Source organism: Hemiscyllium ocellatum, chromosome 30 (genome assembly GCF_020745735.1).
Source record: "Hemiscyllium ocellatum isolate sHemOce1 chromosome 30, sHemOce1.pat.X.cur, whole genome shotgun sequence".
In the NCBI taxonomy this organism is placed as follows: Eukaryota; Metazoa; Chordata; class Chondrichthyes; order Orectolobiformes; family Hemiscylliidae; genus Hemiscyllium; species Hemiscyllium ocellatum.
Window position 1 is genome coordinate 10,840,714 of NC_083430.1, and position 144,179 is coordinate 10,984,892.

The following is a 144,179-nucleotide window of genomic DNA, read 5'->3' on the forward strand; positions in this document are numbered from 1 at the left end:
TCCCAGCCAGCAATGCTTATATCAAACAAATGAATAAAAAAAAGTTGCCCAATTCTTCAGAAACCATGTGTAGAGAATTGTTCTTAATATATCCTCAGAAACCACTCATCCATAGAACATAGAACATAGAACATAGAAAAATACAGCGCAGTACAGGCCCTTCGGCCCTCGATGTTGCGCTGACCAAATCCTACCTAACCTACACTAGCCCAATAACTTCCATATGCCTATCCAATGCCCGCTTAAATGACCATAAAGAGGGAGAGTTCACCACTGCTACTGGCAGGGCATTCCATGAACTCACAACCCGCTGCGTAAAGAATCTACCCCTAACATCTGTCCTATACCTACCACCCCTTAATTTAAAGCTGTGTCCCCTAGTAACAGCTGACTCCATTAGCGGTAAAAGGTTCTCAGTGTCTACCCTATCTAAACCCCTAATCATCTTATACACCTCTATCAAATCTCCCCTAAACCTTCTTTTCTCCAATGAGAACAGGCCCAAGTGCCTCAGCCTTTCCTCATACGATCTTCCTACCATGCCAGGCAACATCCTGGTAAACCTCCTCTGCACTCGTTCCAATGCCTCCACATCCTTCCTATAGTATGGCGACCAAAACTGCACACAATACTCCAGATGAGGCCGCACCAGAGTCTTATACAACTGCAACATGACCTCAGGACTCTGGAACTCAATTCCTCTACCAATAAAGCCCAGTACACCATATGCCTTCCTCACAGCACTATTTACTTGGGTGGCAACTTTCAGAGATCTGTGTACATGGACACCAAGATCCCTCTGCTCATCCACACTACCAAGTAGCCTACCATTAGCCCAGTAATCCATCTTCTTGTTGAAGATCCAGTATCCACTAACCTCGGGATGTCTTTAAAACAAATAAGCTTCGAACAATCTAATGTCAAAAAAAATTTCTGTATTGAAAATATTCTCTTTCAAAGAAAAATATGTTTAAAAAGCCACTCGTGAAATAATCTGTTATAAAAACAAGCAGATTTTTTTTCACTAACCATACCAAATGCAGACAATTATTTAATAAACTCTTAAAATGATCAAGCATTAAGTTTATGCAGCCCTCTGCTCAGGTAAATGGCTCTGAATGTTCTCAAACTCAGACAAACTCAGACATAACGTCTGCAGCCATTGTAACAAACCATTTCAGCTCATAGCCTTTTGAAATTGCAAAAACAATTCACATTTATTTTTCTTAAAACTATATCAGATGTCCAGATCCTTAAACAAAGTAGTCCAAGAGTAGAAACTGACTGTACTTCTTTTATAACTGACAGCTTCTAAAGATTTTATTCATTTTCAAAGGATTCTGGGCGTTGAAATCTTTCTGAATTATTATTGTAGAAATCACAATCACTGTTGTAAATACACATGTTTCTTACAATACAGCATCTGAATAGCAAAATTGACTGTTTTTTTTCTAATTTCAAAGTGGTCAAATTAAAAAATCCATTTAAAAATGGTGTTTTCTATTGCTTCCCCACTTGTGACTGAGGCTACCCTGTGGATTAAGCATCCTCTAAGATGCTGTGAACCATGCATACATACTGAATGATCAGAGCTCCACTAAAACTGTGGGGGAGTTTTAAACTGCCCAGCCCTACTATGGAGCTGGCAGGAGTGCAGTGTGCAGGTGGGTCTTCTCAACTTACATCTAGTGCTGGCGGAAATTGGCAGGAATGGAAATGGGATCTTGAATCCTGTAATCAAGATGGCAGCAGCATGGTGGGTAGGAAATATTCAGGCTCCTGACCCACCTGCTTCTGATCACCAGGGCTGCCACATCATTTCTCAAAAGATATTCATAACTTTGGGGTGGCACGGTGGCTCAGTGGTTAGCACTGTTGCCTCATAGTACCAGGGATCTTGGTTCAATTCCTGCCTTGGGTGACTATCTGTGTGAAGTTTGCACATCGTGTCTGTGTGGGTTTCCTCTGGGTGCTCTGGCTTCCTCCCACAATCCAAAGATGTGCCGGTCAGATGAATTGACTGTGATAAAATGTCCATAGTGTTTGGTGCATGAGGTAAATATAGGGTAGGGGAATGGGTCTGGATGGATTACTCTTCAGAGGGTTGGTGTGGACTTGTTGAGCTGAAGGGCCTGTTTCCATACTGTAGGGAATCTAAACATTTAACATCAAAATTCATCCTACATTCTCTTAGCAGCTTCGATGGAGAAAGTATGTTTTGGGAGGCTGCTACAGCAGTGAAAGTGGTGTGGTCTGTCCATCAGTGGCCATCCCAGCTGTGTGCTCATGGGTTCTCCCAAGTGATGGTCTGCTTGGCACCTTCAGCAATGAGGTGGGTTTGGCCCAGGATTCCTTGAGGCAGCTTCTTGTAAATCTTTTCTAAATCCTTTCAAGAACGTTGCTAGGGTTGGAGGGTTTGAGCTATAGGGAGAGACTGGGGCTGTTTTTCTGGAGCGCTGGGAGGCTGAGCAGTGACCTTATAGAGGTTTATATTATCATGAGGGCATGGATAGGGTAAATAGACAAGGTCTTTTCCCTGGATCAGGGGAGTCCAGAACTAGAAGGCATTGGTTTAAGGTCAGAGGGGAAAGATTTAAAAGGGGCCGAAGGGGCAACTTTTTTACACAGATGGTGGAATGAGCTGCCAGAGGAAGTGGTGGAGACTGGTACAATTAGAGCATTTAAAAGATATCTGGATGGATATATGAATAGGAAAGATTTAGAGGGAAATGGGCCAAGTGCTGGAAAATGGGACTAGATTAATTTAGGGTATCTGGTCAGCATGGAAGAGTTAGACGGAAGGTCTGTTTCTGTGCTATACATCTAAGACTATGATATGACTCTTCTGCAGCGTCTTCCAGTCCAGGATTCCAATGGCTCGGCATGATGGCCAGCTTCAGCACAACATCCTGAGAATCAGCAGCTTTAGTTTTGGCTTTCTGCAGCGGTGGAGAATGCGGTTCCTGTCTTCTCCTCAAGCCTGGGAACCCATGAGCTGTGAAATAAACAAAAATGGACTTTGTCTTAATATAGGCATGGTGACTTACACTTTTCACTTTGTAAAACTACAAGTGACAATAAATTACTATTCCATTCTATTCACTATTGAATTCCAGCTACCACTTTGAAAGGGCTCCTACGTTGTCCCAACTTGGTTAAAATTGAGGCAATTGGCCTTTAACATAATGGTGTTTTGGCAGGAAGTGAGTGGGTATCATGCTGGATGCAATTTGATTACCACATCCCTACACTGCAGCTACATTCAAAAACGGGCTCGATCAGTCGTAAAATGGTGTGGATTTCCTGAGGTCTGATGGGACGTTAGCTAGGCTACATCTCTGTTGAAATATGAACAGGCCCTGATCCATACTCACTGATCCATACCTACAGGCCTACAGCTTCTGCGGTGCCAGTTAATGGAATGCCTGTTAATGGAATGTGTCATAGTCTGAGGGGAGATGGTGATGCTGTGATAATGTCACTAGACTAGTAAAATCCCGTTCTGGGGACATGAATTTGAAACCCACAATGGCAGATGTTGAATTTAAATTCAACAAACATTTTGATTTAAAATCTAGCCTAATGGTGCCTGTGTAACCATTGTTGATTGCTGTGAAAACTTGTTATGGAAGGAAATCTGCCATTCTTACTTGGTCTGCCCTAGACCCACAGTGATGTGGCCAACTCTGAACCACATTCTGTTCAATTGGGAATAGGAAGTAAAATGCTGGCCCAACCAGTGATACACACATCCCATGAATGAATAACAAAAAAAGTTAATCCACCTACCATGCATTTTCATTCCTGCAAGCCTGTTGTTAACTGGAGGCAATTTGAGGAGAAAGTGAGGACTGAAGATGCTGGAGATCAGTCCTGAAGAAGAGCTCATGCCTGAAACGTCGACTCCCCTGCTCCTTGGATGCTGCCTGACCTGCTGCGCTTTTCCAGCAACACATTTTCAGCTCTGGAGGCAATTTGAGCCTACACTGAGGTGAGACTGGATGAAAAATGAGACAGTAATATTTACAAAGCAGGGCTGAATTAAACTTAGGTGTAGTGATAAAAGGACCATAATTGGAGTTATGTACAAACCTCCTAACAGTGGTCAGGACCAGGGACGCAACATGTACCGGGAAATAGAGAAAGCATGTCAGAAAGGCAAGGTCACGGTGATCATGGGAGACTTCAATATGCAGCTGCACTGGGTAAATAATGTTGCCAGTGGATCCAAAGAAAGGGAATTCATGGAATGCTTACAGGATGTCTTTTTGGAACAGCTTGTCATGGAGCCCACAAGGGAGCAGGCTATTCTGGACCTAGTTCTAGTTGCTACGAACCAGACTGTATAAAAGATCTTAAAGTAAGGGAACCCTTAGGAAGTAGCAATCATAATATGGTAAAGTTCAGTCTGAAGTTTGGAAGAGAGAAGGCAGAATCGGATGTAATGGTGTTACAGTTAAATAAAGGTAATTATGAGGGCATGAGGGAGGAACTGACAAAAATAGACTGGAAGCAGAGGCTAACCGGGAAGACAGTAGAGCAAAAATGGCAGGAGTTTGTGGGTATAATTGAGGACACTGTACAGAGGTTCATCCCCAAGAAAAGAAAGATTATCCGGGGAGGGATTAGACAACCATGGCTGACAAAGGAAGTCAGGAAATGTATTAAAGAAAAAGAGAGATCCTATAAAGTGGCCTAGAGCACTGGGAAATCAGAAGATTGGGAAGGCTATAAAAACAAACAGAGGATAACAAAGAGAGTAATAAGAAAGGAGAGGATCAAATATGAAGGTAGGCTAGCCAGTAATATTAGAAATGATAGTAAAAGTTTCTTTCAATACATAAGAAACAAACAACAGGCAAAAGTAGACATTGGGCCATTCAAACTGATGCCGGAAGCCTCGTGATGGGAGATAAGGAAATAGCAGGAGAACTTAACAAGCACTTTGTGTCAGTTTTCACAGTGGAAGACATGAGTAATATCCCAACAATTAAAGGGAGTCAGGGGGCTGAGTTGAGAATGGTTGCCATTTCAAAAGAGATAGTGCTAGAAAAGTTAAAAAGTCTTAAAATTGATAAATCTCCTGGCCCTGATGGAATACACCCTAGAGTTCTGAGAGAGGTGGCTGAGGAAATAGCGGAGGCATTGGTTGAGATCTTTCAAGAGTCACTGGAGTCAGGGAAGGTCCCGGATGATTGGAAGATCACTGTTGTAACCCGCTTGTTCAAGAAAGGATCAAGACAAAAGATGGAAAATTATAGGCCAATTAGCCTAACCTCGGTTGTTGGTAAAATTCTAGAATCCATCATTAAGGATGAGGTTTCTAAATTCTTAGAAGAGCAGAGTCTGATTAGAACAAGTCAACATGGATTTAGTAAGGGGAGGTCGTGCCTGACAAACCTACTGGCATTCTTTGAAGAGGTGACAAGTAGGTTAGACCAGGGAAACCCAGTGAATGTGGTCTATCTAGACTTTCAAAGGGCATTTGATAAGGTGCCACGCGGGAGGCTGCTGAGCAAGGTGAGGGCCCATGGTGTTCGAGGTGAGCTACTGGGATGGATTGAGGATTGGCTGTCTGACAGAAGGTAGAGAGTTGGGATAAAAGGTTCTTTTTCAGAATGGCAGCCGGTGACGAGCGGTGTCCCGCAGGGTTCAGTGTTGGGGCCACAGCTGTTCGCATTATATATTAATGATTTGGATGAAGGGACTGGGGGCATTCTAGCAAAGTTTGCAGATGATACAAAGTTAGGTGGACAGGCAGATAGTACTGAGGAAGTGGGGAGGCCACAGAAGGATCTAGACAGTTTGGGAGAGAGTGGTCCAGGAAATGGCTGATGGAATTCAACGTGAGCAAATGCGAGGTCTTGCACTTTGGCAAAAAGAATAAAAGCATAGACTACTTTCTAAATGGTGAGAAAATTCGTAAAGCCAAAGTACAAAGGGATCTGGGAGTGCTAGTCGAGGATTCTCTAAAGGTAAACATGCAGGTTGAGTCCATGATTAAGAAAGCGAATGCAATGTTGTCACTTATCTCAAGAGGGTTGGAATATAAAAGCAGCGATGTGCTACTGAGACTTTATAAAGCTCTGGTTAGGCCCCATTTGGAGTATTGTGTCCAGTTTTGGTCCCCACACCTCAGGAAGGACATACTGGCACTGGAACGTGTCCAGCGGAGATTCACACGGATGATCCCTGGAATGGTAGGTCTAACATATGAGGAATGGCTGAGGATCCTGGGATTGTATTCATTGGAGTTTAGAAGATTAAGGGGAGACTTAATAGAGACGTACAAGATAATACATGGCTTGGAAAGGGTGGGCGCTAGGAAATTGTTTCCATTAGGCGAGGAGACTAGGACCCGTGGACACAGCCTGAGAATAAGAGGGTGTAAATTCAGAACAGAAATGCGGAGACATTTCTTCAGCCAGAGAGTGGTGGGCCTGTGGAATTCATTGCCGCAGAGTGCAGTGGAGGCCGGGATGCTAAATTTCTTCAAGGCAGAGATTGATAGATTCTTGTTGTCTTGAGGAATTAAGGGCTACGGGGAGAATGCGGGTAAGTGGAGTTGAAATGCCCATCAACCATGATTGAATGGCGGGGTGGACTCGATGGGTCGAATGGCCTTACTTCCACTCCTTGGTCTTATGGTCTTATGGTCGTATGGACACCATCAGCAACCAGATAGTACCCCATTCCTAGTTTTGTTGGTATTAATTTGGGCTTAAATATAAAACCTTAATTACTGCATTTGACAAAGAATCCAATCAACTTTTGTGGGATGCTGTTTGGATTTGCCATCATGACCATGTCATTTTCTCAGGAGAGAAAAAATCCTTTCAACTCCTTCCAAAACATGAAAGAAGCATAAAGAGCATCTTTGTGGAACCAACACAAGGTTAACAAATTGTCCAACACTGCTGCTTGTAGAAAATGACTGACTTTATTCCTCAATTATTTTCTCCACCAGCAACTGAGACACTGTCAAGCTCAGGAGAGTAGATATTACTTACTGGAGTCAGATATTGCATTAAAAGCCATGTTTTTCATAGAAGAACACACCAAGATAAATCACAGGAAGGTTATCAAATTAAATTTGACATTAAGCCCCTGGCAACATGGTGGCTCCGTGGTTAGCAGTTTTGCCTCATATTGCCAGAGCTGAAAATGTGTTGCTGGTTAAAGCACAGCAGGTCAGGCAGCATCCAAGGAACAGGAAATTCGATGTTTCGGGCCAGAGCCCTTCATCAGGAATGAGGAGAGTGTGCCAGGCAGGCTAAGATAAAAGGTAGGGAGGAAGGACTTGGGGGAGGGACGATGGAGATGTGATAGGTGGAAGGAGGTCAAGGTGAGGGTGATAGCTGGAGTGGGGTGGGGGCGGAGAGGTCAGGAAGAAGATTGCAGGAAGAAGATTGCAGGTTAGGAGGGCGGTGCTGAGTTGAGGGAACCGACTGAGACAAGGTGGGGGGAGGGGAAATGAGGAAACTGGAGAAATCTGAGTTCATTCCTTGTGGTTGGAGGGTTCCCAGGCGGAAGATGAGGCGCTCTTCCTCCAACCGTCGTGTTGTTATGTTCTGCTGACCTGCATGTCCTCGGTGGAGTGGGAGGGAGAGTAATCCTCCCACTTCCTCCTAACTTCTCTTTTCAATCCTCCCACTTCCTCCTAACTTCTCTTTTCAATCCTCCCACTTCCTCCAAACTAAAGGAGTTGCCATGGGCACCTGCCCCCCACCTTTTCCTCCGCTACATCGATGACTGTATCGGCGCTGCCTCGTGCTCCCATGAGGAGGTTGAACAGTTCATTAACTTTACCAACACCTTCCATCCCGAACTCAAATTCACCTGGACTGTCTCAGACTCCTCCCTCCCCTTCCTAGACCTTTCCATTTCTATCTTGGGCGACCGACTCAACACAGACATCTACTATAAACCGACTGACTCCCACAGCTACCTGGACTACACCTCCTCCCACCCTGCCCCCTGTAAAAACGCCATCCCATATTCCCAATTCCTTCGTCTCCGCCGCATCTGCTCCCAGGAGGACCAGTTCCAACACCATACAGCCTAGATGGCCTTCTCCTCCAAGGACCGCAGACTCCCCCCAGACGTGATCGACGATGCCCTCCACCGCATCCCCTCCACTTCCCGCTCCTCCGCCCTTGAGCCTCGCTCCTCCAACCGCCACCAAGACAGAACCCCACTGGTTCTCACCTACCACACCACCAACCTCCGTATACAGCGTATCATCCGCCGTCATTTCCGCCACCTCCAAACGGACCCCACCACCAGGGATATATTTCCCTCCCCTCCCCTATCAGCGTTCCGCAAAGACCACTCACTTCGTGACTCCCTCGTCAGGTCCACACCCCCCAAACCCAACCTCCACTCCCGGCACCTTCCCCTGCAACCGCAGGAAATTTGCACCCACACCTCCTCCCTTACTTTTCTCCAAGGCCCCAAGGGATCCTTCCATATCCGCCACAAATTCACCTGCACCTCCACACACATCATCTATTGCATCCGCTGCACCCGATGTGGCCTCCTCTATATTGGGGAGACGGGCCGCCTACTTGCAGAACGCTTCAGGGAACACCTCTGGGACGCCTGGACCAACCAACCCAACCACCCCGTGGCTCAACACTTTAACTCTCCCTCCCACTTCACCGAGGACATGCAGGTCCTTGGACTCCTCCATCGGCAGAACATAACAATACGACGGTTGGAGGAAGAGCGCCTCATCTTCCGCCTGGGAACCCTCCAACCACAAGGAATGAACTCAGATTTCTCCAGTTTCCTCATTTCCCCTCCCCCCACCTTGTCTCAGTCGGTTCCCTCAACTCAGCACCGCCCTCCTAACCTGCAATCTTCTTCCTGACCTCTCCGCCCCCACTCCACTCCAGCCTATCACCCTCACCTTGACCTCCTTCCACCTATCACATCTCCATCGCCCCTCCCCCAAGTCCCTCCTCCCTACCTTTTATCTTAGCCTGGCACACTCTCCTCATTCCTGATGAAGGGCTCTGGCCCGAAACGTCGAATTTCCTGTTCCTTGGATGCTGCCTGACCTGCTGTGCTTTAACCAGCAACACATTTTCAGCTCTGATCTCCAGCATCTGCAGATCTCACTTTTTACTCACATTGCCAGGGACCTGGATTTGATTCTCACCTCAGTGACTATCTGTGTGGAGTTTGCATATTCAACCTGCATCTGTGTGAATTTCTTCTGGGTGCTCTGGTTTCCTCCCACAATCCAAAGATGTGCAGCTTCGGTGAATTGGCCATGCTAAATTGCCCAAAGTGTTAGGTGCATTAGTCAGTGGTAAAAGTAGGGTAGGGGAATAGGTCTGGGTGAGTTACTCTTTGGAGGGTTGGTGTGGACCTATTGGCCTGTTTCCACACTGTAGGTAATCTACGATGTTTAGCTAGATTACCCGAAGCTTGATCGTTTCTGAAGAAATCATATTGGATTTGAAATGCCAATTCTGTTTTCTCTCTACAGATTCTTCCAGACCTGTTGAGCACATTCAATTATTATAAAAGATAGTGTTTACCAAATCATAGAAACATTCACAAGGTTGTCAAGTAAAGAACTAGGTCAATTTGAGACTGAATATCTATCACCCCTCAACTTAAAGCTCTGCCCCCTCGTGCTCGCCGTCACCATTCTTGGAAAAAGGCTCTCCCTGTCCACCCTATCTAACCCTCTGATTATCTTACATGTCTCTATTAAGTCACCTCTCAACCTTCTTCCCTCCAATGAAAACAGCCTCAAGTCCCTCAGCCTTTCCTTGTAAGACCTTCCCTCCATACCAGGCAACATCCTAGTAAATCTCCTCTGCACCCTTTCCAAAGCTTCCACATCCTACTTATAATGCGATGACCAGAACTGTACACAATACTCCAAGTGCGGCCGCATCAGAGTTTTGTACAGCTGTAGCATAACCTCATGGTTCCGGAACTCAATCCCTCTATTAATAAAAGCTAAAACACTGTATGCCTTCTTAACAACCCTATCAACCTGGGTGGCAACTTTCAAGGATCTGTGTACCTGGACACCAAACTCTCTCTGCTCATCTATACTACCAAGAATCTTGCCGTTAGCCCAGTACTTTGCATTCCAATTACTTCATCTAAAGTGAATCACCTCACACTTGTCGGCATGAAACTCCATTTGCCACCTCTCAGTCCAGCTCTGCAGCTTATCTATGTCTCTCTGTAACCTACAACATCTTTCGTCACTATCCACAACTCCACCGACCTTAGTGTCATCTGCAAATTTACTAACCCACCCTTCTACACCCTCATCCAGGTCTTTTATGAAAATGACGAACAGCAGTGGACCCAACACCGAACCTTGCGGTACATTACTGGTAACTGGACTCCAGGATGAACATTTCCCATCAACCACCACCCTCTGTCTTCTTTTAGCAAGCCAATTACTGATCGAAACTGCTATATCTCCAACAATCCCATTCCTCCATATTTTGTACAATAGCCTACTGTGGGGAACCTTATTGAACGCTTTGCTGAAATCCATATACACCACATCAACCGGTTTAGTCTCATTTACCTGTTTCGTCACCTTCTCAAAGAACTCAATGAGGTTTGTGAGACACGACTTACCCTTCTCAAAACCGTGCTGACTATCCCTAATCAAATTATTCTTTTCAAGATGATTATAAATTCTATGTCTTATAACCTTTTCCAACACTCTACCAACAACTGAAGTAAGGCTCACTGGTCTATAATTACCAGGATTGCCTCTACTCCCCTTCTTGAACAAGGGAACCACATTTGCTATCCTCCAGTCTTCTGGCACTATTCCTGTAGACAGTGACGATTTAAAGATCAATGCCAAAGGTTCGCAATCTCCTCCCTGGCTTCCCAGAGGATTCTAGGATAAATCCCATCTGGCCGGGGGACTTATCTATTTTCACACTCTGCAGGATTTCTAATACTTCTTCTTTGTGAACCTCAATCACACCTAGTCTAGTAGCCTGTATCTCAGTATTCTCCTTGACAACATTGTCATTTTCTAGAGTGAATACTGTCAAAAAATATTCATTTAGTGCTTCCCCTATCTCCTCTGACTCCACAAACAACTTCCTACTACTTTCCTTGATTGGCCCTTATCTTACTCTTGTCTTCTTTTATTCCTTAAATACCTATAGAAAGCCTTAGGGTTTACCCTGATCCTATCTGCCAACAACTTCGCATGTCTCCTCCTGGCTCTTCTGAGCTCTCTTTTTGGGTATTTCCTGGCTACCTTGTAACCCTCAAGTGCCCTAACATTTGTTTTCACTAAAGTTGAAGATGTTGCCAATGTCACAGTTAAAGGAAGAGAAAGGCAGATTGTGTTTTGCTTTTAATTCACTTTTGGAATATGGACATTATTGGCTGGCCAGCAATTTATTGCCCTTCAGAAGGTGGTGACGAGCTGCCTTCTCTAACCGCTGCAGGTTGACCAATTAGCCATAAGGGAGGGAATTCCAGGATTTTGACCCAGTGACAATGAAGGAACGGTGATATATCCCTAAGTCAGGACAGTGTGTGGCTTGGAGGGGAACTTGCAGATGGTGATGATCGATTAACTTGATGTTAATGAAGGTTATGCAGTAGTGTTGTGCAGATGGACATTTGACAAAATACCATACATTAGTCTTATTAAGTCCAATAGCAGCAGCCTGAATTCAAAACTGACTGAGATAAAGATAAAAAAAAACTGCAGATGCTGGAATCCAAAATAGACAGGCAGTAGGCCGGAAGATTACAGCAAGCTAGGAAGCAAAGGGAGGTGGAGAAGTCAACATTTTGGGTGTAACCCTTCTTCAGGACAAAGATAAGGCAGAGAATAATGGTGAACAAAAATAAAAGAAAATCCTGGAAATACAAAGCAAGGCTGGCAGCATCTGCAGAGAAAGAAAGATCTGATATTTCAAACTGTGATGCTTCTACATCATTGACTTCTGCTGAAGTGCCATCAACACATGTGAAGTTATTATTTGACAAAGGGCGGCACGGTGGCACAGTGGTTAGCACTGCTGCCTCACAGTGCCTGAGACCTGAGTTCAATTCTCACCTCAGGCGACTGACTGTGTGGAGTTTGCACGTTCTCCCCGTGTCTGCGTGGGTTTCCTCCCACAGTCCAAAGATGTGCGTGTCAGGTGAATTGGCCGTGCTAAATTGCCCATAGTGTTAGGTAAGGGGTAAATGTAGGGGTATGGGTGGATTGCGGGTCGGTGTGGACTTGTTGGGCCGAAGGGCCTGTTTCCACACTGTAAGTAATCTAAAAAAAAGGTGCTAATTGACCTGCTTACTATTTCCAGTGCGTTATATTTTGCTTTCAGATTCCCAGAGTTTTGATTTAGCAGGAATGGTTGTTTATTCAGGTTGCAGAGACAATGCAGAACCACAATGCCCTTTTGGAGTTTCCAGTTCAATGCTCACACTCCATCCCTGCCAGAAGGAGGCGAGAGATGCATTCTGGGGGATGTAGTCCTCCTGCGTGCAGCAAGACTACATTTCCCAGCATGTGCCGCGGCCGCGCACGCGCAGTGAGCGGCGGCACGGTGAGCAGTCGGAGTGAGGCGGACACGCGGAGTGGGCCGGACAGAGCCTCCCAGTGACCGAGCGACGAACCGACCAGAGACGGGCGGTAGGTGTGAGCCGGGAGACAGACTGCGCGGCAGGTTCCGGCCCGAGACGCCCGCCGATGCCGCACGGAGTGGGCGCTGGGGCCTAGCGAGTGCCGTTGCCTGAGTGCGGAGCTGAAGAAGCGGCTTCCTCCTCGGGCCTGGGGCAGAGGGGCCTGTGCTCCGGCTGACAGCCTCGATCTCCCCTGGGTGTGCCGGAGTGAGTGAGTGAGTGAGGAGGCTTCTGCTGAAACCCGGCCCCCGGGGCCGGAGCCGGATCTGGATCCGGATCCCAGCGGCTGAAACGCGCACAAAGCCCCCCGCGGGGTGGGGGAGAATGGGGGGTGGCTGGACTCTGCCCCCCACTCCCCCCCCCACACTCTTCCCCCCCCACACTCTTCCCCCCCCACACTCCCACATCCCCCCCACCCCCACACTCTTCCCCCCCCACACTCTTCCCCCCCACACTCTTCCCCCCCCACACTCTTTCCCCCCCCACACTCTTCCCCCCCCACACTCTTTCCCCCCACACTCTTCCCCCCCCACACTCTTCCCCCCCCACACTCTTCCCCCCCCACACTCTTCCCCCCCACACTCTTCCCCCCCCACACTCTTCCCCCCCCACACTCTTCCCCCCCCCACACTCTCCCCCCCCACACTCTCCCCCCCCCACACTCTTTCCCCCCCCACACTCTTTCCCCCCCCACACTCTTCCCCCCCCCCACACTCTTCCCCCCCACACTCTTCCCCCCCCACACTTCCCCCCCCCCACACTCTTCCCCCCCCACACTCTTTCCCCCCCCACACTCTTTCCCCCCCCACACTCTTTCCCCCCCCACACTCTTTCCCCCCCCACACTCTTTCCCCCCCCACACTCTTTCCCCCCCCACACTCTTTCCCCCCCCACACTCTTTCCCCCCCCACACTCTTTCCCCCCCCACACTCTTTCCCCCCCCACACTCTTTCCCCCCCCACACTCTTTCCCCCCCCACACTCTTTCCCCCCCCACACTCTTTCCCCCCCCACACTCTTTCCCCCCCCACACTCTTTCCCCCCCCCACACACTTTCCCCCCCCCCCCCACACTCTTCCCCCCCCCCACTCCTCTCACCCGCCCCCCCCCCCGGTGCCTTCCTCACCAACTTACCCACTTCCCGCTCGTTTTCTCCCCCCCCCCCACCCGCAAATCCACCCCAACGCAGCAACCCCCCCCCCCCATTACTAAGCCTTCTCCCCCGCCGGATCCTTTTCCCCAACCCTGCTGAGTCTTCTCTTCCCCCCCCACCAGCAAACCCATTCCTAGCAACAGGAACCCCCCCCCCCCCCCCCCCCCCCCTCCTCCAAGTAGCCAACCCACACCCTGGTAACCCCTGACGCTGCTAACTCTTCACCCCCACCTGCAAACCTCAAACCCCTATGCAGCAACACCCCCCCCACCCTGACCCCAACCTCCACCCCAGTAAATGCCACCACCCTGTTAACCCCCCTGCCACCCTCCCACCCTGCTAACTCCCCATCCCCACCTAATACCCCCACCCCGCAACTGCTTAAACTCCTCCACCTTGTCTCACACCCACTTCCCCCCCCCCAGCCCTTCTCTTCCCCTGCCCAGCACCTTCAGTTCCACCAACCTGGATCTCTCTGCTGCCCCATGTCCAAGTACACCCCCCCCCCCCAAAAGAACAGCTCGTTTGCTCACCCCTCAAAAACGCAGACACCTCACGCCACCCCTGATCGCCAGCTTCACCCGCTACCGAGTATTTCCCTTCTCCCCCATTAAGCTGTACCTTTCCCAAGCTGAGAGCTGTCATTTTCCCCTTGCTGCAGTTCATGGTGAGCTGCATGTATTTAATAATTAACTAACTGCAAGTTGCTTGACTGGGTTATTTTTCTCAGTCTTGTCTTTTCACAACACCTTGCTGTCAGACCCCTTTGGCATTCTTGTGTTCCCAAATCTGTTAAATTTATACAGGCTAGATTTTGCCCACTTTGCACCTAGTGCGGGCTTTGTTAGCTTTGTGAATTTAGATTGCTGCTGCGAAGAAGTTCTGTACACCTACATCATTTTCTGACAATAGAGTTCTGTACTTTAGTTGCCCTGCCCTTTTGATGTTTGTAGTGATAGGACCTTGGCCGCTGCTTCAATGTGTGGTGCTTAGAATTGCACAGAATAACCCAGATATAGCCTAATTCATGCTTTACAAAATGCTTCACAAAAATGGAATAAAGCAAATATTGACACAACCAAAGAGGGAGGCTACGTGACCAAAAGATTGGTCAAAGAGATACTTTCTGAGGAAAAAGTGATAGAAAGGTTGAGAGAGAAAAATCTAGAACTTGGGGTTTAAATTGTTGAGGTGGTGGCTGCCAGTGAGTGGTGAAAGATGAGGTACTTCACAAAACACATAAATCATGGAGGAACCCTTTCAGGAATTTGGTTTGTTTATCAACTTGTTTGCTGTCCTGCAGCTGTCAAAAGCTTTGCATTTGTGTGTAAGATAATCCTAAGTCTTTGTTTCTGCACCACATTTTAAATTGTGCCATTTAATTTCAAATGTCTCTGTCTAATTGTCTATTAAAAACATCTAGTTGATTGGTGCCTTATACTGATCTCAGTAGTTAACTTTGCTGTCTTCATTGTGCTGTGATCTGATATAGGGCTGAGAACCATGATTTCTGCTTCAGTTATCTTTGAAGTGAGCCCTGTTGCAAGTGTGTGAAGGCCGCAGTTGGGGATAGGATTTGAGCATTTTGGTGTCACTGCCCTAGTAGTCGTACATCCTGCCAGTAAGCAAACACCTTTGACTGGTGTGAGCAGCGGTCAATTGGATAAGGTAGGAAAGGTTGTCCTATTGGCGAGGTGAGGGAAATAATCAAATTGGACTGTGCCCAGCCTGCAGTTGGCATGTGATATTCTCTTCTGTCATTTGTTGTAATCATCTCCTGTTTTTCTACGGGGATGAAGGGACTTTCACTGCCTGTTAAAACAAAAGACGGATTCTGAAAACAAAATGGTGTTGTTTGGTGACACTGCTGTGTACACCATTTCAAATGGTTTCCAATGTGTGAAAGGAAAGCAAAACAGTAACAGTTAAAGTTATTGCTGTAAATTTGCTTTTCAGTTTTCCTCAAACATGATTTTTGGGATCAGTAAAACAACCTCTATCTCCTGCCTAAACATTAACTCCTTTTGCTATGTATTCACTTCTTAGGACTTCAGGGTCAGAGATAGAAATCACGCAACAAGTGATTTATGTGTTACTTTTCTAGTGTCCTGTATTACTGCATAATTTGTGGTTTTGCTGTGCCTTTTATTCCACAAAGCCTTTATATCCCAACTAGACTGACTGCACCTCTTGCGCTGTGAATTCCAGGGTACTGAGACACCGGAAGTGATCCAGCACGTGCAGTTGTTGGACCTGTTGTTTTCAGTCTATAGACCATATCTAATACCAAGCACCAATGAGCTCGAGGCCTAGAGTTTGGCTACTGCCAGCAGACAAGGCTCCTGCGCCTGACTTCAACTCATAGCGTAGTTCCCTGTACTGCATTACCTTCCATGGATCAGTAACTGAATAGGTCTGAGGGAGGTCAGAGAATTCGCTTAATGCCTCAACCAGGATCAACCTGATCCTAAATATTCTTGCAATTTGTGACTGGTTTGTTGAGTTAGAAATATGATTAGCTTTTGAAATGTTGACGGCATAGCTTTTTAATAGATTTACAGCTCTTGTCGTTTTGAGATTGGGCTGTTTGCTGGGTTTTTGGTTTGAACCGAGTTGCTGGTATTTGCCTGCCTTCTCTTGAATTATGCTGTTGTAAGATAATTTATTTCATCAGTGAGTAAGGGTCCCCTGATGTTTCTTTGGGCATACAGGGAGGTTCACTTGGTTTATTCACTGCTGTTTGCAGATCTGAACACAGATCATGGGTCATGGACAGATATTAAAAGGCACCATTCACAAAGGAGCAGGGTATTTTCGCAGTGATCAAGGGCATTAACCCACACTGTAGCAGCTATGCTGAAAATAATTATCAGGTCATTCATCTCAATGCTATGAGATGTTGGTGTGTACAAAATGGCTGCTGCATTTTTTTGCTTCAATTCAAAGTGAATCACTTTTCATGGATCAATTAAAAGGACCCCTGAGAAATTTGGAAAGATGATGAATGACTGCAAGATTCCTCTTTCTCCTGTCTCTCCATTGTGCTGTTTTGAGAAGAGGATTCTCCTTGAGAGCATAGAAGGAAAATATTACAAATGTGAATTTAAGTAAGTTTAAGACTATTTGTTGGCAGACAGTGGATTCTGAATCTGAAATAGTTTTCAAGCTAGTGAGACAGGTGAGAAAGTTCTCAACACTGATAAAGCCTTTCTTTCATTGTCTTTAAGATGCTTTTCTGGAAGAAGGAGTTATTATGAGAAGGTTTCCTCCAACTAAAAGATGTTGGGCACAGACATTTGTTTGCATTGCAAAGGATTTCTTGCAGAGTTTCTCAAACCTTTTGCTTCTGAGGCTTTGCATCTTATAAGCATTCCAGGACTGTTTGTTTTTAATGTATAATAGAACATCTGTATTTAGTCTTACTAAATGTGACTTTTTGATAACCAGTGCAGTATTGAGGTGCAGTGAGTGGAGCTGGAAACTTGAAGTAAGAATGAATGACGCATTTTTGTGTCATGCCAAATAGGTCTTTAAAGCCTACACCATAGAGCGGCGCAATGTTCTGCTTTGCCGGTGCTCATTATTTGTTGTTGTGAACTGAAGATGGCAGACAATTGGAAACTTTTTTAAAATAACGCATGTTGGGGTTTATATTTTTGAATAATGTCATTAGGTATATCTATTGCGTGAGTGAGTTTAAAAAACTATTATGTATTGGAAATTAGGTGCAATTTCGCTTTTCCCCTGCTGTTGAATTGGAGAAAAACATGAGCCAGGCCCTTAACCAGCATCCACCGGAATAAATGAGTGAAAGAGAAAGCATGTGGTTTGGTGACACTGCTCCTCACTGAATGAGTTTAAGAAATTCATTTTTTGATTTTGATAACTTCGTTGTTGGCACAGTTATGATATCTGCTTTTCTGCACTCAATCCCTACATTTTAAGCTTAATGTTGTTCTCCAACCCAACCCTATCCCATCTCTAGTTGCTGTGTTTGTAAAGTGCCCAATAAACTGAACAACCAGATTGACCACGAGTCGAGAGTGGGGTGCTGGAAAAGCACAGCAGAACAGGCAGCATCCGAGGAACATGAGAATCAACGTTTCGGGCAAGAGCCCTTCATCAGGAATGAGACTTGTGAGCTGAGGGGGTGAAGAGATAAATGAGAGGGGGGTGAAGCTGGGGGGAAGGTAGTTGAGAGTGCAATAGATTGACCACATGTGAGTTATACATTGCCTGTTGGTTAGGTAGGCTGCAGATTGAAACTGGATAAAATCTGTTTCGCTTGGTTGTGTAGGCAGATCTTTTGTAACCTTTCCCTTTTCCACCTGTTGAATAACCTGCTGAAAGCAGGCCCTTCAGCCCATCTTGTCATTGCTGTGTTTGTGCTGTACTTAAGCCTCCATACACTCTTTCCAGTGCCTTGTGTATGTTCTTAATTGGTTGAGTTGCTGTCAAATTTGTCATTCAATAACAATTCGATCAGCTGTGGTCCTTATTTCTTTGTGGTGCAGATGTGGTGGCACATTTGAGTGTTATCTTATTGTAACTACAGGGCGACCCTTGTATCCGCAGAATCATTTTCCGCGGTTTCAGTTACCTGTGGTTTACCACAGCCAGAACATACTATAGGGAACATTCCGGAACCAGGGACCAGGAGGCTGCCGGCAACATACATTTCCCATTGAAATGAATGGGTTCACTCCTATCCACGGTTTCAGGCTCTGCGGTAGGTCCTGGAGCATACCTCCCATGGGTATGGGAAAGGGGGAGGTGCACTGTATCCAAGTTATGAACACTGGATTTTGGAAATCGTGTTTGTTGCATGTTTTTATTCTGATAGTAAATGCATGTTTGCCATAACATTACAAAGGGCAACAGAAACATCATTTACTGTGTGCAGTTTTCTGATCTGAAGCCATCGTTTAATGGCCTTTGATTGGAGTGATTTCATGCTGAGCTTTGAGAGAGCTGAAAGCATCCTAAGCCCACATTATAGACTGAGCAAATTCAGTGGTTGTAATTTGAGGTAAGTATTAAACTGCTGTAGAGCTTGGTGATAGCTGATAATATAACCTGGTTCCTCTGATATTGACAGATGTGCAGAACTTGGTAATAGCACAGGTCTCGCCTTATTCTTCTGATGCAGAATACCTAGTATAGGTGCAACTATTGTTGTTTCCTGCCATTTCCATTTTGGAGATGCGTTTCCCCCTGCTGAAACCCCAACAACAACTGCTGAAAGCTAAACTAAAAATCCTGGATCTGAGGGCTTGATCACACTTAATCAGACGACTTCTATTGTTCCAACTTTAAAAAAAAAATCTGAGGCCTCTCAAATTGTTTAACTTCTCCTAGACTGCCCATAACGGCTGAGGATCCTGGGATTGTATTCATTGGAGTTTAGAAGATTAAGGGGAGATTTAATAGAAATGTACAAGATAATACATGGCTTGGAAAGGGTGGGCGCTAGGAAATTGTTTCTGTTCGGCGAGGAGACTAGGACCCGTGGACACAGCCTTAGAATTAGAGGGGGTCAATTCAGAACAGAAATGCAGAGACATTTCTTCAGCCAGAGAATGGTGGGCCTGTGGAATTCATTGCCGCAGAGTGCAGTGGAGGCCGGGATGCTAAATGTCTTCAAGGTAGAGATTGATAAATTCTTGATGTCACAAGGAATTAAGGGCTATGGGGAGAATGCGGGTAAGTGGCATTAAAATGCCCATCAGCCATGATTGAATGGCGGAGTGGACTCGATGGGCCGAATGGCCTTCCTTCCACTCCTGTGTCTTATGGTCTAACATGCCCCCCAATATTTCTCGAAAAGAGTCGAGGACAAAACACACCCCTTAAAGCTACAATATCATGACAACTCGATTTATTTTCTGTTCATACTCTATAGAGTACAACCTTGACTATCTGAACATCAATCATCTGAATTTCAGGTTATCCAAACAAAATCCCAAGGTCCCGTAAAAATGCTGTCCATTATCCGAACAATCCGTTATCTGAACTCTGTTATCTGAACAAAATACTCTCTGCCGGTCTCATTTGAATAATCGAGGTTGTTCTGTACTTAACCAAGCCAATAAACCAGGGAGGTGCTGGCTAAGCTACATCTTTCATGAGCCAGCATCTTCAGGCGGGGTTTATCTGTGGAGGCAAAGTAGAAATATCTAATTTCTGTACATTCTCTGAATTTGCACTGGAGAATAAGGAAAGTTTGAATAATATCTATACTTCAAAGTTGGGTTGGTTAGCAGATTAGCGAGATTAGCAGCCTCTAACTAAGGTTGAATGGGGAGAGAATGTGAACAATTTCTCACCCAGTGTTTGAACATCTCTACCTCCTGGGATTTCAATGAAATATAAGGATTTCAATGAAATATAAGAAGTGCATGAGATTGCAGCATCCTGATTTGAAATGTGAAACATCCAGCAGGTTGATGATAGACTATGTTTAGAAAAATCTATCTCTGGATGAACCTTTTATGAGCTCTGTTACATGTTTAAATCCTGGAGGAATTGGTCCATCATTGTGTGTTGACAGCAAGTTGCGTGTTGAATGAATTGAATATTATGCACTTGTGATGGTAATATGCAACTCAACTTAAAAATTTCATCCAAATAATGAGATGCATGTCTAAGGATAGTGTTGAATATTATGGATCCGTTCTACTTCTCTGAAGACCATCTCATCTGTTTATAATTTGGGTGATTGGCTGAATGAGTAAGGAAGTACTTGAATAATGTGGCTCCTTTCGTACCGAGTTCCAAAGTGAATTACAAGCAAAATTTTGTTGTCACGGTTCTTATTCAGGTAGATGCTGTGGCCAGTTCTCCACACAGCTAAATCTCTCAAAGTTAAGTGACTGACCTTATCTGTATCTTTCACATCCATTTCTCTGGATTGATCACTATATCCTCATTTAACACCTATCAGTATTCACCAACTATAACCCATCTAGGTTTGACATTTGCCTCAACTATTCAAGGAGAAAGGTAAAAACAATGACTGCAGATGCTGGAAACCAGATTCTGGAGTAGAGTGGTGCTGGAAAAGCACAGCAGTTCAGGCAGCATCCGAGGAGCAGTAAAATCGACGTTTTGGGCAAAAGCCCTGAATTCCTGATGAAGGGCTTTTGCCCGAAACGTCGATTTTACTGCTCGGATGCTGCCTGAACTGTGCTTTTCCAGCACCACACAACGCCAGAACCGTATTCAAGGAGAAAGAACTGTCTTATAGTAGTATTTTTTTATGACTTTGAAGCATCTAAAATGCTTAAAAGATAATATACTTCATGTAGTCACCATGAAAGGTTTGTGATTTATTTGTTAACATCATTTATTTTTGAGTTTGAATGTTTCAGTTTGAATTGTGGATTTTGTGTCGATGTTAGAGTTTAATGATTAACTTGCAAGTATTTCTGTAGACGTAGTGATTTTATTTATGTGGTGGGAGAGAGGAACTTTTGAGAGAGAATGGTTTTGTTTACATTGGAAGAGGTTTAGGAGTGAACAAAGTAAACAGTTGTGCATTAGGCTCCAGAATGAGAATCAGGAATTGGTCTTTTTCTTTTGATTAGGGAAATACCTGGATTTTTGTTTTAGTTTTAGTTTGGGCAGTTTGACAGAGTACTTGGCTAAAGGTGGCTGTGTTAAGTAATTGCTCCTGAGAAAGAAAGTGTAGTCAGAATTATTAAGAAATGGATCATCTCAGTGTAAGCCATTTAGGAAAAGCTCCAGAACAAAAGTGTTTGGTTAAAATGTTGAAGGTGTTGGTTGAAGCTGACTAAGTTTAAGCTCAGTCCCGAAGGCTCCAGGAACAGGCTGTCTGAGTCTCAAGACTAGGAGTTGAAGTCACAGTTAATTTAAGCCACATAGAAGTTTTAGAGAAGAGAATCTCTTTAGTGTGAATACTGTAAAGAGGTGCTTTTTGGATTAGTGGGATTAGACTTTTTATCATATATTTCAAAATCTTTGTGCATGTTATATACACCTAGTTGGTTTTGTTCTGTTTTGTTATTGAGCCCATATCTGGACCTTCACCTGCTTTTGTCTTAGTGAGAGTCCAACTCATTAAAACAGGACCAAAAACAAAATATGATCTATTCAGCCTGATTTCAGTCTGGGATCTGACTCATCCAGTAATGACATTAACTGGGATCATAACCAATATAACAAGTGCAGCAGGCAGTTAGCACACAGGCGTTTCATTATGAGCATTTGTACAATGATTTTTAAAAATCCATTAGTTCAGAGATGGATATTGTTCAGGACTCTTTGAACTTTTATATAGACTGGGACATGGAGATTGGGCCTTCGTTTTCCATCCTGTATTAACGACAATGCTTTCAGCAATGCAATACCTCTTTAATAATACACTGTAGTACAGGTTTTGATGTCGTTTATAGCCCATGATGTGACTGACAGTACCAAATAGGCCAAGCTAATACAATTCAATGGAACTGTCCCTCTTCCTCCCCTTCACTGCAGTGTCTGTGTTTTTAATTTGCATGATATGTTGCTACTATTGCACTAACCATGAGTTTATGTTCTTTGGCAGGTTGCTGTGGCATCCTGAGATTGAGCCCTGTTAAGCGGCAGGTAAGCAGCAGCCAATCATTCATGTTAGGATTGTTGATTCATACCAGCGACTGGAGGATTTTAAATCCGAATATTGGTGACTTGTTCCACCACAAGAATCTCTGCAGGTCCCCACCAGAAACTTGTTTGGATTACCTCTGTAGTATGTTGGAATTCATTTCTGAAAGCTCTGACATTGACATTATCAACTGCATTTCTCTTCTTAGACTGTGGCCTTTTTAATGTCCCAATAATTAGAAATGTACTTTCAGGGATATTGATGCTTGCAATTGTGATTGAATCTTTTTGTGTTGCTGTTTATAGTAGACATAGAAGCGAGATGTGTTTAGCTAATTTGCACAATGTAATTTCATTGTAGACTGGGTGGTTTGATTGCTATAATTTTAGGGTCTGTTATTATTCATTTAATGGTAAAAGATTAGGCCAGGATTGTGGTTCATAAAACCTGCATGTACTTTGCTAGAGTTTGGAGTTCCAAAGTAGTTCTTGCTCATGTGTTTGTTCAGAGCGATGTGCAGTTAGCTTTAAAATAGAACAGAGCCATAAAGTTGTACAACATAGACACAGACCCTTCGGTCCAACCCGCCTGTGCTGACCAGATATCTTAAATGAATAGAGTCCTATTTGCTGGCATTTGGTCCATATCCCTCTAAACCCTGCCTATTAATACAACCATCCTTTTAAATGTTGTAATAGAACTATGGTTTTTTCCTTCCCAGGTTTGGGTGTAAAACATTGAGAGGGCAGATACAGTACAAGTTAGATCTACAACAAATGTATCTCTGCTATCAAGATATCTTTACTTTTACAACAAGTATAGCAGGCAGCAGAAGGAGGAGTAACTGGGATATTTTCAGGCTATGAGTGGGATATTGCAAGGCTCACTGATTGGATATTAGCGATTGATAATCTATACTCAGTCCTTTTTTTTAAGCTTGATAACAGTACTAAGGTAGATATAAACTGGGTTAGAATTCAATAGTAAAAAGTGAGGTCTGCAGATGCTGGAGATCAGAGCTGAAAATGTGTTGCTGGTTAAAGCGCAGCAGGTCAGGCAGCATCCAAGGAACAGGAAATTCGACGTTTCGGGCATAAGCCCTTCATCAGGAAATGTCGAAACGTCGAATTTCCTGTTCCTTGGATGCTGCCTGACCTGCTGCGCTTTAACCAGCAACACATTTTCAGCTTAGAATTCAACAGACCTATCTTTATCAGATAAGTCTGGAAGAGGTTGCGAAGAGCTGTTGACAGGTGTGTGCACAGAAAAACGTGGCACATGGAATGCATTATGAAGTGTGGAGGTATTCATTTTGATTGTCTAACTAAAGCAGTGTATCTGTTGAATGTTGACAGTTTGGGGAAGGTTTACATTCAGAAGTAGCTGAATGTTGTAACAGACAAAGGGAGATTGGGCCTAATTTTAAATTATGATTGATTTACCTCTCTTAGGTCGGAGACAGCGAAGTATTGTTTGATTTACTCCTTCCCCTTTTTATCTCCTATCAGCTACCAAGGTAAGCAAGAGTGTGTTTACCAAAACTTGGGTTTTGAATTCCAAATTTTAGACAAAAACTACCCACAACAAAATCCTTGAAGGTGAAATCAAAGATAGGGGGTTAATTTTTAAAAATGCAGAATTGGCGGAATTGCCATGCAGCTTCATTTGCACATACAAGCAGTTAGGAAATTAAGGAATGCAGAATCAAAGTTATAAGTTACAGATTTTAGTAAATGTAGAGGCATTGAAAATCAGTTCATGTGAGTTACAAATTTCCAGAGGTCAGTGCCCAGTAATGGTTTCTTCGGTGAGCTGGTCTTAGCGGTGAAGTGTAGGCTTCTTTCCAGCTAACCGTTTAGAGTTGGACATGGATGGTTTGACGTGGACAGCGAGCTCAGCCTTAAGTCCTTTTGTCCTTGGACAGATCAATAGAAATTGATTAGAATCTCAGAATTGTATATTTGTAATTGAATAAGCTCTGTTTTCACTCATGAGATTTCATGTACTGAGGGCCCATCTCGTTGTGTTAATTGAAATTGCATTAAGCTAACAGCTCCTTCAGCTTATCCATTTTGACTGAAGAAACAACTAAAATAACCCATTTTGACAGAATGAATCTTGGGGTTTTCTCTTGACTGGAACTAGCTCGAAGCAGATGGCACAACTCCAAGCACTTTGTGTTATCTATACAATGCAGGGGTTTCTGGAAATAGGATTGTGATTTGCCTTAAACTTTTTTGAGTGCAGCAAGGTTGGTCATTTTTAACAGGAAAGAATGCAGTTTTTCTGTGGCATTTCTGATCGACATTCTGACCATGACAGTTGCTTGTATATGAACCTCAGAAAGTGGATATGTATTAAATTAAGTAATGAGGAAGACAAGTGGCGTACTGCCTGTTGTTATGAATGGATTGGAATTTTTTAAGTGATTTTATACAAGGACTTTGTCACGCTTTGAGTACTGTGTGCAATACCACACACTCCTTATCTGAGGGAAGACATAGCCTGGATGTGATGTATTGATAGTTTATGGGGTTGAGTGGGATGAGGGGAGATTGAGCAGCCATGTCTGCTGTTCCTTGGAGTTTAGAAGAATGAGAATTGATTTAATTGAAACATAACATTCTTAAAGGACTTTACATTTAGAGCTAATTGAAGGAAAAAAAACAACTTTTTTCAAAAATTGTACACACCAGAAAGCAGTGGATGATTAGTGATTAGGTATAGTAAGGAAAGGTTAATAGCTTCTCAAAAACTAAGAAACGTGGTGGTATTGCTTGGAAGTGGAATTGAACAGAAAACTTGCTGAGTGGTGGAGTAGGCTAAGGGCTAAATGTCCCACTTCAGCTTGACAGCTACCCAGTACAGACTGTGGGGTTAAGTGTTGCTTGTGTTTTCTTTGGAAATGGAAGTTCACTTTGACTGGAACCACCACTGGGAAGGAAGTTTCCACTGACTGACCACCTTGTCTGCACCCTTCCCCATCCTGGGTCCAGGGTTATTGTCAGAATTGTGCTGGACTGAGAATAGTTCCACTTCCGCAGCTTTCTTTGGACATGAAAAGAATGCTATTTTATGGGAGTATTGTTCGGTAATTGTACATTTTGAAATTTGCTCGGTTTTTAAACAAATGCGCTGTGAGCATATGAGGTGGTCATTGTACTGCAGTTTCCGAGTAAATCATGATTAATGCAGACCAGTTAAAGAGCCAGTTAGCATTCTCACCACAAACCAAGAGACTATGAGGAACTAGGTACCCCAGTCCATGTGATCTATTCATTGACCAGAATGTTTTAGTAGATTAAGTGGAAACTGCCAACATTTCTAAGAAGAACTTTTCTCATAAATGTAAAACTAAAATTTTGACAAAGCATTTTCACATCAGCGTCTATTGTATTGGCAGTCAACATACCCTCCTAATCTTTTCAGTCACTGGAGAGCTGAAGTACCTGACCCCTTTTTTTTGTGTAGTTGTCCACAATCCTGAACTTGAACTTGCCTGCAACAAATTCTGTGGTTGAATCTGGATCCCAGTCCAAAGCAAGCCAGATTCTTTAGTTCTTTAAGCTCAGAATTCAAGTCTGAAACATGTTAGCAAGTGTTCTGTTTTTAAGAATTTTTTTCTACCTTTCCTCTCTTTCAGACCTTCAATCTTGCTGAAGTGTAATTGCACTGCCAGCAACAATACTTCAGTGACCAGACTAGAGATATTTTCAAATCAATCTGTTTGGACGTTATTACACACCCTTGGTCATACTGGAAGCTGAGTCCAACCTATGAGTAATGACAGGCCAGATGTATTATCAAAAACATTGTATTTGAGTAATTTCCTGTCTTCTGAACAGACCCGAGCATTGGGGCCATTTGGAGAGCTCAATCAGCAGAAACTCTTTAGAGCAATCTGTCTCAGGTCAGGACTTGAACTCAGTCTTCTGTTCTGTGTGACCCTGTCTCACATACAAACAGTCTCTTCCAACTCTACCCCAGATTCTTAGCCACCTGGACCAAGCTTTTGCCTAGTTAAATTTATTCACTTTGAAACCATTGGGAGTATCTGTCAAAATTGCCAGACCCTCAGCATTTGAGTTGGGACAAGAGTAGTCTGTTGATGGGGTTGCTGGGCAGTGTGTTACATCTGCTATCTCCTTAAGCAAAATACGAATCGAAAGTTTAACTTCAAAATGGAAGATCATTGTTTTCTGAATTGAATGATAAATATTCAGAATTTCTTGGGCTGTTACTTGATATCCCACTTTACTCGAGTAGCTGTGAGGGAGTCCTGACTGTAGGGTTTGTTGGATTATTTGTTTATTTTGATGTAATAATTTCCTTTCTCTTTCTCTGCAATGGGAGTAGAAGCACTTTTCCAAATGTTAATGAGTTGGTTTACTCACTTGCTGTTGTAGGTCTGGGGGAATTCCTACACCCTCCCTACCCGATCTTTGGAATCTCCCAACTTTCTACCCAGTTCTCCCGAGTCATAAAATCAGTGGCAGCTATGCTGATGCCCACTCCAGGGTTCTATCCAAGCTAATCCCAATCATTTTCCATTTCACTTCATTTTAAAGGGAGGAGTATCCAGATAAGGTAACATATATATTGATTGCATGACCATTACAATCAGCGAGCATCAACAGTGAAGATTAAGCTATCTGCTGTTCTTAACCTTGTAAATGGGCTTCTCATAACGAATACTTTTCACCTTGTTAAACTGACCTTACATATTGAATGCTTCTAATTTTGTTAAATGGCTCTTCATAATGACTGCTTTTCCACCTTGTTAACCCATTACTCTTGCCTCCAGCACCTCATTGTTAACTGTAAGTTCTTATCTGATCTGCATCATGCTCAGCTGAACCTTGTTTCACAAAACTCAGAACTTAACACTTTCCCTACCTGCTTATACCCTATACATATTCTCATTCCCTCCTTTATCATCTCATACTGACAGCCAGTAATTAAGCAAGTTATTAAAACACAACATACACTGATTATGGCAAAACTTACTAGTCCATTACAGTGAATATAGTTTGCAAAATCTGCTCATGGAAAAACATTCACCAGTAAAGTTCTTAAATCCACAGTCCTTAGTGACCACTGCAAGCCCTTCTGCTCCTGCTCTGCTGTTAAATGTAACAAAGCCAATTGGCTGTTGTGATGTTCAGTTGATCAGTGAACCTTCATATCCCCATAATGATCAAAAGACAAGATAAAGCTCATGGTTTAATGTCCATAGAAAGACCACCTACAAAAAGCATACCAATCTCCTCTTCACGGTTGTTAGCTTATTCACTCTTCATGCTCATGACTGGGGAGCTGATTGGATCCGTTAGATCAGGTTGTGGAGGGCAGTGGTCCGAAGGCGTGCTTACCTGTGAATGGAGAAACTCTAGAGAAGATATTCGCTACTGAATGTATCTCTGCATTTCCCCTCTCATTCCTTCCTTACCAAGGTATATATCAGTATGAAGGCAGTTACACATTTAACTACACTAAATTGTCTCCCTGTTTCAACATTCTTAGTTGTCTTGAAGTCTGTTATTCTGTTTACTATTTATGACGTCATCAAATTGTTTTACAATCCATAAACTTCTAAATTGCACTGTCAAAGCAATTCAGTCAATTATAAACAACAATCAATAGTCCTAAAATCAAACCCTCAGGAGACCCCTTTCAGGTTATTCAGAAATAATTTTCCTTTAACAAATTGATACTTGGCCAGTGTGAAAGCTGTCAGGAAAAGTATTTCCAAAATTTGGAACAGCAAACAAACAACAAAATGTTTCCTGTGCTTTAGCAATTGAAGAGGCAGTTTCAGTTCAGATTTAAGTCTCAAATAATTGTGGAAAACAAATGCTGAATATTTTAAACCATGTTCCCCAAATGAAACTTTCCAAATAAAACAGTCAAAATTACAGTGGCAACTTTGGTCAAGATCAACATTCTTTGAATTTGCAATATGAAGGGGGCCAATGAAATCTTAACAATAATTAACAGAACTGAAACAGCTCAGCCTCAAGTTCTAATATTCTTGAAAATCTTAACAAAACATCAAACTCAAAATGTACTCTTCTTTTTGTGAACACTGCATTAAAAACACAGCAACAGCAAAGATATTTTAATACAGTACCCTCCTCTGGCTAAAGCATGACCACTGACTTTTTTAAAACAGGCATTGTAGAATTTGAAGCAAATCAGGGGCTCAAGGTACTCAATCAATTTGTTTCAAGGTTGCAAGTTTGATACTTTTAAAAAGGACATAATATGGTACAGTTTCATTGTAAAAACAAAATCTGCCCCATTACATAGCCCACAAAACACACGAAATTGAGATCCTGATTCAAACAAGGCAAAACAGTTACTTAAAAGGATTTTCCAAACCACTATTTTAACAAACCAAAATTTTTACACAGCATGGCACAATTTAGATTGAAACTTTCCCTTTTCATCCCAAGTATTAATACAACCGTAATTTCAGCGTTGCTCATTTTTAATTTTGTGGGGTTTTTTTGCATCCTCTCACTGAAATTTCTCTTAGAGAAGCCCTTGCAGCAGACCACATGGCTCTGCAATCCAAGCCACGCTCTTCTCCCAGAACAAAAACTCGTAGAGCCTCAAATTTCTCACTTTATTCCTCACAAGGGGCTCGAGCCGCAGTTAAACACAGGGGGGCTTGAGTCTTAAATTAATCCACCCAGAGAACTCAACTCAAATTAACCCACCCAGGGGACCCGAACCCTAGTACTGTGCAGAAGACTCGAATCTCTGCCTGCCAGTGTGCTTGCAATACTGTGTCTCTCGACTGAACTAATTACCGTTCAAGGAATCTGTAGAATAGAGAGTGATTTGAGTGAAGGGACCAGTCTGGCACACAGGAATATTGAGAGGGACAAAGGTTTAAAATTTTACCTTGTGGGCCCATCTGTCTCGAGATACCGATGTTCCGGGTAGCCGCTAACACCGTCCGATTGTAACCAGTCGTTTGGATCCTGCTGACTATGCCAGTATTGTCATCTTGTTTCCCCCCTCAGTCGAAGCAAAACGCTCAGCGACACAGTATAGTTCTATCTCCTTCATCTTTATTTCGGGTCCTGGAGGGAGAAAGAATGATCACCCATGTGCACATGGATTACCGATCTTCTCTCGAACAACGGTTTCTCAATGAACTATATAGTTATTTTACAGGGAGGAGCATCCAGATAAGCAACATACATATTGGGTGAACATTACAGTCAATAAGCATCAACAAGAAAGATTAAGCCATCTGCTGTTAAACAATAAATATTTTTCCCTTAACTGGCTTCACATAATGAATACTTGTCACCTTGTTAAACTGATCTTACATACTGAATGCTTCTAATATTGTTAAATGGCTCTTCATAATGAATGTTTTCCCACTTTGTTAACCCATTTCCAATACCTCCAGTGCCCCGTTGTTAACTTGCAAATCTAAGTAAAATGAGAAGTGTGCCAATCCTTTGCTATTGGGCCAAGTTTGTAATTTTCCACAGTGAAAGTGCACATTAATCAAACTTGTTCCACCAGCGTTCAATTATATCTTAACTCTACTTACCTGCCTTTGGTCCTTATCCATTAACATTCTCACCTAGTAAAAGTCATCAATCTCCATTTTGAATTTCTCAATTACCTCCAGTTTTAGTTGCTTTTTTCAGATGAGTGGAGATTCCAGATTTTCACCAACCTTTGTGTGAGGAAATACTTCCTGACATACCTTTGGCCTTGATCTAATTTTAAGATTGTTTCCTGGATTTCCTCACTACAGGAAATAGTTTCTTTGCTACCAGACCACCTCCTTTCATCGTCTTCAGCATCTCCAGTACATTTAACCATTAATCTTCTCCACCTACAAGACTAATTCTTCTAACCCTTTTCGTCCCAGTATTATTTTGGTGCATCTGGGTTGTAACCCCACCATGGTCTGTATATCTTCCTTGTGATGCCTGAAGATTTACAAACTTATCAAAATTAGTTCACGTAGAGCTTTGTACAGTGTTTCAACTGGCAGGAGAAGTGTGATGGAAATTGAGTCCCACTGCTTCACAAGCCATATCAAAGTGTAAATTCTTTTTCAATCACCAAAAATAGTCCGCTTGTTTGTCTCTATTACTGATAACTGGAACAAAGCATACTTGTACCAGGCTTTTCAACAAACTCAAAACAGCATGTTCGTTACAGGCAAATGTGTTTTGAGCAAGTGACGAACTAATTATCAGCTAAGTCCCATATGAATTAACCCCCTTCATCCTAAACACGCACAGACATTATACACAGAAGGTCCAAGATAATACATGACTCTGCAGGGTCATTGTGGATGGGGAATAAAAATAAACAAAGAAAGATAAATGTCTCTAGGTTAAGGGGGTGGGGGTGGATTTAGGCAGCAAAATTGGCTTGACACTTTGGAGTTTTTTAAAAGTTTATTTTCAATGGAATTTGATTGCTAACAGTTGCAGAATAATAGAAAAGTTTCAAACGAGACTTCAGATGAGATGGAAGTAGGAGTGCTGATATTTGCAATCTTCAGGTTTCTTCAAACCACTTCACAGAGGTGGAGCATGCTGTGTTCAGCTCTAAGCTCTGACTGTTACTGACTGAGATGGTATTGCTCTGTCTTTGTAAACTTCTCGAGCAACTGCCCAGTCCGTGCAGAGAAAACCCTCATCACTTCAGCCCAGAGGCTGTTGCTAGGTCACAGCTTGGTCCATGAGGGTACTCCAGGTATATTTGGTCAACAATTAATGCAATAAGACCCCACTCCTATCTCATTTTCAATGCTTTTCTGAACACAGTTTTCCACAGGTGCTTATGTTTTGTAAACCACGAATAAACTACTGTCTCTTGAACCTTTTGACTTTCCAATTCTAAGCAATCACTTGCTAAATCCTTTGCAAATCCAGTAATGTCCAAATATGCCCATATTCCAGTTGTCCATAAAATATAAATGCGTTCCCAGCAGCATCTCCATAACACAACTGCTACTTTCTGCAGAGGAACCTTGATTATCCGAACGAGATGGGTGGGCACTGTTTCGTTTGGATAATTGATTAATTGGTTAATTGATTCAATACCTTTCCTCTGGGGCTCGGAGTTTCTATTAAGTTTTGTCACTGTTCAGGAGACTGCAGCACAGCATACCGCGCGTGAGACCCCCCCCGCTGACCCCCAAAAAGCCCTGTCCAACGCCTTCCCCCGCCCACTCCTAAACCATACCTAACACTGTCACCCCTCCACCCTCCAAACCCTGTCCAACACTGCCCCCATATCCACCCCCAAACCCCGTCCAACATCTCCCCTCGCCCACCCCCAAACCCCGTCCAACACTGCCCCCACCAAACCCCGTCCAACACCGCCTCCCACCCACCCCCAAACACTGCCCAACACTGGCCCCATCCTCCCATCCACCCCTCAAACCCTGTCCAATGCTCCCCCCAATCCACCTGCCAAACCCTGTCCAATATCTCCCCCCGCCTAACCCCAGACCCTATTCACCCCCCAAACCCGTCCAACACTGCCTCCCGTCCACCCCCAAACCCTGCCTAACACTGGCCCCCATCTACCCCCCAAACCCCATCCAACATGCCCCCCCCATCCACACCCCAAACACTGCCCAATATCATGCACCTGTCCACCTCTCAAACCCCGTCCAACACTGCCCCCCCCTTCCACCTCCCCAAACCCTGACCAATACCTCCCCCATCCACCCCCAATCCTCGTCCAACACTGCCTCCCGCCCAACCATCCTGCCTAACACTGCGCCCCCAAACCCCGTCCAACACCTCCCCTGCCCGCCCCGAAACACTGCCCCCCATTTACACCCCAAACACTGCCTAATACCGCGTCCCTGCCCGCCTCCCAAACCCACTTCTGATCACTCGAAACAAAAGATACCATCAGTGTTGGACACACGTCTTTGTGAAAATGTTTCTGTCAGGACCTCGCGATCTCCTTTGGATTATTTTTTTCAGATAATTGGTATTCGGATAATCGAGGTTCCTCTGTGTTTTAGGCCTCTTGCAATAAAACTAACCTTCCTTGCCTTCTGAACAAATTTTTCACCTATCTACCAGCTTTTAGTGACTTCTGCTTTTCTGCAGTTGACATCATCACATCATTTAGATAATGCTCTGGTCTTTTTTCTTGCATCCAACTTTAACCCCTCTGTTCTTCCATATTAAACTCCATCTGCCACACTTATGTCCATTCACTCAATTTATCCATGTTTCACATCAACTTTTTGTTCCTTCCTGCTTTAACTCCGTTGACAACCTTAAATATGCCTCCCTTCCTTCATCTAAAGTCATTTACAAATATGGTGATAAACTCAGGCCCCTGTAACCACAGAAGCACCTTTCCAACAGAGCTCATTAAGGGATGTAAGGCATACTAATATCATTAGAAAAGGAGTAAGAGTTGAACCTTTTCCACTATTCAAGAAAATCATGACTGATTTGATCGTGGCCTTAACTCTTTACATCTACTTCTCTCAAAATTCTGTTGTTGATCAAAACCTTCATTAATTCAGTCTTGAATATATTTAATGACCCAACCTCATCTTCTCAGTGGGATAGAGAGTTCCCAACAGTAATGATCCCTGGAAAAGAGAAAAAAAACCCTTTTATCCCTCTTAAATTGGAAACCTCTTAACTTAGAATTGTACCCCCTAATTTGGGTCATTACCTTAATAAATCTGTATTTCTTTCATTGTGCTTAACATATCCAGCATGTCTGACTATAACAAGGCTAACAGGTAATCATTCAATAATTATATTCTGGTAAAGCATTTATTGCTTTCTGACCATTCTTTGTGCAACTGGTCCAGTCAGCATGCTTTTGGTTGTGTAACTTTAATGTAGCACATTGAAAGGAAGTAGTTGAGTAAGTGGTACTAGATCCTGTGAAGGGAACATGCAGGTAGGTAAACCAGGTCATAGCTGCAGTTATGGTGGAGAAAGTGAGGACTGCAGATACTGGAGATCAGAGCTGAAAATGTGTTGTTGGAAAAGCGCAGCAGGTCAGGCAGCATCCAAGGAACAGGAGAATCAACGTTTCGGGCATGAGCCCTTCTTCAGGAATGAGGAAATTGTGTCCAGCAGGCTAAGGTAAAAGGTAGGGAGGGGGGACTTGGGGGAGGGGCGACTTGGGGGAGGGGCGTTGGAAATGCGATAGGTGGAAGGAGGTCAAGGTGAGGGTGATAGGCCGATGTGGGGGTGGGGATGGAGTGGTCAGGAAGAAGATTGCAGGTTAGGAAGGCAGTGCTGAGTTCGAGGGATTTGACTGAGACAAGTTGGGGGGAGGGGAAATGAGGAAACTGGAGAAATCTGGGTTCATCCCTTGTGGTTGGAGGGTTGTGAAGCATGGATGTATATCCTGCAGTTTGTATGAGTAGTATGATATAGGTTCAGTACTAGTCCGTTTTTTTTCCCCCTTTTGTTCAAGCCCAGTCTAGACCGAGGTGAAAGAAACTGATATTGTCCAAGTAGGAAATCTGCACTCTTTCCCCCTAATTGTCTTGGTCAAACAACATACAACCAACTTACCTGCAATTGAAGAATGTCTCTCTACTGTGGTAGAGCTTGCGTCACCTTAAGGAGAGCTTTGCTGTGTAACTATATCATAGTCATAGAGATGTACAGCATGGAATCAGACACTTTGGTCCAACCCGTCCATGCCAAACAGATATCCCAACCCAATCTAGTCCCATCTGCCAGTGCCTGGCCTATATCCCTCCAAACCCTTCCTATTCATATACCCATCCAAATGCCTCTTAAATTTTGCAATTTGTACCAGCCTCCACCACATCCTCTGGCAGCTTGTTCCATACACGTACCACCCTCTGCATGAAAAAGTTGCCCCTTTGGTCTCTTTTATATCTTTCCCCTCTCACCCTAAACCTATGCCCTCTAGTTCTGGACTCCCCGACCCCAGGGAAAAGACTTTGACTATTTATCCTATCCATGCCCCTTATATTCCAACAGTGGCCGAACCAATGTCCTGTACAGTCACAACATGACCTCCCAACTCCTGTACTCAATACTCTGACCAATAAAGGGAAGCATACCAAATGCCTACTTCACTTCCTATCTACCTGTGACTCCACTTTCAAGGAACTATGAACCTTGCACTCCAAGGTCTCTTTGTTCAGCAACACTTCCTAGGACCTTACCATTAAGTGTATAAATCCTGATAAGTTTTGCTTTCCCAAAATGCAGCACCTCGCATTTTTCTGAATTAAATTCCATCTGCCACTTCTCAGCCCATTGTTCCATCTGGTCCAGATCCTCTTCGCTGTTCACTGCACCTCCAACTTTAGTGTCATCTGCAAACTTACTAATTGTGCCTCTTATGTTCGCATCCAAATCATTTATGTAAATGACAAAACGTAGAGGGCCCAGCACCGATCCTTGTGGCACTCCACTGGTCACAGGCCTCCAGTTTGAAAAACAACTCTCCTCCATCACCCTCTGGCTTCTACCTTTGAGCCAGTTCTGTATCCAAATGGCTAGTTCTCCCTGTATTCCATGAGATCTAACCTTGCTAACCTTGCTAAACCTTGCTCCCATGGGGAACCTTGTCGAATGCCTTACTGAAGTCCATATAGATCATCTACTGCTCTGCCCTCATCAATCTTCTTTGTCACTTATTCAAAAAACTCAATCAAGTTTGTGAGACATGATTTCCCACGCACAAAGCCATGTTGACTATCCCTAATCAGTCCTTGCCTTTCCAAATACATGTACATCCTGTCCCTCAGGATTCCCTCCAACAACTTTCCCACCACCGAGGTCAAGCTCACCGGTCTATAGTTCCCCACTTGTCTTTACCGCCCTTCTTAAACAGTGGCACCACGTTTGCCAACCTCCAGTCTTCTGGCACTTCACCTGTGACTATCGATGATACAAATATCTCAGCAAGAGGCCCAGCAATCACTTCTCCAGCTTCGCACAGAGTTCTCAGGTAAACCTGATCATGTCCTGGGGATTTATTCACTTTTAACTGTTTCAAGACATCCAACACTTCCCTCCTCTGTAATCTGGACATTTTGCAAGATGTCACCATCTATTTCCCTACAGTCTATCTCTTCCATATCCTTTTCCACAGTAAATACTGATGCAAAATATTCATTTAGTATCTTCCCCCATTTTCTGTGGCTCCACACAAAGGCTGCCTTGCTGATCTTTGGGGGGCCCTATTCTCTCCCTAGTTACCCTTTTGTCCTTAATATATTTGTAAAACCCCTTTGGGATTCTCCTTAATTCTATTTGCCAAAGCTATCTCATGTCCCTGTTTTGCCCTCCTGATTTCCCTCTTAAGTATACTCCTACTTTCTTTATACTCTTCTGAGGATTGACTCGATCTATCCTGTCTATACCTGACATATGCTTCCTTCTTTTTCTTAACCAAACCCTCTATTTCTTTAGTCATCCAATGTTCCCTATACCTACCAGCCTTCCCTTTTACCCTGACAGGGATATACTTTCTCTGGATTCTTGTTATCTCATTTCTGAAGGTTTCCCATTTTCCAGCCATCCCTTTACCTGCAAACATCTACCTCCAATCAGCTTTTGAAAGTTCTTGCCTAATACCATCAAAATTGGCCTGCCTTCAATTTAGAACTTCAACTTTTAGTCTATCCTTTTCCATCACTATTTTAAAATGAATAGAATTATGGTCGCTGGCCCCAAAGTGCTCCCCCACTGACACCTCAGTCACCTGCCCTGCCTTAATTCCCAAGAGTAGGTCAAGTTTTGCACCTTCTCTAGTAGGTACATCCACGTACTGAATCAGAAAATTGTCTTGTACACACTGAAGAAATTCCTCTCCATCTAAACCTTTAACACTATGGCAGTCCCAGTCGATGTTTGGAAAGTTTAAAATCCCCTGTAATAACTGCCCTATTATTCTTACTGATAACTGAGATCTCCTTACAAGTTTGTTTCTCAATTTCCCTCTGACTATTGGGGAGTCTATAATATAATCCCAATGAGGTGATCATCCTTTTCTTATTTCTCAGTTCCACCCAAATAACTTCCCTGGATGTATTTCCGGGAATATCCTCCCTCAGCACAGCTGTAATGCCATCCCTTATCAAAAATGCCACTCCCCATCCTCTTTTGCCTCCCTTTCTATCCTTCCTATAGCATTTGTATCCTGGAACATTCAGCTGCCAGTCCTGCCCATCCCTGAGTCATGTTTCCATAATTGCTATGATATCCCAGCATGCTGTACCTGTCCTGGGCTCTCAATCAAACTCTCAGCTTCAGAGTGAGGTTTTAGAACTACTGTGGAATGGAGGCTCTTACTGAGAATGTGAAGCACATATGTCAAAGTCGCTCCATTCATCTGGTAATGTACAAGTAGGAGAGTGTGTTCTCTTTTATAGAATGCCATGGAGAGTAGCAGATCAACTGCTCATACTAAAAGATTTATGTTGAGTTTGGATATGTGAGCTATGAGTTTTTTGCCAGGCATAAAATGGACTGCTGTCACCTGGAACAGTTTATGCATCTTCTGGTGACCAGCTGCTCACGGGTGTTGGCAATCCTTAAAAGTAGTGCGGATAATTGGGAAATTTATTTTCCATCGCTGCCTTTGCTATCGCTTCTATTTCCTGTCTTAGTTTTTATTTACAATGAGTGCAGAGAAGTTTTAGCAACTTTTCAGGTGTTATACTTTTTGGATTTTGGAGTGTTGCATGAAAAGAGCATTTTCCTGGTTGGAGTCATTAGCTTTGTCTTTTTTTTATCTTGTTGCACTCCTCTTCAGAAGATTGAAGGCTGGAATTTATTTCAACAATAATCTTAAGAGCAAGGTAGCTTATGAAAGTCAGTTCATATCATATCACAGTCCCAGTTCTCTTGTCTGGAGTCTTTTTATTTTTGTCTCAGTTTGACCATGACGCAGTGGGTGTATTTTTTTTATTTAACAAGTTCCTTGTGTTTTGGCACAGTGTGGTAATTTAATTGAACTCTGGACCGATTATCCATTCTAGAAATGGCTACTTAACCCTTTGCTTTGTTCCTCACGAACTGGTTCATTGAGTCCATTTCAGAATCAACAGCTGCCTTGTCAGTGGAATTTTTATTTAAACAATTTTTAAAAAAATGCTTTCTGACAGCTTGCAGCCAGTTGAAAATGAGCTAGCGCCTCTGAAAGAGGAATTGAGCAAGAAAAGTCTCTCAAATTTCTTTTATTTTGTGTTTTTTACATTCCACTTGGTGAGCTATTCGGCATATTTTTCAATTCCATGTGTCTGTTGTCTCTATCTTTGTCTTTCCTTTTCTCATCACTCGCTATTTTCCCCCGAGGACTCCATCCTTCCAGCTCCCTTAGCCTCGTTCTCACGGTTCTACCTGCACTCTTACTTGTGGATGCTGTTGTTGTTTTATCTGTCTCATATACGTTCACGTTCTATGCAACACCTTGCCCCTCTTGTTTACTTGCTAGCCTGTGACCTGTATGTTGATCATGCACACGCTGTTTCTGTAGGCATGTTAAATGGATCCGGTTTACCTGTGGCTTTCTCTGGCATTGACAGATTTGTGGATTAGTATTTGATTCTGTAATCGCTTAACCCTAAAGCATTGCATGATGCTGAAAATCAGTGGAATTCTGTTTTTATGCAGAGTTGATATCCCTTTGCAAAACCTTTAGTAATTGATCTCAAACTGGGTTGTTAAGCATCTGGCCTCTGCTTGTTCTGCCTCCTTGATGTTGCTGCCATCGAGTAGTATTCTATGGCATGGTGCCAGGTACTCTTGACTAAAGCTATCAGGTTGCTTAGTAGCCAGGCTGACCTGCATCTCCTGGTGTTGCAGTGAAGTAGAACTCTACTAAGTTTTTTTCAAGATAAAACTAATAGTTTAATGAATGAATAATTACCGAGTGAATTGGATATTTGTACTGTGGTGAGCACCAAGTACAAGTGGTTTACATGCTTCCATTATGAATTTATTGAGTTCTTTCCTGGCTGTTTGTGTTGACATCTGGTTTGAGTAACAAACTTGGCACCAGCAATTGCTGGAGCTCAATAATCAGCTCCGAGTAATTTATTTTCAGGGCGGTGATAACCTTTATTCTCCTGTGAGACCCTCCATTATTCATATTCGCTTCACCTGCAGTGCTGTTCCCCATCTTGTCTTAATTTTTGCCAATTGTCTTCTGACTTGGTGAGGAGTTGGAGTTATCAACCAACAGGCAGAGGTACTGAAGCTGAGGCATACTGTAAACTTCAGGACTGGACCCCTGTCTAGTGTGATATCACCAATGATAACTGCATGGCCCCTACAGTCAGGAACTTACCTTTATGGTCCAATGTATTATTTAAATAGCATGAGTCAGTCTTAGCCAGAAACCCTAGATTCTATGTAAATTGGATGCCATAATCTTCTTTCACTGTAATAAAAGGTTGACATTTTATGTCTGAATCAAGAGGGTATGTGGTGTTGAGCGATAGTGAAGGTTGATGTTCTGATTTGTCTCTTGCCTTGTCCTGTTACTCTAGCGCATTGTAGATTGTGCACTTTACTGTCACTGTGTTCTGGGATTGGGGGGAAAGAAAGAGTGCACGTTGAAGGTAATGGATAGGATGTCCATCCTTGTCCTAAATGGTTCTGACCTTCTGCAGAGTTGGAGCTACATCTATCAAATTAAGTGCAGACAGTTCCATCCCATTCCTGGTTGTGGCTTATTGGTTAACAGGGTTTGGAGGGTCAGGAAATGAGTTACTTGTCTCAGAATTCCTAGCCTGTGACTTGCTCTTGTAGCCACAATATTTATTAGCTGATCCAGTTCAATTCCTGGTAAGTCTCAGGTTACACATTCTCAGAAATAGTGTTGTTAAAGCATTCAAAGTTAGACTGTTTGGTGATGGTCGTTGCTTATGTCAGATGTCTCTTACCACTTAGGCGGAAAGTCAAACTAAGCAGAACCCAAGTCTCAATATTATTCTGGTCATCGTACTTCATTGAGAATTGCAGTGGAACTGAACAGAAGAATGTGAGAAGGGATTTAGCAGGGCGACAGCTGAGAGAATGTTTCCTCTTGTAGGGAAGGCTGAACTAGGGAACAGTTTTAAAACCATGGGTTAAACAGAAATACTTATTTTACTGAGTCTGAGCTTCCTTCGAGAACAGTGGAGGCAGGATTGTTGCATATTTTTGGGCAGGTCTTGACTAACATGGAAGCTGCAGGTTTTTGGGAGTCGGCAGGAATGTGGAGTTAAAACAACAGCTAGTTAACCATGATCTTATTGAATGTGGAGCAGGCTGAAGGGCTATGATGGCCACCTTCTCTTCTGTGTTTCTCCCCCCCCCCCCCCAAAAAAAAATTAATATGTTCACGCGAATACTGCATTCAACAGTGAACGCCTCCATTTCTAGCCCTATGAAAAAGAGGTAATTGAATTAGTTGATAATGATTGGACTTGGGGCACCTCCTTAAGGGGCTCTGAAATGATACCCTGCAATTCTGATGATTGACTTCCAACTACTTGATCATTCATGAGCAGTTTAATTGTGAGCATGTGCTGTTTCATGCCACTGTCCACCTAAACGTGGGCGGCACGGTGGCACAGTGGTTAGCACTGCTGCCTCACAGCGCCTGTAGACCCGGGTTCAATTCCCGACTCAGGCGACTGACTGTGTGGAGTTTGCACGTTCTCCCCGTGTCTGCGTGGGTTTCCTCCGGGTGCTCCGGTTTCCTCCCACAGTCACAAAGATGTGCGGGTCAGGTGAATTGGCCATGCTAAATTGCCCATAGTGTTAGGTAAGGGGTAAATGTAGGGGTATGGGTGGGTTGCGCTTCGGCGGGTCGGTGTGGACTTGTTGGGCCGAAGGGCCTGTTTCCACACTGTAAGTCTAATCTAAAAAAAATCTAAACATGTTATCACTTTTTTTGCTGATAGTGCAACAATTGTTGGACTTGGATTTATCTTTTTTTCTTTCCCACTTTCTGGAATTGTAATAGTGTAATGTTTTTATTTATATTATTTATATATATATATATATATATATATATGAAGATCCGCTTTTTGAAGTATTGAATTCAAAGTAGAGACAATTAAGTGTTAAGTTACTTCTGTAAACGATCATTTTGAAAGGTCAGAGGTTTGTCAACAGTGACCTATATTTGCTAGAAACCATGTCCCTGTGGTGTTATTGGCTAGCTATTTTATTTGGTTGGTAGAGTAAACGGATCAAAGCCGTTAGTTTTGTTTTTTGGTTTAGAAGAATGTAGGGCTAAGCAAGGTTTTACAAAAAAGTTTAGTTCTGAAGCAAGTTCAGAAACCAGTTTAATTTCTCCTTTAAGATGAGTATAGGAATGTTACTGTATCAAAAGGTTGTAAAAATTTCAAAACCAAGAGAGTGGTTGTTAACAAATCTGCAGGTTATGTAGGCAGCCAGGTTCGTGATACATCCCTGATGTCAGATGTATAATGGAGTCATTGAATTATCTTTACTGTGCATGGCAAAAAAAACTGGAAAAAAGGTGTAGTGAGGTCAGCCAGATGGTCCTCGTTGAATAACTTCCCAGGTTGGTCCACTCAGGGAGCCCTGGCTGACAGATGTAGACAGGAATATCGGAGGTTCTGTTCACTCGCTGAGAGCTAGCTCTGAAGAAGCCAGACCTAGATTAAGTACTATGCATCTGTAAATAAAAGGTGACTTGGTGATGGGATACTGGCTTCTGTAGGGTTATTTCAGTGGCAACAAGAAAAACTACACTCCTGAAGAAATTCATTCACAGCAGTTGTCTGTGAGTTGGGGGTAAGCATTTCTGGCATAGTATCATTTGGGAAGCTTAACTTGTTTGATTCTGCTGTCGAAGACTAGACCCAGTATGTCACAAGAGTGCATTTTTTTTCTTTCAGGCAAATTATGTTGGGGCAAATGAAAAACAATGAATAATTCTCCTGATAGCTTGCATTAAAAGTATGTGAATATAGTTTAGTGATAAACCAACACGTTGACTAAACCAAAAGTAATTCTAGGATCTGAGTTGTCCAGTAATATCATTGATTTGGATATGAAACCATAATCTAGCGTTGTTATCGGGGTGAGATATTCTTCCGAGGGTTGGTAAAAATTTGATGGGCCAAATAGTGTCTCTTTGCACTGTAGGGATTCATGAACGTAAGCAGCTCAGTCAATGGGTTATACAGCTAAGCTATTCTTCATGATAAACATTGTTCCATACTCTGGCTGTCCCTGTAACTTCTCCATGTAGCATTCAACAAGGATTGATTCACTTACCACTAAAAGCAGACGGATGGCCAGAATAATCAAATTCCCAACTCATAAATACCTAGCAATCTCTGCCTAGAATGTGGTCAGTTGAGTTACCAATTAAACTTGCTTGCACCCACTTCTGTTAATTCTCTGGGCAGTCAATTCCTACTGAATTTGCAAGAGTGTAACTATAGGTCATTCTGATATAACGTGCATTTCGTTAACGCAAATAAAAGGAGGCTTGGTGATGGGATACTGGCTTCTGTAGGGTTATTTCAGTGGCAACAAGAGAACAGCGCAAGAACGCAACTATCGCATTATAGAAGAACTGTCTGTATTCTCATTTATCAAATAAGTGTCAACTCAAATATGCAGGAATATCTTTCAGAAGTCCTCATTACTTCAAGTTGATTTGACACGAGGAACACCATTCTGGATAACCACCTCTTTGTGAGTTTTGACCTGTTAGTGGAGGATGCTCGTCCTGAATATACTCACTCCAAAGCTGAATTGAACTGGTTACATGAGGAATTTCAACTAATTTGTATCAATTTAAATTATCAAAAATCCCAGAACATGACTGCCTTTAAAACAAAATAATGATGAAGTGTTTTATAAATAGCTGACGATGAAATACAAATTAATTAACTAATTTGAAGCAATTCTTCTGGAGCAAGGAAAACTGTTTTATTTCAGTCTTTGGCCTCAAATTGTTCCCATTTATTCCTCTAATTGTAATTGCCAATGTTTGAGCCCAATTTTTAAAGCTGAAGATGTTCTTATTGACATGCTATATTTGGAAAGAGAGAACCTCCAGTTGCAGTGGTTTTATTAAACCATTCAAGTGTAATCCATGTCCCGGGGTGTGTTGCTGAACAAAGAGACCTTGGAGAGCAGATTCATAGTTCCTTGAAAGGGGAGTCACGGGTAGATAGGATAGTGAAAAAGGCATTTGGTATGCTTTCCTTTACTGGTCAGAGCATCAAATATTGGAGTTGGGAGGCCAAGTTGCATTGGTTAGGCCACTTTTGGAATGTTGTGTGCAGTTCTGGTCTCCCTCCTATCGGGAGGATGATGTGAAACTTGAAAGGGTTCAGAAAAGATTTACAAGAATGTTGCCAGGGTTGGAGGATTTGAGCTATAGGGAGAGGCTGAATTAGCTAGGGCTGTTTTTTTTTTCTGGAGAGTCAGAGGCTGAGGGGTGACGTTATAGAGGTTTACAAAATTGAGGGACATGGATAGGCTAAATAGACAAGGTCTTTTCCCTGGGGTGGGGAGGTCCAGAACTAGATTACATAGGTGTAGTGTTAGAGGGGAAAGATATAAAAGGGACCTAAGGGGCAACGTTTTCACGCAGAGTGGTGTGTGTATGGAATGAGTTTCCAGAAGAAGTGGTGGAGGCTGATACAAATACAACATAGGAAGGGTTTGGAGAGATATGGGCCAAGACTCGCCAAATGTGACAGGATTAGGTTAGGATATCTGGTTGGCATGGGCAAGTTGTACTGAAGGGTCTGTTTCTGTGCTGTACATTTCTATGGCCCTATAACTCTACTAAAGTTACTGAAACAATTGCTAGAGCAGTAATGTGAGGAATTCAATTTGTACATTGGAGCTAATCTTCTCACCTTGACTGCCTCGGCCTAGCATCCAACTGCATATGTGTCTAATAGTTTCATTTAATACTGTACCCTGACAGAGTCTTTAATTTTTTATGCAATAAAATAATACTGGTTACTGTCTGCCATTGGGCTTATTTGAAATAAATCTCATTTCACACCCTCATGTTCAAAGATTGTGGAGCCCAGTCTCATCTGTTCTACTCTTACTGTCTAAGCTGCCTTCCAACAGCATTTTAAAATTTGCTTTGCCATGGCTTATAGACTATTGAATTTGTTGGCTATTACTTCCTGCCCCTTTTGATAATCCGGATCTAATTTAATTTTGTGGCCTTTACAATATAGTGAACGCAAACTTCTTGAACTGTGTACAGATCTATCGTAAGGTGGTTTAGCCATCTGTCTGCTTCATTGCATGAATAATTTTTACCTTTGCTGTTTCTAGTTTTTAATATCCTCCATGTAATAGGAGTGAGAGTTAAACTGCATGGTGCTGTAACTTGAGTGGTTGCCTTGTGTGAGAGCTGTTGCGAAGAGGGAGTGGGCCAGTGCTGAAGACCAAGAAGCTGGGCATCTGTGATTGAGTGTTGTCTGCAGCTCTGATGGCAGATCGGATGGTAACAGGCGTTGCAGATATAACTTTACAGTCCTGAGGCTAGCTATAAATATGCAGTAGTTTATTGTGGCTACTTGTAAGTTTCTTCTCATCACTATCTGTTGGAAAAGTAAAAGTCTTGTGGAGTATTTAAAACCTTAAATAGTCCCTGTATATTTTTGTTTGGTTTACTCGTTTTCTAAAGGCTTTGACTCGGTGTGGTGTTTCCTCATTTTGCCATTTTTTGGTAACCATCTGTCAAGTCTACCTGGCCAAGAAAGTAAGCTGCTTGTTTGGGCATTACATCTTTTGAATCCAAAATATTTGTGACAGCTTTAAGTTAAATTGCTTACGGTTAGATTTCATTGTGTATTATCATTCACATCTTCGTGTATTTTTATTCCAACCATTGATTAGGAGAAATGTCTTCAATGTTGTAAAATCAACTGTCTCCTTGGGTCAGTTGCCTGTTGCCACTCAGCTTGTATGTGAGGATTGAATACTGGAATGGGGCACTGAATGTGTGAAATGTTGCATCAGTGTCAACCAGCATCTTCAGGGAGGAATTGATTACATGAGGAACAGAACAAGTTGAAGATGAGTACGCTGTTCCACGCTTGATGTGTTTCACTGGACTCAATAACATTCTGATTTGAATATTTGGAGCTTGTCATTCGTGTCTCTAGTTAGTCCTGACATTAGTCGGAGAGCATTGAATAGTATAGAGGTGCAGTTGTTGCAATGATTCCATTCTTGCATGTGTTGTAGTACCATGTTAATGATGAGATTTAAGGTTCACTCTGAAAGAAAGGCAGGGCAGCAGATCTGGACTAGAAGTTATGATTGGAATTAATGCAAAATGTGTCCTCCCTTATATGAACATAGTGTATATGCTAGTAGAGTCCCTATCAATTCTCTGTCCAGTACCCAAAGGTATTGTTTGAATTCTGTTTTGGAGCATTATTGATGCCATAGTTATGCATTGTATTATTGTTTATGACTATCTCGAATCTCTGATCTGTAATGATTTTCTCTTTGTTTAACAAATTACGTTCTGATGAAAACCAGAGGGCGTTCTGAATATTTGATTGCTGCTTCTGTCTGCATTGTGCAATGCCCCAGTGCTGCTTCCCTCAAACAGCCAGACCTAATCTCTCATTGCTTGACATTGCCAGATATTGGTCGTTGAACTGTTGCTAGATAGTTGACCTTTTATACAAGGATTGGGACTAACATGAGGTAAAAATTCCTGATGAAGGGCTTTTGCCTGAAACGTCGATTTCACTGCACTTTGGATGCTGCCTGAACTGCTGCTCTTCCAGCACCACTAATCCAGAATTGGGACTAACATAAGGCATGTGCTAAAAGGCCTAGAACAACTATTACTATTACAAAAAAGAATTGTTATAAAGACATTTCTTGCCAATATTCTTGCTTAATGCATCTGGAAAATAACAAAATTCTGGAGTAATTACATGCAACTGTTGGCTATTGAAGTTATAGCAAATCACCAAAATATTGAACATAAATCATTGTTTTGGCTGGGACCCATTGGCCTCTGTTTGCAATTGTGCTGTGTATTTTCAGGAAAGAGCACTTTCTTTTTCCTCCTGTCAATTTTCTCCCTTTGTTCTATCCTGAACTAGTTGACCCTTTACAACTGGGTACAGTTTCACACGTATCAGTTATCCTCTGGTTGCTATGACTACATGGTTGAATGCTGGAAAGATATGCCAACACTGAACCAGATTTTGTCCTTGAATGATGTCCAGAGCAGTCCCATTCTGTCTGAATATTGATAAGATCTGCACTCCATTAATATAAAGAAGAACCTCACTTTCTGTCTAGCAGTCGTCATTACCATACATTCACTGATGAGTATAATTGTCCAGCTAAGAAATTCCACGTCACTGGTCATGAGTTCTCTGGGTCCTTGTGTGGCTGATGAGTCTGATCCTAAAGCTACATCCCTGACCTTTGACAGAAGTTTGTAGATGAAATTTTGTCTCACTATAACTGATGTCCTGTACCTCTGTTTCTATGTTGGACGATTAATGGCACTAACTGCAGGAAAATGGGCCTAGTATGCTTAAAGCAAATTTATGGCTAGTTGAAGTTTGACTTGATCATTACAAGCAAATCTTTCTGTTTGGTCTGATGCCCAGATAAAGAGTGAAAACTTGTGACCTTGTTGGACACCGGATCAATGTCGTTGTGAAGGGGAAACAGTCCAGATGTGAGAGATTGAGAATATTTAGTTTCTTGGTGCTAGTCCTTTTTTGACCTGAAAAAGTACAACTCATAACCAGAGCAGTGATTAAATGGGAAGATGATTGGCATTTGCAGCTGCTGAGTCTTGCTTTTCTAATTGCTGGGATGAGAAATTCTGTTGTTTGATAGAATTCTGTCTCTTTCAGTGTGTGCAATTCTACCATCTCAAATGTTCATAAACTTATGAACATACTGATGTATTCTGTCTTCCATATGTTTTATAGTCTCTTGCTTCACTTTGCATGTACATAATCCAATAAGATCATGATCTGTGTTTAGTGTGAATTTTTGCATTTGCAAATATATTTACATTGAATGCTAAGATCAGTTTTGAGATTTTATGCAAATATATTGTTGACAATAAAAAATAAAAGAAAAACTACTGTGTCTATGCATTTGAAGTCTAATAATTCCACCTATTTGAAGTGGCTTTGAAGCACTCATGTTGCATTCGAGGTCAACCTAGTAATATCTAATTTTCTACCCCCTCACTCTGCAGCTTCTGCTACTTGGCAATATGGGTACCTGATTCTTCATAGCAAATTTTCAGATCTTTTTGTCTTATTCCACTCTCATCCTTGTTTTCCTGAGACCAATACCAGCAGGAAAAAAGGTAACCAGTGAATATACGAACAGTTATCAAATGCTCAGACCTGTACTGCAGTCTTATTCCAATGTGCCTGGTCAGTACTTCAAAACTCTCATTTATTACATACCCTTTCATTCTAATATCCAGTTTTTGTTGAAAATTTCAAATGACCTATATTGGGAAGAGTCGTATTACTCAAAGAAAAATGCTTCGTTATGCCTAGCTCCAGTTTCAAGCTTGTGTACCTGTTTCATTTTTCTCCGCCAGAAGAAATAGTTTTTCTATACCTACACTATCAATATCCCTTTATTATTTTATATACTCCAGCTTGATCCCCTAAGGTCTTTTAAACTCAGGAGAATACAAGCCAAGTTTGTGCAACATGATTTAGTGCTACAAGCCCTGAAATCAGATTGGTTAATGTGTGTACCCTTTTTGATTTGATTGTATCCTCCCTGTGGTGTGGCACTCAGAATTGCACGCAGTGCTTCACTTGGGGTATGACTAAGCTGTTTCCATAACTGCCTGTCCTTTGTGTTTGCGATGAAACTCAATATTCCAGTGAACATTATATGAAATTTAACAAGGAAGTCGGGTGATGTATTTCAGTACAAATAATGAGACAACAGGAAGGAAATGATAAAAGCTTTGAAAAGGCAGAGAGAGCCAGAGAAACTTGGGTACAAATCCATATGGTTTTGAGAGTTGTGGGGCAAGTTGAAAAAGCCACTTATGTTTATAAAAACAATTTTTGTTCAAGGAATTATCAATAAAATAGAAACAACCTCATGTGAAATCCAGTTATGTCATTGGTTAAGGCCACAGTTACTGCAGTTATAGTTTTGTTTGCTTCAGTTTAGGAAGGCTGTCAAGATTATAGGGAGCATGCAGAATAAAGTCTTTAGGATAATAAAATGAGAGGACAAATACAAGACAGACTCAAACATTTGGAGCATGAAGGTTAAAATTGGCACTGACGGAAGCACTCCATTTTGAGAGAGTGGTTTCCAATGGCTTTGAGTAGGTGTTCCAGTCTTCATTAAAGGAATGATGGGAGATGTTCAGGACATATTTTAATATTGTGGACAATATTACAAATTAGAGGAACCAGGATCCAAAACATTTTGTTTTTAAAATGATGGACACAAATTTGGAAGGGAAAATGTTAAATGATGGGGGAAAGATTTAGGACAAGTTGCGAGAGAGCTTGAGTACATTTACAGTCTTGACAAACCAAATGACAGTCTGTTTTTCTGTTGAGATTTCTGGTTCTACAGGAAAGTCTCAACCTATATTTGTTAGATCTGTCTGAGCTCTTAGGCAGTACAGTGCATTTGGTAGCTATCCTACATTCTTATACGTGTTAAAACATTTGTGTTTGTATGTGTATTCAATAACTTAACAACTTGGTGCCTGTGAAAGTTGGAAGGATTCACACATTAATTTTGTGCAATATTTTATGCAATTGGAATATGACTCACTGCGAACACAAAATCGCTACCCACGAGTGGATGCATTCAAAACTGTCCTTCTCATGTGATGGCTTACTGCGAAGGTAGGACCGAATACTGTGGCAAGTGTTGCTTTTTAGATCAGATATTAAATGGGGTCGTGTTGCATCCTTGGATGGGGTTCTGAGAAGCTCCTAGTATATCATCTTGAAGACGAGCAAGGCACATTTCCCAGCTGACCTGGTCAATATTCATTTCTCAACTAATAAAAGTACATTGTGTGGTCATTTATCTTACTGTGGAAGCTTGCTGTATGCAAACTGGTGGCTACATTACAACTGTGAGGATGTGTTAAATAAAGTGCTTCATTTTTAGTCATTTAAGTTTGGGACACTCTGAAGTTGCAAAAGGCACTGTGAATGTAAATCCTGCTCAGTGGTGTAAGTGGCACTGAGAATTTCTATTTGCCGAAGGGAAGATGGATTGAGAACAGACTAGTAATGTGAATCATAAGGGGCTGTGAACCTTCTCAGTTGTGGGACTGTTAAGCTAACAGTGACGCACTGAACACGCCTCATTAGTTGCAAGGCGTCTAGAACATGTTTAAATTGTAAAGGCAAATACTTTATTAAAATGGTCACTGTTTTATTTAGCAGGATTTTTGAAAAATCCTTCCTTCACTGTTTGCCCAATTTTCAAAGGAGGAGCCACTTGTGTCTGTGGAGATGAGAGCTGCAAATAGCAGTTGTCACTTTAATAAGTGTGCCTGCCCCTCTTGGAATCTGCTAAACCCTACTTGGCTCTCATTGCCGTTTTCCAGTCATGTTGAAGTTACTGATCCCCATGGGGGAGGCAGTTCTATCCCTCTGCCAGGAGAACGCTTCCAAGCACATTACCTTGGAAATTAACCAATTGTGTGCTTCTATTAAATAATTTTAAATACTTTCTGAAGCTGATTTCTCAGCTCCCTCCTGCTGTCCTTGGGAGACTGTGAACCCTGATTCACAATCCATTAATCAGGTTGCTCCCACTGGCAGTTTTTTTGGATACTGGATGCAGTTTTTCCTGGTTGTCACGAATAATCCTAAACAAATCATTCTAATGATTTAGTTCTGTTGGCATTCCTGCAAGATGTCAACATGAATTGTAGCGGGTAAAAAATGAGGTCTGCAGAATTGTAGCAGTTCAAGGAGTCTTGCCATCTTGTCAGCTTAATTAGGGCTGGGCAATAAATGTCTATTTCCATGACCATACTTGCCCTGAATGCCCAAAGTGATTGGCTAAATGGTCTTTATCCAGCATCAACTCTCTTTGTCCCCAGACTGTGACTCTGGATTGGTTATTGTCATGCAAGGTATGTTTGTCAAACTTGACCCAGTGACCAGCATGCCACTCATAATCAGTAATTGAAATCTTGCTGATTATTCTTCTGAGCTGGGAACTTGACTGTGTACTACAACAATAATGGGACGAAGCATTTCTGTGGTGGCTTCAGCTGGTGAAGTCTTTGGTTATGGAAATCTACATACTGACCAATTAAAAGAATTGTTTGTATTTCTGGCATTGATTTATTTTTAACTGGCTGTACTATTTTGAAGCAGCTCCATGCTAATTATTCTTCTCAATAACTTGAACATTTTACTGGAATTTTGCCAAACTGTCAGTTTGTTGTTACCTGCATCCCGGTGCTGTAGAAATTCATTGTTCCAAAGTAATTGATTTCAAAGTGTGGAATAACCTGTAAAATGGTTCTGTTCGCCAAGCTGGAAGTTTTGGTTGCAACCAAAACTTCCAGCTCGGCGAACAGAACCACTACAACAAGCACCCGAGCTACAGATCTTCGCACAAACTTTTAACCTGTAAAATGGTGAAGCTGGTGATGTGAAAATAAAGGTTAGCAGTTTAATTACAGGAATTGTTTTAACAGTATTTTCAAATCTGATTACAAATTGAATTAGCAATAACAATAAGTCTCTTGCTAAGTAAAAACATTGAAGTGAACTCACTGAGACACATCAGCATTGCGTGACTCAAGAAAAACGTCAGTGATGTGATCCACAATCTGTTGGACCCCAGAGTGGAGCTGCATAACTGCCATCTAATCCTTCACTAGCAACCTATGTGTGGATTCTGAAGTATTGCCCACCTCCTCCATTACTTCCACACATCACATTAACTATATGTTGACTGAGGGCTGATCTCCAACTTGCATGCATGATATCCTGATCATGATCTGTTTTCCATCTCAAGTGTTTGAGACACCATTTCCACGTCAGCCTTGCTGTGTGTTTGCAGCGTTCTCTAACCGTGGGAACCTGCTTTGTACCATCTGATTCTGCTGTGCATTTTTTTCCTTGCCCCCTTCACCTTCAGGTCCTTCAATCATATTGCCTTTAGATTCTGCCGTTCTATTCCGCCTTCTCTATTTCCTATTTTCAGGTCACCCTCACAAAAGTACTGTTGGTACTACTTACCCTGATTCTGACTCCAGAGTCCAGGAATGTATTATGATATGGAAGATGCTCTTTAAGACCAAGTAGTTACTTATTCTTGATGATGCTTAAAAATTATGTGGTACTTTAGGTTTTTGTGGGAGGTGAAAAGAAAGCTTGCTTGCATCTTGATCAAAAGAATATTCCTTTTGTCATTCTTGGTGAAAGCTGCTAGAAAGTTTTGGTTTGTGGATTCATTGGTGACCAACTAACATTCTTGCTGCATGAGTCCCCACTTCCCATTGCTTAATGGAAACATAGTTTTGTTCTTGCTGGTTGTGAAGACCGGATGCAAAGTGCTGAAACTTCTCATCCCCAGTTTTCAATGAGCTCGGGTTAATAGCATGAAATGCTTCTCAGTTTGGCACAAAAATCGTAGGAAAGGGGCTACCTTTGAGTGTGGTGTTCTCTGTACTCTACCGTAAAATCAGCCAATCTTCTGCCTGCTATTTAAAGCTTTGGGATGGGTTTATTCAGTAATTGGGACAACTGGATTTTGCTTCCAGTTCTCATATTAGTGTATCATCTTTCCTGTTCGCAGTTTGAACCAATAATAAAATGTATACAGCAGTATATCAATGAACAGCTCTCTGTCAGTAGGTTAATTTGGAGTTCATGGTTTATTTGAATCTTTGGCAATGTTATCTTTTAATTGAGGTAACTGATCCATGCTTTATATTTCTTTTAAAATTCCAAAAATGTAATGCATCATGGAAACGCTTGACTATAACTTGTGGCAGAATTTTATGCATTTTAATACATAGTGCAAGATTCTAAATCGGTACCTAAGATACTGGACATCATGTTCAGGGCATGGGTTTTGTGAGGTAGGCTGTACAATGAGTTTATTTTGTATCCAATGCTCCCCATCAACTCTGGCTCATGTTAAATGTGTCTCCATGACGCATTAAGAACTAACGAATAGCGTATGTTTGTGTCTCAAGCTGCCTCTTGCTGGGTTGATAACTGGAATTGTACGATGTAGAATTCAACAAACTATCATAGCACTGCAACCTGCACGGTTCATCCTAGAATTTTCCTGCGTTACAGACACAGCTGTATCATTGGGCTCCTATTATCTGTGGTGTAATGTGCATGGCAGCCCCCACAACTTCATTATTTACTGATACCCTTCACAGTGTATGTATGTATCTCTCTCGTTGTATCCTAGTCATTTGCAGTTTTGACCACATATGTTTTACTGCTATTCTGTTTCATGCAGCATGGCATGCTGCAGTCCCATTTTCTTTTTTTACCTTTTCTAGATGGTGCGTGATCAGAATGACAGGTCTTTTGTCATCTCTCTGAGAAAAGATAAGTTGATATTCCATTTGGGTCCAAAGTTTGCTTTTTGAAAGTATGAGCATCCAGTAAAATAGAAATGGGGACACTACTTCAGATTAAAGGATCAACCTTACATTATATAATGTTTTTCACAGCTGTAAACCGTTGCAAAGCATTTACAGCTAATGCAACACTTTGCAGTGTAATCACTGTTGTAATGGAGGAACTGTAATGGAGTCACCAATTTAATCACAGTAAATGAATGGAAATTTTTGTATGGCATTGATTGAAGGATTGCTGTTGGGTGAGAAGCCCCTACTGTACTTGCCAGTAGTGTCATGGGATTTACAGAATCTAATGGAGAACGCAGCTAGTGCCTGTTTAACAATTCAGATGACACATGTGTGGCAGCCCAATCAAGGCAATAGGGTTGGAGTGCCAAAAGGCAAATTTCAGACTGTTGCTTTTTGTAAGTTACAAACGATGTTGTGAAATTTGAAAGGGTTCAGAAAAGATTTACAAGGATGTTGCCAGGGTTGGAGGATTTGAGCTACAGGGAGAGGCTGAACAGGCTGGGGCTATTTTCTCTGGAACGTTGGAGGTTGAGGGGTGACCGTATAGAGGTTTACAAAATCGTGAGGGGCAAGGATAGGATAAGTAGACAAAGTCTTTTCCCTGAGGTCAGGAGGTCCAGAACTAGACGGCATAGGTTTAGAGTGAGAGGAGAAAGATATAAAAGAGACCTGCGGGGCAACTTTTTCACGCAGAGGGTGTTATGTATATGGAATGAGCTGCCAGAGGTAGTGACGGAGGCTGGTACAATTGCAACATTTAAGAGGCATTTGGATGGGTATATGAATAGGAAGGGTTTGGAAGGCTATGGGCTGGGTGCTGGCAGGTGGGACTAGATTGGGTTGAGATATCTGGTCGGCATGGACAGATTGGACCGATGGGTTTGTTTCCATGCTGTACACAATGCTTGCATTGGATAGACATATGGAGGATAGTGGGCTAGTGTAGGTGAGCTTGGATCGGCGCAACATTGAGGGCCGAACAGCCTGTACTGCACTGTATTTTTCTATGTTCTATGACTCTGTAAATGTAGATAAAACTGGGTGATGCAGTTGTAAAGAATCCTTTGGAAAATTGGAAGGAACTATTGAGATCCTGTGTTGAGAGAAGACAGTGTTCTGAGGAAATGAATAATTTTTGATTTTTGTATCATTCTGTCTCAGGCGTTCACTTTCCCTGAATTACTTGCTTTTTCTTTTCCACATTGCAACACATCATCCTCACCTCTGGAGGCAGCCTTCCTGGCTCCATTTAACTTGCCACAATGTCAGTAAGCATCATCTAGATTTTGGCACTGCTGCAATTTCTTACCGTCTGTTGAAAAACATGTGAAAGCTGGAAATCTCAGAAGGCTCCCTGTGCACCAAACATCAAAATCCAGGCGCTCTAGGTGGCTCCTGGGGTTGGGTGTGGTCGAGCAGAATATGTTTATACTGTCTAATCTGGTGTAGTGTTAATTCCGATTTGATCAAGTTGTGTTGTTTTGCTCAGCTATGGATACTTCAGTAACTGGAGTCTAGTGAGAGTTGTTTCAAGACCCACTACAGGTTTTGAACCTATAATGTCATCTTAACTTTTGTGTTTATCGAGCATCTTTAGTTAGAGTTGCTGTCTCTTATAAGATGTTAAACAGTCTTTTGATATTTTCCAATGAGGCTTTGTGTATTTGCATACTATATATTTTTAAATTTGCGGAGGAGTAGGGAATAGTGTTATCCTGTTCAACATACCCCCCTCTCCCCACCATCTACATCATGAACAGATTTAGTTATTTATCATGATCTTGGGTTCCATCCCTCTGTGATTCTGCGTATCTCACTTAAAGGGGAAAATCAAAGTATTTCCTCTCTGTTGTTACATTAATCATGAAATGTAATTGATGTCCTGAGGTGAAGATGCTATAGAAATGCAAATTATTTCAATAATGCCTGCCTCTGATCAAGGATGATCAATTTTTTTAAAACATCTCTTCCTTTGACACGCCGACTGTTTCAGTCTAATTTATACTCCTGTCAAGTGCTTGGGATATATTTGTATTAAATATGCTGCTTAAAGACTAAATCATGTTGGAATGGATGTAAGAGTCACTTTCAATTGGTCATCATCTCAAGTTTTATCTATTTTATTTAATCATTTCCTTCAAGCCATGTGAGGTATTCCATCTTGTTAGGATTGGAAAATAAGTCATCCAACATTTCCTGTCTCAGAGACTTGTCAGTTGACAGTGTTGGTGACCGTGCCTTTAGGTGAGCCTTGGACATGATGTCTCCCCTTAGTGAATAGGTTATGGATTAATTACTCCCTGGGCTCACATGGGAAGAACAGGCTCTCTGGTTAATGTTGAAGAGATCTGGGCGGCACACTGGTGACTGTGTGGAGTTTGCACTTTCTCCCCGTGTCTGCGTGGGTTTCCTCCAGGTGCTCCGGTTTCTTCCCACAATCCAAAGATTAGGTTAGGTGAATTGACCAAACTAAATGGCCCGTAGTGTTCAGGGAGGTATAGGTAAGGTATAGTCAGGGGGAATGTAGAGTAGCTGGAAAATGTGTTGCTGGAAAAGCACAGCAGGTCAGGCAGCATCCAAGGAACAGGAAATTCGACGTTTCGGGCATAAGCCCTTCTTATGCCCGAAACGTCGAATTTCCTGTTCCTTGGATGCTGCCTGACCTGCTGCGCTTTTCCAGCAACACATTTTCAGCTCTGATCTCCAGTATCTGCAGACCTCAGTTTCTCCTCGAAATGTAGAGTAATAAGGTGGGGAAATGGGTCTGGGTGGGAAACTCTTCGGAGGGTCAGTGTGGACTTTTTGGGCCAAATGTTCCGTTTCCACCTTTGTACGGCGAAAGAAATGACTGGAATGTAGTCAGTTGAATGGGAAGTGGACATTCATTTTGTGTTGTAAGGAGTTAAAGGTTTAAGTGGAAGTGTGTTCAGTCAATCCGAAGTAATTCAGGAGCTGGAATTTTTGGAAAACGGAGTTTAAAAAATTGTCTTGCTGACTGGGTATTGTGCATTATTTGTGTGCCATAATAATTGATTCACTGTGTGTCTGAAGTTTTTGGGATTTCTGCAGGATATACAGACAGTTCCCTTGAAGCTCAGGCAATAACAGCTGGTTTGAATTGGGGATGGTGCAATTTTTAATGAATATGAATATTGAGCCTCTTCACAGCCTGAATCGTCAGATTGTCTTTTTGAATAAAACGTGCTGAGTGAGCAGCCTCTACCAGACTGTGTCCTAAGTAAAGTTTTGAATTTGCTGCATTCTCTTCAAGGTGATTGTAAAGCAAAGCTATCTGGTGAACTTTGCTCTAATGCTGCAGAATGGCGGCCTCTCTCTTGATACTTTATTCCTGTTAATCATTCCCTTGTCTGTGATTCCCTTTGCATGAAGAATTTAATCTCTGCTCTCGCTCTTTTATTGTTCTTAAACAGTTGGATGATTAGATTAGATTAGATTACTTACAGTGTGGAAACAGGCTCTTCGGCCCAACAAGTCCACACCGACCCGCCGAAGCGCAACCCACCCATACCCCTACATTTACCCCTTACCTAACACTACTGGCAATTTAGTATGGCCAATTCACCTGACCCGCACATCTTTGGACTGTGGGAGGAAACCGGAGCACCCGGAGAAAACCCATGCAGACACGGGGAGAACATGCAAACTCCACATAGTCAGTCGACTGAGTCGGGAATTGAACCCGGGTCTCAGGCGCTGTGAAGCAGCAGTGCTAACCACTGTGCCACCGTGCCGCCGGATTAGAAATCGCTGTTCTTCTGCTTTAAAGCTCCATCAATGCATATGACTAAGTGAACCTTGGAGGTCCTCGTAGCAGCTAGCAAAATTAAAGGGAACATAGTCCCCCACCCATAAGGTGCCTTGTCCAAGGGCAACGTGGTAGCAAAGTGTTTATTTAGCTGATATTGATATAAAGACCTGCACTGATGATACAGAAACAAGAGTCCAAACCTTAGCAACTGTGGAATTTAAATTCAGATATATTAATAAATCTAAAATAAAGCTAGTCTTAGTAGTGATGATGATGATGAAAGTACTAGATTGTTGTAAAATTGCATCGAATTTTAGAAAAGGAAATTGGCCTACATATGACTCCAGACAATGTGGTTGATTCTTAACTGCCCCCTCATCAAACAGTCAAGAAAATGTTGCCTAAGAAAACTGGATGAATCAGTGCTAGTGTACGTGTTCTTTCTCTGAATGCTGCACTCATGATTTGCTTTAATTTTTTGATTGGTTGTAGATTTTCTGTGTTCAGTATTCACTCTTAGCTCCTTCACCTTTGGTCCCAGAGTCAGTGAATGTGGACAATGGCAAAGGTTTATTCCAGGCAACTCATTTTTGAATTAATTGATCTTACAATATTCTCAGCGTAGCTTTATGGTGTTGATTTGGTTTGTACTTTATTCTGATGGATCCTTATCTCCATTTCTGTCAGGGGCAATGGCAAGGAAGTGAGGTGGATGTAAATTGGTAACTCCCTTCTCATTCCCCACTTTTTTTACCGAGGGATGGGAAATCAAATCAAATACATCTCTTGGCCTGTTTCCTTGCTCCAGAAGGTTGAACCAAGCGACAGCACAGAGGTTGCCCTCTGAGGCTGCTTTGCATTGACGAGGTTCTTTGGTGACGGTCTCAAAGCTGCTTGATTGATGGGAATTAAGGCTAAACCGTATCCTCTTGTGGACCCCTGATGATGGAAGAGGAGGGCAGGAATCAATTAGTGATCAGGTCAGGAAGCGCAATTAGTTTATTTCCTCCCTAGTTTTAAAAGTCTTCTATCAGAGATTAGCTAACATAGACAGACCAAGATTGAAGCTGAGAATTTGTCTTTTCATTTTATGACTAGTCCTGCAGTGCTGAAGAGTAAAGAGCTTGCGGAAACAATACTGTAATAACTTATCAGTTTCACCTGTCTCTTAATAGACTTAGGTTGGAAAAAATTGCATAATTTTGATTTAACAGCTATTCCACAGGATAACTTCTCAGGTACTGTTCGGGCAATGATACTTTTCACTTTTTAATTTGTATATTTACTTTAGTCATTAAACATTCCTTGCATGAACTTCATCACAGGACAATGTATTGAGTTACTTAAAATTTATAGCAGATTTAAGATCATTGACCATATGTTATGGTAGTTATGCTTGTTAACCTCTTTCCTGCAAGTCTTTCAGGCTGTTTTTTCAGAGTGAGAGGGGCCATTCTGTCCATACAGCTACTCTTCTGTTCCTCTACACTCTGCTGAGCAAGCCTCAAGTTTTATATTTCAGAAAATGGTCTGGAAAATTCCTGGGTTAGGCACAGGAATTTGATCAGTCAGATACTGTGAATTCACCAGTGGTGGATAAGTTGTTGGAGGGGATTATGAGGGACAGGGTTTACATGTATTTGGAAAGACAAGGACTGATTATGGATAGTCAACATGACTTTGTATGTGGGGAATAGTGTCTCAGTAATTTGAGTTTTTTTTTGAAGAACTGGTTAGCAAGGTGAGATCTCATGGAATACAGGGAGAATTAGCCATTTGGATACAGAACTGGCTCGAAGATAGAGGGTGGTGGTGGAGGGTTACTTTTCAGACTGGAGGCCTGTGACCAGTGGAGTGCCACAAGGATTGGTGCTGGGTCCACTGCTTTTTGTCATTTATATAAATGATTTGGATTTGAACATAGGTATAGTAAGTAAGTTTGCAGATGGCATCAAAATTGGAGGTGTAGTGGACAGCAAAGGAGGTTACCTCAGTACAGTAGAATCTTGATCAGATGGGTCAATGGGCTGAGGAGTGGCATGTGAAGTTTAATTTAGATAAATGTGAGATGCTGCATTTTTGGGAAATCAAATCAGAGCAGGACTTATACACTTAATGAGAAGTGTTGCTGAGCAAAGAGACCTTGGCGGGCAGGTTCATAGTTCCATGAAAGTAGAGTTGCAGGTAGATAGGATAGTGAAGAAGGCGTTTGGTATGCTTTCCTTTATTGATTAGCGCATTGAGAATAGGAGTAGGGAGGTCATGTTGTGCTGTACAGGACATTGGTTAGGCCACTTTTGAAACCGTGTGCGCAATTCTGGCTTCCTTGTTTTAGGAATGTTGTTATGAAACCAGAAAGTGTTCAGAAAAGATTTTACGTGAATGTTGCCAGGGTTGGGGGGTGTTTAAGGTGAAGGGAGCGGCTGTATAGGCTGGGACTGTTTTCCCTGGAGCAGTGGAGGTTCAGGGGTGACCAGAGGTTTACGAAATCATGAGGGCCAGTAAAATTAACAGACAAGGTGTTTTTCCTGGGGTGGGGGAGTCCAGAACTAGAGGACATAGGTTTAAAGTGAGAGGGGAAAGATATAAAAGGGACCTAAGGGGCAACTTTTTCACACAGAGGGTGATGTGTGTATGGAATGAGCTGCAAGAGGAAGTGGTGGAGGCTGGTACAATTACAGCACTTAAAAGGTATCTGGATGCTATATGAATAGGAAGGGTTTGGAGGGATATGGATCAAGTGCTGGCAAATGGGATTAGATTAATTTACGATATCTGGTTAGCATGGACGAGTTGGACCAAAGGGTTTGTTTCTGTGCTGTACATCTATATGACTAAGTAACCAGGTTTATGAAAGCAGAGCAGTGGATATTTATATGGACTTTAAGGTGTTCGACAAAGTTTCACATGATATCTTGGTAAATATGATTAGATCACATGGAATCCAGGGAGAGCTAACTACTTGGATACAAAATTGGCTTAAAGGTAGGAGGGTTATTTTTCATGTGGTCTGTGATCAGTGATGTGCCTCAAAACTCGGTGCAGAGTCCACTGCTTGTTATTTATGTAAATGATTTTGATGTGACTATAGGAAGAATGGTTAGTAAGTTTGCAGATGACACCAAAATTGATGATGTAGTGGACAGTGAAAGCGGTTAGCTCAGAGTATAGCAGGACCATCAAATGGAATTTAATTCAGATAAATGTGAGGTGTTGCACTTGGGTAAGGCAAATCAAAACAGGACTCAGACACTTCATGGTAGGGCCCTGGCAGTGTTGCCGAACAGAGTTCTTAGAGTGTGAGTTCACAGATCTTTGAAGATGGAGTCACAGACTGTATTGAAAAAGGCATTTGGTATGCTTGCCTTTATTGGTTAGTGCCTTGAATGTAGGTGTTGGAAGGTCATGTTGCAGCTATACTGGAATCGGTTAGGTCACTTTTGGAGTACTGCATTCAATTCTGGTCTCCATTCTGCAGGAAAGATGTTGAATTTGAAAGAATTCAGAAAAGATTTACATGGATGTTTCCAGGGTTGAAGGGCTTAGGCTTTCAGGAGAGACTGAACAGGCTGGGGCTCTTTTCCCTGGAGTGTCTGAGGCTGAGGGGTGACCGTATAGAGGTTTACAAAATTATGAGGGGCATGGATAGGGTAAATAGGCAAAGTCTTTTCCCTGGGGTAGGGGAGTCCAGAACTAGAGGGCATAGGTTTACGGTGAGAGGGGAAAGATATGAGACCTAAGGAGCAACCTTTTCACGTAGAGGGTGGTGTGTTGCATGGAATGACCTACCAGAGGAAGTGGTGGAATCTGGTACAATTACAACATTTAAAAGACATCTGGATGGGTACATGAATTGGATGGGTTTAGAGGGATATGGGCCAAATGCTGGCAGTTAGACTAGATTAATTTCTGACATCTGTTAGGCATGGACTGGTTTAACCGAAGGATTTGAATGTAAATTCTACTGATCAGATTTCCAATTTCTCAATGCTTCACTGTCTGATCCAGCAACAATCTACATCTATTTCCCAATTTTTATGTAATTTATTAAAAGACTGGTTTCCAATATTCCAAGGAAAACCAGAAGCCAAGGACTATGAGCTTCGAGTTAACTTCCTGTCCACAAGGTGAAATGTATTGAACCTACTTTGATTGCAGGAGATTCCATACCAAGAGTTTAATTAGACATCGAATATTGCAAATAGTCATGTACCCACCAGAAAACAGATAATCAGTGGATTTGCTGCAAACCTAGTCCAACATTATTTTCACATGTCCTTCCAAAGAGCATACAGTCAGATCAGAATAATCTTATCTATAGATACTGAAAATAGAATGTCAGTTACGTAGTAAGATAGTGCACAAGACAGATCCTTTCTACATTGCCTTTATTTTTATAAAGGTTCAACTTGTAGCAGAAGGTACTTGGGTAATTTATAGGTGATGGCGATGCAACTCTGCATTCTTCACCTCTTTTCCTAATGTACAGGCCCCTAACCAGTCTGTGGAAGACATGTTGAGAGTGGATCGCTTTTTGTGTGTCGATGTATGCATATGTCAGTTACTTTGAAAACAAAACCTAAGATGCTAATTTTTTTTCTGGTGCCAATTTATGTGCTATGGTGAGTTGGACATTTGTATTTTCCTTGTATATTGTAGCTTTTTATGGTGATGATTACTGACATTGAATAATTCTTAGTTCTGCTTCATGCGAGTCCAACCACACCATTTGTCATTAATGTATCTTTAGAACTACATAGAGCCAGCGTTGCTTTTTAAAGACATACTTCTCATTCTGTCGTATATATATGTTTGTATTGGCTGCACAATTTCCTTACCACAACTGTGCCTTTGGTTTTATTAAAATTCATAATTTCTGTTGATAAAAGGACTTGAATTCAACAAAGTACAGTAATCTGATACTAGCTTCATCTCGGCTGTAAGGCGGAGAAAATCTGTTGGAGATTTGGAATACCTAACATAATTCTGTTTGTTTCTATATTTGTGTCACAGACTTCTAATATCTATATTTAATAAAGGCCTTTGTTCTCATTTGTCTTTCTCCTCTTGTATAGTGAGAGAAGCTCATCTCTTTTTACATTGCTTGCTAGTTTGACCTAAGTCTATTTGTTCCTCATTATTATGTTTTGATCATCTTGGCTTTTAAAATTTTTTGGAAAAACTCTTCACATTTCACAAGCATGGCGAAGACTCCTTCAAGAGGTCTCCCTGAACGAAGGAAACAGTCCTTCCTTTATACAAAATCTTTATATCCCAGTCAGTCATGCCCACAAGACAACCCCCAGCCAATCCCTCACAGTCACATGCCACTCAAAACACAATGTAGTGTTTCTCAACTGTTTTTTTTCTGATAACCTTTTCTGGTCCATTCCAGACAATTCACCATATCCCTTTGTAATTACCCATTTTTAGTGTAAGCACAGTTGTTTCTGACTTAAGTTCCTCCCTTTCAAACTGAATTCTGAATTCTACCATGCTATGGTCACTATTATCAGAGACCATTTATCAGACCTGACATATTAAATATTACCAACCCAAAAAAAACTGTTGAATCAACAACATATTATTCCAGAAAACTGTTCCAAAAACACTATATGAATATTTCCTTGTGGCTAGCATTGCCAATTTGATATTCCCAATCTATATGAAGATATGAATCATCTGCATGGTGATTCATATACTGCATTTTACATATGTCCTTATTGTCTCATGATTTATTGTATCTTACGGAACAACTCCTGGAACAGGGCCTATTGACTACTCCCACCAGTGTCAATCTTTCCTTGTTGTTTGTTTCTTCCACCAAGATGCAATCTGATTCATTGGATCCTCCTAACAACATTGTTGGCCAGAGCCTTTTAATGGTGAAAGGAGCCTTCCTAAGAATGATTTCCATGTGCTCTGCATCTGGGCTATGGCTGCTAGCATTTCATTCTGCGTTAACATTTATCCTTCAACTAACCTTTAATTTATTGTCTGGTCATCACATTGGGATCTGTAATGTGATTGCTCAGCTTTGACTGTGAATAATTGTGATGACCTGAGCTTATGAAAGGTACCATATGAATTCAAGTTCTTTAATAGAAACATTGTCTTTATACAGATCTATGTTATGTTAACTTCTAATAATCCATTGACTGGTGAGGGTGAGTTGGTGGGGTTGGGAACTAAGAGCTGAGTATATGTGGACTGTTACTTTGCTTAACTGCTCTCTGCTACACTCGATGGGATCTGACATTGATGGACAAGTGCGAAGATATGGGACAGCTGATCCTGTCTGGTCAGCAATTCAATGCCTCATGGTCACTCATAATCGTGCGGTTTCTATGGTATCAAAACTAATCAAAAGCTGTGGGTGCTTGCAATGCCTGTTATCGCCAAACTCAGAATGTACAAGTAATCCTTTGGGTTCAGAAATAAACTGGCTTAGTTGAGAAGAGAATATTTTATAGAAATAGTTGCAGCTGCCTGGGGAGATTGAAGTTGTGTTGGGTTAGGAAAGAGAGCTGTTGTGTTCTGAAAATGTTGCAGTGCAAGTGGTGTGGGATAATAAAGAGCAAGTTACAAACCAAAGCAAGCAGTTACCAAAACACTCTGAGAAAAGATTTTAGTGATTTAACATGAGAGCATGAAACAAGACATGTTGTTTCTCTCAAAACTTGAAATACCTCTGGTTGAAACGCTGTCCATTGTCATTACGCAGACTATTTTAAAATCTGGGAATGTTTCTTAAAGGTATTGCAAACTAATTTATTTGTGGGGTTACCGCTGCAATAAAGGTCAGCAGACCCATTTTCAGTTTACTGTGTTCATCTCATTGACATGGACGAGTTGGACCAAAGGGTCTGTTTCTCTGCTGTGCATCTGAGTGTATGTCAGAACATCCACTTGAATCTCTACTCATCTGATGCCCAGATACTGCATGCCTTTCCTGATTCATACCAGGAATGTGGCATCACTAGCATTTATCACCCATCCTCGTTGCCCTTCAGACAGTGGTGGTGAGCTGCCATCTTGAACTGCTGTAGTCCATTTAGTGTAGATGACGTGAGGGAGGGATTTACAGAATTTTAACTTAGTGACACTGAGGAGTGATTTCCAACTCAGCATGGTGAGTGGCTTGGAAGGGAACTTGCATTTTTTCCTTGTGTATGTTTTGCTTGACCTTCTTGATGATCGTGGTTGTGGGTTTGGAAGGTGCTATGTAAAGAGTCTCATTGAATTTCGATAGTGTATTCTGTAGGCAGTACACTCTGCTGTTACTGAATATCGGTAGTGTGGAGGAAGTGAATGTTTGTGGAGGCAGGGCCAGTCAAGCAGGCTGCTTTCTCCTGGATGGTGTCACATTTCTCAAGTTTTGTTGGCGATACTCCTCCAGGCAAGTGGAGAGTGTTTCATCACACTCCTGCTTTTGCCTTCTAAGTGGTGGGCAGGCTTGAGAGAGTCAGGTGATGAGTCATTTGTTATAGAATTATTAGCCTCTGACCTGCTTGTCTAGTCACAGTACTTATGGTTGGTCCCGTTCAGTTTCTGATCAGTGGTAACCTGAGGATGTTGATAATGGGGTAGTCAGTGATGGACATGCCTTTGAATGTCAAGAAACTATGTTTAGATTCTTCCATTGGAAGAGGTTATTGCCCAGCAGTTGTATAATGTATTACTTGTGTGTCAAAAACATGTATCAGAGGAAGTTGACATTTTTTTGAATTAGGCCATGTTTGGATACTTGCTGTCTTCATGTGGAATTCCAAAATATCATGTCCCTAAAACTGTCATCGAATTACTTGAATTTCACAAAGTGCACTAACGTGATACCAGCTTTACCTGAGCTGTTAGGCTGGGAATATTTGTTGGAGCATAATTCTGTCCATTTCTGTAGTAGTGTATGGACTTCTAATATCCATATTCAATAAATGGCCTTTGTTCACTTTTTGTGTACTTAGTCATATGTGCTGCAGAATGCAGGCTAATCCTGCAGCAATATTGGGAATACCGCTGAGCAGAGATGCAAAATGTTCCTTTGTCTCGCTGGTTATGTCTCGCCAGTATCTTTTCTAAAGGAAATCCTTTCTGCCATTCTCTCAGTCTAATGGAATTGTGATGTATGAAAAGGTGTGCTGCGTTTCTGGGCAAAAAATGTGTGTATGGTTTTACTTTTTGTTACCACATTGGTTTGATCTAAATTGATTGTGCCAAATTGTTCAAAGTACATTTTTGTCGTTGTATAATTGCTTTTTCAAATAAAAAGTCAATTTCTTCAGAGACAATGGAGAAGAAATTTTAAAAGTTAAATCTACTTCTGAGGTTGTCCACTGTTGAGCTGATCAATCACCTCTCATAGCAATCATCCAATCCCTGCAGAAAATAGGAGCAAGAGTAGGCTATAGAGTCTGCTGCTTCATTCTGTATGGCCAGAGCTGCTGCTATACCTTAATATCGTACTCTTTCCTAAATGTATTCAGTGACTTGGCCTCCATGTACTATTGTGGTGGAGAATTCCAGAGTTCTGAAAGACACTTTGTAGCTTAAGTTGAGGTTCTGGATGTAGGTTTGCTCGCTGAGCTGGAAGATTCGTTTTAAGATGTTTCGTCACCATACTAGGTAACATAATCAGTGAACCTCCAGATAAAGCACTGGTGGAATGGCCCGCTTTCTATTTATGTGCTTAGATTTCCTTGGGTTGGTGATGTCACTTCCTGTAGTGGTGTCATTTCAGATTTTTCTCAGGAGGTGGTAAATGGGATTCAAGTAAATGTTTGTTGAAATGGGTTCGACTGCCATGCTTGTAGAAATTCTCGTATGTGTCTCTGCTTAGCTCGTCCTAGGATGGAGGTGTTGTCCAAGTCGAAGTGGTGTCCTTCCTCATCTGTATGTAAAGATACTAGTGAGAGAGGGTCATGTCGTTTTGTGGTTAGTTGATGTTCAAGCTTCCTGGTGACTAGTTTTCTGCCTGTTTGTCCAATGTAGTGTTTGTTACAGTTCTTGCATGGTATTTTGTAAATGACTTTAGTTTTGCTTATTGTCTGTATAGGATCTTTCAAGTTCATTTGCTGCTGTTTTAGTGTGTTGGTGGGTTTGTAGGTTACCCATGATGCCAGGTTACCCATGTCTGAGCAGTCTGGCAGCCATTTCCGAGATGCCTTTTATGTAGAGGAGAGTGGCTAGGGTTTTTGGACGTGTTTTGTCTGCTTGTTTGGGTTTGTTGTTGAGAAATTGGCGGACTGTGTTCATTGGGTACCCGTTCCTTTTGAATGCACTGTATAGGTGATTTACCTCTGCTCTTTGTAGTTCCTCTGTGCTGCAGTGTGATGGTTCATTGAAATAATTTTCTAATGCAACTTCATTAGTGGTTGTTGGGATGACTGCTTTTGTAGTTCAGTATTTGCTCTGCATGTGTTGTTTTCCTGTAGACGCTGGTTTGAAATTCCCCATTGACTGTTCACTCTACTGTGACATCTAGGAATGGCAGTTTTCCTCCTCCTCAGTGAATTTTTTGCCAGTCAGGGTATTATTGATGGTCTTAAAGGTTTCCTCTAATTTGTTTCATTTAGTGATGACAAAAGCAGTCATCCACATAACGAACCCAAAATTTGGGTTGGATGGTTGGCAGAGCTTTGTTTGAGTTCCTGCATTACTGCCTCTGCTGAGAACCCCGATATCGGAAATTCCACGGGGGGTTCAGTTGGTTTGTCTGTAGGTTTTGTTGTTGAAGGTGAAATGGGTGGTCAAGCATAGGCCCACTAGCTCGACGATATTGTCCTTGCTGATGAAGTCGGTGGTGTTTGGTGTATGTGTCTTTGGTTCTTCGGATAGTGTAGTGTTTCCTTGGCCAGGTTGATGTTGATGGATGTGAAAAGATCTGTTACATCAAAGAAGACTATTATTTCATCCTCTTCTATCTTGGTGTCTTTGGTCTTCAGAAATTCTTGGGTGGAGTGGATGGAGTGGCATGAGTCTTCTTCTAATTGTTTTAGTCTTTGGTGTAGCTCCTTGGTCAGTCTATAAGTTAGTGTTCCAGGTAGCCAGTGTGAGGGGGGGCTCCTGGTTTGTGAATTTTGGATAATCTGTAGAAGTGTGGTGTGTTGGATCTGTTTGGTTTCATTTTTTGGAAGTTGGTCTTATTTATTTCTCCAGATTTCCTGAAGTTTTTTTGAGTAGGGCTGTCATTCGGTTTTCATGGCAGCAGACCATGAATGGACAGACACAGTACAACAAGCCATCGACATTTGGCAGCGACAAGCACAAAATAAAAAAAAAACTAGACAACTTACACAAAATAACTACACAGACAACACTGAAACATGGACTAAAAAAAACTTTTCTGACCGATCCTTAATGGACACTGAAAAAGCGATCTAAGTAAGAGGATTAAATTACAAGTTTCAAAATGTGGACAAGAAAGATTTGTTAGCAGCGTTAGGCACATCACTGAAAGACAACCAACTCTCAGAAGAAACCCTGCAAACCACAGATCTGTGATGGGGTACCGAGAAAACTGATCATGGATGGTTAGTGTTTGCAGTATGAACAGTTGTTTTGCCATGTCTCACTCGTTCTCATCCTTGCCTATGGAGGTTTGCTCTTTTATATAGAGTTACACCAAAAGAATTAGTGGCTAGAATCTGAACTGTTAAGGTGGTCTATATATGTCACAGTTGGTTTTATGATTTAGATTAGATTAGATTTACAGTGTGGAAACAGGCCCTTCGGCCCAACAAGTCCACACCGACCCGCCGAAGCGAAACCCACCCATACCCCTACATTTACCCCTTACCTAACACTACGGGCAATTTAGCATGGCCAATTCACCTGACCCGCACATCTTTGGACTGTGGGAGGAAACCGGAGCACCCGGAGGAAACCCACGCTGACACGGGGAGAACGTGCAAACTCCACACAGTCAGTCACCTGAGTCGGGAATTGAACCCGGGTCTTCAGGCGCTGTGAGGCAGCAGTGCTAACCACTGTGCCACCGTGCCGCCCATAGCGGTATCACACATAATGCATCAACTATCTGAATCACTCCATCACGTTCCAGCCTGTAATTCAGTACTGTGTATGATCATCAACACAGTAAAGAAAATCAACAAAGTGTACTGAGTAGGTTATGTTAGTCATTTCACATAATTGAGGGTGCCGCTAAATCTTATCCCTCCCTTGGTTCCCCACTGGTGACATCTTTATGGAGAAGGGGATTTGTGCCTGGTTTAAATGATGAAACACATTCCATTGCAATTGGCGGTCCTGACCACTAGGAATGGCATTTCGCTTGCAAGTCTATTGCTGGTAGGCATGGCAGAAGTCAGAAATTTGATCTTAGGAGCCTGATAGTTATTTGATAAAACCATAATGAACTTATTGATGAATCATATCATCAGTCTTCATCAGAGTTAGTCTGCTGCAAACCCAGACAGAACTCAGGTGATGGATGGTTTTGGAAACTTGAGGTTCAAGGCTTTTCTCCCACCTCTATTTTACTACACAAGTCACTTCTCTCATTACTCCTACATGTTTTCTGATCAGCCTGTTCAGTGATGTTATTACACACCTTTGGAGCAAATGGGATTTTAACCCAGGCCTCCTAGCTCAAAGGTAGGGACACTGCTTATCCATGCCAAGAGCCCTCCCTTCAAATTCCTCCAATACTGTATCTATTGACCCCTCTAATTTTAAAAAAAATTGTAAACAGCGTGTTTGTTTCAACGTACTGTGCTTGCAAATCGCTTAAACGTGCGTTATTTTAAATGGGACAATTTGAACCGGTTTCACGGTACTTTTCAGGTAAATGTGCACATGCCACTTTGGAGGAAAAATTGACTATCCAAAAGTAAAATATCTTGAAGGACATTAGGATAAGTTGAGATTCCTTTTAATTACTGAGTCACAATCTGGAATGCATTGTTTGAAAGGGTGGTGGCAATGCAAATGACAGTGTCTTGCACATATTCAACTAACTCCCTCTTCAAATGACAGAAATTGCAGACCTTTTGGAGTGAGAGCAAGGCTGTCGGACTAATTGCAGAAAATAATTGAGAAAGCTAGTGGAATGCTGGCATGTAGGCCTGGAATATAAGGATGCAGAAGCTATTCTGCAGTTATACAAAACCCTGGTTAGTCCCCACTTGGAGTACTGCAAGCAGATCTGGGCACCACACCTAAGGAAGGATGTATTGGTCTTGAAGGGAGTACAGTGTGGTTTTATAAGAGTGATATTGGATTTCAGAGCTTAAATTATGAGCACAAATTATACAAATCAGCCCTATTTTCTGTAGAATTTAGAAGACTAAGGGATGATCTGATTGAAGTCTTGAAGATAGTAACAGGAAAAGACAGGGTAGGTAACGATAACTATTTCTTCTAGGGGCATAGTCTGAGAATTAGAGACAGACTGTGAAAGAGAAATGTGAGGAAGCACTTCTATGCACAAAGGTTAGTAGACATTTAGAACTGTCTTCCACAAACTTGAATTGTTATGGGATTAATCATTACTTTTAAATCTGAGTTAGATAAAGTTTTGTTATGCAAAGGTATTAAGGAACTTGGGTCAAAGGCAGGAATATGAAGCTAGGCCACAGATCAGCCATAATCTCATTGAATAGTGAAACAGGCTTGAGGGTCTGAATGACCTCATCCTGTTCCAGTAGTTTGGGTGTGTCTTTCAGAAGGCGGTCCATTAGACCAAGTGTCTCCTTTGGTATTGTATCTTTCTATGATCCTAGTCCATTTTAGATCATGACAGCAGCAATCTTATCACTTCTCAGCATTTCTTCAGTGAGGGTCATGCTTCATTTACATAATCTTTCCTCATCGTTTGATCCCTCCATCCCCTCAATCAATCTCATTGTTTTCTTCTCTGTCCATTACCTGCAATATCCTTTTTGTACAGTGGCAACTAGAACTGATGTAACTTTTTCCCACTTACCCCATTTTAAGGTTTGAAAACTCAAAACTCTGTGAGAACTGAGTGGATTGTCAAGACATTTGAGGAGGAGGTGCCACTGTTGGTCTGGGGTGGACAAATTTAAAAATCACAAAACACCAGGTTATAGTCCAACAGGTTTATTTGGAAATACAAGCTTTCGGAAGACTGCTCCTTCGTTAGGTGTCTAGCGGATAGGATCATAAGACAATTTATAGCACAAGATCAGTGTCATGCAACTGAGAACAAACCTAGATTGCTGTTAAGTCTTCAATCATTTAGAATGGGTTTCAGGTTTCAATTCATTAATTTGTAAATCCAAGAACTTATTTCAAGTCGCATTCCTGAGATAACTTAAGGTTTTATAGAAATAGTGGCATCTCAGCTCAGAAAATGCATTAAAGGTGTGAAGTTAGAGTGTGTCTATATCCCAATCATGAGTCAGATTGGTTCTATTTACAAAGTAGTAATTTACAAACTGTTACATGGACTGACAGCCTGCATGTTGTGTAGTTTTTGAGCAAAATAGAATGTATCTGCAAATACAAATTTACCCCAAATGGGGTGTGTGTGTATGTGTGCACATGAGCATGATGGAGTATAAGCCTGTAACAGGGTGTGCAGGTGGGTGAGTGTGGAGGGTGTGTGTGTCTGAGAGAGAGCATGTGTATGAGAGTGTGTCTGCATGAGTGTGTGAATGTGTAAGGGTGTAATATAGTGGGGCCACCTGTAGTGTGACATGAACCCAGGTCCCAGTTGAGGGCATTCTCATGGGCATCGAGCTTGGCTATCTGCTTCTGCTCAGCCGCTCTGGTTTGTTGCCTATCCCGAAGTCCACATTGGAGTATGGTCACCTGGAGATCTGAGGCTGGATGTTCCTGACTGCTGAAGTGCTCCCCGATTGGGAGTGAACATCCCTGTCTAGTGATTGTTGCGCGATGTCCATTCATCAGGTGTCGTAGCGTCTGCTTGGTCTTGCCAATGTACCATGCCTCTGGGCATCCTTGCCTGCTGCTTGTGAGAGACAACGTTGGTCAAGTCATGCGAATACCTGCCGTGTCCATGGTGAGTGGTGGCATCCATGTCGATACTCTGGCCTATGAGAGCAGGAGGTGAGACATGAGACCTGGGGGCTGGGCAGAGCATCATGGCAACTGTTTCTGCCTCTGAGCTCACCATTCCAAAATGTCAGTGTTTCCACCCTCCAATTTGGGAAGACCAGTGTGGTATTTGAAGTGTGGTTATACCAATAATTTGTGAAATGGCAGGTTATCTCTCTGTTGACCTTTGAATTCATCCTAATAGCTGATCTTGAATTGCTGTCTGCCATCGACCATTTCACAAGAGATGCCAGTCGGTTCAGCTTTGAGGTCTCTTACTGTAAACATATTGGGATGGTAAAAAAGCCCATTTACTGTACTGTCTAAGTGCGATTGGTATTTCTCATTTCTTCATTTCTTTAATTGGTTTCTATTCCTATTACCTCAGACTTGATATTCTGACATCGGTTAGAGTTTCCATGGCTAATTGGATTGTAATGCAATTAAGATACTCTATACTGAATATGGGTCCTCAGTGTAACATTGTCTAAAAGGTATTGTAAAAATCACATTTTCCACCTCCATGTACTGTTTATTTTCTACATCCTAACCTTATTGTAGGGATACCTGACAACTGAATCATGACATTGGGATTTGACAGTCTCTAACTTTAGAGGATCAGCATGAGTAGACTTCAACCAATTCTAAATGTTTATGAAGGCCCTATCTTAAATAAGTATACAGCTTTGTTAGACATATAATGTGGTGTGTTGTTGGTGAATGATATATATTCGAGGGCATTGTAGTTCTGCTGTAGAGCAGTGTTCTACTGCAGTAATGCAATTAAATATTTTGTTGTATGCTGCAGAAAATTCATTTGTATGAGAATTAACAGGTTATAAACATGGATATATTGCCCTCATTCCTGAATTGTTAACTCTAGACGCGACTGCTTCAGTGCAGCTGTGGTTTTTCTCTTACATTCTACCTTCTGTGAACTTGAGATCATTCAAAGTTTTGCTACCTGTGCCTTTAACAGCAAGTGTTGTTCCCCTTTCGCCCTGTACTCGCTGGTCTATGTTGGCTCCTGGTGAATTCTTGATTTTAAATTCTCACTGTTTTTAGCTGCTTCGTGGCCCTGTCCCTCCCTATCACCATAATCTTCCAGCATACCTGTACAGTCGGTTCTGGTATAATGTGTTTCTTCAACGTAAATTGGCTTTAATGTGATTGAAATTTAGACCGTTATTTGTCGAATGTGAACTTTTTTTTGTCTGTGTTGGCAATAACACGATTGCCCCATTAGTTTAAATGGTGCAGCAATTATGTGATTTTCTTATAACATGAAATCACACAAGAACAGAATTAGTGAGCGGCACGGTGGCACAGTGGTTAGCACTGCTGCCTCGCAGCGCCTGAGACCCGGGTTCAATTCCCGACTCAGGCGACTGACTGTGTGGAGTTTGCACGTTCTCCCCGTGTCTGCGTGGGTTTCCTCCCACAGTCCAAAGATGTGCGGGTCAGGTGAATTGGCCTTGCTAAATTGTCCGTAGTGTTAGGTAAGGGAAAAATGTAGGGGTATGGGTGGGTTGCGCTTCAGCGGGTCGGTGTGGACTTGTTGGGCCGAAGGGCCTGTTTCCACACTGTAAGTAATCTAAAAAAAAACTATCACGTTATATCAGAACTGACTGTATTCTAATTCTGGCCCCTTGCTCATCTTCCATTTTAGTTGCATCACCATTGGTAGCTTTGTCCTTAGTTGGCTAGGTCCCAAGCTTTGGAGTACTCTTTCTAGTCATTGGCTCTCTACTCTCCTCCTTTAGGACACTCCTTACAATCTGTCTCTTTGACCAAGTTATTCATCATCTGACTTAATATTAGTGCCCAATTTTGTTTGATAATGCTCCTGTTAAGCAGCTCGAGATGTTTCATTGCATTATATAAATTTTATATAAATAAAAGTTGTGTATTTACTTGCCAAAGTAGTGGAATGTTCTAATTGTAGATGAATGTTTTAGAAGAATGTTTATCATAGAATATCTACCTTAATGTGTTACTATCTCTAATCATGGACAGGGGTAATGGTTTGCTGTTTGAGGGGTGTATTATACAAAGATGGTGTATTCTGCTGCAGTAACTATTAGTGATATTATTCTATACGAGGTATAATAGTACAGGTTGTCAGCTGGTTTGATGAAAGTTTCTGCTTTTTGAGTTTGTTTTATTCCCTTGTTAATGACATTTAAATGAAAGCAAAAGCCTATCAAAGGCTTCCTTCGTTGTCAGCTGTAATGGTGAGGTTCGATATATCGTTTTCAGCATCATGTGGGACTATTCAAGGAAAAGATGAAAGTGTTTCTAGTCACTGATGGAAGTCCTATCCAACACAAACAAGGATAATTGTAGCTACAGGAGACCAACCTCAGTACCAGAACATTGCTGCAGGAGTTCCATAGGGCATTGTTCTAGACCCATTTATCTTCAACTGCTTCATCGTGATGTCTTTCCTTCCAGCATAAGGTCAGAAGTGGGCATGTTTGCTGATAATTTGTGTTCAAAACCTTTCTGATATCAAAACAGCCTGTATTCACTTCAGACATGGACAGCATTCAGGGTTGAGCTGATGTAACATTTACACCACTTAAGTACTAGACCACAACTGTCTTCCAAAATGAGACAATTTAACCTAACCATCTTCCCTGATATCCTTTAGATTGCCATTGCTCTATACCCCACCATCAATGTCTTGGAGGTTTCACTAATCAGAAACTTAACTGATCATTAAAACTAAATACTGGTGCAATAAACAGACCAGTAAGGGCACTTACAGCACAACAGTGGTGTTCGCAGCTTTGAGCCAGAAAACCTTGGGTTCAAGTCTCATTTGTTCCACAGATTTGTCAGAACAATCTGAACAGGTTAATGCTTGAGAATTTTGTGCAAGAAACTCACCTGACTGCCCAAAGCCTGACCACTGTGGACAAGGCATGAATCAGAAGTGTGATAGACACTCCCCTTTGAGTATAGCTCCAGCAACATCCATGAAACTGAACACCATCCAGGATAATTGGCACTTTGTCAAACACCTTCCCTACAAGCTCACATCGGTAGTGTGGATAATCTAAATGATGCACTGCAACAACTTGCTAATGTTCCTCGAGAGCCCATTCCAAACTTCTAGCTCCGACCATCTTGAAAGTCAACGGTTGCGCATGCATAGGAGCACCACTACCTACAGGTTTCCTTCCAGGATGCTCAGGAGTACATACTGGTCTTGTGTTGAATTAGTAATTTCTTTGAACACCTACTGTTCATGTATATTATTATCTCTCATCAATTTATTGTGTTTGGTTTTCCTTCATCTCTTCAAAGCTGCAATTGGCTAAATTTCAAACCTTGTTGATGTTACTTAGGTGGTCATATACCTTTAATTAGTTGACTAATTGTGACTTATTAATTATCACTGAATATGTGGACCCTGCAGTGAGGAAGTGATCGGTGTTTCATTCTATTGACTGGGATCATGGCTCATTCAACCCTATCATACTCGATGGATTTACTGGAGATTTTGCTGGAGTTTTGGTCCCCACTTCTGTTTGTGTTGAGGTCCATTGGATGCTGCTCCCTGTCAGTGACTATATAATTCCTTAAGAATCCGTTCTTCAAGAGAAGACCAGGAATCCATGTCTCTGTGCACATGAGCGAACATTTTCTCTCCCTCCAGGGTTGGAATAAAGATGAAGGAGGTAAAGCCATGCTGTGTCTCTAAGCGTTTTGCTTCGACTGAAGCGGGAACGGGACGACACAGGGACACTACTACCATGCCACAAAGACCACAAGTCCTTACCCCACTCATTCTTTATTGTTGCTCAGCATCTATGGTACTGTCCCAGCACTCCACACATAGTATAGGGTAGGTATTGCAATTAAATTGAGAACTTCAAGTGCCTTAAACTCAGACATGCAGAGGCACTGGCTGTGGTTTGCCGCCATATCTTAAGATTTCTGCATAATTGGATCCATTGTTTCTGTTGACATGGAGTTGATGATACAAACAGATGATAGTGCTGTCAACTTGCATTACAGCTGTCTGTTGGACTTTGGCTGTGATATTTGTAGCTGGATAATCCTGAAATTTAACCTGGGACATTTATAACTATAAAAATTCAAAAGTGATTATGCTGCCTTCCGTGTGCCATCTGGCTGGAGGACAGCTGCAGGCAGCTTGAATTCTCTGTCCATCTGAGATGTTCGACTCTGTTGCGCCTCATCTCTGTGAGAGTTGGTTTTCACACCTCAGCCAGGAATAGAAGATTGATGTCCATATAACGTGTTCTGAGAATCTTTTATTAATATGGGGTTACTCATGATCGGCAACAAATAACAAGGATGTATTTTAATCTGCTGAAAGCGCAATGTCACCTGGACACTGATGAAGTTGCTATCTCCTTTCACAGTTCTGTCTCTCGAAACGAGAAAGACTTGCATTATGTAGCACCTTTCATAAGCTCAGGTACCTGGAAGCACTTGACCGTGTTTGATTTGACATTTGAGGTACTTCTGAAGTACTTCTTACTCACTATTGTAATGTAGGAAATATGGAAGTCTGTTGTGTACAACAAGCGCTCTCAATTTGGTAGAATAATGACTAAATGTTGTTTCATAGAAACCTAGAAGATAGGGGCAGGAGGAGGCCATTTGGCCCTTTGTGCCTGCTCCGCCATTCATCATGATCATGGCTGATTGTCCAACTCAGTAGCCTAATCCTGCTTTCTCTCCATAACCTTTAATCTCATTCGCCCATGTGCTATATCTAGCTGTGTTTTGAATATATTCAATGCTTTGGCATCACCACTTCCTGTGGTAATGAGTTCCACAGGCTCACTAAAACAGATCAATATAGGGCACTTATAGCACAATGGTGTGTCTCCAGCTCTGAGCCAGAAAACCTTGGCTCAAGTCTGACTTGTCCCAGAGGTTTGTCAGAATAATCTGAACAGGTTAATGCTTGAGAATTTTATGGCAAGAAACTCACCTGACTGCCTTTTGGGTGAAGAAATGTCTCCTCATCTCCATCCTAAATGGTCCATCCTGAATCCCCAAAGTGGGGAACATCCTCCCTGCATCTACTGTTAGTCCTGTTAGAATTCTATAAGTCTCTATGAGATGATCATCCACTTCTTCCTAAGGACCTTGCAGTAGCCATCATCAATCTTGAGGCAACAGTTGAGACACAGTGAGACAGTGGACACGATTTAGGAAGCTGCTCATTGACTTGATCCTCTTTCTTGCCCACTCTTCCCGGAAGAGATGACAAGGGTTACTCTGCTTTTCTGTCCTACTCTTGATGTAACTTGCTGCCATGGGTCACGTAGCCCTGACTGTGAATTGCATCTTTCTCTAGTTTCTTCCATCTCCTTCATAACTTTGTTGAATTCGTTACATCCTTGAGACCCACATCTTGCTCCATTGACTTGATTCCCTGTGAACACCCCAGCTAACCACTCTGCCCCTGCTGATAACCCAGTTTTATTGCTATTGTTAATTATTCTGTCTTTAGATGCTGTCACCCTCAACTTTAAGTCTGCTGACATCATTCCTCCACAATCAAGGCCGTTGCCTTTGTGCAAACAGCCCTGTCTCTCTTCTCAACCTCGTTTGAAGTTTTTGCAGATATACATCCTCTAGCAAACCTGTTCAGAGCTGTTCTTGTGCATCTCTGGAGAAGTTGGAACTTGAACCTGGGCCTCCTATCATTTTCAGCTATAAGGTGGCAGTATCACTGTCACTTTGTCACACAAGCCAAAATTCCTTGAACATATTGGCATCTTTCAAATTTGCACCAGACTTGCCTGGAGCTCTAGTGTTTGAACACCTCCAATGAAACTTCTACTCATGCCATTGTACCAAAATCGCTGTTATCAAGTTGCAAATTGCATGCTGTTGTTACCATAGCAAAGATAAAATATCCCTCCTTATCTTTCCGAACCTGTCAGCTGCCTTAGCCATGCTTGATAACATACTTTTCCTCCTGTCTCTTCAGTTATGCACGTAAGTCATCAGTATTTGCTTGATTCCATTGTTATCAACCTTACAACCCTCAGAGGTATCTGCACTTTCCTAATTCTGCCTCCTTGATTTAATTGCTCCTCTGGTGGTAGTTTTTTTTCGCTGCCTGATTCTAAATTTGGGAGTTGCTTCCCCTCATCCTCTCTGGTACTCCACCACTCTTTCTTTAGGATGGTCTTTAAATTTGTCCAATTTGTTTGATATATAGATAGATAGATAGATAGATTGTTGCTGGAAATGACCCCCACCACTACCAAACAGTTCAAGACAAGCTTTGTTCCCAACTTGTAAGCTGTTGGTCAACCCCAGTCATGGCTTGTAGATAGACGCGTGAGAAACATGATACATGAACTCCAACCAGGGCCTCTGCTGCAATCTACTCACTGTGGTGCCTTTGTTCTTTCTAGTGGGAATCAAATCAGTTCGGCAGTTCCTTGCAGACTCGTGCTGTATTTCCTTCACCAGCTTTATAAAGCATGATAGGTCCAAGCACATTGCCATCTTATAGCTGTAAGCTTCAAATACAGTTAATGTAAGATGCAACAATTTTTGTGCATTCTAAGATTGACTTCAGGCATAAGTTGATTGGAAAGGCATTTCATTATGAAATAATAATCAATGTAGTTGACTCTGTTAAGTCGGTTTAAAATTTATTTCACTCCCTATTTCCAGCACAAGTTGATTTGCTGGTCAGTTCGCTCCTTTCCCCAAGAACAGTTGACATGGCTAGTTTTGTCAGTTTATTTTCCAAATGCTTCTCATGAATATCTTGATTCTTAACTCCGGTTTTTCCCCTCTTCCCTTTGAATGTTATAATTCTGGGTATGGTTCTGTGGGACTGTACTGCACTTCAACGAAGTGGGAATCACTCATATCTGAGTGCATCAAAATTTATAATATTTTGGCATTTATTTGCTGCTCATAGCCGAGCTCGATTCCGATCCTCACTGGGTCATTTTCAGCATCGTTTGAGTCTTTTGTCCCTCAATTTCTGCCCTGATAAGATCCGCTTGTTTGTTGCAAACCAGGGCAAAAGCATTGGAGGCTTCAGGTTGTATTTAGTATCGAGCCAGAGACTACTTATACCAATTGTTGAAACCACATACCTGTGGTGCTTGCTGCATTGTAGGAGTGTGCCTGAGGGACTCTAACTTTCTCAGTATTTTCAGCGACAGCTGAAATTGGGGCACGTGTTTTAGAATTGTGTTCCAATTTTAAACCTTTAATGCCTCTCTTTATCAGTCACTAATGTTCTCTCTCCAGCATATTAGATCCAAAGCCACTTATCCTATAACTGTAGGAACTCTTGAGGTTGAGGCCAGGAATGCAAAACAAAATCACACTGCCATTTTTATATTAACAATTATAATAATCTTGCAGCACTGTTAGGAAAATGTAGATTCCTCAAGCTATCCCTTTGGGTAGTTAGCAATCCCTGCTTCTGGTCCTCTGTTCCGAAGAGATTTGTAAATGACGTTGAATTGGCGGTCAATTACGCAATAATTTGAAGTGTTTGGAACAAAATGTTTCAGATTGCATTAACTGCAGCAAGTCTTCACCTGCCAATTGATCATTTGCTGATATATTTCTCAATCCCATTCTTCTGTCTTCTCCCAGGCACCGGACTCTCCTTTGTCTAATTTTCTTGTTACCTCTTTAAAGAATTGTAGCAGATTTATTAGGCATGACCTCCTCTTGATGAAGCTGTGCTCACTCAGCCCTATTTACCATGCACTTCCAAGTACTCCGCAAATGTATCCTTATAGTGAACTTTAAAATCATAACAATAACTGTGGTCAGGTTAACAGACCTATAGTTTCCTGTCTTCTGCCTCCCTCTTTTAAACAGGGATGTTATATTAGCCATTTTCCAGTCGTTTGGCACCGTTCCCTGACTCATGATTTCTGAATGATCACCACCAATCCCTCTACAAACTTCTCAACTACCTCCTTCAGAACTGTGGGGTGTAGTTCATCTGGTCTGGGTGATTGGTTCACCTTCAGACCTTTCACCTTCCTCAGCACACTTTTCTTAATGATGGCTGCTACATTCACCTCTGCTTCCTGACTCATGAAGCTCTGGTATGCTGCTGGTCCTGCATCCTGTAAAAACTGGTGCAAAGTACCTATTTACTTCCTTTGCCATTTCTTATGTGACCTATTGCTACTTCTCCAGCCTCATTTTCCAGCAGTCCAACATGTGCTCTTGTCTCTTTCTTTCTTTTACAGATCTAAAAATTCCTTTCTAATGTCTTGCAATCTTTTATATTGCTAGCTAGCTTACCCTCACATTTCATCTTCTTTCCCTTATTGCTTCCGTAGTTACTGTCTGCGGTTTTATTGCTCACCTTCCTTGTGCAACTTGCCATAGTTCCTGTTTGTTGGCTTCCTTTGCACGTGGAGCAGGAGAGAGATGCACACACTTGCACGGTGGCTGTTTGACTGTTGTCTGTAGGGAAAGGATTGTTATTGTAATACAGTTAAAATCTGACTTTCTGGGGTAAACATGGGCCAACCTGCCAACAGAGCAATTTGTTTTGGTCAGGAACAGAGAATATTCACGGGAACTATGTGCCTCAGTCCAGCTAATCAAACACAGACTCTACTTGGCAGGACTTAAGGCTACAAACAACCTGTAATATTGCAGTTAAATTATCAAAGTATGTAATGTGCCAAAACAGCAGTACATGGGGTGTGAAAATTCATGAGAAAACATGCGAGGCCAGGATTTTATCCAGTGGGATGTGCAGTGGTCTTCCAGAATCCTAGATTTTGAGTTCTTGGAATTCAGGGAACACTTGTTACATTTAGGATATGGTGGGCCCTATATAAATGTCAGTTCTTTATTTTAGATAAAATTATGAAGTTCTGATGTGCAGTTCTGCCCCCTCTTGACTTTCCTGGTTTGTCTAGTATATTGTATTGCCATTCCTGAGTTTGGCAGTACTGACTTTTTAAAATTAATGATCAACAAATGTACAGATAATTCCCGCATCTGCCTGACATTTAGATCCTGTTGTGATGGATCACACTGCTGGGACTTGTCACCATGGCAAATTTGTTCTTAGCCCGTAAGCTGCTAATGTAAACAGATCCCTGCTCATGGTCCTCCGGACCATGCATTCGCCACATTAACTCAGGGAGCCTTCACAGTAAAGTTTTGTCCAAAAGCATAACCCATTTACTACACTGAGGTGTGGTGCTTTTTTTCTAACAAAAAGAACTTTCAGGGGTTGACGTTTCACTTTTTCTGTTGTGGAATAACCTTTTCCATTAAGCTTGTATTGATGTAGTTGGAGAGTGGGCTGCAAAGAGTGGCCAAGATGCTACTTTGCAAAAGACAGCTGAACCAACAGCACAACTGGATAGTCATAAGTTTAATGGTGGAGACAGATTTATCGTCTAATTTTAACTGTGTACTTTTCTAAACAACAACTTCTTGACCTGCTCAGTAAGCCATCTCTGACAACCTGTCATCTCATTTCATCAACAATCATCACTGAGATGCAAAAGAGATCAGAGCAGTCGAGCAATGAAGTTGAAGTTTGTTTCAAGTGGAAGGTGCCTCAAATATGTTCTCCATGGAGTGTTTACTGTCTCAGCCATGGTGATATGTTATTAAGGGAAAGCAGGTGAAATAAGTGGGCAGTCTAGTTTTCCATGGTGTTGGATGGAGAAGGCTTATTCACTGGAACAGCAGACACCGCATTCCCATTGAAGCTCCAGTTTCACAGTGTAAGCACAACCCTATGCTAGCCATAAAATTATCCTTCAGGACCTCCTATTACTCTGGAAGCTACACACGTGAACCTTGCCAGAGAGATGACAGATGGAGTTTAATTTAGATAAAAGCGAGATGTTGCATTTTGATAAGACAAACTAGGGCAGAACTTACTTAGTCGGCGAAAATGAGGACTGAGGGTGCATGAGGTTAAAATTGTGCTGGCAAAGCACAGCAGGTCAGGCAGCATCTGAGGAGCAGGAAAATCAACGTTTCGGCAAAAGCCCTTCATCGGGAATGAGCCTGGTAGGCACTAGGGAGTGTTGTTGAGCACTGGGACCTAGAAGTGCAGTTACACAGTTCTTTGAAAATGGTGTTCTCAGGTAGACAAGGCAAGGTAAAGAAGACATTTAGCATGCTTCCCTTCAATAGTCAGAGCATCGAGTACAGGAGTTTGGGATGTGATGTTACGACTATGCAAGGCGTTGGTAGGCCACATTTGGCGTACTACCTACAATTCTGGTCGTCATGCAATAGGAAGAATGTTGTTAAGCTGGAAAGGATGCAAAAACAATTAACAAGGATATCACCGAGGCTGGAGGGTTTCAGTTATAAAGAGGCTGGAAATACTGGGACTTTTTCCTCATGGAGTGTAGGAGGCTGAGGGATAACCTTATAGAGGTTTATACAATCATCAGGGGCATGGATAACATGAATAACCAAGGTCTTTTCCCTGGGGTAGAGAAGTCTAAAACTAGAGGGCATAGGTTTAATGTGAGAGGGGAAAGATTTAAAAGGGACCTGAGAGGGAACTTTTTTACACAGGGTGCTTCTATATGCAAGGAGTTTTCAGAGGAGATGACTGAGGCAAGTACAATTGCAACATTTTAAAAGACATTTAGACATGTACGTGGACAGGAAGGGTTTAGAGAATTATGGGCCAAACGCAGGCAAATAGGACTAGTTCAGTTTAGGAAACCTGGTCAGCTTGGATGAGTTGGGCCGAAGGGTCTGTTTCTCTGCTGTGTGACTCCATGGTATTGTGGCTTATTAGCAAGTGTTTTAGATGATCAAAATTAGGGTTTGCTGCCATTTACATAACTTTGGTGAGACCACAACCAGGGGTGTTCAATGCAGTTCTCATCCCTGTACCTATAGGAAAATAAATTTTGGAATGTATGCAGTGAAGATTTGCTAAGTTGGGTGAGGTTGTTCATCTTCAGGGCGATTCAGTGGAATTAATCTATATTCTCTGGAGTTTAAAAGAATGAGATATGATCTCCTTTGATAGATTCTGGGAGGGTTTGGCAGGTTAGATGCTGAGAGACTGGTACACTGGACATATTCGAGCTAGATGGCAGTCTCAGGACAAGGGTTTTTGGGTTCTGAAAGAATCAAGGTGTGTGAGGATTTGAGCGAGTGAAATAGAGTTGAGTTGAAGGCAAGCATAGAATGTTGGAGCAGGCTTGCTGGACTTTATGGCCTACAGCTCCTATTTCTTACGGTATGCAGATCTGTGTACCTACTGTACTATGGTAAGAGCTACTGAACTGCTACTTTTTCTCTGCCAGCATTACTGCACAAACCCAACTGCCCGGGAGGAAGGTCATCGGCTTAATTTTAAAGGGCAAAGAATCTGAGATGTGTAACAGTGCTAGCTATCTCTAATATAATTTATTACCCAACCCCCATACCTGGTTCACCTGGTGCATTCTGGCTGATATATTTGTCGTGGAATGGTCTAGTAAAATTATTTCACTGCAATATGATTATGTGGAACAGGAGAAAAGGCAAAATACTTAGAACTTCGATCAGTTTCAGCAATGCATCAAATCTGCCCAGTTTCTTTATTTCTTTGCCTCTATTTCTCTTTCTTCTGTATTGCACACTCATTTTAATTTGCTAATGATATAAAGTTGGGTAGAAATATAAGCTCTGGGGAAGCTTCGATGGGGTAAGGGAATGTTAAGGGAGTGGGCAAGAAACATAGCAATTGAAAAAAGATATTGGGAAGTGTGAAGCTGTCCACTTAGTAGAAACAATAGAAAAGCAGATTGTATTTATTTTATGTGGTGAGTGCTGGGAAATGTTAATGTTTAGAAGGACCAGGATGTACTTGTGCATGAATGTCCAAGTCAATATGTAGATATAGAAAACAGCTAAGAAACCAAATAGTCTTAGCCTTTTTTTCACACTTAAGGGTTTGGAGCGCGAAAATGAACTTACTGTGTCGGGCATTTGTAAGGTCACATCTGAATCACTGTATAAGATTTCATTTTCCTTAAGAAAGGATATAGCTACTTAGAAGTGCAACCAGAATTCACTAAATCAATGGGAACTCTCAAAGGAAAAAAAAATACTTGCGTTACAGAATCATTGAGTTTTTTTATCGCAACGATTGGGAGAAGCTCTTCACTTGACTTGTTCCTAATCTGAGGATTGTCCAAAGAGAAGTGGTTGAGTGTCCCAGGTCTGTCTGTCTTACGATTCCACTGAAACATATGCTATTCTTAAGGATTCTGTCAGGGAAGGGGCTAGGAAGATATTTCCTCTGGCTGGAGAGTCGATAACTAAAGATGACATTCGCAGAATAGGAGTCAGACACTTATGATTGAAGTGACAAATTTCTTCAGTCAAATGCTATGAGGTTTTAGAGTTCTGTACCCCAGAGAGTTCACATTGTTCTGTCTTTAAACATATTCAAGACTGAGATTGGCAGATTTTTGAATAGCAAGGGAATTGAGGTAAAATTGAGATAAGCTCCTCTAGCTTATCTCTCCACGTTTCAGGCTCTCTGCCTTTATTCCTGATGAAGGGCTTTTGCCCGAAACGTCGATTTCGCTGCTCCTTGGATGCTGCCTGAACTGCTGTGCTCTTCCAGCACCACTAATCCAGACGGGAATTGAGAGTACAGGGATGGTGAGAAAGGATGCTGAAGATCAGTCAGGATCATGAGTGATGGCCTTAAGGGCCATGTGGTCAACTCCATTCCCTGCTACTAATGTTCTTTATCATCTTTCTTTCTATACGTCCTTTTCCTCTTTCATCTTCTCCATTTCTTCTCTTAAATGGTAAACATTACAATACAGTATCTGGAGTTGAAACTTGTAGCTCAATTGTTTGGTAGACAGCTAATATCCATTTGTAGTGTTGCTTTGTTTGCAGAGTGTAATGCATTATCCCATGCTGATCAGTGCCCCTGTAGACACATTGGAAACTTGGAATTAAATGAAATCTCAAGTATTCCTTGGGTTCTTCCATGAAATGTGGCGAATTCCAGTTTCTTAAAGACACTTTAAAAGCAGGATTCTGAGATTCTCTAACTCTGAAAATAACTCAGAAGTTTAAAGTAAGATAGGCCAGTGGGATCATTTATGTGAAAATGATTTCTTGAAGTTACAGACTTAATGATTATCTGAATGATGAAGTGGATGAGGGCACTTCAGGGATGCAGAATTGAGTTTCGCTGAACTATAAGCCTGTATCTGAGTTTGATCTTTCCTGATGTTTTGTTGCTAGAAACGTGGCCATCTCCCCTCTCCCTGTCGGATCAGTGCTGGGGAGAGTTTTCTGTGCCATTCTCTCTCTGTTAAGTGAATAAGACTGGAACTCTTACCTAGCTAAAGGGAGGAGATGTAACCTGGAAATCCTTTGTTTGCAGCAACAGTGGAATTTACTTTGTAGTTCAGAGATTGACCTTTTTTAAAGTGTGAAAGCATATTGGATGTTAGCTGGGTTATGCTTCTAATCAAAGCTGGTGCTTTCCATGCATCATGTCGGAGTTAAAACAAAGGTGTATTTTTTGTATTGTTCTATATCCCAGGAGAAAATTAATTCTGACAATAAGTGTAAGACTTAGTGTCAATGCTATATCTTTAAGAGGTGTATTTTTGTCCTGTTTTTTTTTCATCAAGAAAGGTTGAAATAGAGTGAGTCGGCTGCTCAAAGCCAAACAAGTAAATAGTTTGTGAGGCCTTAAGTTTTGTAGTTTTAGTTTTCAGGACTTGCTGGGATCATGAAGCTGGGTGTGGATGCTCTTGTTCCCCTCTCTGTTCCAGCTAAAAGCTGGGGTTCTCTTCCTGCTACTAGAATTGCATGTGAGACATCTGTTTGACTGAATTTGCCTTTGCCAAGGGTGTGTTTATGGGATATTCCTATATTGGAACAGTTAATTAGTAGTTAATGCATATTATTTTGTTAAGCATTTCAATGAAGTTACAGTTAAGCCAATTCTTTTATTTTTATTTTGTCTGTATTTTGACAGTAGTGTAAGAAGTGTTTTCTTGCTGAAAGTAGAATAGTTTGACCAATCAAATTGCATCTGGAACTCAAGCTTTACACTTGCCTTTAAAATAAGAAAAAGTTAGGGTCTAGGCCAACTTAATATATTTTGAGCAGGTAGTTTGGTCTGTCCATGCCAACTTGGAGGATTCGCTTAGTCCTGTAGTCCTTGCTCTGCACAGACATACAGGTTACTGGGGCAGTGGTGAAATTGTCCCATCATTGTGAATATCAAACATATTATTAACAATATTGCGTGCTCAGTGGTGAGCTTGGATCCTTACATCAACAGGAATGTGGTTTAGATGTCACCCTTGAATAGAATTATGAGCATCTGAGGTACAGGAGACATTCAGGCTCTTTCCACACTTAAATCACTCCAGATTCAACTCTTCTCCAGCAAAAAACGCATCGATCCCTCCACCCTTTTTATTCCCATGTGATTGCAGAAATGGCAGAAGTCTCACATATACCAATGCCATTCTCCCACATTGCCCTGCAGTCAAAGGTTGCAATGTTCTCTTGAAATATAATTGTATAAGTAATCTTTTCTATAAATTACAACTCAATAAATTCATTTTTTGTTACAATATTGAGGTTTAATTTGTGCCCCAGTTGTAGGGTCCAACTTTTGCCAGTGAAATGGGAATGAAATTGGAGAGGGAAATAATGTAAAACTAAAAGAAATATCAAGTTGTATGAAATACCATTCAATCCAGGTGCTCTTGTTAAAGCTGGCTCTATTTGTTTGCATGCTTTTATCTTTCTCTGGTGCCCTCTTGATAAGTTTCTGCATCTCCTTTTTGACAGGTACAAAGTGACAAGCTCACTTTACCACATCCACATTGAAAATGTCGAAAGCCACAGGTTCAAAGTCCAGGTCGCAGTCATCTCATTCGAGATCCCGTTCTCGTTCTCGCTCCCGGTCCTTTACAAGGTCCCGCTCGCGTTCTCGCTCCCGGTCTCACTCTCGAAAACGGAAGTACAGGTGAGAGAATTTCTTGAGATCATTACATCCTGATTTTATGAAGCTAATACCTTTCCAGTGATAATCAGAGACTATCTTTCCAGTGCTCTGCTCTGGTAAAATGTATGATTCTAGCTGGTTAAAATCCAACAATGCTGCCCCCTACATTGAGCATCCCTAACGGCCAATGATAACCGCGGATATCGTAATTCTGGACATTCTCAGTTGTTTCCAACTGAGAAGTGTGCACTTCATCTCCATATTTCAAATTGTCACTGCCAAATATACAGTGTTAACTGTGGCTCAATGATAGCATTCTCATCTTTGAGCTAAATGTTGGGTGCGAATCCAGTCATAACAGTTTAAATGAAAAAGTGGATGAGTTGTTAAGACCAGGGAAGGAAGACTAGAATAGTTCCTGTCTTTTCCCATTCTCATTTAACTGCCAATTTTTCTTTGTCACATAGGCTTGCCAATCAGCGAGTGTTTAAGTATTTAGGTGTGCACACAGACAAGCTTCTCTAAGTTCTTTTAAAAAAAAGCACATTGATTAGATTTAACACTTCAACTAAATAAAATGATTTTTAAAGTTGCTCCATCTCTCTCTCTTTCATATGCAAGAGTACACATGCAAGTTAAAGATGGGAGGACAGGTAGTGCTTTTCAAAAGTCCAACAAAAGTGATTCCAAATACACCGGGATTATAAACTGGTGTGTGATTTTTCTTTGTCCACCCCAATCCAACACTGACAACTCCACATCAATAAAAGTTAGAAGTTTATAAGTCTTATCTATTGATCTTGGGTGCTTTCAAATAGGGCTAAGTGACCTTTAGATTTATCATAGAAATGATATAAAGGTGTCTGTAGGCATTTTATCTTTTCAAATGGCATCAACAGCTGCTGAGTTAATTCTGACCACCTCCCATATTGTGCAAATGATCAAACGAAAGGCAGCACCTTGAACTTGCAGGATGGCTAGAAAGAGAGAGAGAGAGACATGTGAGGTTGCTTTATTTGGCATCTTCCTGTTTTGTGCTGAAAATGTGTTGCTGGAAAAGCACAGCAGGTCAGGCAGCATCCAAGGAACAGGAAATTCGACGTTTCGGGCATAAGCCCTAATTCCTGAAGAAGGGCTTATGCCCGAAACGTCGAATTTCCTGTTCCTTGGATGCTGCCTGACCTGCGCTTTTCCAGCAATGCATTTTCAGCTCTGACCTCCAGCATCTGCAGTCCTCACTTTCTCCTCCATCTTCCTGTTTTGTGCCTTGGAGTAAAATATTTTCTTTGCTGTACATTTATTTGACGTTAGTTGGATAATTAGAGAATTGATACAGTGCAGAAGGAGATCACTTGGGCGATCATGTTCACACCCAATCCTCAATGAGCTTTATGACTTGGTGTTGTCCGCCTACCTTGGCTCATACCCTTGCACATTGTTTTTATTCAAATAATCATTTTATGCCCTCTTGAATATCTCAATTCATGCTCCCTCTCCCACATTTCCATGTAGTGCATTTCAGACCCAAACCACTTGCTATTCCCACACTACATTTGCAGCATTTGTAAATTGCTTGAAATTTGTGCGTATTTTTTTTCCAAACCTTTTGTAGGAGGGAGCAATTTCTTCCTGTCTACTATATCCAGACTCCTTTTGATTTTAATCACTTCCATCCCTTGCTTTAGGTGTAAATCATGTGATACTGAAGAATCTAATAGACATATATTGTAACTCATGAATACCACATATGTTACATTCTCAGGCACATCAGTGCCCGGGCTCATCAAGCAATTCAGTTAAGAGCAGTGTTTTCAATAGATTATTGTGATTCGGGTGATCTTAAGGTAAATGGAGAATGAGTCTTTTATGCCATCGGGTCACATGCTATGATAGTGATGATATCGTAAGTATGTTGCATAAAGCTTTTCCAGAATGGGAGACAGAACACAAAATTGACTTAAAAGGTCAATTGACTGCTAAGGAACAAAGATTTTTTTCCTGGTGCTTCTCAATCAGCACAACTAAAACTGATTATCAGGCTACTTAGTAGGAGCTTATTTTGTACAGATTGATTAGTGTTTTCGCAAACAATATAGTTTAATACAGTAGTAAAATAGCAGTTACACTTGAAAATTATTTTACTGGCTATGTGTGTTTTGGCAAATCCTGGAACTGTATTATATAATTGCAAATACTTTGTATGAAGTAGGGGAGAAAAGCATAATCTTTTTTATGGATAAGGCCAGGGACTCTTCAACCTCCGGTTGGACAGAGGTCACTCCAGAATATTGAAGGTCAAACAAAGATTCAACTTTGAGAAAGTGAGGACTGTAGATGCTGGGATCAGAGTCCAAACTTGTGGCGCTGGAAAAAGCAGCATCCGAGGAGCATGAGAGTCGACGGTTTGAGCATAAACTTTTCACCAGGAATGTGGGGAGGGGGGGAAGAGAGTGAGTCCACGAAGGTGGAGGGTGATGGTGATGGTGATAGGTTCCGCTAGAGTGGATGAAGGTGGGGATTACGATAAGTGAATGAAGGTGGGGGAAGGGGGTGGTGGTTGCGATGGGGGATGAAGGCAGGTGAGGGGGTGATGGTTGCGAGGGGGGATGAAGGCGGGTGAGGGGGTGATGGTTGCGATGGCAGATGAAGGCGGGTGAGGGGGTGATGGTTGCGATGGCAGGGGATGAAGGCGGGTGAGGGGGTGATGGTAGCGATGGCAGGGGATGAAGGCGGGTGAGGGGGTGATGGTTGCGAGGGGGGATGAAGGCGGGTGAGGGGGTGATGGTTGCGAGGGGGGATGAAGGCGGGTGAGGGGGTGATGGTTGCGATGGCAGGGGATGAAGGCGGGTGAGGGGGTGATGGTTGCGATGGCAGGGGATGAAGGCGGGTGAGGGGGTGATGGTTGCGATGGCGGGGGGTGACGGTGGGGCAGGGGATGATGGCGGGGGGTGGGGGAGGGGGTGATCGTGGCGATAGGTGGCACTGAACCACCCCATCACCCTGTGGCAGATCGCTTCTATTTCCCTTCCCACTCTGCCAAGAATATGCAAGTCCTGGGCTGCCACCGCTGCCAAATCCTAGCCACCTGACAACTGTCGGCAGAACACCTAATCTTCCTCCTTCGGACCAACCAACCACCCTGATTTTATGTAAATTTTACCAGTTTCCTCATTCTCTCTCTCTCTTCTCTCTCTCCCCCCCCCCCCCCCCCCCCCCCCCGACCTTATCCCAGATCCAACCCTCCAACTCGGCAATGCCCTCTTGAACCGACTGACTTGTCCATCTCCCTTCCCACTATCTGCTCCACCCTCCACTCCGACCTATCACCATCAGCTCCCACCTTCATCCACCCGTTACCTTCCCACCAGCCCTACCCCGTCCCGTTTATCTCTCAATCCCTTGCCCCACCACCCACCCAACGTTCCTGATGAAGAGCTTATGCTTGAAACATCGACTCTCCTGCTCCTTGGATGCTGCCTGACCGGCTGTGCTTTTCTAGCACCACACAAAGATTCAGCTTTACCAATTAAATTTAAAGGAGAAAATTGAGGATGTGGCTTAAACCTTCAGTTTTCCTCTGACACTTAAACAGAGCAAATGGCACTTAGTCAAGCCCAGCATCATACCATAACTGTTCCCATTGAAGCATGCTTGCTTGATAATATTGAAGGTGAAATCTAAAAATATGTAATACCTACAAAGCCCAAAATTCAGATCAATCCCAGAAAATTAGATGACAATCTGAGCAGGATTCCTGGATGGGCATCAGTTTACCCCCAGCTGACATGGGTTGCACGCTAACCAAAGGCTGGTAGGTTTACGTACTTGTTTACGCTTTCATGGATGTCAGTGTTGCTAGCAAGACTGGCATTTGTTGCTCATTCCTAATTGCCCTTGAGAAGGTGCTGATTCTTGAATGACGACAGTCCATGCACTGTATATAACCCCCCCAATACTATTAGGAAGGCAATTCCAGGATTTTGACCCAGTAACAGTGAAGTGTGGCAAATTATTTCTAAGTCAGGATGGTGTGTGGTTTGGAGGGAGCTTTAACATGATATCTGTCACCTGGCCTGGCCTACATGTGCCTCCAGAGCCACAGCAGTGCGGTTGACCCTCATCAGCCCTCAGAAATGGCCTAGCACGCCACCACTACAGGTCTCAAGAAAGAAATGAAACTAGATCGACCACCTGGCATCAACCTAAGCACAGGAAATGACAACAGCAAAAATAGCCCTGTTCACCTTACTAATATCTGGAGGCTATTGCCAAAATTGGGAGACCTGTCTCACAGACTGGTCAAACAATATTCTAACAGAGTCGACCTGATGAAGGAGCGACGCTCTAAAAGCTAGTGCTTCCAAATAAACCTGGTGGACTATAACCTGGTGGTGTTATTTTTAACTTTGTGCTAAATGGGGCAGACTTCAAAGGATCTAGCTATTCGAAAATGGGCATCCATGAGGGCCACTAACATTAAAGGAAATCTGCTCCAACACAATCTGCAACCTCATGGCTGACCATATGCTCACTCAACCATTGCCATCAAGCCAGGTGATTAATCCTGGATCAGTGAAACAGTGCAGGAGTTTATGCCATGAGCAGAACCAGCCATACCTAAAAATAAGAGGTCAACCTGTTGAAGCTACTAGACAGGACTACTTGCAAGCCAAACAGCGTAAGCAGCAAGTGATGGACAGGTGAGTGATCTCACAACCAGCAGATTCGATGTAAGCTCTGCAGTCTTGAACGCCCAGTCATGAATGGTGGAGGAAACTCCACAAATATCCTCAATGATGAAAAAGCCCAGCACTTCCGTGCAAAATGATAAGTAACATTTGTACCATAAAATGCTAGGCAATGATCATCTCCAATAAGCGGGAGTCTTAACTACTACCCTTGCTATTCATTGGGGCTACCATCACTGAATTCCCCCCACTATCAACACCCTGGGGTTACCATTGACCAGAAACTCAGCTGGACTTGTTATGTAAATGCAGTGGCTACAAGAGCAGAGGCTTAGCATGCTGTGGCAAGAAACTCACCACCTGACAGAGTCAAAATTCTGGAATTTCCTCTGAGGGCATTGTGGGTTAACCGACAGCATATGGACTGGAGTGGTTCAAGAATGCAGCTGTCTGCCATCTTCTCGAGGACAACTAGGGACAGGCTCGAAATGTTGACCAGTCAGTGATGCCCATGTCCCAAGAATGAATATAAAAAAAATTGAATACATCTGTTAGCCTTAAGTGTTTAGGTACTGTTTAAGGATCTTTAGTGAATTTCTACAGTGCATCTTGTAGATTGTACACACTTCTGTTACTGAGCATTAGTGTTGGAAGGAGTGAATGTTTGCGGGTGTGGTGCCTGTCAAATGAGCTGATTTATCCTTATGTTATCAAATTCCTTGAACGTTGGAGCTGCAACCATCCAAGCAAGTGAGGAGTATTCCTTCACACTCTTGACTTGTGCCTTATAGGATTTGGGGAGTCAGGAGCTGATTCACTCACTGCAGAATTGCCAGCCTCTGACTTGCTTTTATAGCTACAGTGTTTGAATGAGTGTTCTAGTTTGTTTTCTGGTGGGTTTCAGAAGTAGCTTGCTATAAATGTCCTAGGGCAATGATTAGACTCTCTTATTGGCAATGGTCATCACCTGGAACTGAGTTGCAAACTGGTACTTGTCACTTATCAAACCCAGCTTGAATGTTATCCAGGTCTTGCCACTTTTGGACAATGTAAGATTTGCTGTCTCTCTTACGAAAACCAATTATTTATATTCAGAAATTCAAACTGAACTCAGATTCTGAGTAGACCATTGGAAAGATGTCTGTGAAAATTGGATTCTGGATTGCTCGTCTGGGAATGTTACCATTATATCATTATGCCCAATTAATTATAGTCAAGCATGCACTCAAAATGACATTTAATTGGGGGCGATTCCATGACCACAAATTGTACTCCAGTTTAAAGGGCAAACTTGATGAAATTCCCTCTCAGCACTGAGGCAGATAAGCATGTTTTGCTAGAAGCTGCAATGAATTTGGTGCTTGCCTGAGTTGCACTCTGACTTAAGACCAGCCAACTCTACAAATTGTGACTTTACATTAGAATCTACCTTGTCTACGTGGGATAGTACCATATCGAATTGCATTTACAGTCGATCCATTGAGCGGTGCATTTGTTTTACTCCTATCATGTCTTAATTGGTATAGGTTCTGCCCCTATGCTTTGCTGAAATTGCATTAACAAACAGAATAGCCAGTCGTTAAACCAGGGCTCCTCCCATTTCTCTGATCCCTGTGGACTCAATAGGAGCAAGTGACCCAATTGCAGAACAACAGAAATCTCAAATAGATTAAGACTAACCAACTCACCAGCTGCTAAATACTTGGAGCTGTCTAGGGCTTGATATATAGGCAGCTAAGTGAAATCCGTTCTTTCCATAGTAAATGAAATCTTTTGGCTAATTCACTCTGACTCTTGTTGGCAGAACCGGTGCCAGAAATAAAGACTTTGAAAAAAAAGTTCAGTCCCTAACTGGCTTGTGTTCCGAACAGCCGGCCTCTTCCTGTGAGAGTTAGAGCTGAGGTGAGCTGTTCACTTGATACTGGTAAAATGGATTTAGCAGGCAGGCTGTAGCAGTGTCATTCCTCGCAATGTGGTTGATTACTGGGGCACACATTCCTCTCAATGAAAAGCTACGCTGGGTAAGCAGTACTATTCAAACTTCTCAATCTGTTTTTTTGCTTCTTAATTTGTAATTTATTTAGCTGGAGAGTTTCTTTTCCCTCTGTTCCCCTAGGGACAGCTTTGTGGAACAGCTAGTTTAGCTGCCAGCACAGCTCCTGTGTTAGCTTTTAAAATTTGTTTCTTTCGTGTGTTTAAAATGCTGGTAATTTGGAGTTGCGTACAACTGAAAGAACATGTGCCAGATGAGAAGTTTCTGTTCACTTTTCTCTTTTTGAGTAACTTGGAATAAGATTAACAAAACTTGATGTTTGTGCCTTTAAAAGGAGATTAAATGTTTTGAGCTTTAGCAGATTGAAAACTTGCCGCACCTTTTGTTTCTGATTGATTGTTTTCATATTTAAGAGGCCGCAGATGGGGTTGGGGGAGAAAGAGAGAGAGCGGGAGGCTTGTTCTGTTAACTGCAGCTGTGGGTGAGGAGAGCGGGAGGCTTGTTCTGGTAACTGCAGCTGTGGGTGAGGAGAGCGGGAGGCTTGTTCTGTTAACTGTTGATATGCTGTTTTGTCTGTATCTGTACTACCCCTCATAATCTTTGTTAGTTTGAGTCATTAGAAATAATGTTCTGAGTTCTGGCTTGGCCATACCGTGTTGCTGATCTGGCCATGCTACTGTAACTGGGTGGGAATTAATGTGGGGAAGTTAGGGAGACTATTTCCACCCCAGTGAGTATCTCCAGGCTTCGTTACTGTTGCAAGGTTCCTGGTGTTAGAATTATATGAAAGGAAGGTTTGGAATCACTTTCTCTTCTCTGCCACCCTTGCAACCCTGAGTCAGTTTCTACAAGCCCTGAAAGATTCCTCTTAATTAGCATTGTTTTGTCGGCTTTTGCCTCACTCTTGAAACGTACAACATTCATTGTTTGGAATGAGATGGATAAGATTGAAACACAGTGAAAGATATTAGAACTCTGAGAACCAATGGAGGTGTTTGGTGGAATTGGTGATGGGGTACAGTAGGGAGAACTATTTGGCAATGGTATATTTGCACAGGATATTGGTGCTGTTGACGTCATCATTGTGCACCCATGTCACTTAGGAACTACCGGTTGTCGTATCCCTGTTATTGCTGTCTGTTTCCCTGCAGCTGTTCTGTCAGCTGCCTTGCTCAGGGAAAGGACCGTGGGTGACTCACCTGAAGACTCTTGCTAGGCACCCCTCTGGGCCAGTGCTTTCTAAGTTATTTGAGGTATCAGGCTGCATCGCAAAATGAACTTTAGAAGTTAAGGAATGAGGCTGTGTGGCATCACCAGCAGTGAGGTGACACAAACTGCATCTATCGAAGTTGTGATGGTGAGGAATCCTCCCCGTGTATATGCCTGTGCTGCCCAGTGCAGCACATGTGGAGAATTCAGTCATCCTGAGAGCTTCAGGGTGGGATTAGAGAAAAGAGTCCTGCTTCATCCTGCATGGCAGAATGTAGAGTCATTAAGAAAATAACATCCAGAGGTTATTCAGCCCCATGATCCTGCTGGAGCATTGAGTTAGATTGTGGATGATCTGTAGCTCAACTCCATATCCTTTCACCTAATAACAGTCTATTAACCTCAGTCTGCAAAACTTTCCAGCATTCACAACTTTTTGAAAGTGTTCCAAATTTTCACTATTCTTTGTGAGAGTCCTTAATATTTTATGCTAATTACAGGATTCTACCTAATTTTGATTTGTTTAATATTATTCTGAACCTCTACTAAAGGAAATAGCTTCTGTACATATTCTATCAACTCACTTTAGTGTGCTTCCAATTAAACCAGTTGGACTATAACCTGGTGTTGTGTGATTTTTAACTTTGTACACCCCAGTCCAACACCGGCATCTCCAAATCATCACTTATCATTGTAAAGCATTCAGTTAAATCTCTCCTCATTTCCTAAATGGACGATCCTGAAGCACATTCTGTTCTCATAATTTAACGCTTCAAGTAGGAGTATCATCTAGACTCAACATTAGCTTGCGCTCACTCTCTCTTGCTGTCTCTCTCTCCATGGATGCTGTCTGCTGTGATCTCCAGCATTGGTTGTTTTCAGTGAGTATCTTTTGTCTTGGCCTGTGTGCTTCTAATGAGCATAGTCAGTTTGACCAGCCAGAAAGCTACCTGTTACTTTCATAAGGGAGTAGCTTGTACAATATAGAAACTTAACTCTGTAAGGCACCCTACTGAGTCCTTGCACATTTCTGAATGTGAGGGACATTTCTAAAGACCATTGTTTGTATTCCGTTATCCTCTGAGACCTCAAGTAACTTAAAGCATTTTTTGGGGGGGACTATCCCTTTCCAAATAAGCAATGCCGACCTCAGCTCAATACTGGACCCTGCTGGTGAGGGAGTACTTCTCAGACAGAATATCAAACTAAAATCTGTAGCAGAGTCTTATTTCCTGATCTGTTATTTCCTTTTTAGTTAAGCAGTTGACGGAGTTTTTTTTAAAAGAATGTGCAGGAACTCCATCAGATAAGTTCATTAATTGTGTTTGCTAAGATTTGTACCCGAGATTGAGAGGCACAGTCCCACACCTTAGGGACTGTCATGACTGTGGCTATTGTGAAAACCAACCATGTTGTAGAGGGGTTTGCTCATTGGATATTGGGCTGCACCTGGGGCCCTTGCTTGTTTCTGTCTGTATTATGGCTGCTGCCTGGTAGTGCTTTTGTAGGGATTCACTGTGCCCCTTCTTGCTGGCTGTTGTTACCTACATGGCCCACTCGGGCTGTTGCCAGTGGGATTCCCCTTTGTAGCTGGCTCAGAGTCTGGATAGAATTGATTACATTGCTACTTTGTACAGCTAACTGTAGGTTGCAGTGTGCCATTGCAAAGGACCTGCAGTTTCAACCACTGCCTCACCGGTGAATGGGGTTGATTTGCTCCTGAAATTGCCAGTGTCCAGTTGGGGGCGACTGGTAAGATCAGGCATGGCCACCACCCTGTTAGCCAGCAGGGGCAGCTCCAACATGGCTGAGCTAGTTCTGAGGGTGGCGGTAAACTGTCAGGGCATGCTTATGGACAGTGGCAACATCAGTGCTGGAGGTGAGTGATTGTCCTGAATGGGTCTGGGACCTGTTGGATGGGCAGTCCCTGAAGAAGACCGTGGATGTCAGTGTGGCACTGGGATAGGCTGAAAACCAGAGAGAAAGGGCACATGCCAAAATAGCAGTGTGGAATTTCAGTGCCTCATAACTTATCAGTCTTAAAATGAGTCAATGTTAAACAAACATCTTTGAATATATCTTTCTCACTCTCACGCTCTGTCACTCTCTCTTTCTCTCTTGCTTTCTCTCTCTCTCTTTCTCTCTCTCGCGCTTTCTCTCTCTCGAGCTTTCTCTCTCTCTCTCTCGCGCTTCCTTCCTCTCTCTCGCGCTTTCTCTCTCTCTCGCGCTTTCTTTCTCTCTCTCGCGCTCTCTCTCTCCCTTGCGCGCGCTCTCTCTCGCGCTTTCTCTCTCTCTCTCTCGAGCTTTCTCTCTCTCTCTCTCGCGCTTTCTCTCTCTCGCGCTTTCTCTCTCTCTCTCTCTCGAGCTTTCTCTTTCTCTCTCTCGCGCTTTCTTTCTCTCTCGCGCTTTCTTTCTCTCTCTCGCGCTCTCTCTCTCCCTCGCGCGCGCTCTCTCTCTCCCTCGCGCGCGCTCTCTCTCTCCCTCGCGCACGCTCTCTCTCCCTCGCGCACGCTCTCTCTCTCTCTCCCTCGCGCACGCTCTCTCTCTCTCTCTCCCTCGCGCACGCTCTCTCTCTCTCTCCCTCGCGCACGCTCTCTCTCTCTCTCCCTCGCGCACGCTCTCTCTCTCTCTCCCTCGCGCACGCTCTCTCTCTCTCTCAAGGTGAAAATGCAGATTAGGTGTCCCAGTCATTCAAACCAAAGTGGTTGAAGGGTTCAGGGAAGTGGCGGAGGTTGCATATGAAACACACATTTATGTCAATGTTTCCTCTCTGGAAAGATTGTGTGTGGCTGGGGGAGTTTTTGACGACTGCGAACAATTGCAGCATGTTCAGCACAATTTGTGACGACTCATATTTGAAAGTTGTCTGTGTCCAAATGCAACAACACCAGGACAATAGGCTCAGGCTGAGAAGTGGCAAGTAACATTTGCACTACATAATGCCAAGCAATGACTATCACAAACGAGAGAGAATCTAACCATCGCTCTTTGACATTCAGTGTTATCACTATCGCTGAATCTCCCATGATCAGCATGCTGCGAATTACCATTAACCACATACTGAACTGGAACATTCAGTGGCTACAGCAGGCCAGAGGCTAGGAACCTTGCAGTGGGTAATGTGCCTCTTGATTCTCAAGTCAGTCCACCGGCTGCAAAATTCAAGTCAGGAAGTGATGGAATATTCACTTGCTTGGATAAGTGCAGCTCCAACAACATGCAAACTTGACACCATGTGGGACAAAACAGTCCCCTTGATTGACACCGCATCCACAAAGATTCATTCCCTCCTCCACCAATGCACAGTAGCAGCAAGATGCTTATGAGCAGTAGCAGCATCAATGCTGGAGGTGAGTGTTCTAGCAGTGCGTCTGGGGCTTGTTGGGTTGGCAATCCCTGATGAAAACCATGGATGTCAGTCAGCATGGCACGGGGAGAGGCTGCAAACCAGATGGGCATCTACAAGATACACTGTAGGATTTCACCAAAGTTCCTGAGCATTCCAAATCCATGACTCCTACAGTCTTAAAGAACAAAGGCATCATATACAAATATGACGAACACGTTCCCCTCCAATCTGCTCACCATGCTGGCTTGGAAATATGTGCTTCTTCACTGTTGTTGGGTCAAAATCTTGGAGATTCCTCCACAACAGCCTTGTACTTAGAACTGCTGCAATCCATTTGTTCTAAGTGGCAGCTCAGCACTGCCTTCTCGAGGATTCTTGAGATGGCTTGCCTGCAAATCCCTGAATGAATAAAACAAATTCTGAAGGTAAAAGCACAAATAATAAATTCCGTGGCATGGAGGTGGGTTGGGTAGAGTTGGAAATAAGCAGTTTTGGTGATAGAACACAAATCAGTGGAGGCATTAAACTCTTTAACATCAAAATTGCATTGATGCCTCCTAAAATACCAGGTAGCAGCATTTCACAGACAGATTGATCAGTTCCAAGCCAATACTGGCGTGTTTTGCTATCACAGTGTCTGCCTGTTGCCAACTATTCCACTCCCTTGCCATATTGATTTTGTCACAATCCTAATGAGCCTTTTGGAAAAGCAGCCGAAATGTTGAACTACAAAATAGTTTGCCCAGAATTTTGATTTAATGTATGCACTAACATATCCAATTGTCATCTTCATTTGGGGGCTAATTGGAAGTTCATTCTTTTAGCATTTTATCTTTTATTTCAAGTTTTACTTTGTATATTTTTACATTTTGTTTTAATACATCAACAACGTCTTGAATAGGTGCATATGTTTAACCCAAATCAAAAACTTGAGCGTAATTGATGAGCACTGAAACGGCCAACTCATTAACGGTTAGGATCATAAATCCCTCACACAGGAGCCACCCGTTCATTCTGCTGTGCCTGTTGAGGAACTTTGAGCTATCCAATTAGTCCCGTTTCCCAAAGAGTTGTTCAAGTAGCCATGCATGTTTTCCCTTTCAAGTATATCGGTTCCTTTTTGAAAGTTGCAGTTGACTCTGGTTCCAGTACCCTTACTTACAGTGCATTCCAAATCATTCACTGTCTGCTTTAATTGAAGGCTTCTACCAGATCATAACTGTGTAAAATCTGCTCACTCCCCTGGTTTTTTGGCAATAATCTTGTCTTCTGATCACTGACATCCATTCTTCCTTTTAACTCCATCAAAGCTTCTCAGTCTTTTACCAGGATGTTTGGCGATGGTCAAATTGACACTAAATTACTCTTGTTGGGAGTTTGCGAATCAGCCTTTCCGACTTCCGTGTATATATCAGCTGTCCTTGCTGACCACTTCACAAGGTTCCTAGCTGTGGCTCTTTCTTAGTAAATGTTTCTCTGGTTTGAACCTGACTGTAGAACAACAAGCTGCTCGTGAGATAAGACTTCTTGCTTGAAAGGGATGAGATCAGGTTGATAATTATAATGATGTCACCCTCACCAGTGTGGATGTTCCTTCAATTTATATGGGAAGTAGGGCATTCTCAGAGTTCCACAATAAAGATTTTGCATTTGAATAGCACCTTTTACAATCTTGCGACATCAGAAAGCACAGCTAAGGCCACACACTTTTGAAGTATAATCACTGTTGAAGGAAGCAAAGCAATATTTTACAAAAGCAACCTCCCATGAACAATAATTTGATAGTGTCGGATAATTATAGCTGAGGGGCAAATATTGAGCAGGCTGCCTAGGAAAATTTCATGTCAGATCTTCAAAGTCATGCCGTAAAATTTTGTACGTTCTTCTGAGAGAATGGATGGTATTGAGATTTATTGATTCATCAGAAACCAACACTTCTGGTTAATCTGATGTGGCAATCATGTATGTTTCTGATGTGAAATAACACTTTAATCCAAAGCTTCTAACTGATGTGAGAAGGCTCCTGCTGAGCCAGAGCTAGCACCAAAATCCTAAGGAATAATTCAAGAATTTTGGTGATTTTTGTGGAGTGCAAATATATCAGAAAAGACTGGTGTGAATAGATTTTAGTTTGTTTGCTGAGGAACCCAGTCCAGTGTGGCCCGATATCACTGTGCCAAATTGATCGATCATGGTGAGTAATGTCAATACACTACATCATTCAACCAGCTGGTGGCAAGGCACTTCTTAGCTCAAGCATTGAGGTATTGTGACCATCATGTTGGCGTAACTCTACAGTTTCTTTTTGAAAAAATATGGTTTAAAACCTTACAAAATCTTGACAATCCAGAAAGATTCCAGTTTGCAAGTGCCAGTCGACACCAAGTTCCCTGTCCTTGACTAAGGTCGTTGCTAGAATATTAGTAGTCTTCACCTGATGCTGTGTAACCACCAGGTGAGACCAATAATCTGGAAAACCTGACCATGTGGGGTACCACTAAAAAAAATGTCTTTCCAAACATCTGATTCTAATACCATTGCAGAGGAAGAGGAAAACAAAAAGAACAGAAAGTAACTGTGTAGCCTTCTGCAACTCTCTGCACTCCCTGCATCCATCAGTTATTGCCCAGTTCTGCATCTGCCATTTTTGAGGCTGCATCCCCATTGGTGTCAATGCTTTCAAACTTCTAAATCCTAAACTCTAGAATTCTCCCCCTAAATCTATCCACTTACCACTGTCCACCTACACCGAAACACACGCACCCTCAAATAAAAACTGTTTCTTTGACCAACTGGTCAATCATTTGTCCGCATGTGTTCTGTCTTGTGGCTTGTTAAGAGAATTGTACTTTTAGTGCTTCTTTTGATATGTGGCCTTCAGGTGCTTTAATCGATTAAAAGTGATGTGAAATGCAAGTTGTTGTTTTACTGTCACCCATAATGGGATTGATGAAGGGCTACAGTAGAAAGTGTATCCAACTGCCCCAGAAAGTAAATATTTCATTGAAGTGACATTTTAATTCATCTTGACGTGATTTTTAAATTTTGTTTCTGTTTTGCTTTTTAGCCCAAGGTCTCGCTCCAGGTCGTACTCTCCGCAGCATAACCGGGAACGTAACTACCAACGGGAATACCAACCCAGGGAATTTCGAGGCCATCGGGGCTACAGGCGGCCCTTTATCCAGCGCCGAGGGCGAGGCTATTATCCGAGAGGTAACTGGAATAACCGTGGGGGTTATGGCAACTATGGCAGTTACAACCATTATGGCAATTACAGACCCAACTGGCATAACTACCGCTCAACTTACAGCCCACGGCGTGGCCGGTCCCGTTCGCGCTCACCAAAGCGGCGCTCAATATCACCGAGATCGAGGAGTCGCTCCAGATACACAGACAAATCATCATCAAGCCGGTCAGGAAGGTCATCATCTTCCAGGTCTCGCTCCTCGCCTCACCGCAGTCACTCAGCTTCCCCTAAACGAAGGAGCAAGAAGACCAAGTCTTCCCAGAAAGAGGCAGCTGTTTCTAAACCCCCAGTCCAGGAGGGAGAAGACCAACAGAAACGGTCATCTGAGGATGGGCAGGCCGGTAATGGCAGCTCTGAGGCCCCTGCCGGCCTGGCCCCCAAACGCAGTGACTCATGGAAAGGCCTAACTGCTTATGACACCAGCCCTAAACATCCCAGTCCAGCCCCACGTTCTACTGTAGTGTTGAAGACCAGTCCGGCATTGCATTCCAGCCCAAGCCAGCAGAGCCCCTCGTTGGCGGGCACAGCACGCCATGCTTCACCTCACGGGAGTCCTGGGCAGATGAGCCCACAGAGTCGCAGCCCGACCAGACCGAATGCATCTCACCAGAGCCCACCATCACTCAGTTCTACAATTCGCAATGTGTCGCGGCAGGCCCCAGCTAACCACAGCCCACCGGTGGGCCTGGCACAAGGCATTGCACAGAAAGAGGAAATAAGGCCAGGAATGTCTGGCCTGTTTGTGGAACAGACGGCCCCAACTATCTCTTCATATCTAAAGAGGTATGTTCCGAGAAGGTCAGTATTAAATCCTTGATTTCTTTCTCGTTTCTTATGTTTGTTTGGAAGTAAAGAATTGTGTGAAGAGCACTGTTTCAAAAATTGTCAGAAATTCCAGGCTGCTAATGGAATGAAGTAACGGATAATCTGGATATTCCAAAGGTGAGAATTTGAGACTCTTGGGCAGATTCTACACATAATGTATGTGATATATCCTTTCAAATAGTCTGAACAACTCGATAGCCGAGAATTTAATATCTTTTGAATGCCTGAGATATAATATAATATTGGTCAAATTCAACTGGTCATATCAATATTATGTGGCAAATCCTTACAGAAGTATACTTCTGCTTTCACCTGGGGCTTAATCTTCTCAGTACTGACCAAGCTGGTTTGGGAAGAGGTTTTTGTTAATTCCTTTTTTCCTTCAAAGCAATGTACCTTAAATTGAAAATTTCCAAGCATCTAACTGGGATGCCTGACTGTCTGTCTGGGTAAAAGAGTACACTGGAATCAAACTACATTAGTGACCTTAAATAAAACATAGCCTGCATTTTAACGGAATAGCTGGTTATTTGAGTTGCGAGGACATCCGTTAACAGTATGGTACTCTTGGTAACATGAGCTCAAGTCTAACATCCCATCTAAGCTGGTGTGAGTGCGTGCATCTATCAAGTTCAGTCTTTGCCCCAGCAAGAGTGGTTTTGGACACCTACTAAAGTTGCCTCCTGCAGTGATTTGATTGTGTGCTTGTCCCTTATGCTTAAGTCATCAGGTGAACAAAGAATAAGACATGAACATGAAAATCTTTTTATACAGTAAATATGTTGAGCCCATTATGTACATGTTTTCAGTTTGCCTTAGTGCCTCTCCATGATGATGATGCAGCTGGGTTTAGAAATATAAGTAGTAGGAGCAGGAGTAGTCCATTTGATCCATCAATCCTGAACAGAGTAGCTGGATCATGGCTGATCTTCTACCTCAGCACCATTTTCCTGCATTTTCTCCATATCTATTGATGTCTTTAATATGTAGAAATTTATCATTCGATTGAGGATGCCATGGATATTTTGGCTGATGCTTTTTAAGTTTTGTGAAGACCCCTTTTAAAAACAACTGTTTTTATACATGGACCAGCATGTTTGATGAGTCTGATTCTAGAATGCTGTTTCAGTATCTAACCACCGTCAATGTCCATTCCTCCTTGCATGTTTGGTTAGAATTTCCTCCGAGGTGGGGGACTGTCTCAAATGCTCTTGCTCTGCTGCAAATATACGGTGTTTAATGGAGGACATTGCCCTTAGCTTTACTTCCTTATTTCCCTCGGTGAAAACGTGTTAGGGAATTTTTCAGCTGTTAGGCCATTGGGATTGATCTATGGAGAGATCTTCGTAACGTTATCCAATAAATGCATAAAGGATCTACTGCTAATTTACTGTGTCATAAGACCAGTGTTGTTGAGCATCAAGTAGAACTCAGGATGACACATGCTTCACCTCAGCACCTCATTGAACCCAAAGTTGGAATTCTTAAAATTGTACATAGATCATGTAACTCATTGACTCAAAACGGTGTGCAAATCTCATGATCTCAAAACTGTGAAACTCTTAATAGTCAGTCTTTTCTCTTTGCTGTTATTCCTTCTTCCTTTTTAAAATCAAAGTTTTTGTGTCCTAATCTCTATATTTTCATTGCTGTTTCAACCCTTGATGTCTTGCCATTTGGATTATGGCCTTTCACCTAAGTTTCTTGATGGAAAGCACCTGAGTGGACTTCTCATGAGAGTCCTAGCTTCATCCTTGGGTAGAAACAAGACCTTTTGAGATGGACCCCTTGCCTTAGGATCTTATTCGTTTAAGCACGATCCCCTGATTATGTAATGCGTTGCATTTCTTTTTTGTGTGTGTTTCTGTCTTTTTTTTTGTTGAACCGCAGGTATACAGAGGAACAGAAAGCTAAAGTGTTAATGCAGGATAGGGTGAATGGAAGAGAAAAGGATGTGAAAGGAACAGATTTAGAAAAAGAGAAAGGGAGAGACCAGGCCAGTGCTTACAATAGGCTTTCTGCTTGCAGTGTGGTGAAAACGGAGTTCCATGTGAAAAATGTTCCAGAGAAAGGCAGCCGTAGCAGCCAATCCCCAAAACGGTTCAAGGGTGGAGTTGCCGAGGAGTTTGAAAAAATCTCAAAAGCAGAGATGCGCCACAAATTTGACTATGATGAAGAGGAGGTCGAGGAACATGACAAGGACTACCCAGCCAAGAACCAAAAGGAATATGGGTATGAGGATGAGCTCAAGTACAGGAGCAAATTAATTGCAAGTAAAACGCAGGAGCGATATGATGAGGAGGATGAGGAGGAGGAGGAAGATGATGACAATGATAGACCACGCAAACGGGAAGAGATAAATTTCTTTAAGCACATCGCCATCTCCAAGGAGAAGTTTAGAGAAGTGGAGGAGGTGGAGGAGGAGGAATTAATGCCTGAGAAATTCAAAAAAGAGGAGCGATTTCTATCAAAGAAAGCTGACGGGAGCAGATATCGGGAGGTGTCACCTGCAAAAACATTAAAGTATAAGGGAGGCCGAGCAGAAAGTCCTCCTCCCCCAAGGAAAAGCTCCGATAGCAAAGAGCAGGAAGGTGTGGCTGCTCAAGAGGAAAGCACCCCTGTGCTTAAACCAACTCATCGTCCAACAGAGGTGACACTGAAAATGGATTCGTTGCAGTTTGGCGATGACTCTCTTGGGTAAGAATTGGATTGAATGCTGTAAGTTTATTTTGTCAAGTTAATGTTTGTTCCGACCATGACTGATGCTTTTGCAAAATCAGACAGTTTCACCTCTTTCTATGCTACCAGAACAGTGAAAGACTTTTATATAAAAAGAGAGGCATTCTGAACCCTGGAAGGGCTGAGGCTATTTATTGTCAACTAACGAGTTGTTCAGCTACATGTCCCAATTGATTTTACAGAGCATGGAAACATTTCACCCCTCCCAAGGGAGAAAAGGAGCCTTTCCAAATCATTTTAATTATGTAACCCAAACATAGGAGCAGCTTGATGTTCAAAAATGTGCCCTTCAGCTGACAAGGCACATGGCAGTGGTCCAGTCAGTACAGTCCCATTGAGTTATTATTCCTCTTTGCTGCTAAGCAGTTAATATCAGTACTTTGAATTAGCAACTCATTGGATACCACTTCAAGTAACCATTTATGAAGACTAAACTTTGTCATTGCCACATGATGATTTGCAAGGATGATAAATCCCACCCCCCCCACCCCCTCAGGGAATTATCGTTGGAAACTCAGCCTACCGCAGTCTGGTGTAGCAACATTGTGGCTGTCTGCAGATTAACATCATTCCCATAAAGTAGAATTCTATATTTAGAGTTGAGATTGAACACTGAGATTTTGTGAGAACTGAGACTATGATCTTGAAGCCACTCTGTAATCAGTAGTTGATTATTGTGTAATTTAGACCTTTAAATGTAAATGGTAAATGATAATGTATTGCACTTAGCACATGGGTCCTTACTGTGTTCATATTTCCATCACTTTTGAATTTACTTGCCATCTTTTACTCAAGTGCAGTGATGAATAACGCCTTACAGTACGTAGCTACTAACTGCATTTCATGTTATCATAATAGCGAGTATTTCTTTCCTCTGTGAAGCATGTTCACAAATGCACTTTTCTGCGAAGTTTACTGAGCACTTTTTAAGAGTTCTTTTTCTCCTCAGCAAAATTGACTTAAAATTGGAAGATATATGTTTTACCTAAATGTGACAACCAGTGTGCTTGTGTTAGAGTCATTGCTGCATGATGCGAAGTGAAATCCCACGAAAGTCGAGATGATGTGAAAAGTGAGGCATTAGCAATACTGAAGACCATGCTGCATTGATAGGCTTGGAGCGTTGCCTTGCAATGGCCTTTCATAACAAGGAGCTCTTCATGTTATCTTTCCAGCTCTGCCAACATTCTGACCCATGAGCGACGCCTCTGTCGCGACCTTGTTCACAAACCCAAAAAAGATCAGGAGTTTCGTTCTATCTTCCAGCATATTCAGATGGCACAGTCTCGACGTAGTCCTTCTGAGCTGTTTGCTCAGCACATTGTGACTCTGGTTCACCACGTGAAAGGTACGCTAGTAACAGTTAATGCTTGGTTAAGTTTTTACATCTTGTTCCTGTGGCTGAAGTATGTGTTGCAGTTGTGCATTTTTATGTGCTTCAGTTTGTAGGTATTCTAACATCTGTAAAAGTCACTCTTGGAATGAATTCTCATCTTTTATGTTGAATACTGGTGAAAGAAAGTAATTCATAGTTTTTCTTGGACCTTCATTATCAAGTCAGTTTTGTATTGATCCCATGATAGAATTTAGATGGAAACATTTTGCCAAGATGTGTTTGGCAGCATTTAATGCACCAATGTTATTTGACTCAACTGTTCTGTGTAGTCATGGTTTCCACAATGTCACCAGTCCTAGTATCAAGATGTTTCTTAATTCCTTGTTAGTTTTATTAGTAACTATCTCATTCTTATTGCCCCGAGAACCCAAATGGAATAAGGCCCCTTCCTATCCACTTGCATTATACAAATTCTAATGAATTGAACTACTCACTGTCTATGAAACAAATTGTTCTAATAATTCCTGTTTCTTAAGTCAGTGAATCTGTGTGCCCTCTCCCCTTTGTCTAATTTCTCTTCCAACTTTAATGCATTCGGTATTCTCCAGTTAATTGGTCAATAAATGAACGCAATCAATTTAGTACCAAATACAAGCAAGAATGATGTAAACATTCATCAAGTTGTGCAGTGTTTATAACTAAAAGTAAATATTGGGAATTTCAAATATAGCTATCCATTTGAACTGTCCTGTGCTTGAATTGAGCATTTTCCTTCTTGCTAGGTGTTCCCAATGGTTTCTGTGTTTGTTTCAGATATCTACCATCTGCAGTGTGTTTTGAGTATTTTTTGCCTTCAAAGCATACTAACAGTCTGCAGAAATCTGATTATATCAGTTAAATTGCCTCTTAATTTTTTTTGCTGATGTTTGTATATAGATGTGACCAAAGCCAATGAAGTGATATGTGACATAAGCTTACCCCAACAAGTGATATTTTTCAGGAGCTTAATTCACATCGGAACTTTGCAGGTTATACCCTGATTGCGGGTTTACAAGGAATTTAAAATAAGATACGGGTAACTTCACGATGATTGTCTGCTGACTGAGTCACTTGACCGCTATAATTAGTGAAGCTAAACTGTCAGTAATGGTGATAACTACCAAATAATTAAATTTTTAAAGGAACTTCATCGTCAAAATTGCCTGAGTGAAGTTGATACATTCTCACAGATGGGTTCCATGTTAAAAATGCAATATTTGTTGGCTTACTGGTCCTGAACGTTGACTTTTAATCACTATCTATGTGATGGTCCCATCTCTGAACCTTAATGGCAATGTTGACAGGTGCTGTTGTATTCTGCTCTCTGGCCGTCTGACAATTCCACCGTCAGCCATGCTGTGCACTGTCCAGGTCCTGTAACCGAAAGTAGTTGAAAGCTGGTAGAGATTTGGGCCTATCAAACTGAACAAATACGTTGTGAAAAGGAAATAAAAAGTGATAGTGAGCAAACTTTTGTTTTCCAAAAACAAAGCAAATCAGGACTGGATGAAACTGAAGAAGAGGTGGGGGTGGACAAGATGGAGCAGGGGAAATGATACATGCTCCTTCTTTTAATGCCAGTCTTGTGGAGGGCAGCAGATGATTGACCAGTTGCTGTATGCATTTAACTAGCATTGTTTAAAAATTTCATGATTTTCCTGTTCACACTTCATGCAAGTGTAAAACAGTTTGTTTTTAAGCTGTTGGGTTGATCTGTTGCACATACATTGGGAGTGAATGCAGGGCTGCACAAGAAAATTGTTGATGGTTGCACTCACACACCTTGTAAAGATGGTGGTGAGGAGCTTCTCTCAGAGCTTGATTGGTAAACCAAGCCTCAGTTAGAGATAAATCCATGTCTCCTGTGCTATTTCAGCATCTTTGAAATTATGTATTCAGCTATTCCCAAAAGTTGTCAGAGTTGAAGTACAACCAGATGTTGCTTTGCTTCTCTCCTCTGGGTTATATTCACAGTGCCTAATTTTTAATCATTGGAGTCTTTTTCCGTAAAACATGATTCCTCACTAGTCAGTCTGTCTTCTCTGGCACCAACAGAACATTACTTCAAGTCTGCAGGAGTCACATTAAATGAACGCTTTACGATGTACCAAAGGAGAACCGCCGAGCAAGAAGTGCCCAGACAGAAGAGCCCAGAGATTCATAGGTACCTGGTTTGGATTTTTATTTGACAAAGGGGTTAATAAACTTGAGTGATATAATGCCAGGGCTATATACGCACAGGTTCATAAGTTCAAATCCTGATTTCAATACTTGTTGATTAATTTGATCACCTAGCACATGGTGCAGTGAAGCTCCAATCTGCTGTCTGGCTCTTGGATTTTGACCTTTTCTATTTTTTTCCTCCTCACTGCAGCATGTCTCTGGAGCAAGGCAGTGAAATTTCCCTTGTTTCTGTTGATGCTGCTCTGTAGTCAGTTGCTGAAGTACAGTTAGTACTAGAATCATTGTAAATTCTCCTCTATACCCACACATCACTATTGCCAGAGCAATCTGAGGCACTTTACTTCCCTTTTTTTTTACTGAGCTCTGATCTTGAATCAGAATTACCTTCTGGCACTTAGCTTTGGGGGTAGCACTCTTGCCTCCAGGTTAGGAGCCTTTGGGTTCAGTCCCACAATTTTAGGCGCAAAATCTTAAGTTTGTAGTACTTCGGGACTTCTGTACACTCCAAGGGCTCAACTTTGAACTAGGACGTTACACTGAGACCCCTACCCTCTTTAGCCGGTTGTGAAAGATCCTGTAATTCTTCATGAAGGACGTTTTGAAGAACGTTTTGTAGATGTGCTTCTGTCTTAATGTTGATCCCTCAACCAAAATCTTGAAAATGATGCAAATGTTTTATCACATTTGTTTACGGGAGCTTGCTTCACATAAATGAGCTGATGTGTTCCGTTGCATTGCAACCACTTCAGAAGTATTTTATTGCCTGTGATGTGTTTTAAAGTGCCATGGTCACCAAGCTGTAAATTCCACCATTTTCTCGCTGCATTTCCAATTTCAACCGGATTGTCTTATGGGTTAGCACAGAGAACGATCCACAGGATCTGCTGGTTAGTTAGGCAGAAGTATTTGTAGTTTAAGAGAACATGTTTATCTGCTTTACCCACAGTACAAGTTTGAAAGGTTTAAGTAGAAGATGGGTAACATTTTGTTTACTACTTAAAAGACAGCTTCTGGATTATTGTTTTACTTGACAAGGTATTATAATTTGCTTTGGCTAACTTAAAACAAGATGGGAAAGTGAGTAGCACAGTCAGTTTGTCCTTTCATTCCTGGAACTAGGTTTGAATTCAACCCACAATGATGAGATTAAAGTTTCTCTCTGTCTGTTGACTTCCAAGGGTTGAGTGTGAAGTGGGTTTTGGACAGTCTGTATCCACTTCCGAATGGACATGAGCTTCCAGCACAAAGATGTCCCTAACTCTGTATTAATTGGAACTAATTTGATGATCTTGCCCAAATGCTGAGAGGACAATGCGTGCGGAATATCTAAATGCCATGCTGATGGTAGCAAGAGCTCGTCAGAGATTTGAAATTTAGGTACATTGTATAAAGAGTGCTTTACTCTGCATCTCGCTGTGCTGCATCTGATATGGGAGACCTCACTGCTGAATACCGAAGTGGCAAAATGTTCTACTATTTTTGGAAGCGGCTCTTATCTCGTTGACCTCAAAATTAATGCAGTCCCCCTCAGACCAGGCCTTTAAAGACACTGCACCCTTAATGTTCTTGGTTCTGATGGTCGTTTCCATTTTTAAGGCGGATTGATATTTCACCCAGTGCTCTAAAGAAACGTATGCATCTCCGTGATGAAATAAAGAGCCAGAAGGAGAGCAGCTACAAGGTAACTTGCTTGTGGACTTACTAATGCTGTGTTTGTGCTTTTATTGCATGAATATTGGGTAATGTCTGTACAATGACAAATGACTCTTTTGTTTTTGTTTGGAGTTTCTCCTATCATAAGTTTGTGTTTTTCTTTTAAGGCCCCCAAAACAATTGTTCTAAAAAACTGAGCTGCAAAAGTGTTTAATTTATTAAGTTAATCCTCACCTCTGTGACGTGCTTAAAAGTATGGCAGATGCTGTCAGAGCCTGTTGAGGTGAGCTTGAGACACTGGGAGACATTTTTGGAAAAAAAACTTTAGGAAAATGCAAACATATATAAAAAAATGCGAGTGGCTGATGCAGGAAAACTTCTTTTCTGACTGAGCTGTAAGTATTTTGGATTTTTTCTGAGGAAAATATTAATTTTAAATATAGTTGCCATTTTTAAGAATTGTGTGTCATTTCTTGTGCTGTGAGGTTACTTATATTTATTTGTATTAACAGGTTGTCTTTGACTTGGGGGTGGGGGGGGGTGGTGATTGTGTTAAAATGAGGAAGTTGAAATATTGTGCTCAGTTTGCTTGGATACCAGATATCTGTTTTGAAAGTGATTTTGAACCTCATTTTGTGCCAGAGCCTGCAGTTGGAGCTAAGAATTCATTTCTAATTTGCAGACCAAAATCTCCAAACAACGTATAGTGGATTGAATCTGAGCAAGAGTGTTAGTGCAGTGATTAGAAAGTGTCCTTCTCCTCTTGCCATACTTGGAGGGAAGGTTTATTTATGCCCTGTGTATAAAATGTTTGGGAGTTTCACCTTCCCTCTTCTGAAATCAGTTCTATGATATCGAATGTGCCAATGACGCCTAACGGTAAATGTCTGTACTGCCGTTAGAGACATTTGTTTTAAGTCAAAAACTGATGAATTGAGCAGTTCTATCTGTTGGACCCTATCTCAGCTGTTTGTGGAGATTGGCAACTCAGATCTGTGACATTAGGTGAACTAAAAATAAATATGTCTAGATTCAACTGAGCGTAATGCTCAATCAAAATTATATTTCATCAGGCCAGTAGGCTTTAGTCACCTCATAATGTATGGCATTGAACTATTTAATCCACCTGCTCTCTGTTAAGCATGCCTGACCCCGTTCTGGTGTTGACTGCATACTATTACCACCGTCTGTGTTCAGAGTTAATGGCAACTTCGGTTTGAGACTCAGTGCAATAACATGTGCAGAGCAAATTTTATTTCCCTGACCTTATGATAATCTGCAGCATATTCAATTCTGCTGAGCATGTCTTGTTCACTCACCGTCTCCTGTCTTGCTGACTTGTACTGATTGTGCCTTCATTTTGAGAGCCACCCTTCAATTCAGTATTCTCTGTTGCATCCCCGAAAAATCCTGCTGTAATACTGGCCAATCAATATTTGCGATTTTAATTGTTCCACCATTGACTCCCTTGCTTTCAAGTGTTTTGACCTTAACCCCTGAATTCGCTTTCTGAACTGATGTCTCTCTCCCCTTGGCAACACCACCACCACGAACGTGCACAGACACACACAGCTCTTTCAGGATGCACCTTAGAACCTACCTGATGAATCGAGGTTTTGATTGCCTATCCTAATATCTCCTCATGTCAGTCAGTGTCAGAAATGTTTCTTTTTATTGAACATGCTCTTGTTAAGCGACCTGAGCTGTTTTGCTATGTTATAGTTACTGTGTACAAATGAGTTGTTCATTCTTCCCTCCTATTTACTTAACTCTTCCCTACTCCTCTTCATCTGCTCCAAGTGCTGCAATTCTAGAACATCCAGAAAAATTTGGAATGTTCTGGGGCAGTGATTTGACGAGTAATTTTTTTTCATTTTGAAGCCTGATCTGGTGTCCTGTATATATTTGAGTAATCTGTTAATGCTCATATAATTCAGGCACACACTGATGCCCCTTTGGTGAGGTAACAGCCTGTTAGCACTCGTGAACTAACCCCAGTATCTTCAGGAGGGGAAGGGGGAAAATATGGCTTTTTTAAAATAGTGTTATGACATTTAGCCTGGATACAGTGTTAGGTGGAGCATACAAACTTAAAGTCTGCCCAGAAGTAATTTTCCAGATGTGTTGCACTTAATTCTTTGTTTGGAAACTTCTCTGACAGACACAGTTGCATTGGTCATTTGTGTTAGAGCATTGCCTTGGTGGATGTAAGTTGTTATACTCTCACAATAGGAGTCTTTGTTAGAGGTCCAAGGCCTTGTGTTTTAAGCATTTGGACTCTCAGCTGCTTCTAACACTCTGCCAGAAGCTGGCTGCTCTCCAGTTGCAGCGTTGTGCTGGTCAGTGTGCAACTTTCCAATTGCGTCATTTTAGAGCGAGAAAAAATTGCTGGCCTGTTCTCACCAACTGAGATTGACTTTTAAGGGTTATCCAATGAGCTGCTAAAACAAAGAAAGCAAATTGAACCTGATGGGATGTGGTCACCATGCTAAGTGCCCAGGTTCTTTCTATCCAAGGCCAGCATGATCGTTTGTCACTCGCTGTGGTTATGAGGAAAGCTTCACCCATGGTGAAGCATAATTAAAAACCTTCTCAATCCTCTCAATGAGAAATTTCCCCTTCATTCAATATCAGTCTATGTCTTGTTCTCCTAGATTCTCCCGAAAAGGGAAACAACCTTACTATCTACTCTGTCACACCCTCTAAGCATTTTAGATGCTCTTAAACTCTAGGGAATCTAGGCCCATTGTACTCGTTTCTCCTTGTAAATTAATTTCCTCATCCCTCAAATCAATCTGATGAACTTTTGTTGCCAAGTATGGAAACACAAGCAGTCCATAATTCTGCAGGTGTGGTGTAACTGAAGCCTTGTTCACTTACAGCAAGACCTCCTTAGGTTTGCGCTTCAATCCCTTTGCAGTAAAGGCTGAATTGTGTTCTTGATTGCTTGTTTTAACTGCATGTTAACATTTTGTGATTCATATCACTGATTTCACACAAGCTGCATGGAGAAGGCAAGCATTCTGCCTGTTCCATTCCTAGATCTGACATCCACCATAAATGGTAGTGACCAGTATAGTTTTTTTCTGGGGCCCAGGTATGACATTCACCATAAAAATGGGGTATTGCCATAAAGTAGGGGTCACTTAGCCTACAGGCATCCTGTTCTGCCTAGGATTTTTCCGCCTAATCCCTAACCCTTGCCAATTCACTCCCTGCTGAAGTGCAAAGTTACCGAACTGCAGTTTGTGCTTTAGCCCGTCGCTATTGCAAAAGGCAGCAGCCTGAACCAACAATCGGTGACTGTCTAAAGAAATTATATTCTTTATCTTTAATTGTTTCCTTCCTTCTCCCTCCCAAATCCTGTTTACTACCCTCATAAATCACTAATTTTGTCTCCTATTCACTTCCTTGTTTTTAAGTGGTGAATTTGTCTCGCTTCTGTCCTTGTTTCCCAACAATGGTTGATGGGTGTAATGAGCATGTTGGAAAAACACTGCAGTGATTTTAAACTATTAAACTGCTCCAGCTGGCCACCTGAATCCAAGTTGGGGGTGTGAGAACAAGAGATTGAGAGAGGTGAAGACATTCCATTTATGGAGCAGGAAAATCAGGTGGTGGTAATAAGCTGAGGAAATCACAACCTAGACGCAAACTAGAGGATACCCCTTCTCCTAAGGGAAAAGTTGACTTTGGAGCAAAAGAGAACATGTTTCCACTCCCAGATTTAGTGGGAGGAATGTCATAGGCAGGGTGGGTGTGGTTAATCTGGCCATATTCACTCAAATCAGTCTTTGGCTGGCTATCTTGTTCTCGTGTATTAGTTCCTTCATGTCAGTGGGCGTTCAAACTGCCCTGCGTCATCAACAGGTAGTTTTTTTTTCTCTCCTCAGAAATTGTTCTGCTGAGTACGGAGTTGGAGAAGAAGGAAAGGATAATTATGGTGTGTAAATAGTGTTGTTGATTTCAGCCACATGCTTTAAAACAGAATGCTACATTTGTGTTGGGATGCCTGTGTGTAATCTGAGAATTCCACAGGGATGCTGACCAGTGTTAAATCAGCTTGTTCTTCTGGTTGCGTTCAAAGTTAAAGGAATCATTTAGAAGTGGAAGACATATCCTTCAGCAGTATTAAAAGCATTTTCTCAGTTCCAGCTATTGCATTTCAGGTATACTCCAACAGCCCTGAGAGAAAGTAGATTGTACAAATGCTATTATCTTTTTACAAAAGCATGGAAATGTGAAACCACTTTGCTGTCTTTGAGGCGACTCTTTGGGTTCTTTTCCTGCCTCTCGTCAGCCAGACTTCATCTTAAATCTGTTTTCTTGTTTCTTATCCGCAATGCTTTCTAGCAGGGAGGAGGGAAATTAAAGGATGAACCTGATGACCTTCGCCTAGATATTGAGCACCGAAGGAAATATAAAAGCAAGGAAGGAGAGCATAAAAAAGATAGTTCCAAAGATTCAAGAGATTCCAGCCATTCACGTGAACGGTCAAAGGAAAAGTCTGGAAAAATTCCCAAAGCTTACAAGGAGTCTAAAAAGCACAGGTAATGTTCTGTATCCTTTGTCGTGCTGGACTGTCTGCCTCTACTGGTTATCTGAGGATTTTCTTTCTGGTAGATAGTCACCATGGGCCCAGGCAGAATACCAGATTACACTGTCACTGTTTTGTTACCCTCCCTTGTACAATTTCTGATCTGTGTTGAAGGAAACATTCAAAACGTGCTGCAGTATTGATGGTGCACAGTCTGTGTTGGTGGAGAAGGGAGTGGATGTATATGCTGCAGATTAAGCAAACTGCTTTGTCCTGAATGATGATAAACTGCTAGCATGTTGGAGATGCCGTCATCAGCCAAGTGAGCAGCACTCACGATGTGTGTCTTGTAGATGGTGAATGAGCTTTGAAAAGTCAGGCGGTGAGTTACTTAGGGTCATAGAGATTTACAGCATTGCAATATACCCTTTGGTTTAACCCGTCCATGCCAACCAGATATTCCAACCTAATCTAGTCCCATCTGCCAGCACCCGGCCCATATCCCTCCAAACCCTTCCTATTCATATACCCATCCAAATGCCTCTTAAATGTTGCAATTGTACCAGCCTCCACCATTTCGCCTGACAGCTCATTCCATAAACATGCCACCCTCTGTGTGAAAAAGTTGCCCTGTATGTCTCTTTTATATGTTTCCTCTCTCACCCTAAACCCTCTAGTTCTGGACTCCCCAACCCCAGGGAAAAGACTTTGCCTATTTACCCTGTCCATGCCCCTCATAATTTTGTAAACCTCTGTAAGCTCATCCCTCAGCCTCTGACGCTTCAGGGAAAGCAGGCCCCGGTCTGTTCTGCCTCTCCCTTAGCTCATATCTTCCAACCCTGGCAACATCCTTGTAAATCTTTTCTGAACCCTTTCAAGCTTCACAACGTCTTTCCGATAGGACGGAGACCAGAATTGCGCACAATATTCCAACAGTGGCCTAACCAATGTCCTGTACAACTGTAACATCACCTCCCAACTCCTGTATTCAATACTGTGACCAATAAAGGAAAGCATACCAAATGCCGCCTTCTCTGTCCTATCTACCTGTGACTCCACTTTCAAGGAACTATGAACCTGCGCTCGAAGGTCTCTTTGTTCAGCAACACTCCCTAGGACTTTACCATAAAGTGAATAAGTCCTGCTCTGATTTGCTTTCCCAAAATGCAACACCTCGCATTTATCTGAATTAAACTCCATCTGCCACTTCTTAGCCCAATTGGCCCATCTGGTCAAGGTCCTGTTGTAATCTGAGGTAACCCTCTTCGCTGTCCACTACACCTCCAATTTTGGTGTCATCTGCAAAATTACTAACTGTACTTATGCTCGCATCCATATCATTTATGTAAATGTCAAAGGACCCAGCACTGATCCTTGTGGTCACAGGTCTCCAGTCTGAAAAACAACCCTCTAGCACCACCCTGTCTTCTACCTTTGAGCTGGTTCTGTATCCAAATGGTGGCTACTTCCTGTATTCCGTGAGATCCAACCTTGCTAATCAATCTCCCAGGGGGAGCCTTGTTGAATGCCTTACTGAAGTCCTTGATGCTGAATTTCCAGAATATGACCTGTTCTTGCAGCAATAATATTTGTTTTTGGTTTAGTTAAATTTCTGGTGCAACAAGCACACAAACTGTAGGAGAAACTCAGCAAGTCTGTGGCAGCATCTCTGGAGAGGGAAAAGCAGTCAGCCTTTTGAGTCTGTCCTATGTTGTCTTCAGGATTGGTCAGGTGGTACTTGGTCATTTGAGGAGTCTTCATTCTGAAGAAGTCATATCAGACTTGAGTTTCTCTCTCTCCAAAGATGCTGCCAGACCTGCCTAGTTTCTCCAGCCTCGCTGTTTCAGATTTCCAGTATCCACAGTATTTTGCTTCGATATAAATTTCCGGTGAATGTTAGGTCTTCATTGTGTGAAAGGTGGAGGAATTCAGTGATGGTAATCCTGTTCTTGTGTTTTTGTGAATGGTAAGAGATGCTTAAGATTCTTCTGTTGTCGAAAATTGTGCTTGCCTGGTATTATAGTGCACATGTTACCTGCTACTTACCAGCTTGAACCCTGTAAGTTTACAGATCTTGTTGCACACAAGTTGCGAATGACACTGAATACTGTCCAGTCGTCAGTCAGTATCCCCATTTCAGAACTCACGGTGGGAGGATCGGTGAAGAAGCAATGGCAATGGGTTTCACAGCCTAAAAAGTTTCCCTGTTCTTGACCAGAGGAAAATGTTTTAAAGGTAACATGGGAGGTCGGAGTCCCAGGTGGTTACGCTGTTGTGGCATCAGAGTAACTGCTAATCTTGCCACATTGCTGTAGTGATGGCTGAAGCCTTCTGATTCACTGCCACACAGAGGTACACAAGGTGCTCTGTTTGTCTCTTGTGCCAGTCCAAGCCTGTTTTCTGACCCAGTGTTCAGTTCACCCCTCTCAGCACTGATTTGAGGTTCAGTCATGCCTGTGGGAGAGTGGTAATTGGTTGGCAAAACAACATTGTTTACATGCCAAAGGAAGTGAGGATATAACCTGGCAACGATGCAACATGCCAGCTGATACTTGGTCATTTGAGGATGAACAGATTTGGATGTGGTTTTTGAGTTAGCGCCAACCTGTCTCAAACTCATGTGCTGCCACTTGAAGGCCCTGGGTGTCACGCGAATGTGGAGGTGTAGTAAAATGACGTTCTTATTTCTGTGCAATTTTCTTTCGAACAGAAAGCGCAAGAAAACCAGACCAAGAACCAGCTCATCATCCACTTCGTCTTCCTCTTCATCTCCGTCACACGAGGGAAAAGATGAGCAAGAAGAGGGAGTGGGCCGGGAGGAGACCTCGACTGGCTTTAACAAAGCTCGCCTTGGGACGAGAGAGTTCACTGGCCCACCAACACGAGGCAGAGCGCGTGGAATCTTTGTAAGCAGAAAGTGAAAACTGATGTTTTGTGTTGTCATTCCCTCAGATGTTTTGTTTCCTGATTTTCAGTTGATGTTTTATTACATGAAGTTGGGCAGCTTGTTAATTCTAGGAATCTGAGATGATTTGTCTAGATTATATTGATATTGTTTTGGTGCTACGCTTGGTGGGAAAAGTTACTGAACCCAGCACTGGAAATACTTTGAAGGTTACTGAACTGTACTATGTTCATAATGTAGCTTGTGTTTGTTTTTCAGAAGTGGAGTTTTATAGTCCCTTCTGTTTTAGAATGCAGCAGGGACAGATTTCAAATTGGGCAGACATTTCTGGATGGCAACATATGATTCTTGGAAGAGACCATTTTTCTTGATCCTTGGCTCGCTATGGGTCCTGAGTTATAAGGTTTTATTTGGATCTCCTGTATCAAGATTACTATGCTTCCATCCAGAACATTTTGTCAATTGCCCTCTCACCTCACAGCTTTAAACCTCCAACCTACAGCTTGTATAGCATTTGCTCCGAACTAATGTGGAGATCTCGGTTAGAATTACACAGTCTCCAAGGTTTGGAAATGGCACTGAGCAGCTTCAGGGAGAGGATTGGCTAATTCTGAATTTATTGATTTGAGTCTTGGACTCTATCTCTCTCTCTCTCTCTCTCTTTCCTAGTGGAAGGCCAAGCCTGGTGGTAAAGCTTGGTGCTTTTGTCTTTTTCACACTAAAAATATCACAATTGAGATTTTGGTGTATGGGAATGTCTTGCTGGCAGTGAAGGAGCAGTTTTGTGGGGTGGGAGGTTTTTGGCTTGAGGTGTTTTGCCAAGTTAGCATGCAGTGAGCGTCCTGTTCTGTCTCCTTGGCATGCTGAGTAAGCAGACTTTCCATTCTCCTTCATTTGTATTTTGCATCAAGGTCTGAAAATGTAACTCATTAAAAGTTGACTACCTGTCCCAATTACGCCTTCCTTTTTATGCTAATGCAGCAGTTCAGAATAAGAGGAAGAGGATATGGCAGGGGAGCGTTTCCTGGTCCCAGCAATAGCAGTAACCCTGGTAACCCAACTTTCCAAAAGAGGCCCCGCGAAGAGGACTGGGATCCCGAGTACACACCAAAAAGCAAAAAGTACTATCTGGTACGTGTCCACAAGCTCAGGTTGTTTTATCTGTGCTAGAGGAAGAAATGTCAGTGAGCTTCCAAGAGCTATTTTGTAACCAGACCAGGCTCGGCCAAGTTCCCTAATGGCTCAGCAAGTTGATCCAGTGAACAGCCAGGCTGTGCAGAGCAGGCAGGCTCCTGGTCTTTCTAATGAAGGTGATTCTTGACCTCAGCCCAATATGACTTGGCTCTAATTATACAATTATACATCAAGAGCAAAAGGAGCACACCTTAAAATTCAAGCTAGGTCATTAAAAGGTTGTTGTCAGGAAATAATTCTATACGTGCCGGATGATGGAAATCTGGAACCCGTCAAAGATGGTGTTGAGGCTGAGGGATTAGGTAGAAGGGAAATCATTTGGAAGTTTCAAAAATCTGATTAGTAGGCAAGGGTCATGTAAAGGAATAGAACTAAGGTGATAAGTAGAGTTGATCAGCAGCGATTTAATTGAATGCTGAAACAGGCTGGAGGGGAAAGAATGGTCTCCTCTTAATCCTGTTGATTTGTGACTTCAATGTCATGCTAAATCTTGAGGAAGAGGAGTGCGGGCTTTTATGGGAATTGAGAGCTTTTATTTGTTCCTTGGACTTTGCACCAACATCTCACCCAAAGGCACTAGACTCTCAGCCCAGAAAGAATATGGAAACTGAAATTGGTTTAAGGGGCCCGAATGATTTTTTTTTAAAAATCCTGTAAGATGTTTAGGAATGCATATTTTGGGAAGTAGGGAGAGAGAGAGAGAGAGAGAAAGTGTGTGAGAAAAATTATTTGTCCTCCAGCTGTAAGTAATGGGATATGTTCAATGCCCATTGTCTTTCCATCAGAATTTGAGGTGACCCTGCCTGATCTGGAACTGAAGGGGCAGCAGTTTTTCTTTTGGGAATTTGTGGATGTGGACACCAAAAAAAAATTGCTGCCTTTTATTTTGGGGGAACGGCTGATTTCCAGTAGTTTTTGTTCACTATTTTTATGGAAAGTGAATGCAGACTCCAATTCAGGAAACTATCCAGCTACCTCTTAGAAGATCTTATTAGCTACCAATTGTTGGCATCTTTGGGTACATGTTTTGCTAGAATAAAGGAGTTTCATTTATTATAGCACCTTTCGCTGCCTCAGGACTTCTCAAAGTGCTTTATAGGCAATGAAATAGATTGAAATGTACTTCCTGTTGTGCTGTGGGAAATCCAGTCACCAACTTGCACAAAGCAAAATCAAGCCTCTAGCATTGCTCTAAAGACTGTTTTCTTTGTAAATGCTAGTTGAATGGATATTGGTCAGGTCACTGGAGAGCATACACCTGCTTCTGAAGCAGAGCATCGGCTTCCCAGGCAGAATTTTACATCCATCCTAGAGGGTAGATGTAGTCAAGGCCTCCATTTAATGTCTTATCCAAATGATAGCATCTCCTTCAAAAATGCATTGGATGCTAGCCAGTGTTCTGGTCACTGGAGTCGGGCTTGAACCTGAAAAGTTTGAACTTGGAGGTAGAATCTCTACCAAGGCAACCAAGGTTGACCCTTAATTGCTGTCATGCTAACCTTAGACCCAGATTGTATCCCCATCCTCTGAAACACAATGTGTCATTGTGGTGACCCTGGAGAGAGGAGATTGCACAGACTATAATTCCCCACACCAGTCCTGTGGTACTTCTAAAGGTTTAGATTAGACTTACAGTGTGGTAACAGGCCCTTTGGCCCAAGAAGCGCAACCCACCCATACCCCTACATTTACCCCTTACCTAACACTACGGGCAATTTAGCTTGGCCAATTCACCTGACCCGCACATCTTTGGACTGTGGGAGGAAACCGGAACACCCGGAGCAAACCCACGCAGACACGGGGAGAACGTGCAAACTCCACACAGTCAGTCGCCTGAGTCGGGAATTGAACCCGGGTCTACAGGTGCTGTGAGGCAGCAGTGCTAACCACTGTGCCACCGTGCCGCCCACAAATTGGTTTACTTTGAACTGTTCAGAAGATGAGTTTACAGAGTAGATATCTGACTGGACTGGAGCATACGTTTTAATGTAATGTTTCTTTCCTTCTGTTTCTCTGCAGCACGATGATCGTGAGGGAGACGGGGACAACTACTGGGCAAATAAAAGGGGCCGTGGCACCTTCCAGCGAGGAAGGGGTCGCTTCCTATATAAAAAGTCCAATACCAGCCCCAAGTGGACACATGACAAATATCAAGGCAGTGGGCAGGAAGGCGTAGAAGAGGAGGAGGAGGAAGAGGAGGAGGACGGACAAGTTGGCAGCATTGCAACCCAGGAAGAGAAAAAGCTGGGCACTATGGAACAGTAGTGCCAAACGGGACTGGGCCTTCCTCTGCTGTCTTTGCATCAATTTGAGCATAGAGTCTGGTCACTAGGATCAGACTGAGAGAGATTTCTTTGTCCAGATCTCCATAGGGTTTACAACGTAGTAGGTTATTTGTTGTGGTGGGGGTAAAGGCAAAGAACCCTTTGGGATTGAAAGGACCAAAAACACCTGTCTTTAATGCGACTTACAAATATGTATACGCCCCACAGGTGTTGTACCTGTCTTGTAAGATATCCCATTAGCTGACATCGAAAAGCTACAGGTCGTCCTAGGAGTGCAATTCCCCTCACCTGCTCCTCCCCCCCCCCCCCCCCCCCCCAAATATTTTGAAAACTAAATTGTGAATATGTATGATGGTGTGACTTGAGTACTCCCTGATAATTACACTGCAACCTGATTCAGTTTGAAATAGGAAACTGCTCCAAAAATGTGGAACTGACCAAGAAATGAGTGTACTGTAAGTCACACCCCGTACAGTAGAAGGATCCTCTCTCCCAAAACTGAGCCCGGATGTTTCCGCATGCTTCTCTTAACAACCTGGATTTTAAAATGCTTTCACATTTTGAAGCCGGCTTTAGAGCTGAACAAGTTTCCAGGATCCTTAATAATTTCTTGCCCCGAGTTCCTTTTGGGATCTGCCCATCTACATATTTGGTTGCGACGCTTGGCTTGTGCTTTTTCACGAATGTGATTGATGGCAGCAGTTGTTTCTGTATTTTTGTTTTTAAGTTGTTTTCTTTAAAAAAAAAACGCAACTGGCAATGCAGCTCGGGCCTTGTATTGTGTTTATCTGTCGAGTGGAGGGAAAGGTCGTACTTCCCATTAATTCGTCCTAATTTTTCAAGCAAAGAACAGTCCACGTTAACGACTTTACATCCCCCTCTCCCTACCCCTTTCTAATCCCTCCAATGGACCAAACTAAGATCTGTTCAGAGGTTAGACATCTCTGATGGTTCGGGGAATATATTCAGTGATGGAGCTCCTGGATCACAGTTGAGTTGGTTGGTCTCACCATGGCTGACATTTTGGTGCCAGGTCATTGGACTGAGCAGCGAATCAGTCTGCATTTTTGCTCTTGATCACAGTCTTGAAACCTACACTGTAAAGCAAATGTGTTTGCATTTTGGGTGAGAACAGGCTTGACCTTCACCAAGTTAATGGAGGGAAGAGCTTGATGGGTGGAGAGGGGAATTACCAATCGAGAAGGAAACAAAAGGCAGTGTATACGCTGTTTGTACCAAATTTTAAAATCTGCGTCAAACCTCCACTGTTTTCCCCTCTTATAGGCCACTGTTGGCAAAGACAATTGCATGAGAGGAGAGGCTAGACAAGGAATAGAAAGATGAGGTTCGCATTGCTGGAGAGTTTAACTGGCCTCGGAATGCCCTTCAAACTTTGGCAAAATAAAACTCTCAAAGAGATGGAATGTAAAGTAATTCCATGAAACACGTATCAGTATCATTTATCCTTGCTTGCTCATTCATGTGGCAAAAAGTGAGTATCAAAGTGAGTGCAGTCTTGAATAACAAGAAACATTTGCAACAGTAATGCCCTTACTTAATTTCGACAAATTGGAATTTTGTTACTGTGCATGTGGACAAAGCAAGGCCACTATGTAGACACAAACTGCAGCGGTTTTTACCCTTTGGAGCTTTGCAGTTCAGGTTGACCCCATCTACCTTTGGCAGATGCCCTTCTTTATATGTTGTCATTTGACTCTCAAATAATCCTCTTAAAACCTGCAGTCCTAGAAAGCACAAGAGCCCCAATCTAAAGCCAGAACATTAAAGTTATACCCCTTCCCTACTGGCCTTAATTCTCTCACCTGCCATGTGAACCACTCTGTTGAATGATGTCTCTGTAAAAGCTGTCAGTAGCATGACTAGGAGAATAGTCAATTGCAAACAAGGAAAGGGGAAGGAGTGCAAATATCAAAACAGGATTGTAAATTCTTTGAGTTTTATTATTGTGAATTTCTTTGCATTGTCTGAATTCAAATGTTACATTGCTTATTGCTTTAGGTCTTGGGATTAATGTTAAAAAAAGATATTGGATAAACATTAAAATACATTTTATATTGACAATCACATATCTCACTTCTTCTCCATGCCTAGCCTCCCCTATTCCTCTCACCGCATCTTGCTTGATCTCTTTAATTTGTATCTTTTTAATGTGTATTAAAAAGTTGAAAATAAGTGGCACGTGCTCTTGACTGCAATAACTATTGAATTTTTTTATACATGTAGAAGTAAGTGGATTTGAGGGGAGGGGAACACATTGAGGAGAGTATAATGGTTGCACTATTTTTGTAAAATTTTGCTGAACTGCCTTATCACTTAAAATTGTTAAAATCCATTCTTGTCCAGAATTTAATTGATTTGTATTTCTCCAATTATTTGTGTTCCATTCGTTACCATGGTTTCTTCTCTCAAATATCATTCTTCTGTATTAACTCTGTTCTGCCCCCCCTCAAACTGTAGTCTTGCTGAGGTTCGAAGCATTGTGTTCAATTTTTAATTAAATTTCTGTGCCAGCGTCAATAGTTGTGAATTTCCATTATTGGGTCTGCTTTGTCTCAATTCTCATTCATAGTGGGGCATAAAAAAATGTTAATGTATCGTTATTGGCCAGGCACAGTAATTGCCCAACCTTATTTGCCTGTTCAGAGGTGGTAGTGTGCTGCCGCGTTGAACCATATTTGGTATAGGTAGACCCCAAAAACATTAAGGAGAGACTAGAAAGGCTGCGATAGGCTTGGGACCTTTTTCACTGAAGTGTAGGAGATTGAGAGGTGACCTTATGGAAGTTTAAAAAATAAAGAGAGTATAGATAGAGTTAATGGTAGTTGCCTTTTCCCTAGGATGGGGGATAAAGACGAGAGGATACGTTTTTAAGGTGAGAGGACAGAGATTTTAAAAAAGACATGAAGGGAACGTTTTTACACACGGTGGTTCACGTGTGAAATGAACTTGCTGAGGAAATGGTAGATGTCGGTACAAATTACAATGTTTAAAAAAACATTTGGATAAGTACGTGAATAGGAAACTCTTGGAGGGATATGAGGCAGGAGCAGGCAGGTAGGGCTAGTTTAGTTTGGGATGATGTTCGGCACAGACTGATTAGACTGAAGGGGTCTGTTTCCATGCTGTGTTACTCTATTACCCAGTGACACTGAAGGAATAGTGATATATCTCCAAGTCAGGATAGTGATTGGTTTGAAGAGTAACTTGCAGGTTCCCATTGTATCTGTTGCCCTTGGCCTTCTAAATGGTAGAGCTTGTAAGTTTGAAAAGTGTTGTCCAAGGAGCTTTGATAGATATCTGCAATGCATCTTGAAGATGGTACACTCTGAGTGTTGATGGTGAGGGAGTGAATGTTTGAGAGTGGTGCCAATCAAACTGGATGCTTTATCTTGGTGGTGTCATGTTCCTTGGCTGTTAGAGCTGCACTCATCCAGATGAATGGGGAGTATTCATCAAACTTCTGACATGTGCCTCATATATTGTGGGCAAGCTTTGAGGAGTCATGGAGTGAGTTATTCTCTGCAGGATTCCTAGCCTTTGACTTGCTCTTGGAGCCACAGTATTTGTATGACTGGCCTAGTTCAGTTTTTGGTCAGTGGTTTCCAGGATAATGGGAGATTGTGATGGTAGTATCCTTAAATATCATGGAGTGATGGTTAAATATTCTTTTGTTGGAGGTGGTCATTGCCTGATGTTTGTGTGATGTAAATGTCATTTGCCATTTGTCACCCTAAACGTGGATATTGTCCATGTGTTGCTGCGTTTTTAAAACTCACATAACACCAGGTTATAGTCCAACAGGATAACCATCTGATGAAAAAACAGAGCTTCGAAAACTAGTGCCTCCAGATAAACCTGTTGGACTATTAGCTGGTGCTGTGTGATTTTTAATTTTGTCCACCCCAGTCCAACTCCAGCTCCTCCAAATGATTGCTGGATTTTGACATGAACGTTTTTAGTATCTGAGGAATTGCAAATAGTGCTGAATATTGCAATTATCTGCAAACATTCCCACTTACGGCCTTAGGATGGAGGGCGGCACAGTGGCTCAGCAGTTAGCATAACTGCCTCATAGCACCAGGGATCCACTGGGTTCGGTTTCAGCCTTGGGCGACTGTTGAATTTGCACATTCTCCCCATGTCTGCGTGAGTTTCCTCCGGCTGCTCCCATTTTCTCCTACAGTCCAAAGATGTGTGGGTTAGGTGGATTAGCCATGGGAAATGCAGGGTAGATCGTTGGGTGACTCAATGGGCTGAATGGCCTGCTTCCACGCTGTAGGGATTCTATGACTGTTGCTACAGCAGCTGTTGATTGGGCCAAGAACACGACCTTGAGGAACTCCTGCAGAAATGTTCTGAAGCTGAGATGACTGCCACCTTTCTGCTAGTTGAGTCCAACCAGTGAAGAGTTTTCCCTGAATTCCCATTTGCTCCAGTTTTGCTAGGGTTCCTTGATGCCACACCCTTGGGTGTAAACCTGGCAATCAAATCTCAGGTCTGGCATTTGACTGTTGTCCATGCTGGAATCAAAGCTGCAATGAGTGGTCATGCTGGAATATAAGCTCGGTGTCACTGAGCGAGGTATTGCTGAACAAGTTGCTTGATAGTAATGTTCCGTGCACGCCTTCTGTCCATTGAGGCAATGCTAATTTAATCCATTGATGCACAGTCTCCAAAATAACTCATTTTAAAAACACCTGCTATCCAGGTGTTGCCATGGTAACAGTCCAGTTAAAATTCATTGAATGTGAAAATAGATCTCTGCATAAATCCAATTGAAATCAGTAAATAGTTGCTAAAATATAACTAAAGTGTCAAATAGCAAAAATAAAATACTGGAGATCTGAAATGAAAATAAAGCACTGGAGAAGCTCTGGTCTGGCAGCATATGGGGAAGCAGTTAATACCTCAATTCTGATGTGACTTCACTGAATCTTCCAGCTGCAACATCACAGGGGTGACTGTTCTGGATTTAATCTGCCCAATGCAGAAATTGATGAAAAGCAGCGGTCAATAGCATTACACATGGTCTTCAAATGGTTTGTTGTGAATGAAGAAGCAAGAACTCTGGTACCGATTAATCCTGAAAGGGCAATAGTCAAATGTTTCCCCAAACAGAAATTTTCTTTAAATCTCAAGTGGCACAATACCAGGTTATCATCCCAACAGGTTTATTTGAAATCACAAGCTTTCAGAGTGCTGCTTCTACAGATGAAGTCAGATGTACAGCACAGAAAGGAACAGACCCTTCCGTCCAACTCGTCCATGCCGACCAGATATCTTAAACGAGTCTAGTGTCATTTGCCAGCACTTGGTCCATATCCCTCTAAACCCTTCCTATTCATATACCCATCCAGATGTCTTTTAAATGCGTAATTCTATCAGCCTCCACCACTTCCTCTGGCAGCTCATTCCATACACGTACCACCCTCTGCATAAAGTTGCCCCTTAGGTCCCTATCAAATATTTCCCCCCCTCACACTAAACTTTAGTTCTGGACTTCTCCTACCCAAAAGGGATTCATTTAAAAGGTATCTGGATGGGTACATGAATAGGAAGGATTTAGAGGGATATGCTGGCAAGTGAGTCTAGATTAATTTAGGATATCTAGTTGATATAGGTAATTTGGGCTAAAGGCTGTGCTGTACAATTGTATTCATGACTTGGAGATGCCAGTATTGGACTGGGGTGTACAAAGTTATAAATCTCACAACAGGTTATAGTCCTGCAGGCTTATTTGGAAGCACTAGCTTTCGGAGCGCTGCTCCTTCAATCAGATGATTGCCACCTGAAGAAAGAGTAGTGCTTCCAAATAAACCTGTTCCACAATTGGTTTATGATCAGTTTGCTTTGGCACTGGGTAGCCTGACTAAATATTTTTGAACTGAAATTAGTCAATAGAACTAGCAGTTCAAACTTTTAAAGAGGAAAGTTCAGAGTGAATTAGTATAACCATCCATTGAATTCTGAGCTCTCCTACAATGTAATTTTATCTCCAATGCAGAGGCAACAGCTAACATTCATATCACACAATTTATGGTAGGAATGAGGTTTCTCCATATATAGGGATGAAATAGTGGCTTAAAGTTTGATCACATAAAGGGATTTTGAACAGGGTTTGTAAAGAAATAGAGGCAGAGCTACCTAAAGAATGTTCTAGATAATAAGGCTGGGCAGCAAAGCCACCAACAGGTGGTGTTACTTCCTTTAATAACAACAACTTCTATTTCTATGGTACCTATTGTGTAATGAAACATTCCAACATTGTTATCATATTTTGTTCTATAACAATCCAGTTAAGGAGATTAGATCAGATGGCCAAAAGTTTAGAGTAAAAAATTTAATAGATAACATTTGTATTTTTGTAACTGGCAAAAATGTCTAGGGAAACAGGTGGACAGTCAGCTTAACCTGGGTCTTCAGGACTGTCTTGAGAGCATCCCCTCATACGATGCACTCTCCTATTCCTCCTGTTTACCTTTTCACTGCTTTTATGATGATCCAAGGACCACACAAAAAGCTGCAAGTCTCGGTATGGCTTGTAATCTGAAAGTGCTGAGATTCACACTGGCACGTGTCCTCCAGACTGAAACTTGAATGTTAATGTTCAACTAAAGTATACACAATTCTGTTATCTGTGTGGCATGGTGCAATCTCCACCCTTGTGATTAAACTGCTCCAGTCTTCATTGAACACAACGATATACAAGCATGGTGAGTAAGGCCAGGAGGCTGGTAGGCTGTTAGTCCATGTCGTCTAACATCATATTGCTCCTGTTGTACATGCTCGGTAAATATATGCAAAGTAAAGATACAATTCTCATTGCACTGCATCTTCAGGCCATCAATTATTGCCTCAGAATGGCTTCTCGGCAGGGTTAGCCAGTACGTCAAGTCCAAACCAACACTGACAGTCAGGCGGAGAGAGCCAAAAGTTTCCATAGCGAGCAAGGATTCTGCCAGGTGCAAAGACTGCACACTTGAAGCCAGCAGGGCTCCTGTAGGTCAGACAGCGTTCCTCATCACTCCCTCAATTCTGATTTTTCTGTGACCACCATAGCTACACAACTTTGTGCAATATTGACAGTTGTTTGTAAGATACATTTTTCTTGTTCTACTTTTTAAAGAGTTTCAGGTTGTAACTATTTATTTGAGATTCTATTTTTGCTTTTTCTGAAATTCTGATTGGAACACTGGCGCAGCAAGATCTTGGCACATGGCAGCCGCACAAAATGTTTGCAGCTGTAGTTGCTATCTCCATGTGAAATGCTGTGTCCAACACCAAACCTTTGAGCACAGGAAGTTCTTCGGAGTAAATATCACCAACAATCTGTCCTGGTCCACGTTGATGTTACAGTCAAGAAAGCACGCCAATGCCTCTACTTCCTCAGAAGGCGAAGAAAATTTAGCATGTCCACAATGATGCTTACTAATGTTTATAGATGCACCATTATCCAGATGCATCACAGCCTGCAAGAAATTACAGAGAATTGTGAATTCAGCCCAGTTCATCACGAAAACCAGCCTTCCATCAACTCACTCTGTCTACATTTCCCGCTGTCTCAGGAAAACAACGAACATCATCAAACACCCATCCCACCCTAGTCATACTCACATCCACCCTCTTCCATCAGGCAGAGGATAGAAAGGTTTGAAAACATGCCAACAGTTTCAAGAACAGGTTTATCCCTGCTGGAAAAACACAGGTGGTCATGCAGCATCTGAGGAGCAGGTGAATCAATGTTTTGGGCAAAAGCCCCTCATCAGCAATGAGGCTTGTGGGGCAAGGGGGGCTAAGAGATAAATGGGAGAGGGTGGGGCTGGGGGGGGGAAGGTAACTGAGAATGCAATAGGTAGATGGATATGGGAGTGAAGGAGGTAGGTTGGAGAGGAGAGTGGAGCAGTTCGATGGGGAGGAAGATGGGCAGGTAGTTCAAGAGGGCGGTGCCAAGTTGGAAGGTTGGATTTGGGATAAGGTGGGGGAGGGGAAGTGAGGAAGCTGGTGAAATCCACATTGATCCCATGTGGTTGGAAGGTCCCAAGGAGAAAGATGAAGAGTTCTTCCTCCAGGCATGGTTTGTGATGGAGGAGGCCCAGGCACTGCATGTCCTTGGGGGAGTGGGAGAGGGAGTTAAAATGTTCAGACATAGGGTAGTGGGCTTGCTTCTTGCATATTTCCCAGAGATGTTCTCTGAAGCATTCCGCAAGTAGGCGTCCTGTCTCCCAAGTGTATAGGAGACCGCATTAGGAGCAACAGATACAGTAAATGGTGTGTGTGGAAGTGCAGATAAATCTCTGACTGATGTGGAAAGCCTTCCCTCCGACAGTCCTTGGTTCACACCACTCACTGCCCCCAAATTCCCAGGAATCTTGCCCTGCAACCAGAAATGATGCAAAACCCGCCATTACACCAGCGTCTTGCCTCCATCCAGGGCCCCAAAGAGTCCTTCCAGGTGAGACAGAGGTTCACCTGCCTTTCTCCGACCTAGTTTATTGCATCAGGTGCTCCCGACATGGTCTTCTCTACATCGGGGAGACCAAACACAAACTTAGGGAATGGTTCACCAAGTACATCAGCTGGGTCCGCAGGGGCCAACCAGACCTCCCAGTCAACATCTATTTCAATTCCCCTTTCTACTCCCTTTCCAGCAGGACCATCCTTGGCTTCCTCCATTGCCAAAGCGAACCACAGCTCCTATTGGAGGAACAACTCATTATCTTCTGCCTGAGCAGCCTACAGTCCAGAGGACTCAACATTGAGTTCTCCAATTTCAAATAACCTCCCTTCCCATCCCCCAACTCCCCAACCATCTCCCTTCCACCAATTGGTTCCATTCCTCCCATTGACCAACCAAATCGTACCCTCTACCTTTCTTCACTTATCTCCACCTCACCACCCTGCCCCTGCCTCCCCATTTATCTGCAGCTCCCCCCACACCCACCTCCAGTCCTGAAATGTCAACCTCTCCACCTGCTGATGCTGCCTGACTTGCTGTGTTCTTCCAGCCTCCTGCCTGTCTACTTGCGTGTGCTCCAGCGAATCACAGCACAAACTGGGGGAACAATGTCTCACCTTCAGACAAGGCACTTGAGGCCTTGATATTAGTTCAGTACCATCAGATTGCAAACCCACTCCATTTCTTCCTTTCCTTTTAGCTTTAATTGTTACATTCTCTGTCACCATGTCCTCTCTCCTGTGGGACCATCTGATAGAACATAGAAAAGTACAGCACAGAACAGGCCCTTTGGCCCACGATGTTGTGCCGAGATTTAATCCTAATGTAAAATATAGTAACTTAACCTACGCAGTCGCTTAAATGTCCCCAATGACTCTGCTTTCACCACCGCAGCTGGCAACATATTCCATGCATTCACTACTCTCTGTGTAAAAACCTACCTCTGGCATCTCCTTTATACCTTCCTCCTAATATCTTCAAACTATGACCTCTCGTACCTGTCCATCCAACCCTGGGGAAAAGTCTCTGGCTATTGACTCTATCTATCCCTCTCATTATTTTGTACACCTCTATCAGGTCTCCTCTCCAGGGAGAAAAGTCCGAGCTTATTCAACCTTTCTTCGTAAGGCAAGCCCTCCAGTCCAGGCAGCATCCTGGTAAACCTTCTTTGCACCCTCTTCAAAGCCTCTGTATCTTTCCTATAGTAGGGCAACCAGAACTGTACACAATATTCCAAGTGTGGTCTCACCAGGGACTTGTAGAGCTGTAGCAAAACCTCGCGACTCTTAAAACTTGATCCCCTTGTTATGAAAGCCAAACTATATTGCTTTCTTAACAATCCTATCCACTTGGGTGGCAACTTTGAGGGATCTATGTACTTGCACACCCAGATCCCTCTGCTCCTCCACACTGTTCTTTCCAATTTGGCAGTTAGACACACCATTGTTCTGCCATTCTCACATTCAGTTCACTTAATCTACCATCAGCACCCTTTCTCCCCCAGCACTCCACACTATTGCATAAATGCTGCCCCCTCCATACTTCGTGTCAGCTCTGATGAAGAATCATCTAGATTCAAAGTATTAGCTTGCTCTGTCTCCACGGATGCTGCCTGCCCCGCTGTGATCTCCAGCAATTTTTGTTTCACTGCAAACCTAACCCCTTTATTCAAGAAGGGACCTAAGGAGGAGAGGGTGGTGCACGTATGGAAAAGGCTGCCAGGGCAAGTGGTGGAAGGGATCACTATTACAACATTTAACAGCTATCTGGATGGGTACATGAATAGGATGGCTGTAGAGAGATACGAGACAAATGCCGGCAAATGGGACTAGATTAATTTAGGAATTTTGGTTGGCAGAGATGAAATTGGTCAAAGGGTCTGTTCCCATTCTGTACATATGTATGAATCTATGTAGGCCAGTTAGGTTGACATTTGTCATGGAGAATGAGATGAATAGAGTCCCACAGGGATCTGTGCTGGGCCTCAACTATTTACAATTTATGGCAGTGATTGAGATGAGGGGAATGAATACTTGATAGCTAAATTCACAGAGATACAAAGGTAAGTAGCAAGTATGCTGTGAAGGATACCAGGAGAGCTCAGATCAATATAGATAGGTGAATGTGTGAGTTGGCAGGTGAAGTGTAATGTGGCAAAATGTGACGTTGTTCACTTTGTCAGGAAGAACAAAAAAAGCAGAGTATTATTTAAGTAGGGACTGACTGGAATTCTGACAAGCAGGGGGATTTCAATGTTCTATTGCATGTTAGTTTGCAGGAACAGCATGTAATCAGGATGGCTTAATGGATGCTGTCTTTCATTGTGAGAGGAACTGAACAAAAGGATTTTCTCCCCCTCTGTTATACATGGCATTGGTGAGACCACAGCTGGAGTATTGTGTGCAGTTTGATGTATTGGAGATAGTCCAAAAGAGGTTTATTGGTTTGATCCCAGGACTGAGTGGGTTGCCTTATGAGGAAAGGGGGCTAGTTTTCACTGATATTTAGAAGAGTGCAGGGTAATTTGATTGAAGTGTATGAGATCTGGAATGGCCTTGACAAGATGGATGAAGAAAGCTAGTTACCTCTTATGGGTCAGTCCTGAACATACAGGGCACTGTTTAAAAATTACAAAGTGACCTTTTAAGACAAAGATGAGGATAGTGCAACTTTGGAACTCTGCCTCAGAAGGCAGCATTAAACATTTTCAAGGCAGAGGTAGGTAGATGGTCAGGGAGTCAAGGTTTGTCAGAAATGGATGGGAATTTGATATTCCGAATGCAAACAGATCTTATTAAATGGTGGAGCAGCCTCAATGGGCCAAATAGTATACTTCTGTTCATATTTTGTATGTTTTTATGTATGTTTGGGGCAGCACAGTGGTGCCGTAGTTAGCACTGCTGCCTTACAATGCCAGGGACGCAGGGTCAAGTCCACCCTTGGACAACTGTCTGTATGGAATTTGTACATTCTTCCTGCATCTGCGCAGATTTCCTCCCACAGTCCAATGACGTGCAGGTTAGGTGGCCTGGCTGTGCTAAATTTACCATAGTGTTCAGGGATGTGCAGGTTAGGTGGGTTATCCATGCAAAATGCAGGATTACAGGGAATAAGGTTAAGGGCAGATGGGTCCATGTGGGATGCTGTTCAGAGGGTCGGTGCGGAATTGGTAGGCTGAATGGTCTGATTCCACACTGGGAGGTTCTATGTTCAGAATGTGTTCCAGATGCGTTAGTTTGTGACAGTATTGTTAGGGGCGGACACTGCACATTCTGTGTGAGGATAAAATCGTGTCTCCATATTGAGGACATTGTAGCACTACAACAGTAGGAATTGGGATAAATCTAGCAACTCAAGACTGGATATTTATGAGGCACTTTGAGGCATCAGCAAAATTATACTCGACCACAATCTGACTGTGGTTCATGTTACCCAAGTCTTGGAAGGTACCATCTACCGCACTGTCAAGTAGCACTAACTTAGAAACAACCTTTTCACTGGTCCCGAGTCTGGGTTCTGCCCGGGCTACTCCACTCAGTCTATTTCAGCCTTAGTCCAATGATTGACAAAACAACTGACACCCAGAGGTTGGGTGGGAATGATTTCCTCAACCACACGTGTTCACTTAACCATATTTGGTATCAAGGAGCTCAAGTAGAACTGGAGCCAGTGGGAGTCAGCAGGGAAAAATCCTCACTGCTTCACCTGACATAAAGGAAGATGGTTGTGGTTGTCATCTGAACTCACTATAGGAGATGCTCAGGGGAGTGTCTTTCATTAATGACCTTCCCTCCATCATAAGGTCAGAATGAGGCTGTGATTGTGAATGATTTTATTCTCACATATATCTCGGCAGATACAGGGAAGCGTGTTCTGTCCGACGCCATTTTGAGTTACAAAAGGAACAAAAAGAACTTACTCAGATATTGCACATCTTCATCGGCCGTCCTCCCAAACACGGCTCCAGGGATTCCACAAGCTAGGCCTCAGGGAGTCCCCACTGCAGGCTCAGCAACGATGATGCCAATGTCCCAGGAGCCCCAGGCACTGCCGAGAGCCCCCACTCTGGGCACCGATACTGCTGCAGTCAATAATCTGACATCAGCACCATTCATGATTTCTCCGATACAGAACCGGTCTGTGTTACTCTGCAGCAAGATATGGACAATATCCAGGTATGGATTGGTAAGTAATAAGCCACACACAATCCCAGCTTGGAAATATATCACCTTTCCTTCAGTGTCACTGGGTCAAAATCCTCATATTCCTTCCTTCACAGCACTGTGGGGTACCCACACCACATTTATTGAGTGTTGGGAAGTTGGGTAGAGTATTTGTGAATTGGAAGGCAAGATATTGGAATTTGATGTTTGTAAAGCGCTAGGGGAGAAGGGTGCATGGTCCTTTAAAAGATGTGGGCGGCACGGTGGCACAGTGGTCAGCACTGCTGCCTCACAGCGCCTGAGGCCCGGGTTCAATTCCCGACTCAGGCGACCGACTGTGTGGAGTTTGCACGTTCTCCCCATGTCTGCGTGGGTTTCCTCTGGGTGCTGTGGTTTCCTCCCATAGTCCAAAGATGTGCAGGTCAGGTGAATTGGCCATGTTAAACAAAATTGCCTGTAGTGTTAGGTAAGGGGTAAATGTAGGGGTATGGGTGGGTTGCGCTTCGACGGGTCGGTGTGGACTTGTTGGGCCTAAGGACCTGTTTCCACACTGTAAGTAATCTAATGTGTTTCTTACCCCACTATGCTTAGAGATTTTAAAATGAGTATCTTTAGGTAGCAGCTTGCCAGTTGGCAGGTGATTGAATTTGTACCAAAAGGCTTTATCGTTAGCAGTCAAAGCAGCATTTTTACCATGACAACAGGCTTACAAATTTAGCCAGTCAATTTAAACTACTCCCTTAGCCACCAAAAACCTAATAAATTTAAATCTGATAGTTTTGACAACCTAGAACCAATCCAACTATAAAGATATGGATGGGTTTATGAGGGCATAAATGATTAGGGCATTTGAAAATTATTGGGAAGTAAAATGCTTTCTGAAGAGATTCCCACCTCAGCTCTCAGAGTAGTCATCGTCTGACTGACCAAAAGTACAGCGGCACTCTTAGTTAATAATCCGGCAGAAGAATTCAATGGAGAGAGGCGTTCCTGATGTAAGAGCTCAAGGGTGGAGGTGTTCCTGAAAGAAGATCAGCAGAGAGGGCGCGGAGCATATGGAAGATGGATCCTGGCTGTATTTTGAGACACCAAATTCTTTTTTTATTATTGTATTTCATTTAAGTGGGGCTTGTATTTACAGTATTGGAACAGCATACCACTGGAACTTTGTTTTGTTTGGGAATAGTTAATAGTTAGAGAGGAATTGTTCAGTTTGAACATGGTTCTGTTAATGAGTTTACTGTTGGAGTTGGATAAATAAATGTATAGCTGCAAATGTGTTGCTGGTCAAAGCACAGCAGGTTAGGCAGCATCTCGGGAATAGAGAATTCGACGTTTCGAGCATAAGCCCTTCATCAGGAATAAGAGAGAGAGAGCCAAGCAGGCTGAGATAAAAGGTAGGGAGGAGGGACTAGGGGGAGGGGCGATGGAGGTGGGATAGGTGGAAGGAGGTCAAGGTGAGGGTGATAGGCCGGAGTGGGGTGGGGGCGGAGAGGTCAGGAAGAGGATTGCAGGTTAGGAGGGCGGTGCTGAGTTGAGGGAACCGACTGAGACAAGGTGGGGGGAGGGGAAATGAGGAAGCTGGAGAAATCTGAATTCATACCTTGTGGTTGGAGGGTTCCCAGGCGGAAGATGAGGCGCTCCTCCTCCAGCCGTCGTGTGGTTGTGTTCTGCCGGTGGAGGAGTCCAAGGACCTGCATGTCCTCGGTGGAGTGGGAGGGGGAGTTAAAGTGTTGAGCCACGGGGTGATTGGGTTGGTTGGTTCGGGCGGCCCAGAGGTGTTCTCTGAAGCGTTCCACAAGTAAGCGGCCTGTCTCACCAATATAGAGGAGGCCACATCGGGTGCAGCGGATGCAATAGATGATGTGTGTGGAGGTACAGGTGAACTTGTGGCGGATATGGAAGGATCCCTTGGGGCCTTGGAGGGAAGTGAGTGTGGAGGTGTGGGCGCACGAGGACATGCAGGTCCTTGGACTCCTCCACTGGCAGAACACAACTACACGACGGCTGGAGGAGGAGCGCCTCATCTTCCGCCTGGGAACCCTCCAACCACAAGGTATGAATTCAGATTTCTCCAGCTTCCTCATTTCCCCTCCCCCCACCTTGTCTCAGTCGGTTCCCTCAACTCAGCACCGCCCTCCTAACCTGCAATCCTCTTCCTGACCTCTCCGCCCCCACCCCACTCCGGCCTATCACCCTCACCTTGACCTCCTTCCACCTATCCCACCTCCATCGCCCCTCCCCCTAGTCCCTCCTCCCTACCTTTTATCTCAGCCGGCTTGGCTCTCTCTCTCTTATTCCTGATGAAGGGCTTATGCTCGAAACGTCGAATTCTCTATTCCTGAGATGCTGCCTAACCTGCTGTGCTTTGACCAGCAACACATTTGCAGCTGTGATCTCCAGCATCTGCAGACCTCATTTTTTACTTAAATAAATGTATACTTGTTGATTATAATTTGGAGATGCCGGTGTTGGACTGGGGTGTACAAAGTTAAAAATCACACACCAGATTATAGTCCAATAGAAAGCTAGTGCTTCCAATTAGACCTGTTGGACTATAACCTGGTGTTGTGTGATTTTTAACTTTGTTGATTACAGAGTGAGTGAAAGGATTTCATTTCAGTTAACAGCTCTGTTATAACAGACTGGGGGATGAGAAGCAGGTTAGACCTGTTCTTTAACAGATTAAAGAGGGGAAGTGAGTCTCCCCGGGTGAGGGGAAGTGAGTCGCCCCGGGTGAGGTGCAGTGAGTCTCTCCGGGTGAGGTGAAGTGAGTCTCCCCGGGTGAGGTGTAGTGAGTCTCCCCGGGTGAGGTGAACTGAGTCTCCCCGGGTGAGGGGAAGTGAGTCTCCCCGGGTGAGGTGAAGTGAGTCTCCCCGGGTGAGGGGAAGTGAGTCTCCCCGGGTGAGGGGAAGTGAGTCTCTCCGGGTGAGGTGAAGTGAGTCTCTCCGGGTGAGGTGAAGTGAGTCTCCCCGGGTGAGGGGAAGTGAGTCTCCCCGGGTGAGGTGTAGTGAGTCTCCCCGGGTGAGGGGAAGTGAGTCTCTCCGGGTGAGGGGAAGTGAGTCTCCCCGGGTGAGGGGAAGTGAGTCACCCCGGGTGAGGGGAAGTGAGTCTCTCCAGCTGAGGTGAAGTGAGTCTCCCCGGGTGAGGGGAAGTGAGTCTCCCCGGGTGAGGGGAAGTGAGTCTCCCCGGGTGAGGGGAAGTGAGTCTCTCCAGCTGAGGTGAAGTGAGTCTCCCCGGGTGAGGGGAAGTGAGTCACCCCGGGTGAGGGGAAGTGAGTCTCCCCGGGTGAGGGGAAGTGAGTCACCCCGGGTGAGGGGAAGTGAGTCTCTCCAGCTGAGGTGAAGTGAGTCTCCCCGGGTGAGGGGAAGTGAGTCTCCCCGGGTGAGGGGAAGTGAGTCACCCCGGGTGAGGGGAAGTGAGTCTCCCCGGGTGAGGGGAAGTGAGTCTCTCTGGGTGAGGGGAAGTGAGTCTCCCCGGGTGAGGTGAAGTGAGTCTCTCCGGGTGAGGGGAAGTGAGTCTCTCTGGGTGAGGGGAAGTGAGTCTCTCCGGGTGAGGGGAAGTGAGTCTCTCCGAGTGAGGTGAAGTGAGTTTCCCCGGGTGAGGGGAAGTGAGTCTCTCCGGGTGAGGGGAAGTGAGTCTCCCCGGGTGAGGGGAAGTGAGTCTCCCCGGGTGAGGGGAAGTGAGTCTCTCCGAGTGAGGTGAAGTGAATCTCTCTGGGTGAGGTGTAGTGAGTCTCCCCGGGTGAGGGGAAGTGAGTCTCCCCGGGTGAGGGGAAGTGAGTCTCCCCGGGTGAGGTGTAGTGAGTCTCCCCGGGTGAGGGGAAGTGAGTCTCCCCGGGTGAGGGGAAGTGAGTCTCTCCGAGTGAGGTGAAGTGAATCTCTCTGGGTGAGGTGTAGTGAGTCTCCCCGGGTGAGGGGAAGTGAGTCTCTCCGGGTGAGGTGTAGTGAGTCTCCCCGGGTGAAGGGAAGTGAGTCTCCCCAGGTGAGGTGAACTGAGTCTCCCCGGGTGAGGGGAAGAGAGTCTCCCCGGGTGAGGTGAAGTGAGTCTCCCCGGGTGAGGGGAAGTGAGTCTCCCCGGGTGAGGGGAAGTGAGTCTCTCTGGGTGAGGGGAAGTGAGTCTCCCCGGGTGAGGTGAAGAGAGTCTCCCCGGGTGTGGTGAAGTGAGTCTCCCGGGTGAGGGGAAGTGAGTCTCCCTGGGTGAGGTGTAGTGAGTCTCCCCGGGTGAGGGGAAGTGAGTCTCCCCGGGTGAGGGGAAGTGAGTCTCTCCGGGTGAGGTGAAGTGAGTCTCCCCGGGTGAGGTGAAGTGAGTCTCCCCGGGTGAGGTGTAGTGAGTCTGTCCGAGTGAGGTGAAGTGAGTCTCTCCGGGTGTCTCGGTTTTAGTACTTGACGCGGGCGTGGGTCAAACTCCACTTTAAACCATGAAGCCAAATGATCTTCACTTTGTCCAGGACCATTAAGAACCAGCAATAAATGTTGGCCTGTTCTGTGATGCCCACATCCAATGAAAGACCAAAAATATGTTCCCAGCTTTCTTCCCCTCTCTCAACAGTATGTTTGTACATTGTGCAGATTTCATAACCACGTTCCCTGGCACATTCTGAACTGTAAACATCTGCTACAAACAGCAAAAGATCTAATGCAGTGAAACCCCAATGGAAACAGCCTTCCTGTTACAAATACATCATCGACCATTATGCTTTGCTTCCTGTCAACTTTTGACCCAACTCATCACCTTCCTCTGGATTTTATAGGCTTTTAATTTTCTGGCTGAATTGCCTTGTGAGATTTTTCAAAATCCTTATTGAAATCCATGTAGATTACATCAAACATATTACACACATTGACTTTCCTTTATTACTGCCTCAAACTTAATTAGACATGACCAAGTGTCTTTTATCAACCCATACCTTTCCAAGTGAAGTCAAAGATTACACAACACCGGGTTATAGTCCAACAAGTTTTTTTGAAACCACAAGCTTTGGGAGCCTGTGCTCCTTCCTCAGGCAGCAGTGTCATGTGATTTTTGACTTTGTCCACCGCAGTCCAACACTAGTGCTTCCACACCATGATTTCCAAATGAAGACCTGTACTATTCCAGATGTTCTTCTCCCAAACCTGTGACCACTATCAAGGTGAGGCTGACTTCCTCCTAATTCGTCTGGCTATACACTCTGACTTTTTAAATTACAAAACTGAACTGATAGGTTTTAATTTATTAATTGTGTTAATTATTACTGCGTAAAGGTGAGGGGATGAAGTTAACATCTCTTGGCTTGGCATGGCAGTTTGCCTACCCAATGTGGCATCCTCCTAGTCCAATGTGGCATTCCCTTTGTCCGAAATGGTGTCCCCTTGGCCCAATATGGCGTCTCCCTTGGTCTGACATGGTGTCCCCATGGCCTGATGGAGCATCCCCTTGGCCCAATGTGGTGTCCTGTCAGCCTGGTGCAGCGATCTCCCAGCAGTCCAGCGTGTTAGCCTTTGAGTGGTATGTGGTGGTCTCTCAGCCTGGCATGCCCTCGGTGAGGACTTCCAGTTTCGAGGTGATACTGGAGCTATCTCCTGGCCTCCTAAAAGTGAAGCCAGGAGTGGTTTGGAGTCAAGGCTTGGTGCAGCTGGCATGGGCTGGGTTGGAACACTGTTGTTCTTTTGTCTCCCTTTTATAATTTATTCCTAAATCTGCAATGCTGGACTTTTTTATTTCTCTGTTTTTCCCAAGTTAAAAATCACACAACAGCAGGTTACAGTCCAACAGGTTTATTTGGAAGCACAAGTTTTCAGAGCGCTGCTCCTTCATCAGGTAGTTGTGGAGTATAAGATCCACAACCACCTGATGAAGGAACGTCGCTCCGAAAACTAGTGCTTCCAAATAAACCTGTTGGACTATAACCTTGTGTTGTGTGATTTTTAACTTTGTACATCCCAGTCCAACACTGGCATCTCCAAATCATGACTATTTGTCCAAGAACTATAACTGACCAAGCTGCACCTAGGAGTCTTTGTACTTAAGATGGTGACATCAACAGTGACATAAACTTTTCACTGTACTCACGTGACAATAAAGCTAATTCTAATTCTATACTAATTAGAGTCACATAGAGTCATAGAGATGTACAACATGGAAACAGACCCTTCGGTCCAACTCATCCATGCTGACCAGATATCCCAACCCAATCTAGTCCCACCTGCCAGCACCCGGCCCATATCCCTCCAAACCCTTCCTATTCACATACCCATCCAGATGCCTTTTAAATGTTGCAATTGTACCAGCCTCCGCCACTTCCTCTGGCAGCTCATTTCATATACATACCAACCTGTGTGTGAAAAAATTGCCCTTTAGGTCTCTTTCCCCTCTATCCTAAACCTATGCCCTCTAGTTCTGAATTCCCCCACTCCATGGAAAAGACTTTGTCTATTTATCCTATCCATGCTCCTCATGATTTTATAAACCTCTATAAGGTCACCCCTCAACCTCCAACACTCCAGGGAAAACAGCCCAGCCTATTCAACCTCTTCCTATAGGTCAAATCCTACAACCCTGGCAACATCGTTGTAAATCTTTTCTAAACCCTTTCAAGTTTCACAATATCCTTCCAATAGGAAGGAGACCAGAATTGCACACAATATTCCAACAATGGCCTAACCAATGTTCTATACAGATGCAACATCACCTCCCAACTCCTGTACTCAATACTTTGACCAATAAAGGAAAGCATAACAAACGCCGCCTTCACTATCCTGTCTACCTGCAACTCCACTTTCAAGGAGCTATGAACCTGCACTCCAAGGTCTCTTTGTTCAGCAGCACTCCCCAGGACCTTACCATTAAGTGTATAAGTCCTGCTAAGATTTGCTTTCCCAAAATGCAGCATCTCCCATTTATCTAAATTAAACTCCATCTACCACTCCTCAGCCCATTGGCCGATCTGATCAAGATGTTGTTATAACCTGAGATGATCTCCTTTGCTATCCACTATACCTCCAATTTTGGTGTTATGTGCAAACTTATTAACTATACCTCTTATGCTCACATCCAAATCATTCATATAAATGATGAAAAGCAGTGGACCCAACACCGATGCCTGTGGCACTCCACTGGTCACAGACCTCCACCACCTCCTCTACCTTCTACCTTTGAGCCAGTTCTGTATCCAAATGACTAGTTCTCCTTGTATTTCATGAGATCTAACCTTGCTAACCAGTATCCCATTGTCAAATGCCTTACTGAAGTCCATGTAGATCACATCTTCCATTTTGCCCTCGTCAATCCTCTTTATTGCTTCTTCAGAAATTTCAATTAAGTTTGTGAGACATGATTTCCCATGCACAAAGCCATGTTGACTATCCCAAATCAGTTCGTGCCTTTCCAAATCCATGTAAATCCTGTCCCTCAGGATTCCCTTCAACACCTTGCCCACCACCGACATCAAGCTCACTGGTCTCTAGTTCCCTGGCTTGTTCTAACCACATTTCTTAAATACTGGTACCACGTTAGCCAACCTCCAGTCTTCCAGCACCTCACCTGTAACTATCAATGATACAAATATCTTAGTAAGAGGCCGAGCAATTACTTCCCTAGCTTGCCACAGAGTTCTCAGGTACACCTGATCAGGTGCTGGGGATTTTTCCACTTTTATGCATTTTAAGACATCCAGTACTTCCTCCTCTGTAATATGGAAAGTTTTTCAAGATGTCACCATCTATTTCCCCACATTCTATATCTTCCATGTCCTTCTCCACAGTAAACACTGATGCAAAATATTCGTTTACTATCTTCCCCATTTTCTGTTGCTCCACACAAAGGCCACCTTGCTGATCTTTGAGGAGCCCCATTCTCTCCCTAGTTACCCCTTTGTCCTGAATATATTTATTAAAACCCTTTGGATTCTGTTTAACCCTATTTGCCAAACCTATCTCATGTCCCCATTTCGCCCTCCTGATTTCCCTCTTAAGTATACTCCTATTGCGTTGATACTCATCTAAGAATTCACTCGATCTATCCTGTCTATACATGATATATGTTTATTTTCTTTTTCTTAACCAAACCTTCAATTTCTCTAGTCCCTAAGACCTTACCATGGGTGGCATGGTGGCTCAGTGGTTTGCACTGCTGCCTCGCAGTGCCAGGGACCTGGGTTCAATTCCAGCCTTGGGCAACTGCCTGTGTGGAGCTTGCACGTTCTCCCTGTGTCTGTGTGGGTTTCCTGCCACAGTCCAAAGATGTGAAGGTCAGGTGAATTGGCTATACTAAATTGCCCGTAGTGTTAGGTGCATTAGTCAGAGGGAAATGGGTCTGGGTAGTTACTCTTCAGAGGGTTGGTGTGGACTTGTTGGACCAAAGAGCCAAAGATTAGGGGATCTAATCTAACTGTATAAGTCCTGCTAAGATTTGCTTTCCCAAAATGCAGCACCTCACATTTATCTAAATTAAACTCCATCTGCCACTCCTCAGCCCATTGGCTCATCTGTTGTAATCTGAGGTAATCTTCTTCGCTGTCCACTATACCTACCAGCCTTTGCTTTCACCATAACAAGAATATACTGTCTCTGGACTCTCGTTTTCTCATTTCTGAAGGCTTCCCATTTCCAGCTGTCCCTTTACCTGCGAACATCCGCATCCAATCAGCTTTTGAAAGTTCTTGCCTAATACCGCCAAAATTAGCCTTCCCCCAATTTAGAACTTCAACTTTTAGATCTGGTCTATCCTCTTCCATCACTGGCTCCAAAGTGCTCCCCCACTGACACCTCAGTCACCAGCCCTGCCTTATTTCCCAAGAGTAGGTCAAGTTTTGCACCTTCTCTAGTAGGTACATCTGCATACTGAATCAAAAAATTTTCTTGTATACCCTTAACAAATTCCTCTCCATCTAAACCTTTAACACTATGGCAGTCCCAGTCTATGTTTGGAAAGTTAAAATCCCCTACCATAGCCACCCTATTATTCTTACAGATAGCTGAGATCTCCTTATAAATTTGTTTCTCAATTTCCCTCTGACTATTGGGGGTCTATAATACAATCCCAATAAGGTGATCATCCCTTTCTTATTTCTTTGTTCCACCAATATAACTTCCCTGGATGTATTTCTGGGAATATCCTCCCTCAGCACAGCTGTAATGCTATCTCTTATCAAAAACGCTACTCTCCCTCCTCTCTTTCTCCCTTTGTGTCCTTCCTGTAGCATTTGTATCCTGGAACATTAAGCTGCCAGTCCTATCTATCCCCTGAGCCATGTTTCTGTAATTGCTATGATATCCCAGTCTCATGTTCCTAACCATGCCCTGAGTTCATCTGCCTTCCCTGTTAGGCCCTTTGCATTGAAGTAAATGCAGTTGAATTTATCAGTCCTACCTTGTTCTCTGCTTTGTCCCTGCCTGCCACGACTGACTCTACCAGTCTCAGACTGATCTGTTTCCTCTCTATCTCCCTGGGTTCACCCCACCACATTACTAGTTTAAATGCTTCTGAGCAGCTCTAGCAAATCTCTCTGCCTGTGTATTAGTCCCCTTCCAATCCTTCCTTCTTGTACAGGTCACTGCTACCCCAAAAGAGATTCCAATGATCCAAAAATGTGAATCCTTCTCCCATACATCTCCTCAGCCATTCATTCATCTGCTCTATCCTCCTATTCCTACCCTCACTAGCTTGTAGCACTGGGAGTAATCCAGATATTACTACCCTTGAGGACCTCCTTTTTAAATTGCTGCCTAACTCGTTGTAATCTCCCTTCAGAATCTCATCCTTTTTCCCTCCTATGTCATTGGTTTCCAATGGTTACAATGACCTCCTGCTGGCTCCTCTTCCCTTTGAGAACATTCTGCACCCTCTCTGAGACATCCTTGATCCTGGCACCAGGGAGGCCACACACCATTCTGATTTTTAGCTGCTTTGATAAGGTTCACCATTGTAGGCTATTGCTCAAAATACAGAGGCATGGGATGGAAGGTGATTTAGCTGTTTGGGTCAGAAATTGGCTAGCTGAAAGAAGACAGAGAGTGGTGGTTAATTGGAAATATTCATCCTGGAGTTCAGTTACAAGTGGGATACCAGAAGGATCTGTTTTGGAACCTCTGTTGGTTACACTGATTGTCATTTATATAAATGACCTGAATGAGGGTGTAGAAGGATGGGTTAGTAAATTTGTGGATGACACTGAGGTCGGTGGAGTTGTGGATAGTGACAAAGGATGTTTTTGGTTTCAGAGAGACATAGATAAGCTGCAGAGCTGGGCTGAGACGTGGCAAATAGAGCTTAATGCAGGAAAATGTGAGGTGATTCACTTTGGAAGGAGTAACAGGAATGCAGAATACTGGGCTAATGGTAAGATTCTTGGTAGTGTGGATGAGCAGAGAGATTTCGGTGTCCGGGCACATAGATCCTTGAAAGTTACCACTCAGGTTGATAGGGTTGTTAAGAAGGCATAAGGTGTGTTTACTTTTATTGGTAGAGGTGTTGAGTTTGGAACCATGAGATCATGCTGCAGCTGTACAAAACCCTGGTGCAGCCACATTTGGAGTACTGCGTACAGTTCTGGTCACCACATTATAGGAAAATGTTTTTTCTCTTTTACAGTGTGGAAACAGGCCCTTCGGCCCAACAAGTCCACACCAACCCGTCAAAGTGCAACCCACCCGGACCCATTCCCCTACATTTACCCCTGCACTTAACACTACGGGCAATTTGGCATGGCCAATTCACCTAACCCGCACATTGTGGGAGGAAACCGGAGCACCCAGAGGAAATTCACGCAGACACGGGAAGAATGTGCAAACTCCACACAGTCAGTCGCCTTAGGCAGAATTGAATCCGGGTCTCTGGCGTTGTGAGGCAGCAGTGCTAACCACTGTGCCACCGTGCCGCCCACAATGGAAGCTTTGGCAAGCGTTCAGAGGAGATTTGGTGAGGGAGAGAAGGTCTTACGAGTAAAGGCTGAGGGACTTAAGACTAAAATTGGGCCCTTGAAGACAGAAACAGGGGAATATATTACGGGCAACAAAGAAATGGCAGAAGAGTTGAATTGGTACTTCAGATCTGAGTTCACTGGGGAAGACACAAGCAATCTCCCTGAGGTAACAGCGGCTGAAGGACCTGAACTGAAGGGAATTTATATTTGCCAGGAATTGGTGTTGGAGAGACTATTAGGTCTGAAGGCTGATAAGTCCCCGGGGCCTGATGGTCTACTGAAGGAGTTGGCTCTAGAAATCGTGGATGCGTTGGTGATTATTTTCCAGAGTTCCATAGATTCAGGATCAGTTCCTGCAGATTGGAGGGTGGCTAATGTTATACCACTTTTTAAGAAAGGAGCGAGAGAGAAAGCAGGAAATTATAGACCAGTTAGTCTGACCTCAGTGGTGGGAAAGATGCTGGAGTCAATTATAAAGGATGAAATTACGACACATCTGGATAGTAGTAACAGGATAGGTCAGAGTCAGCATGGATTTATGAAGGGGAAATCACGCTTGACTAATCTTCTGGAATTTTTTGAGGATGTAACTCTGAAGATGGGCAAGGGAGATCCAGTGGATGTAGTGTACCTGGACTTTCAGAAAGCCTTTGATAAAGTCCCACATAGGAGGTTAGTGAGCAAAATTAGGACGCATGGTACTGAGGGCAAAGTACTGACTTGGATTGAAAATTGGTTGGCTGACAGGAAACAAAGAGTTGTGATAAACGGCTCCATTTCAGAATGGCAGGCGGTGACCAGTGGGGTACCACAGGGATCAGTGCTGGGACCGCAGCTTTTTACAATATATATTAATGATATAGAAGATGGTATTAATAGTAACATTAGCAAATTTGCTGATGATACAAAGCTGGGTGGCAGGGTGAAATGTGAGGAGGATGTTAGGAGATTACAGGGTGACCTGGACAGGTTAGGTGAGTGGTTAGATGCATGGCAGATGCAGTTTAATGTGGATAAATGTATGGTTATAAACTTTGGTGGCAAGAACAGGAAGGCAGATTACTACCTAAATGGAATCAATTTAGGTAAAGGGGCAGTACAAAGAGATCTGGGTGTTCTTGTACACCAGTCAATGAGTGCAAGCATGCAGGTACAGCAGGTAGTGAAGAAGGATAATAGCATGCTGGCCTCCATAACAAGAGGGATTGAGTATAGAAGCAAAAAGGTTCTTCTGCAGCTATACAGGGCCCTGGTGAGACCACACCTGGAATATTGTGTGCAATTCTGGTCTCCAAATTTGAGGGAAGACATTCTGGCTATTGAGGGAGTGCAGCGTAGGTTCACGAGGTCAATTCCTGGAACAGCGGGACTACCTTATGTTGAAAGATTGGAGCGACTGGGCTTGTATACCCTTGAGTTTAGAAGACTGAGAGGGGAACTGATTGAGACGTATAAGATTATTAAAGGATTGGACGCTCTGGAGGCAGGAAACATGTTTCCGCTGATGGGTGAGTCCCGAACCAGAGGACACAACTTAAAAATAAGGGGTAGGCTATTTAGGACAGAGATGAGGAGAAACTTCTTCACCCAGAGAGTGGTGGCTGTGTGGAATGCTCTGCCCCAGAAGGCAGTGGAGGCCCAGTCTCT

The 144,179-nt window shown here is 42.8% G+C and overlaps 1 protein-coding gene across 7 annotated transcripts; it reads left to right on the forward strand.

Moving 5' to 3' along the window:
* Nucleotides 1-12,545: 12,545 nt before the first annotated feature.
* On the forward strand, nt 12,546-121,528 carry LOC132830115 (thyroid hormone receptor-associated protein 3-like). 7 transcript variants are annotated; one of them, XM_060847602.1, is made up of 12 exons: nt 12,546-12,652; nt 22,361-22,401; nt 84,651-84,828; nt 99,114-100,091; nt 102,147-102,815; nt 104,033-104,205; nt 106,288-106,396; nt 108,013-108,097; nt 112,423-112,619; nt 115,317-115,512; nt 116,493-116,642; nt 118,725-121,528. In XM_060847602.1, the coding sequence occupies exons 3-12, from the start codon at nt 84,692-84,694 to the stop codon at nt 118,968-118,970; spliced, it is 2,940 nt and encodes a 979-aa protein (XP_060703585.1). In that variant the 5' UTR covers nt 12,546-12,652; nt 22,361-22,401; nt 84,651-84,691; the 3' UTR covers nt 118,971-121,528. The 7 variants fall into 7 exon arrangements, with proteins under 7 accessions (XP_060703585.1, XP_060703588.1, XP_060703589.1 ...); XM_060847605.1 differs by having other exon boundaries at nt 112,426-112,619; XM_060847606.1 differs by having other exon boundaries at nt 99,114-100,076.
* The last annotated feature ends 22,651 nt before the right edge of the window (nt 121,529-144,179 follow it).

Bases quoted from the DNA above. Each gene is read 5' to 3' on its own strand.
- LOC132830115 (XM_060847602.1), top strand. From the start codon at position 84,692: ATGTCGAAAGCCACAGGTTCAAAGTCCAGGTCGCAGTCATCTCATTCG. The intron at 84,829-99,113 runs GTGAGAGAATTT...TTTGCTTTTTAG, and splicing joins TCTCGAAAACGGAAGTACAG to CCCAAGGTCTCGCTCCAGGT. The intron at 100,092-102,146 runs GTCAGTATTAAA...TTCTGCTTGCAG, and splicing joins AAGAGGTATGTTCCGAGAAG to TGTGGTGAAAACGGAGTTCC.